Source organism: Medicago sativa, chromosome 1, assembly GCF_051527215.1.
Source record: "Medicago sativa cultivar Bolivia chromosome 1, Bolivia_mono, whole genome shotgun sequence".
Classification (NCBI taxonomy): domain Eukaryota; kingdom Viridiplantae; phylum Streptophyta; class Magnoliopsida; order Fabales; family Fabaceae; genus Medicago; species Medicago sativa.
The window spans coordinates 57,447,133-57,591,311 of NC_140749.1; the positions used below are offsets into that span (position 1 = coordinate 57,447,133).

The 144,179-nt window shown below is 35.1% G+C and overlaps 11 protein-coding genes and 1 long non-coding RNA gene across 13 annotated transcripts; 7 read left to right on the forward strand and 5 right to left on the reverse strand.

Annotated features, from left to right (window-relative positions):
• The first annotated feature begins 9,622 nt into the window (after positions 1-9,622).
• LOC146955698 (uncharacterized) lies at positions 9,623-10,083 on the forward strand. The gene is made up of 2 exons (XM_085748949.1): positions 9,623-9,794; positions 9,908-10,083. The coding sequence occupies exons 1-2, from the start codon at positions 9,623-9,625 to the stop codon at positions 10,081-10,083; spliced, it is 348 nt and encodes a 115-aa protein (XP_085605075.1).
• A 3,657-nt stretch (positions 10,084-13,740) lies between these two features.
• LOC146955699 (uncharacterized) lies at positions 13,741-18,052 on the forward strand. Its single transcript, XM_085722744.1, has 3 exons — positions 13,741-14,553; positions 14,658-14,811; positions 17,153-18,052. The coding sequence occupies exons 1-3, from the start codon at positions 13,822-13,824 to the stop codon at positions 17,611-17,613; spliced, it is 1,347 nt and encodes a 448-aa protein (XP_085578870.1). The 5' UTR covers positions 13,741-13,821; the 3' UTR covers positions 17,614-18,052.
• A 20,833-nt stretch (positions 18,053-38,885) lies between these two features.
• On the forward strand, positions 38,886-39,923 carry LOC146955700 (uncharacterized). Its single transcript, XR_015017549.1, has 2 exons — positions 38,886-39,068; positions 39,319-39,923. It is a non-coding gene; the product is annotated as an uncharacterized LOC146955700 (long non-coding RNA).
• Positions 39,924-40,693: 770 nt separating this feature from the next.
• LOC146955701 (GATA zinc finger protein) lies at positions 40,694-45,765 on the forward strand. The gene is made up of 3 exons (XM_085722759.1): positions 40,694-41,565; positions 44,089-44,257; positions 45,075-45,765. Exons 1-3 carry the CDS (start codon positions 40,789-40,791, stop codon positions 45,530-45,532), a joined length of 1,404 nt encoding a protein of 467 aa, XP_085578885.1. The 5' UTR covers positions 40,694-40,788; the 3' UTR covers positions 45,533-45,765.
• Positions 45,766-46,819: 1,054 nt separating this feature from the next.
• Positions 46,820-47,828, reverse strand: LOC146955702 (auxin-responsive protein SAUR15-like). The gene has a single exon (XM_085712971.1). The coding sequence runs from the start codon at positions 47,680-47,682 to the stop codon at positions 47,293-47,295; it is 390 nt and encodes a 129-aa protein (XP_085569097.1). The 5' UTR covers positions 47,683-47,828; the 3' UTR covers positions 46,820-47,292.
• A 4,942-nt stretch (positions 47,829-52,770) lies between these two features.
• On the forward strand, positions 52,771-57,697 carry LOC146955703 (4'-phosphopantetheinyl transferase superfamily). Its single transcript, XM_085722768.1, has 9 exons — positions 52,771-53,076; positions 53,471-53,606; positions 53,686-53,861; positions 55,365-55,432; positions 55,559-55,660; positions 55,812-55,967; positions 56,513-56,632; positions 56,811-56,940; positions 57,211-57,697. Exons 2-9 carry the CDS (start codon positions 53,494-53,496, stop codon positions 57,333-57,335), a joined length of 990 nt encoding a protein of 329 aa, XP_085578894.1. The 5' UTR covers positions 52,771-53,076; positions 53,471-53,493; the 3' UTR covers positions 57,336-57,697.
• Positions 57,698-72,592: 14,895 nt separating this feature from the next.
• LOC146955704 (putative pentatricopeptide repeat-containing protein At3g11460, mitochondrial) lies at positions 72,593-75,206 on the reverse strand. The gene has a single exon (XM_085722781.1). It carries the CDS (start codon positions 75,081-75,083, stop codon positions 73,182-73,184), a length of 1,902 nt encoding a protein of 633 aa, XP_085578907.1. The 5' UTR covers positions 75,084-75,206; the 3' UTR covers positions 72,593-73,181.
• A 2,480-nt stretch (positions 75,207-77,686) lies between these two features.
• On the forward strand, positions 77,687-78,767 carry LOC146955705 (uncharacterized). The gene is made up of 2 exons (XM_085722798.1): positions 77,687-78,120; positions 78,358-78,767. The coding sequence occupies exons 1-2, from the start codon at positions 77,998-78,000 to the stop codon at positions 78,502-78,504; spliced, it is 270 nt and encodes an 89-aa protein (XP_085578924.1). The 5' UTR covers positions 77,687-77,997; the 3' UTR covers positions 78,505-78,767.
• A 1,006-nt stretch (positions 78,768-79,773) lies between these two features.
• On the reverse strand, positions 79,774-84,670 carry ABCB29 (ABC2 homolog 12). The gene is made up of 10 exons (XM_085722790.1): positions 84,092-84,670; positions 83,105-83,191; positions 82,905-83,012; positions 82,518-82,784; positions 82,363-82,446; positions 81,734-81,950; positions 81,471-81,556; positions 80,737-80,924; positions 80,381-80,510; positions 79,774-80,114 (listed from the first exon to the last, which is right to left on the reverse strand). Exons 1-10 carry the CDS (start codon positions 84,638-84,640, stop codon positions 79,968-79,970), a joined length of 1,863 nt encoding a protein of 620 aa, XP_085578916.1. The 5' UTR covers positions 84,641-84,670; the 3' UTR covers positions 79,774-79,967.
• Positions 84,671-89,098: 4,428 nt separating this feature from the next.
• Positions 89,099-93,319, reverse strand: LOC146955707 (F-box/kelch-repeat protein At1g57790-like). Of its 2 annotated transcripts, none has more exons than XM_085722818.1 (3): positions 93,222-93,319; positions 91,316-92,463; positions 89,099-89,400 (listed from the first exon to the last, which is right to left on the reverse strand). In XM_085722818.1, exons 1-2 carry the CDS (start codon positions 93,251-93,253, stop codon positions 91,365-91,367), a joined length of 1,131 nt encoding a protein of 376 aa, XP_085578944.1. In that variant the 5' UTR covers positions 93,254-93,319; the 3' UTR covers positions 89,099-89,400; positions 91,316-91,364. The 2 variants fall into 2 exon arrangements, with proteins under 2 accessions (XP_085578944.1, XP_085578934.1); XM_085722808.1 differs by having other exon boundaries at positions 89,099-89,433.
• A 12,188-nt stretch (positions 93,320-105,507) lies between these two features.
• LOC146955708 (uncharacterized) lies at positions 105,508-106,699 on the forward strand. The gene has a single exon (XM_085722829.1). It carries the CDS (start codon positions 105,590-105,592, stop codon positions 106,430-106,432), a length of 843 nt encoding a protein of 280 aa, XP_085578955.1. The 5' UTR covers positions 105,508-105,589; the 3' UTR covers positions 106,433-106,699.
• Positions 106,700-111,025: 4,326 nt separating this feature from the next.
• LOC146955709 (alpha carbonic anhydrase 1, chloroplastic-like) lies at positions 111,026-114,399 on the reverse strand. Its single transcript, XM_085748950.1, has 5 exons — positions 114,388-114,399; positions 113,887-113,912; positions 113,585-113,690; positions 112,698-112,880; positions 111,026-111,394 (listed from the first exon to the last, which is right to left on the reverse strand). The coding sequence occupies exons 1-5, from the start codon at positions 114,397-114,399 to the stop codon at positions 111,266-111,268; spliced, it is 456 nt and encodes a 151-aa protein (XP_085605076.1). The 3' UTR covers positions 111,026-111,265.
• Between the last annotated feature and the right edge of the window lie 29,780 nt (positions 114,400-144,179).

A 144,179-nucleotide genomic window follows, 5' to 3' on the forward strand; every position in this document is an offset into this window, starting at 1 on the left:
GTTCTTGGAGTAGGAAGAAATTATTGAGTTGAATTGTTTAAATATATGAGCGATATTGAATTTACTAGTAAATACATTAATTTTTGGGAAAGGGCTGAACTAAACTAATTCTTTTGTTCAGGGTCTCTAAATAGATTCAACTTATGAATTATGTCGAATTCTCAATTATAAGTTCAGCTGCTGCAATTTTAGTTGTTTAAAATCCTAAACTTTAAGCTTATTAGTTTAAGGAGGTTTTAGTAATCGAGGTAAGGGAATAAGTTGCGTTTAAGAATATGCAGATTTCTGTGTACTGCAGTGAGGTTTAATTAGCTAGCCACCGTAAGTGTTTAGTTTGAATTGGAATATATTAGAATATAGAGTGGAATTTTTTGTAAGTGATAATGATATTTTTAATCATGTATAGAGAGGAATTGCTACCGACATTAAGTTGCGCCTATAATGAACTGCACATGAGTAGTAAAGAAAATGAATAGATTAGAGTTGTCTATTCCTGTCCTGTGCATAAGAACTGGTGTATATATATACGTGATTAGTTAGTTTCACAAATAAAAGAGGGTGCCATTTAGTATACACACTACATAAATTTGTGCATATTTACAAAGTTACTTTTTCAATGCACAAGTTTTTTGTACACCATTAGATCAATGAGTAGTACCAATTTTATCATGGTCTAGCTGTACTATATTTTTTTCATTTTGTCTTCAAAACCTCCAATGAGTACTGTTTTTTCAGATCTCAGAATTTTACATTCACACACCACTAATCAAATACTACCTCCGTCCCAATTTAATTGACACAATTTTGTTTTTCACACATATTAAGAAAAATGAATAAATAAAGGGGAAAGTGGAATATATTGTATTGAGAATGATAAAAGTAGTATTATTTAGTGTTATATTGTATTGGGAATGATGAAAGTTGTATTGAATATTGAAATGGGTCAGTTATTTTGAGACACTTTTTTTTTAGAAAATGGGTCAATTATTCCTGAACGGAGGGAGTATCATTTTTCACCCAAGTCAAAATCTTATTCCAGAAAATCTCAAACAGTAACAAATTAATTCCAAAAAATCTAATGGATAATCAATTCTCTTAGTTCTTTTTACACCATATATGTATCAATTTTTTACTCTATAAATCACATGAGAAGCTTCATATCTAGACTTTAGTAATGGAGCGGCGGCATTAGACTACCATGAAGGTTTGTTCAATTGCTTCCTTTCCAACTTCTTCAACAAAAACCCTTTTGAGTGTGCTTCACAGGCTTCAGAGTCAGACAAGACAAAATCTTGTCAAAGCTATTCACGTTGTTGCATCCATCACAGTTTTGACGAATCAGAATTATCTTAACTCCATCATTAGCAACTACACCATCAATGACTTCAACATCATTGTTCAAAGCAGCACAATCAGAATCAATAAAGTTCTAATTTTAATCACAAAACAAATGATGGGTCTCTTCAATTCCAAAAAAAAAAAACCTTTTGACACTTTTAGAGCTGAATTTGAATTGGGATAAAATAACTGAACAAGGAAACGAGATTGAAAATTGACATCAGGATTAAGAGGGTGAGGTCTAATAAAGTGAAATAATTCGTGCTATTGGTTTGGTAGTGGTGGTGTTGGTGGTGAAAAAGGGAGATAGAAGAGTGGTTGAAGATAAAGTAAGAAATATGTGGTGTGGGCAGCCTATAATAAAGATCAGTGTTCTTTTTAATCTAATGATTTAGAAAAAACTTTCCTTAACTTGTGTATGATACACAAATTTGTGCATTGTGTAGGCTAAATGTCACCATAAAAGAGTATTGGTTTCTTTGTAGGTGCACTTGTAGACTTGTAATTATGAACGTACCTTCAATTTAGGTGGGGGCCATTTTAGATATAGAAATTTGGTTAAATTTTAGGTAAGATCAATCTATGGATAAGGCTTGGCTTATTTATATGTATATATGTGATTCCATTAGTGGCATAACCGTCCAAACATAGAATCCATATCTCAAATATTAAGGGATATTACAAAGTAGGGACGAAGGAGCATAGCTACTACCATGTATTTTCGTTAGAATTAAGATAATGGTTATTATATGAGAGAGAAAGCTAATAGCTAGTATGAATGATTTATCAAGTAATTGCTTTTCAGAATTATAGTAATAATAATGAAGGGTTTATTATTATTTATTTAACATGTAAATAATGAGTGTATTTTGTTCATTTGATCTCATGAGTAGTAAAGCTTAGGGTATACGTTTTATTATATTAAAAAGAAGTGGCAAGGTTGTTGTTAATTTAATACTATAATATTAATAAAGGTGTCGCGTTATGCGGATTGAGATGTCAATCATCTAGAACTGTTCTTTTGTGTGCCTTGCCTTATTTAACGAAGTGTGATTGATGAATTATTTGACTGAGTGCAATTTATGAATTATGCAATGATTGTAAAATTAATGTGATAATGTTATATATACATTATGTGGAATATTACGATGTTAAGATGTTATCATTTGATACTGTTATATTATGATGTTGATATGCTATGAATTAATATGTGTTGCATATGTTGCTGTTGATCTTTATTAAGATGTAAATGTCGGTCTAAGTCATGAAGTTATAAGATGTTTATGAAGTTTCTAAGATGTAAGATGTTGAGTCCATGCATACTCATTTAAAGATGAGGGCTCATGCCCTGGAGCTTTTGCTCAACCCACGACGATGAGAGCTTTTGCTCAACCACGACGATGAGGGCTTATGCCCTAGGAGTATATTTATGCTCAACCCACGACGATGAGGGCTTATGCCCTAGAATGGTACCACATGCATTTGCATTTAATGATGATTTGAGATGGTTTAAGACGTTAAGAGTTGCATAGTCGAGTCTAGATGCTTTGTCAAGTCAAGTTGTTAAGTTGTGATGTTTTAACGAATTACCTTGTGATGTCTTTTAGTATGACGATATGTGACGATGATTGTGATTGCTATATGATGATATATTGCTAAGGTGAAATGATGATGTCTATGTATTTGATTATAATTGTTAAAATATAAGATGTTTATATTTTTAAATGTAATTTATGATTTATGAGCTTAATATTATTGTTTGAGAAATCTCACCCCTTCTGCTTGAAAATGTTGTTCTTCGTATGAGTAACTTGCAGGTAATCAAGATTAGGCGTGGTCGTGAGTGGACTCCTCACAGTGTGTCTTTAGGTGCTCTGATACGTAACGGGATGGGAGTTTTGACACTGTTTTCTATTCCTTACGTATTGTTTTAAGAGATTCATAATGAAGTTGTTGGATTTGAACTAATTATTATGTTTTAGACTATTTATGAGACTTTTATGATGAGGCTTTTGTGCCAAAGACTATTTTTAGATGTTGAATAATTCCGCTGCAAGATATTAAGTAGTTTGTTGATTGAATTTTGAAGAATAAATTATTATTTATTTATTTATGATTTTTATGAAATGTGACATTCCGTTTTGTGATGAAAAACTCTGATAATTGTTATGAAATTTTTACGTTGGGAAAACGGGGTGTCACACTTGTGGACTTGGATCTTTCGAAGGACATTTTTTACGAGGTCATGGTAGAGTGGGAAGGCTTCGCGTTTCCTATTGCTATAGAATATGAGGGTCTGCCTGAATTTTGCACGCACTGTAAGAGTATCGGACACAATGTCACTTCATGCCGTTGGTTACATCCACGAAGAGAGAACAATGTTGAGCAGCCAATCGACAAGGATAAGAAACCAGTTCATTCTCAAAGACCAAAACAATGGTGGAAGCCTAAAGACAACCCGGAGGGTGTTGGTTCATCCAAGGCCTTTGCTAAGGCGACACCGATTCAGCAAGATGATATTAGTAATGATAATGTCGCCTTTGGGATAGAAGCTACGGTGCAGCAAATTGATGGAGGTGATGACACCTTACGGTTGGACGCATCTCAGCACAAGGATGCGGAAGATACAACCATTCCACAACCGCATGTAATGGAGCAAGAGATTTTTGTTATGGATGCTAATGCAGAGACATAGTTAGAGACACATATAGTTGTTTCCTACCAACGTAGGAACGATCCTGACACTACTTTTCATATGCCGCTTCAAAATGTTTCACTTAGTCTGATTTCCCTAATGTAAAAAATATTGTAGTTGGTCCAGACGATCCGGTGGATCCGGTGTTGCAAAAGGAATTGGATTCGGTAAATCATTTGCTATTGAACAACACCACTGCATGCATCCCCTTTACTCCTTACTTAACAAAGGCACAAAAGAAGAAAGCAAGCCAAGCAAGCAAGGTGACTTATTCAACCCGTTCTCAGGGTCCACTCCCCACCTATCAATGAAGATTCTCTACTGAAATATTCGGGGAATCGGCAATCATGACTCCCGAGTTGCTCTTAGTGAATTATGTCGTGTTCATTGTCCGTTACTAGTTTTTCTGGCTGAACCAATGGTTTCTCTTAGCTCTGTCCCGAGTTGGTTTTGGGAAGATACAAAAATTACTAAATATTTTGCTAATAATAGAGGTTCTCTGCTGCCAAATCTTTGACTTTATGGGGATTGATGTTGATTTTGTGGTAAGATTTGAGTCTCCCCATTGTGTAGTGTTGGAACATGTCTGTAACAATAAAAAAAAAGTATATATAATGGGGATTTATGCTAGCATTAATTATTTACATCGCCGACAACTTTGGTCTAATTTGACAGCTTTACAACAATCTTATTTGGTTCCGTGGATTTTTGTGGGGGATTTTAATGCGGTTTTGGGTGCTCATGAGAAGAGGGGAACGAGGCTGCCTGCTTCTATTTCATGTAATGATTTTCTTTCTTGGACGAATGCAAATTTTCTGTTGCATCTTGATACGGTAGGTGTTCATTGTACCTGGCTTAACGGAAGGCTAAATTCTGACATTGTGGCCGTGCTATCAGTAATGAGGCTTGGAATGATTTTTAGGGAACTACAACGTGCACTATGCAGGTACGGATACATTCAGACCATAATCCGTTGTTATTGAAGATGGAGATTGTTGTAACTTTGAAACGCATCTCCTTCAAAAAATTTAAAGTCTGGACTTTGCATGATGATTGTCGTCGTTTGGTTATGGACACTTGGAAGTTGGATGTGGTGGGGTCGGGTATGCATCGGCTGCAACAGAAATTACTCTGAGTCAATGAAGCTTTCAAAGTTTGGAACAAATCAATTTTCGGCGATGTGCACAAACAGGTGGCTATCTCTGAACTTTTTCGAATTCAGCAATACATTGATGAACATGGCCTGTATGCTGATATGCATGCGCAGGAGCTTCTTGCTCAGTTAGCTATGACAAAGGCTCTTAACTGTCATGATCAATTTTGGCGTGAGAAGGTAAGGCATCAACAATTTATTTATGGTGATAGGAATTCTAAATATTTTCATCGGGTAGCAAAAATCAAATCATCTTTGAAACCTATTTTTATGTTGCAAGATGGTGAGGTGCGGCTGTCTGAGCCTAAGCAGATTGAGGATCATGTGCTTGATTATTTCCGAGGAATTTTTGGTGTTGAAAATAACTGTGTCTCTAATGATTTAGTGGGAAATGTGATTCCTATGATGGTTACGGACTGTGATAATTTAATGTTGACTTCATCTCCTTTCATTGATGAAATTAAGCGGGCTGTTTTTGATTTGAATGGTGAAGGCGCGCCTGGTCCAGATGGTTTTGGAGGACATTTTTTCAGCATTTTTGGGATATTGTTGCTCACGATGTGGTTTACTCAGTTCAAGATTTTTTCTATTCGGGGGTAATTATTCCTAACCTTAATTCAAATATTATTGTGTTGATACCGAAGGTGCCTAGTGCTTGCTCCATGGGTGAATTTAGACCAATAGCTCTGGCTAATTTTCAGTTCAAAATTGTTACAAATTTTTTAGCATACATACTCTCTGTAATTTGCATGCGCATTATTTCCCCCTAGAAAAGAGGTTTTGTTCGTGACCATAACATCTCCGACTATGTTGTTATAGCTTCGAAAGTAATCAATATGTTACCAAGAAAGAATTTTGGTGGTAATTTGGCAATGAAAGTTGACATTCGAAAAGCGTTTGATACTATTGACTGGAACTTTCTATTGTTGGTGTTAAAGTGTTTCAGCTCTAGTAATATTTTTTGTGACTGGATTCTAGCTATTTTACATTCTGCTCGCCTCTCAGTCTTGGTGAATGGGAGTGTTGTGGGATTTTTCGCTTGTAAAAGAGGAGTCCGCCAGGGTGATCCTTTGTCTCCGCTTCTTTTTGTTTAGCAGAGGAAGTGTTGAGTATAGCTATTGAGGTTGAGGGCGTGTCTGGTTCTCTGCAGCCTATGCCTTATTGCTGGGGTATTTTTTTACCGACACATATTCTTTATGCAGATGATGTTTTTATTTGTTGTGCCGGCACTCGCAAAAATGTTCTGTGCATTATGAGAGTGTTCAAATCTTATTCGGAGGTGTCGAAGCAGCTGGTTAATTTCGACAAGAGTAAATTATTCAGAGGTGCTATGACTGCAAGCAGATCTCGTATGTTGTCTTAGTTTTCAGTTTTTTCATTGGGGGCCATTCCTTTTATCTATCTCGGATGTCCCATCTTCCAGGGTAAGCCTCGTCCACTCTGTTATCTGTTATGGGAAGGGTCCAGTTGGTGAAATCAATTGTTCATGGGATGCTGGTTTATTCTTTTCACATTTATCGTTGGCCTCAGGCGCTTCTGAAGTCACTTGATCGATGGAGTGAAGTTACCCATTCCTTTATTCAGTTGACGTTGGTGAAGCGTTGGGTCTTCATTCTGCCTTGCAGTGGCTGAGTGATATGCAATTTGACAATGTTTATTTTGAAACAGATTCCAAGCTTACTTGTGATGCTTTCCATGCTACTTGAGACGACACTTCTGAATTTGGGTGTATTATCTCTTCATGTCGGTCTATATTCAGCTCTGTCTTTACCAACTCTAGGGTGGAGTTTGTTAGGCGACAAGCCAACGGGGTTGCTCATGCCCTTGCAGGAGAAGCCACGTTACCAGCTAGTCCCGTTGTTTATTTTAATATACCCGATTGTATTGAACCTCTTATTATTAATAAAATGCTATAAACATATTTCCTTTAAAAAAAGGTATTAGATGGGTTGGCTGGATCTGCGTACTATGATTCAACATGACCAATTACATAAATTAATTAGATCTGACAAGCTTGTTAATTATTGGGATGCAAATTATTAAGCATGACCCAACCACTATGGGCTATGTTGATCAATGGATCAATTCGATCCATTTTGTTTTTGGTTTTCTTCAGTCACCCATTTAATTATTGGTTTAATTGCAGTTTTGAACACCCTACCTGATCAAGTGATTCAAATAATCAATTAAAGACACTTTTTTTTTTAAAACTCGGTATCCGATCCAAGGACCGACTGATCCGAGGGAATTAATCCCACCGTCCACTTGCGGGGGCCCCGTTCTAAGCCAGAGCAAAGCTCTGTATGGACTTGCCCACCGAAATTGGCACCAGAGGGAATCAAATCTGAGACCTTGAGAGGAGCACACTCCAAGATCCCAAGCCAACCCCAAATGGGTTTAAAGACACATTTTTATTAAGCTAATGTCATTAAATTCAAAGTGAAATTGGTATTTATAAGCTCACTCTCACTCTGTTTCATACACTTGCTATGTGGAGCACTTGGTACACATTATCATCATGCCTGCCATATTCACAAAGTATTTCGTCACAGCTTGCTCTTCAACTACTAAGGGAATGATTTTTCCCCTTATATCTTTGATTAAGGTTCATTTAAGTAGATCCCCTTCCCTTTGTATCGTTTTACCCTCTCTTCATATGTCTTTTTAGTTAAATTGTTCAATTTTCTTTCAATATAAGATTATTTACATTTAGTATCCAGAGACGTTGTTTTCAGTCAAAGTACGTCATGTTATCTGGTTCACAATCACACGGGAAGCTTATTAGAAATGAATGCTTTTGGAGGTAATTTATAAAATACAAAAAAAAAAAAAAAAAAAACCCACCGCTGTATTGTCCCAGACAAAATCTATTTTGGTTATAAAATTCATGAAAATGCAAAAGTCAGATCTATTTTTTAGGAGATGGAAACGTCAAGAAAATGCAAATGGAGTTAAAGTAGGGGGGTTGAAATCGCACATTTGAAACTGGAGGGATTAAAATCGCACAATTGAAAAACTATAGAAGTTAAAACTGTAATTAAGCCTTCGTTATTTTATGTCGCTTTAATGGAGTAGTTTCTCGTAATTATCTATTGTGATATATAATTGAGTGTACTTTTTTTTTTTTACAATAACATTGAATATCAATCCAACTACATTTTTATTTCTTCAATTGAACCTAATTATAATTAATCATATATAATTTAATGTTATAAGTTTTAGCAAAATGTATCTTTTGCCTCAAAAAATAAGAAGCTAAATGTGTCTTCTTTTTATTTATTTATTAAATTTCCACATTTAAATATATTTTTATTAATAATGTTTAAATTCAATAATAATTTTTAAAGATTTTACAAATATTATTTATTTTTTCAAAAATCCCATTGAGATATTTAGTGGTTGGTCCAAAGTTCAATGATTCGTTTCGGCCCATTTCATTATTAGGACTAATCGGATCGGACCAAAATGATTCGTTTATGCTTTTTCTTCTTTTTTTTTACAAGAGGATTTATTGAATTCTGCTCTTCTCCCAGCACATTCTGCTCGCACCCAGCTGAAAAGACTATAATGCCCCTGCGTAAGTTAAGTCACGCTGCGTGACTTAACTAACGCACGTTGTAATTGTTGTGTGACTTAAGTAGCGCGGAGTGAGTTAAGTCATGCAGCGTGACTTAACTAACCCATGAGGAGGGGATATAGATGATGCAAGTGGACCTACTTTTTACAACGGAGGCTGCCGCTAAGGAGGTGGGAAAACAGGGTGCTGCTCATATCAGTTTTGGTAAACTGAAGAGGCGCTACGAGGAGCTCTTGAATAGGTGTAATCAGCTGCTTGATCCTGACACACAGGAGGAGCAAGACGAGCAAGCTCAAGTTAGGCTGGCCTGCATTAAGGCGTTTCTGTTGCTCTTGCTTGGTTGGACCCTTTTTGCCTGCAAGAACAGCAGAAGCATTAATCTGTTGTGGCTGCTTGCGCTGTAAGATATTGACGAGTTGGACAACTTTTCATGGGGTGGGATGGGACTTGCTTTCCTATATGAGCAACTATCTCTTACCTCCGACTCATCTGCCTCCTGTGGTGGTTACATGACCTTCCTTGTGGTAATATATTTTTTTTCTTCTTTTTTACTTATTGGATCGTAAACGTATAGTTGTTTGTATAATACTTATGCTGATATAAATTTGTTTCTTTGTGTTTGCAGGGATGGACTTTGGCGCACTTCACGAACATCATTCCGAAGATTGATAATGATGAGTACGACCCTACTATTGCCCTGCTTGTGAGTCAATGGAAACATCCTAGGGGCTTTTCTGATCCTGGACACTATAGAGATGCCAATGATTCGTTGGACCATTCACATGTCATCTGGAGGCCGTACGAGAGACGATGACACATCATGCCCTTTCAGGACATATGCTGGTACTCCGGATGGATCATGGCCGGCAAAGACAGGAGGATCCGTCACTTGCCAGAGCGGGTTCTTAGGCAGTATGTGTATGTCCAAACATGGCCCAGGCCTTCTACAGACATTGAGCTTCTTGCGGCATATGACATGGCCCAAGCCTTCACGGAGTTTGCTTTACATGTCCTCAGCCAGCAGCAGAGGGGTCATCCGGTTCCGGATAACGAGCCGTGGGCTCATTCTAGAGGGTACATGAGATGGTTCATTAGAGTATCACATCCTATACTGAACCCCCTGCGGCCATTCTTGACTATGTAGTTGATGCCCATCCTCGTCCTGTCCCTCCTTACGAGGAGGTTCTTGTTGAGCAGCAGTGGGACAAACATCCTCCCGACCCATACCAGATCATCAGCAACATCAGAGCCAGAGTGGACAGTGCAATGGCACATCATGCTGTGTTTCATAATCCAGAGGAGGTGGTTCGCTTGATGTAGGGCATACAGTCTGAGTGGAGCATGCTGGAGCGGCTCCACGGAGGAGGAGTAGGAGTCCACGGGAGTAGGGTTTTATGATATTTTCTAGGTTTTTTATGACATTTTGTTGGATTTGGTTGTAATCCTATTACATTTGAGCTTTTTGGCGCTTTTATGACATTTTTCGTTATTTTATTCCGTTGTTTTATTCCATTATTTTTCGTAATTTAATTATGACTTAATGCTTGATTGAATGAATGCTTAAATGAATGATGAAAATAGCATGCAACTAAATGAATGAATGAATGAATGTATGAAAGAATGACTGAAAAAATTAGGGAAAATAGAGGTTTCAGCCTCTTCTGGTTTTCTGCACAAATTGGGCGTGAGTTAACTCACGCAGTGCTTTACACTTGTGTTACTTAAGTGACACAGCGTTAGTTAACTAACGCATAAATTTACACTTGCGTTAGTTAACTAACGCAGAGGTATTTTGGTCAGTTTGACTGGGTTGGAGTGAAATTTGCTGGGAGAAGAGCATAATTCAGATTTTTTTTAGACCCCTTTAACCTCTTTTGTGTCTCTTTGTGTTGAAAAATGTTGGGTGAATATTGTTTTTCACCCCTGTAATATATGTCATTTCCGGTTTTCACCCTTATGAAATTTTCGGTTTGATTTGCATCCTTGTAATTATTATTTTTTTCGGAAAACCCCCCTCCACCATCCAACTCAGGAAATTCGCTTATGTGGAGCTGACTTGGTTTTTTTCTTAATTTTTTTAATTGGCCACATCATATTTTATTATTAAAATATCTAAATTTAATTTTTTAAAATTAAAAAAATCCAAAAAATAATATAAATTCATTTATAATAATTGAAAAATAAAAAATTAATTTAAAGCATTTGAAAATTAATTTTTGAAAATAAAAAAGATTGTAAATTTTTGTTTTACGAAATTTTCTGGATTTCTTTTTTTTTTTTATATCTAGATTTTTTTTCCAAAAATAAAAAAAACAGAAAAAAAGGTAAGATTTTTTTCTTTCAAAATTTAAAAAATTAGAAAATATAATCATATTTTTTTTCGAAATTAAAAATGTTTTAAAAAAAAATTCTGGAATTTAATTTTCAAAATACAAATAAAGGTCAGTTTTTTTTACCAAAAAAAGTTTTATAATTTTTTTTCTAGAAAAAAAAATTCTGGAAAAATTTAAATTTTTAAAAAATTTGGATTCAAATTTAGAAAAAATTCAGATTTTTTTTTTCAAAAATTTTACTCCAGAATTTTTATAACATCTTTTTCGACATTAAAATATTGGAAAAAAATCATTTTTTTCCAAAATTAAAAAGTTTGTTTTTTTATACAAAAAATAAAAAATTTTGGTGGTAAAAATAATTTCCAGAATTTTTTTAAAAAAAGAATTTCCTTAATTTTTTTCTTATTTTTACAATTTTTTTATTTTCAAAAATTAATTTTCAAATGTTTAAAATTATTTTTTATTTTTTCATTAATATAAATGAATTTATATTATTTTTAATTTTTTTTGAATATTTTAATAATAAAATGTGACGTGGTCAATTAAAAAATTAAAGCCATGTCATCGCCACATAAGCTCATTTGGTGAGTTGGAGGGAGGAGGGTGGTAAGCCGGAATTTTTTTTTTTTACGAGGATGCAAACCAAACCGAGAATTTCATAAGGGTGAAAACCAGAAATGACATATATTACAGGGGTGAAAAACACTATTAACCCAAAAATGTTTTATGAGAATTATCTCGTGAATGTGTTAAAATTTTAAACAAATGTCCCCCAAAAATTATCTTTCAAATTTTTTAGAATACAACCATGCTAAAATGTGGATCAATCGAACCAACATTCTAACCTATTTTAAACAGCTCTATCTTCAAATGAAAGAAACTCCTCCCCATTCAAAAAATTACAGACTAGACAACCAATATGAGCAGCTCGATGGTCAAATTTCTTACCTTAACAAGCAAGGACTTCTGCGTGGAATTTAATGTATACCATGATGATGCCCATTGGGGTCCTTGTATGTAGGTCCACCATGGATAAGTATATAGAACTACATGGCATCGAATTAAATGAATATGAATCTCAAAATAAACAAGAAGTGCATGCACATGGATTATACTCTTGGCTGATCTTGTGTAATAATGTGTATAACAACAGATCCAAAAATAATTTGAATTGATTCTACAGAAAAATCAAAAAAGAATTTGTGTTGCTATCCATATTTAATTTACATATTTGTGTTCCCTTTCCATATTTAATTTACAATTAGAAAATGTAAATTTGTTTTTACTCTTATGATGGTAGAGGTAATTATGAAAGAAGCAACTCACATTTCTTACAAATTTTATATTACAAATATTTTTAAATACTTTTATAAATTTTATTAATATGGTGGGTCTTATAAAAAGAACTAATGAAATTAATGTACTCTGTAGGCACGTTGAAGACGGAAAGTGTACATGTTTGGCCAAGACAACATGAAGAAACACGAAAGAAATTTAGTGCTTCAATGAATATGGTTGGGAGATAGATTGCTATATTTAGTCGGAGATATAGCTAGGAGGTGTGAGTAGTAGTCATCAGCTTATTACAGCAATAAATTACTATAAACAATCATACGCCTTTTACCGCCACTCCTCCATTGAATAGTAGTGTCACCGCAGCTGAATACAGTTGGTTATGAATTCAAATAATTTATTTTCTAAAGTACAGTGTATAATGATGAATTTGTACAATACGATGAATCAATGATTCAAATTCCGTTTAAGCTAGGTCTTCATATCTATTATCTAGTAGTATACATATTTAAGTATATTGATCTAAATTAATTTTGTCACATATTGACATTTTTTTGTATATAAAGGCATACTTATTAAATTGAAATATGATTTAATGTAAAGTTTATAATATAAAGTCATATTCTATTATTAAATACAATAATGTAATATTCTTTAAAATATCATAAAAGAGCATAATTTTATTGATTTATTAATTCAATAATCAATCCAAAGATATAAAACAAACATTTATTTGAGCTAACATGTCATATTAAACTTTGAAAATGGCTAGGATCATGCAAAAAAAAAAAACGTTTGTGACTGAAAACAAGTCAAGTTTAGACCTTGAATTATTTGACCAAGTCGGTTAGACTTTACAAAATTTGGTTATGCCCACCCAATTCTTATACTCCTAGAATGTATTAACTTAAGGATTACAAATAAAAATACTTAATCAAAGTGTAACATGTTTTTGGCTTAAACCAAATATCCTCCGCGCTTAACCGTCTAGATTAATCCCTCGAACCTGGTTCGACCTAAATGAACGGCAAGTTCTCTCTAAAAGATTTAACGTTGTTGCACGTCTAATATTGTATTCGAACATGACTTTGGTTAAACTAATTGACACTCACAACTCTTGGGTGAAGGGTAATATTTTTTGGTTTACGAAAACATGATGTTTAATAATTAGTATGACCAAAGCCCAGCAATAAATTGATCTAAGAAATTTGACCACTTAAGCAAATGATTTTCGACATAGATTAGTCACTGTATTAAACATTTATGGAATTTTTTGATAAAAAAAAGTATGAAATTGTATATTTTTTTCAATAATAATTAATGATCAAGTGACACATGCTTTCTTCATTTGGCTCAATCAAACTATGCTGTATAAAATCCAATATAAATACTTCATCATCAAGCTCCCTTCCAACCATCTAAACCATCCATCATGACCGAACACAAAGGTAGAACCGTTGGCGGCACAGAATGCAGCTGGTGCAAGGCGGCTCGCGGCGGCACCGGCGTCGCCGTCATAACATTACGCACTTCAAAACCACCAAACATACACCGTTTCCAAACAGCACTTCACAAACTCCAAAATTCCCATCCTATCCTCAGGTCCACTCTTCTCCAACACACAAACACCTTCTCCTTCCTCACATCCCCCACACCTTTCCTCCAACTAACAACCCACGACCTCTCATCACAACAAAACGGTACCATTTCACTCTCCCCTCTCCAACAAATTCTAGAACTTGAACTCAACAACGACAACGAGTGGCGCGACGCAAAGCGTGACTCAAACGAAATGTTTTTCGGCAGTGTTTACGCACTGCCGAACAACGTTTGGGTTGTTGCATTGCGGCTCCACGTCGTCGCATGTGACCGCACGACAGCGGTGTCACTTTTGGGAGAGTTGCTTGTGCTCATGGAAGAAAAGGAAGAGATCCTTGAAGAAAATGATAAGGAAGTTAAACATGAGGTTAGTTTGGCTATTGAGGATCTTGTTCCTCGTGAGAAAACAAAGAAGGCTTTGTTAGCACGTGGTTTTGACATGCTTGGTTACTCACTCAACTCACTTAGGTTAACGAATATGAAATTTTGTGACACCAAAGCAACGAGGTTTTCACAAGTTGTGAGGTTGCAACTTAATCAAGATGACACTAAGGGGGTTCTAGCTGTAAGCTCCTTAATTACCATATATATATTTTCAGTTTAATGTTCATGTAATGACTAAATATATATCTCATTACTATATGATGATGATTGAATTTTAATTGATAGGGTTGCACGTTGAATGGGATAAAAGTGTGTGGTGTGTTGAGTGCTGCGGGGTTGATGGCTGCCCATGGCTCAAAACGTGGTTCCAAGAAGTATGGTATTGTTACTCTCACTGATTGCAGATCCACACTCCAATCTTGTCTCTCCGACAATTTTGGTGAGTTTATGTTTAGGGTTTGAGTAATGATATTTGTACAACTATATTTGCTAAAAACAACATAGAGATAAAAAAGAAGAAAGAGTAAAAACATAATGTGAGTATGAGAGATGGTTGTCCAAAAATTATGACAAAATGATTGTAAAAATATTACTTCTCTTAGGTTTAGCGAGATTTTCTTACAAGTTGAGCATTTCATACTAGATTTGCATGCCATATCGTTTAAAATATGTTACATCTTTTTTTTTTTTTTGAAAGAAAATATGTTACATCTTACATAAGATGTAATAAAATATGTTACATCTTATTTTTTTTTTAAATCCAAACATATTTACACGAGTGGATGAAAATAGAAAGGTTAGGGGACTAATTACATCATATTTTTAAAATAGGGGATTAACTCCCTCAAAAAGAAAAAAAATAGGGTTTTTTTTTTTAGAAGAAGAAAAAAATAGGGTTCAAATTACACGAGTGATGAAAATAGAAAGATTAAAACTGTGATTAAAGGCGGATTCAAACCTATGCCAAGTTTTAACTGTGTTGTTCATTACGAACCATAAAAGTAAGCTTGCTTCGTACAAATACTATTAAATGGCCATTAAATTAAAGGTTTGGGATGATAAAAAAAAGTGATTGGTGATGACTGCATTTGGAATCCTGCACTGTATGTTATGGCAGTCTAGTTTATTTTTTTGAAGGAAATGTTGTGACAGTCTAGTTGCTTTGCTGCATTAAATTTTGCAATGTATCCTTATTGTATTAAATGCATGAATTCTCTAAACATAGTAATGTAATAAATGAACACATTACTACTCGGAGTAGTCTACTCCTTTTCTTTTGCACAACTAATACGAGTCTCAGAAAAAGTTTTAAAATAGTCGCTGGGCCATCATTTTCTACTATCTTTTTAAGAGGGTCATTTTATATCTTGTTTTTAAATGAAATTGAGGGACTAATTTGATGATTTATAATAGTGTAGGAATCGAATTAGAGAGATGGTTCGAAGATCAAATTTATGATTTATTTTATATTAAGAGTGAAGACTCACTTTAGTCCTTGAGAAAATTCGCAAGACCTAATTTACTCCCTTGAAAAATAAAAGTAATTTTTATTCCTTAAGAAAAATAAACCATGAAAAGTTAACATCTCCTCTCTTTACACTTTATTTAGTTGATAAAAGAAAGATAAATGAAAGCAAAGTAAAAAGAAGATATTATTTCCTTAAAAAAAAAGAAGAGATTATTGATAAAATTAAATATTTGTATTAATAAAATGACATAAATATTCTTAAACAAAAACTTGATATAATAAAAATAAGCTAAACTAATTATTTTTTTTACAAAATAAAAGATGTATTTTATTTCAATCAATGAAAATAACAAAAATATTTTAAATAGGTAAAGATGCATTTTATTTTAATTAATGAAACTAATCTCTTCTTTTCAGTTTTTTTCACTCCTCTATATTTCCTTCGTCAACCAAATAAAGTAGAAATAGGGTAGGGACTAACTTGTAATAGTTTATATTTCTCAAGGGCTAAAAGTTGCTTTTATTTTCTCAAGGATTAAATCGGATATTGTGAATTTTATCAGGAAATAAAATGGACTTTCAGTCTTATATTAATGTGTTTATTTAAATTTCTATCTTTCAAAACGATTGTCTCTATCCTAAGCAAAAAAAAAAAAAGTCTCAAATCTTAGTCATTAATCATTATTATAAACAAAAATCGACCATTTTTAAACTAATTAATGCTTCTATTGCTAATATAGCTTTCCTTCAATTTAAAATAGTTAATGTGGATAGTTGAGTTGATTTTTTTCTCGAAATATTAAACATGACACTTAAGTAAATTTCACATATATTTTGCATGAAATCAATAAATTTCACATAATAAAAAATTATACTAGAAAATTAATTTGACAAAGTTTTTTTCTCAGTAAACTTTTATTTATATTTAAGATAAAAAATATAACGTTTCTTATAAAAGAAAATGTTCAATGTACACTTATATAGCCACGTATACATTGAGAGAGAGAAAACAATAGAGAAATTAATATGATGATAGACATGATAAGAAGAGAGATAGAGAGAAAATGAGGTCTTAAATATGTGTTGGAAAATTGGAAGGTACATGTATAAGAGCTCTTTTATTTGTTCACGATTACTCCTTTGTCACATTAAATTACATGCGTCGACACAAAGACACTCACTAGTCAAAACGAGCATATAAAAGAAAAGGACGTAACATAACATTGAAAAAAAATGCATTCAAATACTCAATAAATTTGGCCCTTGTATCTATCTAATCAAACAACTGATTTGATCCTACGAATATATTCAGGTTTTTACCACTCTGCCATTCTCAATTCCCACGAGATGAAAGGAGGGGAAACTCTATGGGAGCTTGCAAAGAAAACTTATGGAGCCTTTGCAAACTCAAAGAAATGCAACAAACATTTTTCAGACATGGCAGACTTAAACTTTCTGATGTGCAAGGCCATAGAGAATCCAGGATTGACACCATCTTCTTCGTTAAGAACGGCGATCATGTCGGTGTTCGAAGACACGGTTATAGACGACAGTATAAAGAAGCAAAGAGAGGTTGGTGTAGAGGATTATATGGGATGTGCTTCTGTTCATGGGGTGGGTCCATCTATTGCCATTTTTGATACCATAAGAGATGGAAGCTTGGATTGTGCTTGTGTGTATCCAGCACCATTACATTCTAGAGAACAGATGCAAGAGGTTGTTGGTAAGATGAAGGCTATCCTTATTGATGCTGCTAAGACATTCAAGAAATGAAATTAATCACATCATCACTGCCTTAATTATTGGATTAGTATTTATTAGATTAGGTTGCATTTTATGGATGTGTATTATAGATTGCATTTCGTCTATTAAGGAGTTATATTTTGGGGTTTTAAATTATAGGTTAAAGCGTGAGAAATGTATTGTCGTGCTATGATATTGAGTCTATATATGAAAGAGTGCTGCTATATAAAGCGAACGTCCCTTTCACGAATGAATCGCGAACATAATGTCACCTTTAGATAATCCTGTCACACAATACATGAACGGATGGATGTAAGTACCAGACTTGCTACAGTGAACATGTACAATGTCAGTGATGCCATCGGGATAAATTTGTCGTGATTTGTAGCATTTGCCTATATGATATCTATTATGTATAATTGTTTTTAGGGCATATTAATCTTGAATAAAATTTATGCATAATTGTACATTATTTTACTCGGGCATCATTTGGCGAAGGAGTTTCCTTTGTATGATATCATTTGGCGTAGATGACTTGCTACAAGAATGACATTGACTTGTCTCTTAAGAAAACAACTCTGCAATGTTGAAAACAAAAAATGCAGGAATTTGAAGACTACAACAAAATGCAGGTAATGTGTGGTGAAGTGTGATATATGCACAGGACTAGTAAATCATAATTCAACCAAGGGCTTCCCCTTCAAAAACTGATAAGGCTGAATTATGATTTACTAGTCCTGTGCATATATCACACTTCACCACACATTACCTGCATTTTGTTGTAGTCTTCAAATTCCTGTATTATTGATTCCGTCGCCGTATGCAATCGGAGCATACCTTGTTATAAAAGAACTGTTAATAAAAAGGTTTGCTCGGATTGTGTAGTCCATTCTTCATCTAACAGTCAGCAATTTGTTAGAAATATCTCATAGCTTTCCATCGGATTTTCGCACCACTAACTAAGAAATAGAAAAATAAAAATGAATGGACTCTTACTTTTAACCAGTTTCATGACATAATTTTAATCTCCTCCACCATTTTATCCACCGTCCATGAAGAATTCTGAAACAGTGTTTTATTTCTTAATTTCCATATTATCCAAACACTTGCAAACCAAATTGCTGAAACTTGAAATCCTTGTGTGATTTTATACCTCCTTGTAACAAACTCATGAATTACAGATTCATAGCTTTAACACTAATTAATGTATCAAACGAAATTGGTAATGTTTTAGCTTCCCCAACCGGTACAACAAAATTCAGCACATGATTTGAATTTATTTGTTACAATACAACAAAATGTCGGGTGCATTTTTATGGAAAATGACGCTAGCTCAGTAACTGTCTCGTATGTTGAGTGTAGCGTGTATTGCATGCTACAATCAACTCTATGTCTCGTAAATACAGATTGCAGTGATGCTTGATGTTAAGGCGCATGGGTTCAAACTCACAATTTTCGACTTCTCTGCGCTAATAGTGTGTGCGTTCACCATTAGTCTCTCGGAAAAATAAACCAACTCTATTACTATTATCATTTAGCAAAGGCAGACGGAAAATTTTCTTAGCAGAAAAGATAGGAAATCAAGACATGCTGCGCAAGGGTGATAGATTACAAAGCATATAGGGACAATAGACGAAGGTAGCGATAGTTCTAACACACAGAAAAATGCTCAAATCACCACACCTACTGAAAAAATTCAAGATGAAATTGACATGATTATGTCATTAAATTAAATGGCAACACATTCAACCCACTCATTCCAGAATACTATGAACATTTAACCAATCTGTAAGGTTCACCCCAATTCTATAATATGCTTTCTTCTTCATCAATGATACTAAGTAAATATGTCATTCACACAAACATTTTCCACTGTCACAATGATGCTACTATTTATCTATAATATATACAAAAATCTACTCACTTTGCTCCTGAGTCCTGACCCATTTCCATGACAGTAATTAGATATTGTCCTCCTACATCATCCACTGTCTATTATAAAATATGGTGTTTCAATGAAACTTTTTTTTAATCTTTACAAGATTACACTTTCAATAAATTTTACTTCTGCTTTTAGCAAACAGTTCTCATTGACTTGTTAAAACTATTCTTCAGAGTTTATGCTTAAATTTTTGCAATCCACTAAACAGAAATTGTAATGGTTTTTACAGTTTTTGTGAGGAGTGTAACTTTGCAAATGATAAAAATTACTCTGTCCACTTTTTCTTATTAATGCTCTATCTTTCCTTACAGATTCATCGCCTATAATCTTTCCGACGCGGTGGAGACAAGCTGGCGATTCCATCACCAAGTGACCCACCAAACCAGAACAATATATAATCTTTTTAACACAAGCATATTTCAATCTTTTTTAACTTTCAACATATCACTCCCATAAAAAAATTTCATACTACATTTCACAAGTTTCGTCGCTGAAATGTTTTCTGTCTATACTCTTTGTCCATATTTTTTTAGGAAAATGATTTATGGTACGACAACATTTGTCGCACAATTTGCACGATTCCTTGTTTCTTCTTCAATTTCTCTCTTTCTTAAAGTTCAATTCCAGACATCTTTCTCTTTCTTATTCTCCATTAATTTAAATGATAATTTAGTCCTTATCACTTTAATATTAAGTTTTGGTTTTTGGTTACTGCACTTGCCTTTGATAGCAGAAAAATAGAATGACTATGCTGTTTTGTGTGATACACGCACCGTACATGCCTTGTTGAATTCACGCTACAATATTTTGAAAGGATGATACATATAACCTGCCAAGTCTCCTGGCTGTTATTGTTGCAGGAGCACCACTGCAAACTATATGGAGAATCGGTGGAAGCGGCTGGTGGAGAATATTTTATAGTAAATCCATAACAAAGACAACACAATTCATATTGTGAAAAAAAATCAAAAAGATAGTTAAATATTTATTTTACCTATGTCAAAAATCAATATTTTAATTTACTTTTGTTAAATAATTGAAAAACAGCATGATGTGTGAGTATATATACTCCCTCCGGTCACATTTATAAGCAAAAAACCACTTTTTAAATTTATTGAATACTTAATGTATTTGGTATATATTATAGACCAAATACATTAGATATTGAATGAACTTAAAAAGTGATTTTTTGCTTATAAATGTGACCGGAGGGAGCACACGGGCTAAAGCTATTCGTGCAAACGGTGCCACAAAGTTGTCGTACCATATAGCATCTCACTAATGTATCACGAGCGTGTAATTGCTTTGGTTCCAAAAAAGTAAAGAAGCTCCAACTTGCCATAAATGCGGCTAAAAAAACAAAAGATGAGTATTACAACGTGTCGTGAAGTTCCATGAAATAATCTCTCGCTGTACAAAGCACTAACCCGTTTTTTTTAGAATGCTGACCAGTGTTTTAAAGGTATTGGTCAAACATCTCAAATAAATAATTTTTTATGAAAAAGTTGTGTAATTATTACTTAATCATAACTTCATAAGTAAAATGCTATATTTTCAAGACAAAATTTCTATTTGTAGATTCCTTAATCATTGCTATGAGGGCACTAGTCAGCAAGAAACTTTTCTTTATCAACTCACATGTACTATTCACATTTTTTACCATATTCATATCATAAACAAGTGATTATAAAAGAAATTAATATATTTATTTATAGGGAAATGTTAACCGGTGTCCCTAGGCACTGGTTAAGGAATTACAAAATGAATTGTTTTCTTTAAAATTGTGTATTTTATATTTTGAAACTTAAAAAAGTGATGTTTTTAATGTTGATTTTTTTTATTTATTTTCATTTTTAGCTGCTTAACTAGTATCCCGAGGGCACTGATTAACATGACCCTTATCTATCTATATACTATACATAAAAGTTAATGTCCATTGAATTTACCAATTTGCCCCTAGGAGGGGCATTTTGGTAATTCAATTATTGGAGGGTGGTTTTTTTTTAGGGTTGGCCTTTGAATTTCCATTTTTGCCCCTAACCAATTTTTTTAATTATTTTCTAATTTTTATATTTTTAATAACTTTTAATTATTTTCCAATTTTTATATTTTTAACTATTTTTCAATTTTTTTCTCCCAAATTCAGTTGCTTCTACATTGCCGTTGTGGGAGATTAAGGTATCGTTTGACCCGACTTTTTTCAAACTTGTCTACATTTTTAAGGAGAAGTTAGGCCGAATACAATATCAATTAAGTACTTACTAAAAAAAATACTTTTTTTGAACGCATAAAATTGAATGGAATGAGCTTTGACCAGAAGCTGTTGAATGTTACTTTAAAAACTACTTCTCGACAATTTATTTCACAAGCACCTCTTTTCAACCCACGCTGGGAACCTTTTCTTTATTTTTTAATATTATATTTCAATATGTTTTTTTTTTCTTCCATTTAACTTTATTTTTTTAAACTGTTCCATTAATTTTTTAAGGAGATTCCATTTAATTTTATTACCTTTTTTTCAAAGGAATTTTATTATCTTTTTATCACTTATATATTTAATTTCAATATCGTTTAATCATCACAATCTCACAAATATTTTTATTCACGCTGTCATTTAATGATCCCAAATATTTTTATCTCATTTCTTCATCCTCGCGATTATATACACACATTAACGTTTAGAGTAATATTTTATGTCCGTCTGTCTGTTTTTTTGTTACGCTAATGCATATAATTTTTTTAGTGTTGCTTGGTTGAGTGCTATCTCACCAATTTTTTTTAACTATTTTCCAATTTTTATATTTTTAAAAACTTTTAACTATTTTACAATTTTTTATTTTTAATTATTTAAAACTAAGTTGATGGTTCATGGTTTTTAAGGTTTATATTTTGACATATTACAATGATTCACAATTATCCGTTATTTTACCATCTATCCTTTCAATGTAATCTTCCAGACTGAATATTACTAAGCATATGTGAAGAGACTGAATATTGCTCAGCTGATATTACTTTTTTGACGTCAAGGAGATTTTTTATTTTTTAACGGTCAAATTATTAATAACCAAGTTCCTACACAAGACGCTAAAGAGTTTAATGTGTTTCTTTCGTTCATTTTGTGTCATGTAAATATTGGTGTTAATCCCTTTTTGGTAACTCTATGGCAGTAGCGCTCACTTTTATAATTTTAACTAATATGTAATTTATGACGTTTTCCTGCTCTTGATAAAGCTTTCATAAATATTTTGATAAAGATTTATAATTTTTGTGCAATATTTATTAATTTGTTCATTTTTCCTTCTGAACAATTTTTTTACAAAATATGTTACTGAACCCCATGCCTTAGACCATGCATCACAAATATTTGGATTATGCGACCTTCATTCTCAAATTTACGAAGAATGGTAATATTCCGTAATTTGAACATCTCTCCTTTAAAACAAGTTTTTTAAAAGTGCGTATAATTCACATGAAAGGACTCGATACTAAATTGCAGTTAATATCTGTCTTTGCTGTAGATCATGTGAAATGATTTATATACGTTGAAACTGAAAGGCAAAATGATATAAATCAAGTAGAGATGCATTCAACTATCTGTCTGATTCAGAAGTTTGTTCACCTGAAAGGACTGGATACTAAATTGCAGTTAATATCTACCTTTGTTGTAGATCATGTGAAAGGATTTATATACGCGTTACTAAATTGCAGTTAATATCAGCCTTTGCTAGGGGTGGCAAAAATACCCATGCCCACGGGTACCCGTGGATAAAATCCGTCACGGGTATAGAGCGGGTAGCTAAACGGGTATCCACGGGTATAATAAACGGGTATTTGACTACCCATTATTATATGGACACAGACACGGATTGGATTGTATCCATACCCACGAGTACCCATACCCGATAATAAATTAAGTAAATTACTAATATATCTTTATATATCATATCTTATTACTTAAAGTTGGTACCTTATTGAAGAAAATTTTACCGCCCACCTAAAAATCCTCAATAATAACCTATTTTTATTTTAAATTTTTTTAATTCATCTTATTAAGTTCACCGTTTCCACTTCATTCACATCATAAAGGGAAATGAAGCTATTTGGGTGATTGTTGATAGATTGACGAAGTCGGCACATTTCCTACCGATTAATATTAGTTTTCCTGTGGCTCAGTTGGCAGAAATTTATATTCGAGACATAGTGAAATTGCATGGTGTTCCTTCAAGCATCGTGTCAGATAGAGATCCAAGATTTACTTCTAGATTTTGGAAGAGTTTTCAAGAGGCTTTAGGCTCTAAGTTGAGATTGAGTTCGGCTTATCATCCTCAAACAGATGGTCAGTCGGAAAGAACCATTCAGTCACTCGAAGACTTGTTGAGAGTTTGTGTACTTGAGCAAAGTGGAACTTGGGATAGTCATCTTCCGTTGATAGAGTTCACTTATAATAACAGCTATCATTCAAGTATTGGGATGGCACCCTTCGAGGCTTTGTATGGTCGGAGGTGTAGGACTCCGTTGTGTTGGTTTGAGACCGGTGAAAGTGTGGTTTTAGGACCAGAAATTGTTCAACAGACTACTGAGGAGGTGAAAATGATTCAAGAGAAGATGAAAGCGTCGCAGAGTCGACAGAAGAGTTACCATGATAAGCGTAAGAAAGACCTTGAGTTCCAAGAGGGAGACCATGTGTTCATGAGGGTTACTCCGACGACCGGCGTTAGTCGTGCATTGAAGTCAAGGAAGTTGACTCCGAAGTTTATTGGTCCTTATCAGATTTCTGAGAGAATTGGCACGGTGGCTTATAGAGTTGGCTTACCACCGCATTTATCGAATTTGCACGATGTGTTTCATGTGTCGCAGCTGAGGAAGTATGTTCCAGACCCGTCCCATGTGATTCAGAGTGATGACGTGCAAGTTAGAGACAACCTTACGGTGGAGACTTTACCTTTGAGGATTGATGATCGCAAAATGAAGACGTTGAGAGGCAAAGAAATACCTCTAGTGAGAGTTGTTTGGAGCGGCGCTACTGGTGAAAGCTTGACGTGGGAGCTGGAGAGTAAGATGATGGAGTCTTATCCAGAGTTGTTTGCTTGAGGTAAATTTTCGAGGACGAAAATTCTATAAGTTGGGGAGAGTTGTAACGCCCGTCTTAATTATTTGATTATTTAAAAATATATTTATATATATGATTTAAGTGATTTTCATGATTGATATGTGTGAATTTTATGATTCATGAGGTTGAGTGGTTTATATGATTTAAAAATGAATTATGTGGGGTATTTTGTTGTGGTGAAGTTGTTATGTTGTTATGACTTATTTTATTATTAAATAAAATAAGATATGATAAATAAAATAAAAATATTAGAAGTTGGGCTGTGATGTGTAAAGAGTAAGTTTAGAGGTGAGAAGAGTAATACGAAAAGATAAATAGGGCAAACAAAAGTTAGAAACGTTTTTACGTGAAACACTTTTGGAGAAAAGGGAGAAAAGTCAGAAAAGAGGATAACTAGAGGGAGAGCTGCGATTTCATCATAACCAGGTAAGGGTGAGACTAATTTTCAATATTATTAAGGGTATAATTCTATAGGATGAATTTAGCATGATTAGGTTAAGTTTTGGTGAGAATTGAGAATTAGGTTTAGGATCAATTTTGATGAATGAATCAAGAACAGATGTTAGATTGATGCAAAATTAGTGTACAGACCTTAGATATGACTTAAGATGATAATTAGATGCTATTTGGATGAAGGAATCGTGAATATAGGTGAAAAGTTGTGATTTTTAGGTTTCTGGCCGTACTGACATTCATCGCTCGCACCTGCGAGCAAGAACACTCGCATCTGCGAGCCAGAACCCAGAACTCGCCACTGCGAGCAATGCAACTCGCAACTGCGAGTGACCTGTAAGCTCGCAACTGCGAGCAGAATAACTCGCCACTGCGAGTAAAGACTTAGGAACCCAGAATGCACGCTTTGCTCGCCATTGCGAGCAAAGTTACTCGCAACTGCGAGTTAGGCCGTTAGTTGCCCAAAATTGTTCTGATGCGATCCTTTCGCACGTGTAGTCATGAGTTGATCTTAGAAGTAAGAAAGAGGGTTGTTTAGGATGCTTTCAGAAGTCCCAGAAGTCTGTTTAGGTAACTGAGATTAGTAGTGATGTTGTATAAGAATTATTTAAGATGTTATATGATGATAAGTGGTTATGATTCATTCCCTTTAATGTTTTCATGTTATTTAAACACTGTTTTACGATGTAAATGTTGCTGGTTGCTGCTGTTGACTGTTAGTGTCTTGAAGTTGCATGAGCGGTCTATGTTGTTGGAATTTTAAGAAGTTGTCCATGATTATGAGTCGTATGAGTTGTTCACGTCGTCGTCTAAGTCGTTGGAAGTTTGAGTTCATTGCATGCTCATTAAAGTTGGGGGCTTTAGGCCCGGCAGCCTTTGTGCTCATTAAAGTTGGGGGCTAAGTTGGGGGCTTTAGGCCCGGCAGCCTTTGTGCTCATTAAAGTTGGGGGCTTTAGGCCCGGCAGCCTTTGTGCTCACATGTTGAAGAGCTTATTATGCTCATTTTGTTGTTGAATGGTACCACATGCATTTGCATATCAAGGAGTTTCATGTTGTCTAAGTTGTTAAGTTGTTGTTGTGTTGTTAGAGTTGCATGGTCAAAGATGAGTTGTGTTGTCCAGTTGTTGTTGAGTTGATAGAGTTGCATGGTCAAAGATGAGTTGTGTCGTCAAGTTGAGTGTTAAGTTGATTATGATTTGCGATGAAAATTAGTAACGGTATTTGATGATTGTGTTTGTTATGAAATGAAAAATATGCTAATTGTTAATTGATGATATGTTATTAATGTTTAAGTTGTTAAATGCATTTTATTGGATTATATGCTTAATGTATTGATTATGAAATCTCACCCCTTCTGCGTATATGTTGCCTCGACCGTGGGTAATGTGCAGGTAATAAAGATTAGAGGCGTTCGTGAGTGGACTCCTCACTTGGTGTCTAGGTGCTCTGATACGTAACGGGATGGGGGCGTGCTTTTACTTCTATTCCTTACGTGTCTCTTTTATGAACTAATTTATGAGATTTTCCAATAAGGCCTGCGTGCCAAGACTTTAAAATGTTGAACTATTTTTCGCTGCAACAGTTTAAGATTTTTCATGATGTTGAATTTGAAGGATAATTACTATTATCCATTTTATGATTTAAATGAAGTATGTGACATTCCGTTGTGATCAAAATACTCTGATTTTAAATGAAATTTTTATGTTGGGAAAACGGGGTGTTACAATTGGTATCAGAGCAGGTCGGTCCGTCCGGCCAAGTAGTAGAGTCGCGTTGTGTCGTATTACAGTTTTGTACTGTATTTGAGTTGTCCTGTTTGTTGTTTGTTGTGTAATCCCTAGTATGAACTGGTTGGAGTACAACCATGTTCACATTAATTGTTTTAGTAAGTCGGTGTATTTTTTTTTTCTTCTGCCGAAGAAGAAAGTGGAGCAGAGTTTTTGTCTACTAAGCAGCTGAAGCAGTTAGAACGCGATGGAATCTTGATGTTTTTCGTTGATGGCGTCTTGTCCATTGAGAATCAAGCAGTGATTGATAAGTTACAAGTGGTGTATGATTTTTCGGAAGTTTTTCCTGATGAAATTCATGATGTACCACCGGAGAGAGAAGTTGAATTTTCTATTGACCTTGTTCCGGGAACGAAGCCTGCGTCTATGACACCTTATCGTATGTCAGCTTCTGAGTTGGCTGAGTTGAAGAAACAGTTGGAGGAATTGCTAGATAAGAAGTTCATTAGACCGAGTGTTTCACCTTGGGGAGCGCCGGTATTGTTGGTTAAGAAGAAAGATGGAAGTATGAGGTTGTGCATTGATTATCGACAACTGAATAAAGTAACTATAAAGAATAGATATCCACTTCCTAGAATTGATGATTTGATGGACCAGCTGGTGGGTGCACGTGTGTTCAGCAAGATTGATTTAAGGTCGGGTTATCACCAGATTAAAGTAAAAGATGAAGACATGCAGAAGACGGCCTTTAGGACGCGATATGGTCATTATGAATATAAGGTGATGCCTTTTGGTGTGAGTAATGCGCCTGGCGTGTTTATGGAGTATATGAATCGCATTTTCCATGCATTTTTGGATCGCTTTGTGGTTGTGTTCATCGATGATATTTTGATTTACTCTAAGACAGAAGAAGAACATGCAGAACATTTGAAAATCGTTTTGCAAGTGCTGAAAGAGAAGAAGTTGTATGCTAAATTGTCTAAGTGTGAATTCTGGTTGAACGAGGTAAGTTTTCTGGGCCATGTTATTTCCGGTAGTGGTATTGCAGTCGATCCATCTAAAGTTGAAGCAGTATCACAATGGGAGACTCCTAAGTCAGTTACAGAGATTAGAAGCTTTTTGGGTTTGGCAGGATACTATCGAAGATTTATAGAAGGATTTTCTAAGTTGGCACTTCCGTTAACTCAGTTGACGTGTAAAGGTAAAACCTTTGTGTGGGATGTTCATTGTGAGAACAGTTTTAATGAATTGAAGAAGCGTTTGATGACGGCTCCAGTTTTGATTTTGCCAAAACCTGATGAACCTTTTGCGGTGTATTGTGATGCGTCCAAATTAGGTTTAGGTGGTGTGCTTATGCAAGATGGTAAAGTTGTTGCTTATGCATCAAGACAGTTGAGAACTCATGAACGAAACTATCCTACTCATGACCTTGAATTAGCTGCAGTCGTATTTGTCCTTAAGATTTGGAGACACTACTTGTATGGTTCGAGATTCGAGGTGTTTAGTGATCACAAGAGCTTGAAGTATTTGTTTGATCAGAAAGAATTGAATATGCGACAGCGACGATGGCTCGAATTGTTGAAGGATTATGACTTTAGTTTGAATTACCATCCGGGTAAAGCTAATGTTGTTGCGGATGCCTTAAGTAGGAAGAGTTTACATATGTCTGCTATGATGGTGAAGGAATTTGAATTACTTGAACAGTTTAGAGATATGAGCTTAGTTTGTGAAATGTCGTCTCGGAGCGTTAAGTTAGGAATGCTGAAAATTGATAACGATTTCTTGAAAAGTATTAGAGATGCACAGAAGGTTGATGTTAAGTTTGTGGACTTGTTGGTTGCTAGTAATCAAACTGAAGATGGTGACTTTAAAGTCGATGATCAAGGTGTGTTGAGGTTCCGAGGTAGGATTTGTATTCCAGACAATGACGAGATAAAAAGGATGATTCTGGAAGAGAGTCATAGGAGTAGCTTGAGCATTCATCCGGGAGCTACAAAGATGTATCATGATTTAAAGAAGCTGTTTTGGTGGTCAGGATTGAAACGTGATGTGGCACAATTTGTGTACTCTTGTTTGATTTGTCAGAAGTCGAAGGTAGAGCATCAGAAACCTGCTGGATTGATGACACTGTTAGATGTACCAGAATGGAAATGGGATAGTATATCCATGGATTTTGTGACGAGTTTGCCGAATACTCCTAAGGGAAATGAAGCTATTTGGGTGATTGTTGATAGATTGACGAAGTCGGCACATTTCCTACCGATTAATATTAGTTTTCCTGTGGCTCAGTTGGCAGAAATTTATATTCGTGACATAGTGAAATTGCATGGTGTTCCTTCAAGCATCGTGTCAGATAGAGATCCAAGATTTACTTCTAGATTTTGGAAGAGTTTTCAAGAGGCTTTAGGCTCTAAGTTGAGATTGAGTTCGGCTTATCATCCTCAAACAGATGGTCAGTCGGAAAGAACCATTCAGTCACTCGAAGACTTGTTGAGAGTTTGTGTACTTGAGCAAAGTGGAACTTGGGATAGTCATCTTCCGTTGATAGAGTTCACTTATAATAACAGCTATCATTCAAGTATTGGGATGGCACCCTTCGAGGCTTTGTATGGTCGGAGGTGTAGGACTCCGTTGTGTTGGTTTGAGACCGGTGAAAGTGTGGTTTTAGGACCAGAAATTGTTCAACAGACTACTGAGGAGGTGAAAATGATTCAAGAGAAGATGAAAGCGTCACAGAGTCGACAGAAGAGTTACCATGATAAGCGTAAGAAAGACCTTGAGTTCCAAGAGGGAGACCATGTGTTCATGAGGGTTACTCCGACGACCGGCGTTAGTCGTGCATTGAAGTCAAGGAAGTTGACTCCGAAGTTTATTGGTCCTTATCAGATTTCTGAGAGAATTGGCACGGTGGCTTATAGAGTTGGCTTACCACCGCATTTATCGAATTTGCACGATGTGTTTCATGTGTCGCAGCTGAGGAAGTATGTTCCAGACCCGTCCCATGTGATTCAGAGTGATGACGTGCAAGTTAGAGACAACCTTACGGTGGAGACTTTACCTTTGAGGATTGATGATCGCAAAATGAAGACGTTGAGAGGCAAAGAAATACCTCTAGTGAGAGTTGTTTGGAGCGGCGCTACTGGTGAAAGCTTGACGTGGGAGCTGGAGAGTAAGATGATGGAGTCTTATCCAGAGTTGTTTGCTTGAGGTAAATTTTCGAGGACGAAAATTCTATAAGTTGGGGAGAGTTGTAACGCCCGTCTTAATTATTTGATTATTTAAAAATATATTTATATATATGATTTAAGTGATTTTCATGATTGATATGTGTGAATTTTATGATTCATGAGGTTGAGTGGTTTATATGATTTATAAATGAATTATGTGGGGTATTTTGTTGTGGTGAAGTTGTTATGTTGTTATGATTTATTTTATTATTAAATAAAATAAAATATGATAAATAAAATAAAAATATTAGAAGTTGGGCTGTGATGTGTAAAGAGTAAGTTTAGAGGTGAGAAGAGTAATACGAAAAGATAAATAGGGCAAACAAAAGTTAGAAACGTTTTTACGTGAAACACTTTTGGAGAAAAGGGAGAAAAGTCAGAAAAGAGGATAACTAGAGGGAGAGCTGCGATTTCATCATAACCAGGTAAGGGTGAGACTAATTTTCAATATTATTAAGGGTATAATTCTATAGGATGAATTTAGCATGATTAGGTTAAGTTTTGGTGAGAATTGAGAATTAGGTTTAGGATCAATTTTGATGAATGAATCAAGAACAGATGTTAGATTGATGCAAAATTAGTGTACAGACCTTAGATATGACTTAAGATGATAATTAGATGCTATTTGGATGAAGGAATCGTGAATATAGGTGAAAAGTTGTGATTTTTAGGTTTCTGGCCGTACTGACATTCATCGCTCGCACCTGCGAGCAAGAACACTCGCATCTGCGAGCCAGAACCCAGAACTCGCCACTGCGAGCAATGCAACTCGCAACTGCGAGTGACCTGTAAGCTCGCAACTGCGAGCAGAATAACTCGCCACTGCGAGTAAAGACTTAGGAACCCAGAATGCACGCTTTGCTCGCCATTGCGAGCAAAGTTACTCGCAACTGCGAGTTAGGCCGTTAGTTGCCCAAAATTGTTCTGATGCGATCCTTTCGCACGTGTAGTCATGAGTTGATCTTAGAAGTAAGAAAGAGGGTTGTTTAGGATGCTTTCAGAAGTCCCAGAAGTCTGTTTAGGTGACTGAGATTAGTAGTGATGTTGTATAAGAATTATTTAAGATGCTATATGATGATAAGTGGTTATGATTCATTCCCTTTAATGTTTTCATGTTATTTAAACACTGTTTTACGATGTAAATGTTGCTGGTTGCTGCTGTTGACTGTTAGTGTCTTGAAGTTGCATGAGCGGTCTATGTTGTTGGAATTTTAAGAAGTTGTCCATGATTATGAGTCGTATGAGTTGTTCACGTCGTCGTCTAAGTCGTTGGAAGTTTGAGTTCATTGCATGCTCATTAAAGTTGGGGGCTTTAGGCCCGGCAGCCTTTGTGCTCATTAAAGTTGGGGGCTAAGTTGGGGGCTTTAGGCCCGGCAGCCTTTGTGCTCATTAAAGTTGGGGGCTTTAGGCCCGGCAGCCTTGGTGCTCACATGTTGAAGAGCTTATTATGCTCATTTTGTTGTTGAATGGTACCACATGCATTTGCATATCAAGGAGTTTCATGTTGTCTAAGTTGTTAAGTTGTTGTTGTGTTGTTAGAGTTGCATGGTCAAAGATGAGTTGTGTTGTCCAGTTGTTGTTGAGTTGATAGAGTTGCATGGTCAAAGATGAGTTGTGTCGTCAAGTTGAGTGTTAAGTTGATTATGATTTGCGATGAAAATTAGTAACGGTATTTGATGATTGTGTTTGTTATGAAATGAAAAATATGCTAATTGTTAATTGATGATATGTTATTAATGTTTAAGTTGTTAAATGCATTTTATTGGATTATATGCTTAATGTATTGATTATGAAATCTCACCCCTTCTGCGTATATGTTGCCTCGACCGTGGGTAATGTGCAGGTAATAAAGATTAGAGGCGTTCGTGAGTGGACTCCTCACTTGGTGTCTAGGTGCTCTGATACGTAACGGGATGGGGGCGTGCTTTTACTTCTATTCCTTACGTGTCTCTTTTATGAACTAATTTATGAGATTTTCCAATAAGGCCTGCGTGCCAAGACTTTAAAATGTTGAACTATTTTCCGCTGCAACAGTTTAAGATTTTTCATGATGTTGAATTTGAAGGATAATTACTATTATCCATTTTATGATTTAAATGAAGTATGTGACATTCCGTTGTGATCAAAATACTCTGATTTTAAATGAAATTTTTATGTTGGGAAAACGGGGTGTTACAATTGGTATCAGAGCAGGTCGGTCCGTCCGGCCAAGTAGTAGAGTCGCGTTGTGTCGTATTACAGTTTTGTACTGTATTTGAGTTGTCCTGTTTGTTGTTTGTTGTGTAATCCCTAGTATGAACTGGTTGGAGTACAACCATGTTCACATTAATTGTTTTAGTAAGTCGGTGTATTTTTTTTTTCTTCTGCCGAAGAAGAAAGTGGAGCAGAGTTTTTGTCTACTAAGCAGCTGAAGCAGTTAGAACGCGATGGAATCTTGATGTTTTTCGTTGATGGCGTCTTGTCCATTGAGAATCAAGCAGTGATTGATAAGTTACAAGTGGTGTATGATTTTTCGGAAGTTTTTCCTGATGAAATTCATGATGTACCACCGGAGAGAGAAGTTGAATTTTCTATTGACCTTGTTCCGGGAACGAAGCCTGCGTCTATGACACCTTATCGTATGTCAGCTTCTGAGTTGGCTGAGTTGAAGAAACAGTTGGAGGAATTGCTAGATAAGAAGTTCATTAGACCGAGTGTTTCACCTTGGGGAGCGCCGGTATTGTTGGTTAAGAAGAAAGATGGAAGTATGAGGTTGTGCATTGATTATCGACAACTGAATAAAGTAACTATAAAGAATAGATATCCACTTCCTAGAATTGATGATTTGATGGACCAGCTGGTGGGTGCACGTGTGTTCAGCAAGATTGATTTAAGGTCGGGTTATCACCAGATTAAAGTAAAAGATGAAGACATGCAGAAGACGGCCTTTAGGACGCGATATGGTCATTATGAATATAAGGTGATGCCTTTTGGTGTGAGTAATGCGCCTGGCGTGTTTATGGAGTATATGAATCGCATTTTCCATGCATTTTTGGATCGCTTTGTGGTTGTGTTCATCGATGATATTTTGATTTACTCTAAGACAGAAGAAGAACATGCAGAACATTTGAAAATCGTTTTGCAAGTGCTGAAAGAGAAGAAGTTGTATGCTAAATTGTCTAAGTGTGAATTCTGGTTGAACGAGGTAAGTTTTCTGGGCCATGTTATTTCCGGTAGTGGTATTGCAGTCGATCCATCTAAAGTTGAAGCAGTATCACAATGGGAGACTCCTAAGTCAGTTACAGAGATTAGAAGCTTTTTGGGTTTGGCAGGATACTATCGAAGATTTATAGAAGGATTTTCTAAGTTGGCACTTCCGTTAACTCAGTTGACGTGTAAAGGTAAAACCTTTGTGTGGGATGTTCATTGTGAGAACAGTTTTAATGAATTGAAGAAGCGTTTGATGACGGCTCCAGTTTTGATTTTGCCAAAACCTGATGAACCTTTTGCGGTGTATTGTGATGCGTCCAAATTAGGTTTAGGTGGTGTGCTTATGCAAGATGGTAAAGTTGTTGCTTATGCATCAAGACAGTTGAGAACTCATGAACGAAACTATCCTACTCATGACCTTGAATTAGCTGCAGTCGTATTTGTCCTTAAGATTTGGAGACACTACTTGTATGGTTCGAGATTCGAGGTGTTTAGTGATCACAAGAGCTTGAAGTATTTGTTTGATCAGAAAGAATTGAATATGCGACAGCGACGATGGCTCGAATTGTTGAAGGATTATGACTTTAGTTTGAATTACCATCCGGGTAAAGCTAATGTTGTTGCGGATGCCTTAAGTAGGAAGAGTTTACATATGTCTGCTATGATGGTGAAGGAATTTGAATTACTTGAACAGTTTAGAGATATGAGCTTAGTTTGTGAAATGTCGTCTCGGAGCGTTAAGTTAGGAATGCTGAAAATTGATAACGATTTCTTGAAAAGTATTAGAGATGCACAGAAGGTTGATGTTAAGTTTGTGGACTTGTTGGTTGCTAGTAATCAAACTGAAGATGGTGACTTTAAAGTCGATGATCAAGGTGTGTTGAGGTTCCGAGGTAGGATTTGTATTCCAGACAATGACGAGATAAAAAGGATGATTCTGGAAGAGAGTCATAGGAGTAGCTTGAGCATTCATCCGGGAGCTACAAAGATGTATCATGATTTAAAGAAGCTGTTTTGGTGGTCAGGATTGAAACGTGATGTGGCACAATTTGTGTACTCTTGTTTGATTTGTCAGAAGTCGAAGGTAGAGCATCAGAAACCTGCTGGATTGATGACACTGTTAGATGTACCAGAATGGAAATGGGATAGTATATCCATGGATTTTGTGACGAGTTTGCCGAATACTCCTAAGGGAAATGAAGCTATTTGGGTGATTGTTGATAGATTGACGAAGTCGGCACATTTCCTACCGATTAATATTAGTTTTCCTGTGGCTCAGTTGGCAGAAATTTATATTCGTGACATAGTGAAATTGCATGGTGTTCCTTCAAGCATCGTGTCAGATAGAGATCCAAGATTTACTTCTAGATTTTGGAAGAGTTTTCAAGAGGCTTTAGGCTCTAAGTTGAGATTGAGTTCGGCTTATCATCCTCAAACAGATGGTCAGTCGGAAAGAACCATTCAGTCACTCGAAGACTTGTTGAGAGTTTGTGTACTTGAGCAAAGTGGAACTTGGGATAGTCATCTTCCGTTGATAGAGTTCACTTATAATAACAGCTATCATTCAAGTATTGGGATGGCACCCTTCGAGGCTTTGTATGGTCGGAGGTGTAGGACTCCGTTGTGTTGGTTTGAGACCGGTGAAAGTGTGGTTTTAGGACCAGAAATTGTTCAACAGACTACTGAGGAGGTGAAAATGATTCAAGAGAAGATGAAAGCGTCACAGAGTCGACAGAAGAGTTACCATGATAAGCGTAAGAAAGACCTTGAGTTCCAAGAGGGAGACCATGTGTTCATGAGGGTTACTCCGACGACCGGCGTTAGTCGTGCATTGAAGTCAAGGAAGTTGACTCCGAAGTTTATTGGTCCTTATCAGATTTCTGAGAGAATTGGCACGGTGGCTTATAGAGTTGGCTTACCACCGCATTTATCGAATTTGCACGATGTGTTTCATGTGTCGCAGCTGAGGAAGTATGTTCCAGACCCGTCCCATGTGATTCAGAGTGATGACGTGCAAGTTAGAGACAACCTTACGGTGGAGACTTTACCTTTGAGGATTGATGATCGCAAAATGAAGACGTTGAGAGGCAAAGAAATACCTCTAGTGAGAGTTGTTTGGAGCGGCGCTACTGGTGAAAGCTTGACGTGGGAGCTGGAGAGTAAGATGATGGAGTCTTATCCAGAGTTGTTTGCTTGAGGTAAATTTTCGAGGACGAAAATTCTATAAGTTGGGGAGAGTTGTAACGCCCGTCTTAATTATTTGATTATTTAAAAATATATTTATATATATGATTTAAGTGATTTTCATGATTGATATGTGTGAATTTTATGATTCATGAGGTTGAGTGGTTTATATGATTTATAAATGAATTATGTGGGGTATTTTGTTGTGGTGAAGTTGTTATGTTGTTATGACTTATTTTATTATTAAATAAAATAAAATATGATAAATAAAATAAAAATATTAGAAGTTGGGCTGTGATGTGTAAAGAGTAAGTTTAGAGGTGAGAAGAGTAATACGAAAAGATAAATAGGGCAAACAAAAGTTAGAAACATTTTTACGTGAAACACTTTTGGAGAAAAGGGAGAAAAGTCAGAAAAGAGGATAACTAGAGGGAGAGCTGCGATTTCATCATAACCAGGTAAGGGTGAGACTAATTTTCAATATTATTAAGGGTATAATTCTATAGGATGAATTTAGCATGATTAGGTTAAGTTTTGGTGAGAATTGAGAATTAGGTTTAGGATCAATTTTGATGAATGAATCAAGAACAGATGTTAGATTGATGCAAAATTAGTGTACAGACCTTAGATATGACTTAAGATGATAATTAGATGCTATTTGGATGAAGGAATCGTGAATATAGGTGAAAAGTTGTGATTTTTAGGTTTCTGGCCGTACTGACATTCATCGCTCGCACCTGCGAGCAAGAACACTCGCATCTGCGAGCCAGAACCCAGAACTCGCCACTGCGAGCAATGCAACTCGCAACTGCGAGTGACCTGTAAGCTCGCAACTGCGAGCAGAATAACTCGCCACTGCGAGTAAAGACTTAGGAACCCAGAATGCACGCTTTGCTCGCCATTGCGAGCAAAGTTACTCGCAACTGCGAGTTAGGCCGTTAGTTGCCCAAAATTGTTCTGATGCGATCCTTTCGCACGTGTAGTCATGAGTTGATCTTAGAAGTAAGAAAGAGGGTTGTTTAGGATGCTTTCAGAAGTCCCAGAAGTCTGTTTAGGTGACTGAGATTAGTAGTGATGTTGTATAAGAATTATTTAAGATGCTATATGATGATAAGTGGTTATGATTCATTCCCTTTAATGTTTTCATGTTATTTAAACACTGTTTTACGATGTAAATGTTGCTGGTTGCTGCTGTTGACTGTTAGTGTCTTGAAGTTGCATGAGCGGTCTATGTTGTTGGAATTTTAAGAAGTTGTCCATGATTATGAGTCGTATGAGTTGTTCACGTCGTCGTCTAAGTCGTTGGAAGTTTGAGTTCATTGCATGCTCATTAAAGTTGGGGGCTTTAGGCCCGGCAGCCTTTGTGCTCATTAAAGTTGGGGGCTAAGTTGGGGGCTTTAGGCCCGGCAGCCTTTGTGCTCATTAAAGTTGGGGGCTTTAGGCCCGGCAGCCTTTGTGCTCACATGTTGAAGAGCTTATTATGCTCATTTTGTTGTTGAATGGTACCACATGCATTTGCATATCAAGGAGTTTCATGTTGTCTAAGTTGTTAAGTTGTTGTTGTGTTGTTAGAGTTGCATGGTCAAAGATGAGTTGTGTTGTCCAGTTGTTGTTGAGTTGATAGAGTTGCATGGTCAAAGATGAGTTGTGTCGTCAAGTTGAGTGTTAAGTTGATTATGATTTGCGATGAAAATTAGTAACGGTATTTGATGATTGTGTTTGTTATGAAATGAAAAATATGCTAATTGTTAATTGATGATATGTTATTAATGTTTAAGTTGTTAAATGCATTTTATTGGATTATATGCTTAATGTATTGATTATGAAATCTCACCCCTTCTGCGTATATGTTGCCTCGACCGTGGGTAATGTGCAGGTAATAAAGATTAGAGGCGTTCGTGAGTGGACTCCTCACTTGGTGTCTAGGTGCTCTGATACGTAACGGGATGGGGGCGTGCTTTTACTTCTATTCCTTACGTGTCTCTTTTATGAACTAATTTATGAGATTTTCCAATAAGGCCTGCGTGCCAAGACTTTAAAATGTTGAACTATTTTCCGCTGCAACAGTTTAAGATTTTTCATGATGTTGAATTTGAAGGATAATTACTATTATCCATTTTATGATTTAAATGAAGTATGTGACATTCCGTTGTGATCAAAATACTCTGATTTTAAATGAAATTTTTATGTTGGGAAAACGGGGTGTTACAATACGGGGCGGGCACGGGTATCATATTTATCCAACGGGGTGGGGACAGGTATCATATTATCCGTACCCATGGGTATCCATTGACATCCCTAGCCTTTGTTGTAGATCATGTGAAAAGATGTATATACGTTGAAGCTAAAACTCAAAATGATATAAATTAGGTAGAGAGGATTTCAGCTATCTGTCTGATGCAGAAGTTTGTTCACCTGAAAGAACTGGATACTAAATTGCAGTTAATATCTGCCTTTGCTGTAGTTCATGTGAAAGGATTTATATATGTTGAAGCTTATCTGAAAACCTATCAGTTTATATGTTTATGTGTTTTTGGGTCTCTGTTTGTGACAATCGTAAAATCTTGAAACAAAAGCAATAACTGTAATTAAGCTATTTTGGAAAATCTGCTGATATATGAGATTCAAAAATATCTTTTTCAAGTTAGATTAAATTTAAAATTGTATGTATGTTGACTATGGAACTTTGTTACGATTTAAAATATTATATAAAAAGATTTTAAAGCATTTGGATTAGAGTTAGTGATGAATTTATGTTAAAGATGGTCATGGATATCATTTGCTTCATCACTAACTAACTATGTTTCTGTTTGTGTTATTTTTGTTTGCTATTCAATCATGATTTTCTTATTTCTTTTTGAAACCAGTAAGATTATTGGTAATTTCTTTAGGTGAATATACTTGCTAATTTAATACTGCTATAGCTGTTGTTTTCTGTTTATGGTTTTAGACTCAAATAAGTGCTTATATCTAAGTTTGCTTGATTTTCTGGTTTTGTTGTATATACAGAGTATAAAGCCAATTGTTGGAGTTAAATTCTGCATTATAAGAATTATGAATGTTACATCTAAGATGTTAAAAACTGATATAGTTTCTTAATCGTTAAATTACAGTTTAGTTCTTTTATTGTTCAAATCCAACTTAACTTAACCCTTTTTACGTCAATGTAGGCTAGAGTCTGTATTCAACAACACTACTACAATCAACACCACAAAGAAATCAACTTCAACTCTCCTGGATTGCTTCTTTCTGATGAAGGAATTAACTATGTCACACACTTTGGCAAGGATGACATAGGGGTGTACATGGGTAATGGAATCAAAATTACCAAAGAGTTTGGATTTTTGGTTCCAACCAAGATTAGGCTCGACTACGAGGGCATCAAAAACATGTATAAGCTGACACAACTAGGACCAATTTACATTCCAACTGTTTTCCCCGCACGAGTTAAACAAGAACCCATTGAAATCATTTCAGACGATGACACTGACACTGAACAAACAAATGGTGAGGATGAAGCAAGAACTAATAATCAAATTCAGCCAAATGCAGGTCCTGTCAACAATTTGCAAAGAACTAATGCGGTGCATTATCATCACTTTGAGAAGGATGTGACAGCTGCTTTAGCCTCCATTGAAAAACAACAAGCCTTGGTATGTCAAAAACCATTCTTAATAAATCTAGCATCATCTACTATTGTAAAATAAATATGTCAATCTATTAAAAATAACAAATAACACATAGAATAAGACTATGCAAACTTACCACATATCCTCTGTTACATTAAATTCAGAAGGTGTTATAATTGTAATATATTAATGTCTCATAACATCAACCTTAAAGAAATAGTTTCTATCCAAACAATCTATGTGCCTTTACAGTTCCATTTTTGATTTCATATAGCATTTTCCAAATCAAATATCCAAAAAAGTATTGAAAAGAAAGTATCTAAGGATGACTTTAGAAGATTTGGAAACACACAAGACATATAATTGCAAGGTTAGGACTGCTGGCAGAGGGAATGCTGAGAAAAATTTAGGTGGTGAATGGTTTAACTTCGTCGTAGACCGCGACTTACAAGAGGGTGATAGGTTGATCTTTGATTTAAAGAATCCACCAACCAAAATGTATGTCAGACACATCCGCGGCCAATAAACAACAAAAGGTACTGATTACTTTTGAAAGAAACATGTTTCTTTGGTGTTAGGATTGCAAATCTATTTGCTTATACATTATTCTGTCCTCTCTTTATTGCAACAGGAATCTCTCTCTACTTATGCTAAAAATGATTTGGATCTGGCTGGGAGCTGCACTTCTGCAAATGTGTTAACAATGTACAATTTGTATAATGTTTCGATGACTATGTGTTGAAACAATGGTTTGGATATAATAATCCAACCCTTTTTTGGTAATCAAACTTAAATAGGTTTTTGACTATATCACAACATCTATATTTTGACTGCAGTACACTATATGTGCAATAACAATGGTTGCTATGTTAGTTGCTATGTCAGTTCATTTCCATATTTGAGAAGGACAACAATGTTCTACGATTTCAACAATACTCCTTAGAATCAGTTCACTTTTAACCGTTAACAAATGCGATTGCCAACAAAATTATCCGAAAAAAAGCAATCCACTCCGTACGAAGCACGGGTTGACAGCTAGTTTATAAAGAAAATAAACTTCCTAACAAATGTCTCATTTTCCATAATACTAATATATTGAAAAAAAAAAGAAAGTTATCACAAGTTGGTATGTACATTTTAAGAATAATGCTAGTTATCGTGACGAATAAGCTAGCGAAATTTTCATGACATGCTAATTTGCACTAATTTTTTTTTCTTAATTGCAAGAATCCCTTGTATTGTGGCAAGAGCAAAATTATATGGTTGTAAACGTGTTGTAATTCCGTCGGGATAAAATGCCTCGCGAATTATAGCAATGCTGACATTTTAATAGTTGTTTAAAGATTATGTCAAGTATTTGAAAAAATGGTTAATTATGTTGATTATAATACTAAAATTAGTATCATTTATTAAAATACTATTATTACTCGTAGTAGAATAATTAAATTAAACGAAATTCAAAAATAAAGACACAATACTAAAAATAATAATAATAATAAATGTTACATTACTATTATAAAAATAATAAATTAATATTTTTTTTACATAAAAAAAATATTAAGAGACAATTAAAACGTTAAGGAAGAGATCAAAACAATGATTGTCGAGCAAGACAGAGTCAAATACGCCAGCACTGCCTAATGCCTAATGCCTATTGCTATCATTTTCCTCACTTCTTTAACCCGTTGTGCAGCATAAGCATTCTACACTCTACTCTCTTCTCCATTGTTCCAATCCCATAGCAATGGCCAAAGACCCCGAGAGCGCGAACCCAAATCAACCACCACCCACAACCCGACCCGTCGGAGGCACCGAATACGGCTGGTGCAAAGCCGTCCCCGGCGGCACCGGCTCCACCGTATTAAGCCTCCTTCTCTCAAAACCACCACAAATCCCTCATCTCCAAAACGCCCTTCACAAACTCCAAAATTCCCACCCTATCCTCCGTTCAAAGATCCGCTTCGACACCACTACCAACACTTTCCTCTTCATAACTCCTCCAAATCCCACCGTTCAAATCCAATCCTTCGATCTTCAACAAACTGAACAAATCCTCAACGCTCACGATCACGACGATCTCGTCAATCCTTTCCACAAGCTACTCGAACACGAGATGAACCGCGACACGTGGCGAGATACTAACAACTCGGATGTTGATGTTATGTACGCTAGCACGTACGCGATTGATGAAAAACGGTTAGCGGTGTTTCTACGGTTGCATACGTCGGCGTGTGACCGTGCTGCGGCGGTTGCGTTGTTGAAGGAACTGTTGCTGCTTGTTGCTGGAAGAGGTGATGGTGGTGGAATGATGAAGGAAGAGAAGGTGAATTTGGCGATTGAGGATCTGGTTCCGGAAGGGAAGAAGAATAAACCGTTTTGGGCGCGTGGATTAGACGTGCTTGGTTATTCGCTTAATGCGTTTCGGTTTTCGAATTTGAGTTTCGTGAATGCCGATTCGCCACGAAGGAGTAGGATGGTGAGGTTGCAGCTCAATGCTGAAGAAACCAAGAGGTTGCTTGATGTGAGTCACTATCACTCTGTTACGTTTAGTTAATTATGTTTCTCTTTTGTTTGTTATGCCCAGTATGGATTATTACTACTTCTATTTTCATTCCCATACAAAATACTAATTGCAACAACCATGAGCACCTAGGCATACCTGACTCGATACTAACACGGAAATAATTTGTAAAATTAAACAAAATTGGACGTAATGATATGTGTCAGTGTTGTGTTAGTGTCGGACACCAAACACAGCTTCAATCAAAGTGTCTGTGCAACTTGAAACCGTATACAAAATACTATTACTGATAGTATCATGCTCCAGTCTTCTTGGATATGTTTTTTTTTACTAGTTTCAGGCTACATTTTTGTGTGTTCTCTTTTAGATTGTGTACAATTAACACATTACTGAGATACCACAAAGATCAGAACAATATTACTAATATTTTATCCATGGTATGATAGTATTCTTTTGGGTACAATTATTGTATGGTAGTTTAAACCTTTGAAACTAATCAATGTATTGGTGACTTGGTGTAACTTTACCCGTGTTTCCTAAATTTTGGTCCCCACACCCATAATATCACTGGTCTCTTTGGACATGGACTCTTCATTAGCTTTATTTTTGGTTCTATCTTCATTATTTATTTATTTTACACATTTTGTAAGAAACTTGTAATTTGTATAATGAAATGAGTTTTATTTAGTGAAGTACCGTTTTTATGGAACTAAAGTGCATGCTTATTAAGAATAGTGGAGTTGGTTGTAAAATGTAATTAATGTTTCATTCTTATTCTAAAATGAAACTAACGAGACAAGTAAATATTACAAACGTGACACTTAATATGAGAAGAATGTAATATTACCGTTTATAGATCACTAAGATTAAGAATTGCCTTTTAAGGTATTGCATTTTGTTAAAAATGACCAGTTATTGAATGAATACTCCATATTAGTTCGAGTATATCCATATTAGTTGGAGTAGTTGAACGAAGTAAGAGCATCCACAATGCTTAGACAAATGAGGATATTATTAAAAATAGTTAGTGAATGCTATTTTAATATTATAATAATAAAACCACATATAATTTGTTTTCAACAATAAAAACAAAACTCTTACTTACATTATAGTTTGTTTTTTACTTGGTACTGGTAGTTGTAGGTCTGCTGATTTTGTTTTATTCAATAGTAAAAAAGTTAGATGATTGGAGAGAATCCCAACCCATTGGGGAGACGTTTATTGTGTATGGGGGTCCATGTCTGGAAGGGTGATTGAGGATAGGTCGATATGGGGACAGATATGGGTGCAATATGATGTATCTCTAATACAAAACTATGGCAACACCAGTAACTTTTTCCTTGTTAAAATTTGATGTGTGTAGGCCTGTAGGGATAATTTTGCATTTACTTTTGTTTTTTTTTTTTTTGGTTTATTGATTTTTATGTTTTTGAATGTAAATTCATTGATTCTCATTTTGTTTTGATTATTTTGATGATGTGTATAACTATAAAGTGATTATCTACATTCACCCTATGATAGGTCTTTCTTATAAAAGAATGAAGAAACAGAGTAAATAAGCGAAGCATTTATAGATTTGTTGTAATATCAGCAAAAAAAAAAATCTATAATATTTTTGCAAGAGTAAAATTGAAAATTTCTAATTTATTCTCAAAAAAAATAAAATGTCTGTCAAATTGTTTCTTGATGGGCATTAAAATATGTCTAGAAACATTAATATAAATTTTAAGCAATATTTGAGAAGAGAGTGGGCAACAACTTAAAACTCCTGAGGAGAGTTTTGCTCCTTGTGTATTGAATTCTACTCAATTCAAAGGATTAGTCTCTATATTTGCAAACACTTATACCCTTTGATGCAACAGAACAATTAAATTTAGTATAGAACTAGTATAACTTGGCTTATAACCACTGATTCTGTCTCTTCAAATGTTTAAAATCTAATCTTGAATATCGCAATCCTCATTAGCAAGCTTAGATTTCCTTTCTTCTAAAAAGAAGATGAAGATGCTAGCCATTTTGAAAAAAAAAACTTCATTGGCACATTACTTATATACAGAGAATACTCTTAGAAGTCAAGCCTGGTAAGAATTGAGAAGGGAGAGCCTCCATTATGAATAGGGGGTTTGTGTTTCATCACACCCTGGTGCCTGGTGGTGTGATCCAATCCCTTTAAAATATCAATTAATTTAGAATAAGATAAACAAAGTGATAGTTCATATTTTGTTTGGGAGAAAGTAGCAGCCAATTTAAATAGTATCATATCAGCTGCCATTTTTTTGAGGAATAAATTTATCTTATCTTTTCTTTCATCGGTGTGTCTTCGTAATAAAAATTTAGGCACTGAATAATATAAGCCAGCTCACCTGATAAAAGTTTCTTCAACATGCTAAATCAGTTTGTTATGTATCCAATGTCAATCTAATTGTTATGAAATTTGATCGATATAGCATCCTACTCTGTACACAATTTTTGCCTATGATCTGGCAGTTGAATGAATTAAGTTAATCATGCAAGATTATGTAGGGATGCAAATCAAGAGGAATTAAACTTTGTGCGGCACTTGCAGCAGCTGGAATGATTGCCGCATGGGTCTCTAAGCGCCTTCCTGATTATCAAACAGAAAAATATGCTGTAGTAACACTCATTGATTGTCGCCCACTTCTTGATCCAGTACTTTCCAGCAGCCATTGTGGTATGCCATAGTTTCTGGTATTCTTTGTTCCATTTTTTGTCTGTTTTATGAATTTAATTGGTACGTACTATTAGTGTTAAAAAGTTTTACGCATGCATTCAATATAGGAAATTGCTTTGTGGTACGATATCTTTTCAACGAAAAACAACGAACATGTACAAATTACCTTACATTGTTTGAGGTTGCAAGTTTTGTCCTCCAAATATTTTTAAAATTACAACACTACCCCATGTTGGCAAGCGGTTCGTTGGATTTCGTCAAACTGAATTCGCACTAAACAGCAGTGCTCTTCAATATATTGCTGCTACTTTGACATTACACACAACAGGTTGACAAAAACCTGTTCACATCGTTTCACAGTGCAATTAGCTTAATTTTGTGGAGCAATTAGGTTTCCAGCTTTTCGGCAAATTAGTAAAATTAATGAACTTGGGTACCTCCAAATATTGCATTACCATTTTCCAATTATTCATGATCCAAGCATACTGATGGAATGTGGTACTTCGTCCCTTTTTTTAGGACTCCGTTCAAATTTTCAACAACATTAATCATTTCTTTACCAACATACCCTTAATTATATTATATTTTTTTTAACATGTAATAAATACGATCGAAACATAAAGTAATTCTTTTTCTGAATAGTAAATTTGTAAAAAAATAAAAATAACAATTGTCAACAAATTTAATACTATTACCGATCTTCTTAGCTCTTGTGATTTAGTCAATGAGGTCTTTTATTTAGGGATGAAGGTTGGTTCCTTTTAAATTGTTTGCAAAAGTTTAACATTCTTGCCTATTAATCTGTTGTTTGGTTCAGGATTTTACCATTCTGCCATTTTAAACACCCACGATGTCTGTGGAGAAACCTTATGGGAGTTGGCAAAGAGAAGCTACACATCTTTTGAAAATGCTTTGAACTACAACAAGCATTTCTCAGATATGGCTGACCTGAACTTCCTCATGTGCAAGGCCATTGATAACCCTGGTTTGACACCATCGTCTTCCCTTAGAACTGCATTGGTATCTGTATTTGATGACCTTGTCATTGATGATTCGAATGAAATGCATGAAAAGCTTGGATTGGAAGACTATTTGGGTTGCGCTTCCGCACATGGTGTTGGCCCATCCTTAGCCATGTTTGACGCCATCCGGAATGGAAAGTTGGATTGTGCTTGTATATATCCTTCACCCCTTCATTCGAGGGAGCAGATTCAAGAACTAGTTGATCATATGAAGAGAATACTTGTGGATGCTTGTAACAGTGAAAATCAATAAGTTGATCAATAATTTAATTACGAGCATGTGGTGAAAATTTCTCTGACCAATTCATAAGCTTTGTTGCCTCTTCGTTTTCAGTTTGTGGAAATACCATCTCCAGAAATGCAGATTATTTCTCTGCTCTGAGATGGTCTCAAGAAATGAGAGGGTTATTGATTTATTTCAGTCAGAAACTTCGACAATTATGACTGAATCAAGTTACTATAATATGCTTTCACACACCTTGCATACATATTCACTTAACATTTTTATATTCGTCATTTTTGTTAAAGCTTCCACTTTTTTTATGAACACCTGAACTTTGATTTTGTATCCTTACACAAACGTGAGAAGGTCTCTCTATTTATTTTTAAGAGAAGGTATTTGCAGACGAAATGAAAATTTTCATTATTTAGAGGTTGAATGAAACTTATGACAGAGAAATGATTGCCCATTTTCACTTTTAATACGAAACTTGCTAAAGTGAACCATGGATAAGCAAAACACATTTTCTTGAATAATAAGCCACTAATGCAATTAAATTTAATGTGCAGAAGCAATTGTTGATGTTAGGGTAGGGATCCATTTATACTGATGTAAACCACCAAGCTGGCCATTCCGGTAGCTATTCGCTAATATATTTTATTTATTTATCAAGAAAAATTAACAAGCCATTTTCCATGTTAGTTGCTTACTTTTCAGTTACCAATTTCTTTATTCTTAATAATCAAAATTTTGAGAATTATAATATGGAGAATACTAACCAATGCTCCGACATTGGTTAAACAACCAAAACATGTAAGTTTTTTTGATAAAAATCATAGTAGCACAGAGAATGTCCCTCCCTCTAAGGGTACAAAAAATTTCTACATGAGCACACCTATAATGTAACTATAGTTGTCTATGCTTTTATGTTGATGTATTAAATTTTACTCAACTTTTCTATATTTTTTATGTACTCTTGCGGAATTACTCAACCAACATACAGTAATATTAACTACTACCTCATGACAAGGAAAGTCTAAGAGAAGAGCACCTAATACACATGTGAAATTTTCGGTGCTAGCAAAGTTTTTTTAGTGCTACATGCATGTGAACTTGTTATAGGTATAGACATTTTTGCCAAATCTATGCATTACAAATTCAAGTAAGACACTAGTTGACTAATTGAATGTGCCCAATTTCTGCCACTAATTACTGAGGTTACTTTTGCGGCACTTGATGACAATTGTAAAAGTTGGGGCATGTTTGCTAAACAGTATACGGGAAAAATAAATATTAAAGTAAATAATAAAAAAGCATAAGTTGACCAATATGGAAAAGATCACTATGACCATGAATTATTTACATGTCAAATTAATTCTAATTGACAAAATGCTTGTAGCAAAAGCTTCAATAGAAATTAAAGGTCACTAAGATATTCGAGTTTTGATCTACTACAGTTGATGTACGTTGTAGTGGATTGTAGAACCATTCGATCTAAATATAAATTACTTATGGATTCAGATCAATGGTTTCCTAGTCCATTGCACCGTGTATTGATGTAGATGATCTGAATCCATGTCATCCCTAAGCCCAATTGGATTCTTTGTTGTAGTGTGTGTCTCAAGTCTCAACAAAAAAAACTAGCAAAAAGAAAGAGAAGATTGAGAGTAAATGGTGACTTGGATTCTCTCCATTTCCACACCCACAAATGCGCCAAGAGAGGTGATACTTCCAATGCATTGTAACACTAACCAATAAAAATGAAACAAGGACAACATCTAGTTTTCAACACTTTAAACAAAATCTTGAAAAATCTTGCCCAAGTGAAACTTGCCATTGTTACATTCAATAGCATTTACAACCTCTTGAAATGTTGAAACACTACATGGAACTACCAAGCCATTCCTTTGCTCAAATCCAAACTCATTGTATGACTTCTCCAACAACATCTTGAATAAAGGGTGAGAAAGATAGCTTGTTGGAACTACATGTCTCTGGTGCTCTTCCCCTACATAGAGTGCAAAGAAACCAGTTGGAGTTGTACTTGTGGAAAATTCTTCTTCATATCCCTTCAACAAACATTCATTGTAAGGAGGATCAGTGTTTGAATCAGCTCCAGCTCCACCACTAGCCTTCACCTTCTTGGCCAGTTTCTTCAATGATACCATTCTTTTCCCTAGCATTTTGATTATTGTTATTAAACTAAGTTGAAAATAAGAGGAGAGGTATGTGAAGGAAATTGTGATGATTTTTGTGCAAGTTTGAAGGGAGGACTTTAAGACTATTTGTAAAGAGGTAAGAAGGTGATGGAGGAATAAAAGTACAAAGGGAATGTGTACCTTTTGAAAAAGTCCACTTTCCACGTTTGAATTATATAAAAAAAAAGTTATGGGCATGTGAATGTTTTGAGATGTACTATAGGTTTAAATTAGTTTTACACTACATTTAATATTGATTTCGTATAGATAATTCGATTAATGATCTAAAAGACTTGACAATTGTTTAGATACGTCTTTGTTAAGACAATACCGCGTTCCAATGCACTCTTACCATTAAGAAACTGAAGCTACTATACATAGCTTCTGTGTTACAATAACTTCCGTAATTTTGGGTAAATCAGACGCCAATCCAAACATATCATTAATAAATTTCATATTGAACGTTAATACAAAACTAATTTGCACTATATATACCACATGTTTTTTTTTTCTTGAAAAAAATTCTCAATTTTTTTTTTTGAAAATTCAAGCTGTCTTGAAGTGTGATTAGTGGTTTAATTACGCATGACCTAATAATAGTTAAAAGGGATAAAAATATATTATCTATTCTACTGTTAAAAAATAAAGATAAAAAGCACCAACAATGTGTGGCACACTACCACTTATAAGTGGTTGAGCAGTATGATAATACAGTTGGTGTGGTGGGTCTCAACTCCAAATTTGTTGGTTGTAATTTTTAGGTGTACATTGCATACGTGTCAAGGGAATGGCGCAAACTAAGGACTAATCAAAGATTTAAAAATTGCAATATTGTTGACATTTAGATAAACCAATGATATAGGCATATAGTTCAATTTTGTATTTTCCAAAGAATATGGTATCATTCATTAAAAATGGGGAGACCACACTATGGTTATTTGTGGTCCACTACATGGGAATCATTTTTGATTGAAACTATATAATGTCTTATATAGAATATATTTCATCACGGGTTTAATTTGGCTCTTTTTATTGTGTCTTATATTATACCAATGCCAAGAAATTCATATCTCTAATGTCAAATTAGAAACAATAATTTTGAGAGGAGCATAAGAAACAAAATGGTTTTTGTTTTTGTTTTGAGAGAATAACATTAAAAGTATTGTGTTAGCTGAGTCATGATTTTGGAACTAAAACTCCACCTCCTCAACCCAAGATCGACGATCAAAAACAAATTTAACCATGGTGGCAATGGAATTGATTTGATGTTTTGCTTCAATTAGCTTAACATTGAAACACAATGATAAAGAATACAACATGACATTAATTATCTCTCCCATGAGTCATAAAGCGACACAACGTGCATAGCAGCAAAGGAAAAGCAAAGAAGCTGAAAGTAGTCAAATATTATTCAACAAGGATGCCATTATTTTTCAATATTTTTTTTTTTTACAAAAACGATATCCATCATCTATAGAAAAGTAATATTTGATGAATTAATAAATTAATTGCAACTCCAAAAAAGTTGTGTAGTTGATGCTTTTTTGACGTAAATAAGTTTTATTCAAATGCTAAAGCAAAGATAGTAGAATCAAAATTACGTCTATTTGAGTTTGGTAAAAGGGAAATAAAACAAGAACTATAGTTTTGATACCTCAGATTTAGTTCTTTCACGCAGTATTTTTAAAATTTCCTTAACACTATTTTTTTTGACAAAAAAAATTCCCTTAACACTCTTCACCACCACATTTTCTCTAATTTTAGACAAGATCATCAATGAGGTCTAAAAAAAATTATTGTGTAAAATCTAAAAATGATTTTTGCGGAACTTTGTATATGAAAAGTTGATTTTGTAATACTCAATTTCGAAATTTATGTGTTTACTGTATTTGGAAAAAGATCCATGGAAACATATACACTCACTTACATTTTGAGAGAGAAAGAAATAGAGAAGATGATATGATAGATGTAATATGTGATGTAATAAGAAAATAGAGATAAAAAGAAAATGAAGTGTTGAATGCATCTTCGAAAGTTAGCGATGTACACATATAAGAGCTCATATTGTGTATCGCGAAAGGAAGTGTTGTGTGAGATTTCCTCCCTTCTTAGCCTCAACAATAATATGATTTCCCAACATATTCTAAGTCTTACTTCAGCGAAAGAAAACAGAATGGGCTATTGACGTTAATACTATCATATTCTAAGTGAGTTTTTCTAATTAAATTTTCATAGATATTTTTGCATAGAGAAGCACTCTTCTCTCCATTTCTCACAAGCCCCAAATTTTTCGTTTTTTCCTCTAACAAAATGCTTAGGAGTTATGAATTGAATGGTTCGGAAGATAACTCTTGTTCTGCATGTTTCGTGAGATAACTCTTGAACGGTCCTTTTACATGCCAACACAGTATGGGTTGTACACTTTCACTAGTAAAATTGCACTCGACCTCTATCCTCTCTAAAAATTTTGAGTTTCTATGCGTTTTCTTTCTTCTTTCTCTCTAATCACAATCCTTCAATGAAATATGATCATTTTTCACTCTTATACGACCAAATACAATGTAGAGCGTATGAGTGTCTTTTACATTGAATTTTTGTATGTGTGTAGAATACACCTACGAAATATATGAACCGAGCTATGTCTGCCATGTTTTCACTAATTTTGCTAAGTGTTTGTCAATTGTCTTGGTTTTGTATGATATTTTTGGAATGAAATTGTTTGATAAGTGTTTTAATTTTTTTTTTTTGTTGTGATATATATGCAGATATTGTTGAACCTCCTGTTGTTTCAAAACCAAATAATGTTGAACCAAACGTCCATGCTATTGATAATGCAGAATACTTTGTTCAAAAGACATATCAAGATCGAGATGAGTTGAAATGCGAATACACATGTTCTAGAAAATCTAGATGTCCATTTATGTCACGTGATTATTTTAAGGCATTCAAAATATGGAGCCTTAGAGTTGTTTTTGGATTGCATAACCATAAGATGGAGCAAAAGTTAGAAGGTCATATTTTAAACGGTCGTCTAAATGTTGAAGAGAAAAAAAGCCTGATGATGGGATGATAAGAAATATGGTCCAGCCAAACGAAACCATTCAATTTGTAACTCCCCAATAGAGCTGTCAAAACGGGCCGGGCCGAAAAAGCCCGAAAAATGAAGGGCTTGGACATAAAATTTTTGGCCCGTTTAAAACCGGACCTTTTTAGCCCGAGCCCGTTGAGGCCCGAGCCCGTTGCGGGCTAGCCCGACCGGGCCGAGGGTAGCCCGTTTATTTTATAATAATTTTTTTAATATTAAATTTTCTACAGCCCAGTCCATGCACCAGGAAAATGAAGATCTTTGGTGATGTTCTGCTGGCCTGGGTACATGTTTTATGCAGGCCTTGCTGCTGGCTGTAGCTAGTGCATTTTTTTCTTTGACAATTAGTACATTATTATCATCTCTAAAAATTGAGTATTTCATTTTTACAAAATGCCAAACTCGTCTGTGATGAGAATCAAACAGAGAGGGTGACTTCTGTTTTGTGTCTTAGGTGCTGAATACAAGGACTTGCTAACCCAGTCCAGTTTAGGTGGATAAGTATTAAGTAGCAAAGATGGGTGTATTTATCATGGTAGGAATTGTCTTATGTGATTGTATGAGTTTTAATCAAGGTAGTGTGGTGTTGATTTTGTATCATATTTTGTCCTTTTAATTGTATTATTGAAATTGCAGTGCACCTGGAACGTTGAAGTTGAACTTTATGTCACTCATTTGATTGTATTATTGTCGATTTGAATGTAATTCATTGACAATGTCTACTTTAAAATGTAATATTTGGCACATAACAAATCAACATTGGTAATTTGTGAAGTTTAGCATTGATTTGTATTTTTTAGTGTAATTTTTTAATTAAAAACTTTAAATAACCGGGCTAGCCCGAAAGCCCGTAGCCCGCAAAGGGACGAGCTTGGACAATTTTTTTTGAGCCCGTTTATCTTCCGGGCCTTTTTGGCCCGGCCCGCAAAAGCCCGAGCCCGTCATGGGCCGGCCCGACGCGGGCCGGGTAGCCCGTTTTGACAGCTCTACTCCCCAACGATGTGTTTAGAGGCAAAAACATAAAATTTAGAGGCGCGAGAGGAATAAAGGGAAATATAAAAGCAAATTTCTTTAGTCTATTTATCAAAATGTAAACTTGAGAATTTTAAATATTGAAGTATTAAAGATTAAAAATATCAAAGTCCTATAATGATCATGAACACATAAACACAAATGTGGAGTGCTCGTTCCATGAATATTGGAAATTGTTGATTGAAAAATATATTGAAAATTTCTCATCCCACATTTTTTGTTTCTCACGCGTCCTCTGTAAATCTAAACATTTCTTTCAATTTTCAAATTCAACAATTCGTACGGGCCTTTTTTTTCGGTAACTAGCTAAGTTCAATAAATTAGTCACAATCGTCCTCGTGAACTTGACTCAGTTGGTATGAACAATGCGTAATATATGTAAGGTCTGAGGTTCGAACCTCGGCCACCACAAAAAAAAAATTAATCACAATTGTTTTTCCCACGATTCAACTGTGGTTAAAGTGATGTGACTATTTTTTGCAACGTGACTATTTTTTTTTCTTTAAAAATATCAGGAAAACTCATTTCATATTTTAGAGTATGAAAATCAGAAGGCTTTTTTTTGGAATTTTGAAAAAGGTGAGAGAAGCATGAAATGTGAGAAAAGAAATTCACAAATATACTACTTACTTTTGCAATTTTTTTGAATTTGTAAAAAAATTAAATATTTTCAGATAAAAAATTATTTAAAAAATAAAAAAAATATGGAATTTAAATTCAGTTTTTATTTCAATTTAAATAAATAAACACTTAAAAGTTATTCAAAAATAAAAACCTTATTTTTGGAATTTCCCATAATTTTTTTTTTATGGAAGCAACAGAGAAGGGTTCCACTTGTGTAACGTTGACCATTTTATGTTATATAACATTGTCTAATCAGGGTGTGCCACGTGGTATACTTTTTTTTAAAAAAAAAAAAAAATTCAATTAAAGCTGAAGGGGAAACACGTGAGAGTAACCGGTGAAAAACGCATTCCTCTTCTCTTCTCCCCCTACGGCCTCATAATCCACCACCCACCATCAACTTTTCTCCGCCACTGCCGACACCTTCCTCCACCGCCGTCGACCACCGTTCCTCTTCTCTTTCTCCCCTGGGACATAAAAAACAAAAAAAAGAGGGAGTAGACTAAAGTTGATCACTGGCCTTATAATGCTTGGCTGGTATTAATTCAGTTGATTTTGTTCCCTCTCACACTCCGCCAGACGCTACCCTTCCTCCGCCGTTGTCTCTCCCCGCGCACGCTGATCCATTTCGAATAATCGTAAGTTAATTTTGGAATTTTAACTTCAAAAGTCGAACAGTTCAAACTTTATAAGTAATTTTATTGTTTCGGCGGATTTTTATTTGACTGTTTGTTGATTAACAATCGCTTAATTTCAATTCAATTTTGATTATTGTTATTATTAATACTGCTGCATTGTTCTTATTATATCATGGTAAGTCAGTATCTATGAAGCACGGATGGGGACACTGGATACGGACACCGACACGTACACTGATACTTATTTGAGAAAATCACATAATTCAGCATAATTATATGCGTTGATGTCGTGTTGTTGCCAGACACGTGACATGCCTGATCCGAGGAGCGTCGTGCTTTATAAGTCAGTATTGATTAAAATGTGCTTTTTATGCGGTGCCTTACTTTGTGCTAGGTATGATTTGGTCCTGAGTACGCATGAGTTCAACGCGTTACAAAATACCGCGGTTAATGATGAACATATATTGCTTTGGAAGGAATCTCGCCACCGCATCATGCTGTTTGCCGCCCGTGCAACTTCCAGCACAAAAGTATGGCATAAGTTACTTATCTTCTAGGTTGTTGCTTGATATATATAAGGTGCTGACTATCTTGTATGTTGCAATGCAGGGAAGCCCATTTTTGGTATGTTTTACCTCATGAGGTAAAGTGTACAAACCTATTGAATCGATATTTTGAAATATTATCACCTTGTGAGAAAGAAAATGTACTTCGCATGCGTGGGGAGGAGCTCCAGAAAAGTGCTCTCTTAGCTCGTGCATTGGTTCGCACTACAATAGCAAGATGTATGTTTTGAAGTTCTAATACTTACTTTCTTATTGTTTTTTATTTCATTTGTATGACATTGTTACTATATTATTTGAAATGGAGGAGTGTCTCAGGTGTTTTATGTGATGCTAAAGTACTGCTTAAGTTGAAGGAAAAATGTTGTACGGGATAGAGTGTCGGGCGGTAAAGAACCAACACCAACATAAAGTAAGCGTGGCAGATATGAGGATGTTGTGTTGGATGTGTGGCAAGACTTGACGGGATATAATTAGAAATAATGACATTAGAGAGAGAGAGAGAGAGAGTTGGGGTAGCACCTACACGAGAAAAGATGGTAGAAACTAGATTTAGGTGGTTTAGGCATGTAGAGAGGTGACCTATGGATTCTTTAGTAAGGAGAGTAGATCAAATGAAGGCGAATCAGATCAAGAGAGGTAGGGGTAGACCTAGAAAAACTATAAGAGAAACTATTAGGAAGGATCTAGAGATAAATGAGTTAGAGAAAAACATGGTTTTTGATGGAACACTATGGAGTTGTTTGATTCATGTAGCCGACCCCACTTAGTGGGAAAAGACTTGGTTGTTGCTGTTACTATATTATCTACTATTAACCAAGCAGATTTTATTTCTGAAGATTTTGTTTGCAAATCATATTCATATATACATGTTCAGCCAGATTTTAGTATTGATTGGACCAAAAACGTGTGGTTTCGTTTAGTGGTTGATACTATCATAGCAACTAGCGAGATTTGGTTTTCCAAATTTTGCTAATATTTTTTGATTACTTATTTTTTTCTCTTTGTACTTTTTTATTTTTTTTGTAATCGGTGTTGTTTTGAGCATTGGTATATATAATGGAAAATCCATACACTATTATATCAATGTCCTGTACCTCAATGGCAATTGTGAGGATCGCTGACAGATACCAGAAAGTCTCGCACACAAATTAGGTAATTGAAATGCAATTTTATTAAGAACAAGATTCTGAACAACAATTCAGAACCAATACAACAGATTACAGGAAATGAATGAAAATACGACCCAATAGGAAATTCGAGAATGCCTATGCTCTTGCAAGTGTAACTGTTTTCCAGCCCGCCCTTTATCCTTCTCCACAGTGACTCAAATAACCCCCCACTCTGCCCTCCCTGTAATCGCTCTCTCAACTGCTTCCTCGGCATAAAGTTGTAACTCCTATCCCCTTGGGAGTTTTGATCAAGCACTTTACATCTCTTCGTCCTCCTCTCATAGACTTTATAATTTTGGGACCTGGTCTCAGGCCCATAACATGTTGATGTTGTTTCCCTTTTCTTCTGGAACCAATCACATTATGTAACTCCTTACCTTTACAACTTTTAACATAATTTGTTTGAATATGTTTTCTCTGATATACATATAGCCTGCTTGTTTGGTGGAACATCTGTTATCTGTATATTGTTCATGTTCTTGTATCATTTGGTTTTGATTCTTTCTATATCGCAACAGAGGTCACGTGTCTAAACAAATTTTTTTGCTGCTAGACCAGACAAATTGTCAAATTGATCCAAAATCCTTGAAGTTTAGGAAGAACGATTATGGCAAACCTGAGGTGTGTTTTTCTATTCTTAGATATTACTTGTCTCTAACTCTGAAAGATTGCACTTTTATCTTATGTATTGTTCATTGAGTTTTTTTTTGTGATGAGTCAAAAGTTTTAAGTAGCATATTTGAATAGGTAGACTGGCAATACGCTGACGATCGGAGCCTACCACCACTACATTTTAATATCTCACACACTTCTTCTTTGATAGCATGTGGAGTAACTGTCGGCTCACCGGTATGTATTTTATATTGTTATAGAAATGATGTTTATTTTTTTGTCATTATATTATATTCTGTTCGAGTTTTTAGATTTATTATTTTTGTTGTCATTTTTCCTGCTCAAGACTATTGTCTCTGAACATATTTAACTTGTGTTTTCATTGTAGATTGGAATTGATGTGGAAGAGAAGCAAAGGAGGTTAAAGAATGACATTTTAGCCTTTGCTCGTCGATACTTTTCTCCACATGAAGTAGAAATGCTAGCTCACATTGTAGATCCTGAGCTTCGGCGTCAGGAGTTTATTAAATTATGGACTCTGAAGGTTTGTTACATTATTGAATTTCGCTGCGCTATTGGGTTGATTTTTACTACTCAGTTAGGATTGAGAGTTGGGTTAGAAACCAACTTGACTCTTTTTTGTCAGAAGCACAAATGTGACTCATTGAACTACTAACTGGAGAAAATTTGAGTGTTTTTTTGGTTAGTTCGTATCATTGATTTTTCTCTTTGAGCATTACTTATTTTTTTATGATACTAGAAATATTTGCAAAACATAAATGATGTGATATAAAACTTCTCAATGGGTAAGGATGTATATTAGTAAAATGCTTTTTTAAGTGTCTAATAGTTTGTTTTTTCTATTTGTTAGCTCTAGTCTTTAGTGGTTCTTTGTTTTATGTATGAGTTCCTTATTTTTGTGCGATCAATCAAATGTTGAGTAGTAAGCATATATTTCCTTTGGTACTTACCTGCTTTATGATAATTGTAATTATAATGTGACTAGGGAGCATAAGTAGGTTGAGAATTCAACCATTCTTTTTCTTCCTATTCTGCAGCTTCACTTACAGAGACATTTGCCATTTATAGGAGGCATATGTAAAAGCACTGGGAAGGGGCTTCTCAGCATCTCCTTTTAATACTTTCACTATTCGATTAAGAGACCATGTGAAAGGAGGTATCCATGTTCCACCCCATGTGATTTCTAAGGTATGTTTCTTGCAAAGTTGGTTACATATTTATGTTGGTGAACTACTGGGGTGGCTACTGTCATACGGGCATGCCCTAAATATTCGGGCTGAAATCGCAGTATAGTGAACAAATCCTTGTGTTAGTACCATGCGAGTTATTTGATTTTGTCTGCTTCAAGAGTTTATTTTGCTGACAGGAAGCTGAAATTACCGTTGAGCCTTCTGGTGACCTGAAGAATCTCTCAAGCAATTGGCATTTTGTGCTTTTAGAGTTAATTGGTTCTCATTATGCCGCCGTTTGCATAGAAAAGGACAACACCAATGCAGGTAGCATGCCTTTTCTTTTGTCGTCATAAGAGTATATTGCTGAAATGGTAGTTACACAGTACTTTCATAACTGCACATGCTGTCGGTGCCACATGTTAAACTATTTTCTGGTATCAAAATGCAGCAACAATTGTTGTGGTCATTTTTAGATTCAACAATTGTATCACTACCACAAAAAAGATTCAACAATTGTATGAGTAACATTATTTTTTGAACTAGTAGTTTGAGCAATTTGAGTAGCTGATAATGGCTCATGTATGTGGTTTGTAGACAAAGGGAGCATTCCAGTAAATCTGATTATACGGAAAACAATCCCATTTGTTGAAGATGAATGTATTTCCGGAACAGACTCTGCGGAAGTCATTGGGGGCTTGAGTAAACTGCTAGTGTGTTGATTAGTGATTCCATAATAAAATGGAAGTTTCAACAACGACATTACATTTTAGAATCAGTTTTCTAATTTATTTTAAAGCTCCATTTTTTATACTGTCTTAGATGCTGATATCTACTGAAACATTGGAGCATAATGTACTTCCTTTTCCCCATTTACCTCTGCAGTGGTTGTTGCACGTGCAGGAAATAACCAATTTGTAATGTAATAATCCATTACATTATTTGAATGATTTAAGCATCTTGCTTATACTAAGATTAGGCATCTTGTTTATAATATGTTCAAAAAATTACACCTTTTTTTGCATTCGATGTTATCTTAAGAGTCCATAAAACATAAATTTAACCCTTTCTATTACTTCAAAAATGCTGCAAGTTCAACAGAGTCTCTAAAGTTATACCGTACTCTTGCGTTGACACTTGAATCATTTCAAGTCATGTTTTTTCCCGTTTTAAAACTATGCACCTCACTCATTCTTCCTTCTCTGTCCTTTTCTATCTACAACTTGCACCGATTCTAACATTTGAGTTAATCACATCTTCTTCTACAGTTAATTACACTTTTAATATTTTTGTATTTTATTGGAAAAATTATTTTTGGGGCCCTTATTTTATTTCTCAATAAAACTAAAAAATCACATATGTTGCAACAACATCAACAATAAGATTTTGAAATTTCTCCATAGTTCCAACCAAGTTGTAAACCTCATCAAAGATCTGGGTTTCACGTTCAAAAAGAAAACCCAAAAAATATAGATATTTTCATAGCCGACGTTTTCACCAAAACCCGGATATAAATTCCCGTTATAATGGTAGTTATAAAAACGTAAAACTCATTCCATTTTCACCAAGTATCTAGCGGTAGTAGCGATGTGAGAACAAAAAAAATACTCCCTCCGTTTCAAAATGAGTGTCGCTTTAGCCAAAAAAATTTGTTTCAAAATGAGTGTCGCTTTCAGTTTCCAATGCAATAATAACTTTTTCTTTTCAATTGTACCCTTCAATTAATACTCTGCACACTACTTCCAAAATATTACTTTTAAAACTAACCAATAGTTAATAAGGATAATTTGGTAAAATAACTATTCTCTTTCTTTTAATCATTGCATTTCTTAATATGTGTGTAAACACCTAAAACGACACTCATTTTGAAACGGAGGGAGTATGATTAAAGCCTATTTTGGATAGTTGGGTGCACTTTTGTCAAAATCTCCACGTATCACATTTTCTTAGGGTTTATATTGAGAATTTGGGGATTTTACTTTTTGAGTTTAGAAGATGATGGAGGTGAACATAATACTGAGATTATTTGGATATGCATTTCGGTAGACATTTTTTTTATTGGTTTAGGAAGAAAACGATGAAGATATGAAGATGTTCATATATTTTGAGTTTCATTATGTTTGATAAAAAATATTTTTAAAAATTAAAATTATCCTATGTTGCATGCCAACTTAGCGTGTTTTTAATTAAAAAAATGGAAAAAGGGACTTTATGTGTTCGTATTTAAAATATATAGGACTTCAACAGGAGAGAAAATTGATGTAAAATTTTTCCTACATGTCATAAAACTATGTACACGTGAGTATATATAGGATCGTTTCCACAGGGAGTTACGTTTATTATAAGCATTTTCACAATAGTTCACATTAAGGGTTTGGATATAATTTGTTTGTTTGTAACACTATATCCATAGATTACAAAAGTAAAAACGAGAGGGTATCGAACTATTTCGCTTGCGGTATAAGATAACGAGCAAGCATAACAGCAGCAATCTCTCGATCGATTAACAGATTCTAGCTTTATAACCAATATTATTACAATCATTTCTACAACATCCTTCGTGTCCAAAGCGACATCGTTATTTCCAAGTTAGCGTTTAAACATTCGTGTCCAAATTCCTTAAACGATAACAAAGTCGATCGGATAACTTAATCGACCGTGTCCAGCCTGATTAAGTATCCGAAAGCATTAAAATCTTGATTAAAAGTAATTATCAAAGGTTTACAAACTTGTCAAGAGTGATATAACATAAGATAGATTGTTATTCTAGTTCTAGATTCAAGAGTTTGTATCCAAATCATCTTGAATCTCTTTGAAAGCATTAAAAGCAAGAATAACAACAATATTGAATCATTAAGCTAGAACCTTATATATTAAAAGATCAAAAGATTACATAATAGCTTGGTTGTTACCTCAATACTACAAAGAAGGTGATAGTTACACATAGACATGTAAACAAATGCAAGGAATGAAGGAAAGATGAAGATTCCATGCCAAGATCCTTGATGTCTCAATGAATCTAGGGTTGAATCTACTCCTTAATCACTTGCTTTGTGTTTCTCTCTATGAAATAGCTCTAACCTCTCTCTAGAAATGTATAAAATGTTTCAATGGAATAGTGAATAGTCCTAGAGAGAGGGAAAACTTGTATTTAAATGGGCTGAAAACGTGTAATCTCGCTTAAGCGAGATACATCTCGCTCAAGCGAGAATCCTAAATAACCAACCATGGCCAATGAAGTCTTGCCACGTAGCCCTGCTCCTTGATGAAGCTGCATCTCGCGTAAGCGAGGTTGCTTGAAACTTAAACCGCCTTAGAATCCTGCTTGAGCGACATGGAAGCGAGATAGAAAGCGAGATGCTCATCTGTTCCCTGGAGAAATCTCGCGTAAGCGAGATGATCTCGCGTAAGCGAGATTCTAAAATTGCACAAGCGACCTGGAAGCGAGTTGTAAGCGAGTGTTGAGCTTCTCCCTGGAGGAATCTCGCTTAAGCGAGATGACCTCGCGTAAGCGAGATTTGCTTGGTTTACACACTTGAGTTTTGGTCCTTGCTTGTCATTTCCTGCATAAATTGGGTGGAATTAGGCATATAAAGCATAAATGGTATAATTACAACAATTGATTGCTTTTCCGTAGATAACTTGCATAACAAGTCACTAAAAATGCCTCTTTTAACACATGAAATATATTACTTTTGAGCACTTATCAAACTCTCCCCAACTTAGCTTTTTGTTTGTCCTCAAACAAAAGAATCAAAAAGGAAACTCACAAGGCTTTGGACAAGCTTTCTAGCACAATACCAAACAATTCAAATCAAATAAAAAATTTTCAAGTGGTGATTCAAATGTGAATACACCGGCAAGCATGAAGTTCTCCATTATTCTTAGCACAGCTATAAATGTGAAACAAGTCCTAAGCACAAAATACACATCATAAACTTCAAAACATAAACATAACTATCTATGAACCACACCTAACACACTTCTTTAAAAGTAAATGGAATACCAAGATAACAATGAGTAAGGTAATGAACACACATCCAACAATCATGCTAACATCCTATTTAAGTTAGGTGTTCATCCAAATATCGTCTCAAAAAGCATAAAAGCATGGATCAAAAGGTCTTGCAAGGGTTATAACTTGGCTGGGCTACAAAAGAAATGTCATATGTGGGGCAATTGATCAGAAAGCCTATCAAAGAGGAACATTCTTTGTAATACAACTTGAAATTCAAAATCTTCCCTACCAAAAATTACAACCTTTGATGATTAACAATCAAACCAATAACCTTGACAACTTATTCTATTTTTGATTTTTCTTTCTTTTTCTTCTTTTTCTTTTCTTTTCTTTTCAAATGTACAACTTTTTCTTTGATTCAATGTTGTCAGGTTATTTTACAACTTCACTAGAACTTAACATATAATGCCTCCTTTTTCTCCCCAACTTGAATACAACAAAACTCTAATTGAATGTTCCCCTATCCTAAGGCAAGGGACAAAGTACAAAAAGGTTAAGGGTTCAACAAAGTAAAATTATCAAAGTCCTATAAGATTCAACCATGAACTGGATTTTTGAAAAATTTCAGGCAAATTCAACAAGCATTGTGCTTATGAATATTGACAGTTCATGTTTGAGGACTTGATTCATTTGGCTCAGATTGGGGTATCAGATACTCACTCTTCTCACAGGTAGGCTTTATGTGGTCAAGTAGGTTACTCTCGATTCAAAAAGTGCCTTGATCCTTTCATGCTTTCAAACAGTTCAAAATAATTATCAGATTTAACATAACTAAAACAAGTTAGACGGTGATTATCGGTCTCCAGCATATATATACAACAGTTTGAAGTTACCTCACATTTAGGTTAAGTACTAAGTGGTTCATAAATATTTATGTTTATGACAAGAATTAAATGAGATACATTTTGTGCAAAGTACAAATTTCACATTCATAGTAAGACCTAGAACAACAGGAAACCAATACCTTGGCATTGCGCATTCTCACAATTCATATCATTATCACTCACCTCCTTTTGCTCAATAATTGCCTCCATGGAGCACTTTAAACTTTGATGTTCATGAGCAATTTTTCTTTTGACTAAACACAAGCAAGATTAAGCAAAAAAAATTTCATTTCATCCAAAGCACTAAGTTAAAAACCAAACAACAAGCTAAGCTATTTAACCCAAAACGAAATTAAAATTAAACCAAAGTATTGAACACCCAAAACCGTGCTCAAAAAGTATAAATTCAAAAGCGATAAATTGTTCCAGCATAAAATAAAAAACATACTAAAGAGTCAAAGCAAACTAAAAAGTCAAAGCAAACTAAGCATCACTAAAAATCCAAAAGATAAAAGATGCGGGTCAGTGTGCCGCATCATCATCACCCATGTCATCAGATGGATGGAAAGTGGCTGTCCTCTCTGGATCATCATCAACACCATGATCAGCACCCGCTCCACTGCCCCCTCCTGGGTAAATTGGCCTGTCCCCAGGCCACATGCAAGAGTCAATGAATTGTGTAGGTGTGAATGCAAAACATCTCGGGTCCATATGAGCATCGTAGAGATGCGAGTAGATCCCCTGGTTGCTGCGAAAAACAGCTGCCATCTGGCTCATCATGTGCATATCTCTCTGCTCCTGTGCTTGAGCTAACTGAAAGGCTTGCTGCTGCTGTGCCTGAGCTCTCTCAACTGCTCGCTGCTCATACTGAGCCATATATGCCTGAAAAGATGAAAAATCAAAAGTACCGAACTGTTGAGGTGCATCCTGCTGTGGCATGCTCTGATAAGGATCATCCTGCTCCTGATCGTCCTGGTGAGGATCATCCTCAGGTGGAGGGATAGGTGGAGGAACAGTAGAGGAGGAGGGCAATGGCTTAATTGCAGCTTTCTTGATGTAGCCCCTAATGTATCGATCATCAATAGGAGAAACCAGCTCTTCTAAAAAAGGTTCGGTGACTGGCACCTCATGATGCTTCAGCAATCCCATAATAAAACCGGGAAAAGCAAGTCTAGTCTCTGGTCCCGCTACACCACCGAGAGCTACATGCTTCAGCTCTCTTGAAATAATCGAAGCCAGATCCACCGGCCTTCCTTTGCAAATATGCCAAATCAGAGGAGGTATCACTTTCTTTGGAGTTGTGGTGACATGGCTTTTTGGCCAGACATTATGAACTAAAAACTTAAACAGAATCCCAGCTTTTGGCCTCATATCAGTGAAGGCCGCCAAATTGCGGTTACCCGCTTTGGACTCAATATATGTCCTACCCGGTAGCAAAATCTCCCTCTCAATCTTACCAAGATTCCAATCAGCAGCTCTCTCTCTTTCCCCATAAGGACACAAGGCAGGTGTGTCAGGGTCATCAGACTCAGGTAAGGTGTAAGGGTTGCCTAAGTATTCATTAATGGCATCCCTATCGAAGCGGATGGTCTTTCCTCTAACCATGGTGGTGTAAGAAAACGCAGCATGCATTTCCTTAGCATCACAATCTGGTAAAGAATTGGCATAGAACTCTCTTAAAAGGTCCAGGTTGATTTTTGGGTAGGGGTTAATGAGTTTCTCCCACTTTCTCTCAGTGAACACAGCTGCAATGTCCGCATACTCACCCTCAGGGTTAATCCGGAAAATTTTGTCATGCCAAGTTTTCTCTTTTTTCAGCTCGAGAAACCTGGCATAGGTTTTGTTTGAAGTGTAAATGGTACGGTCCGGGTTTCTGGGTAAGGGTGCAGGACGGTCTACAACACCGGATGAGGAAGCAGTGGTTTTTCGTTTCTTGGTTGGTTGATTTTTGGGTGCCATCTGCAAAACAACCAGCAAAACCATATACAGTATAGAACAATAATCAGCACATGTATGGAATCAAAAAGGTTAAGGCAGATAGACTTTAAAAACAGAGGTACAGAACAATCTCGCTTGTGCCTCGCTTGAGCGAGTTGCAAGCGAGATTTTTCCAGATTTCACATGAAGACTCGCTTACGCGAGATTTTTGGTAAAGAATCTCGCTTGAGCGAGATTGTTCTGCACCTGCGAAAAATGACCCATTTCCAGCATAACACAACCAAAAACACAAAATTTTCAACAAAATTCAACCTCAATCCTCTTCTAACCAAACCAATTCATGAAAAGGAACCAAAATCAAGACTTGTGTTCAACATTCAATCAAAACCCTTATTTTTCAAAGATTTCAAAATGGGTTAAAATATACAAAATTGAATGTTGAAATAAATCAGTGATGATTTTGATTCATTTGCATTGTTATGAACCTAAGGAAACAGTCTCTAAACACACCAAAGTCACTAACCCTAACCCTAGCCAATTCTACACATGTTCAAGAACATAAAATTTTTAAAATAAAAACAGAGTAAAGGCATGGGTTCAAACCTGTTAGTGATGATGAATGCTGTAAGATGAATGGAATGGATGCAATGGAATGCTTGAATTGAAGTTTGTGTTTATGTGTGTGAGAGAAGAGAGAAAAAGAAATTTTGATGGAAGAAAGAAAGAAACCGTAACAAAAGGCAATGAGTGGGTGTGTGGTTAAGGGGAGTTATGGCAAATGTTGGGAACCGTTATAAACCATCTCGCTTGCGCGAGATTAACTCGCTTACGCGAGATTTCTCCAGTAACCAACAATTCAAAAATGCACCAATCTCGCTTAAGCGAGATTAACTTCGCTTGAGCGAGATTTACCCAGATATGCTTCTTACTTTGCTTTGCAATGCTCATGATATTCTACATGCTATAAAACATAAAAATACTTACAAAACTGGGTGTGCCTCCCAGCAAGAGCTTGTTTTACGTCCTGAGCTTGACGCATTTTGAAGAAATCATGGTTCGATTAGTGAAATCGTCGTCAAACACCGATCAATTTCACCACCGAAGTAGGGCTTAAGTCTCTGCTCATTCACAGTCCAGTTGGCTTTTGTGACGGGATCCTCAAGCTCAACAGCTCCATATGGTTTGACCTCTTTAACCATGAAAGGTCCGGACCACTTAGACTTCAATTTGCCCGGAAACAGTCTTAGTCTTGAATTGAAAAGTAACACCATTTGCCCCGGCATGAATTGTCTCAGAATGATCTTCTTGTCATGATACTTCTTGGTCCTTTCTTTGTAGAGCTTTGAAGATTCATAAGCTTGATTTCTCAATTCTTCAAGCTCATGCATTTGAACTTTTCTTCTTTCACCGGCCTTCTCTTGATCAAAGTTTAGGAACTTCACTACCGTCTTGCTATCGGCTTTAGGCGATGCCACGGCTTCCACCCACTTTGAAACATAATCAACAGCTACCAAGATGTACTCATTTGAATATGATGAAGGAAAAGGGCCAACAAAATCTATACCCCAACAATCAAACACTTCCACTTCAAGGATGAGTTGTAGAGGCATCTCATTTCTCTTTGACATTGATCCGGTTCTTTGGCATTCATCACAATGCTTGCAATGTGTATTGGCATCTTTGAATAGAGTTGGCCAATAGAACCCGGATTGAAGTACCTTTGCGGCTGTTCTCTCCCCGTTGAAGTGACCTCCATAGGGCGAATTATGACATTGCCATAGGATCTTCTTTGCCTCTTCATCATCCACACACCTACGCAAGAGATTGTCCGCTCCAATTTTGAACAAATAAGGCTCATCCCACACAAAGTGGTTAGCATCATGGAGGAACTTCTTGCGTTGTTGCCATTCAAAATCTTCGGGAATGAACCCGGTTGCTTTGTAGTTCACCAAGTCGGCAAACCACGGTCTCACATTGATTGCTAGCAACCGTTCATCTGGAAATTCTTCACGAACCTCTGGTTCATTCTTGGTTACCTCATTGTTTGTCAACCTTGAAAGGTGATCAGCTACAAGATTCTCCGTGCCTTTCTTATCCTTGATCTCTAAGTCAAACTCTTGAAGCAACAACATCCAACGGATGAGCCTTGGCTTTGAGTAGGACTTAGTAAAGAGATACTTGATAGCTGCATGGTCAGTATAAACAACAATTTTGGAACCTACAAAGTAAGAACGAAATTTCTCCATTGCATAAACTATTGCAAGTAACTCTTTTTCAGTTGTGGCATAATTGATTTGTGCCTCATTTAAAACCTTACTTGCATAGTGAATAGCATGAAAAATTTTGTCCTTACGTTGACCCAATACCGCACCAACAGCATAATCACTTGCATCACACATTAATTCAAAATTTAAGTCCCAATTAGGAGCAATGATTATTGGTGCGGTGGTCAACTTTTCTTTTAAAGATTCAAATGCATCAAGACATTCATTATCAAAAACAAAAGACTTATCTTTGTTGAGCAAGTTGCTCATAGGCTTTGCGATCTTTGAGAAGTCTTTGATGAACCTCCGGTAAAACCCGGCATGACCAAGAAAACTCCGAACACCTTTGACATTCATCGGTGGTGGAAGCTTTCCAATAACATCGACCTTTGCTTGGTCTACCTCAATACCCTTAGCAGAAATCTTATGACCAAGGACAATACCCTCGGTAACCATGAAGTGACATTTCTCCCAATTGAGCACCAAGCTAGTTTCAATACACCGCTTCAGCACGGTATCCAAGCTATTCAAACACATATCAAATGACGAACCGAAAACTGAGAAATCATCCATGAACACCTCCATGCATTTACCAATAAGTTTGGAGAAGATTGCTTGAACACACCGTTGAAAATTTGCGGATGCATTACACAAGCCAAATGGCATTCTTCGATAAGCAAAAATACCAAAGGGGCAAGTGAAAGCCGTCTTCTCGTGATCATCTGGGTTCATGGCGATTTGATTGTAACCGGAGTAACCATCTAGGAAGCAATAAAAGGATTGACCGGAGAGTCTTTCAAGCATTTGATCCATGAAGGGCAAGGGGAAGTGATCCTTCCTTGTTGCTTGATTGAGTCTTCTATAATCTATACACATCCTCCATCCGGTGACGGTTCTAGTTGGGATCAACTCATCTTTATCATTAGTGATCACCATCATTCCTCCTTTCTTGGGAACTACTTGAACCGGGCTTACCCAAGCACTATCCGAGATAGGATAGATCATGCCGGCTTCAAGTAACTTCACTACTTCCTTTCGCACCACCTCTTTCATGTTTGGATTTAAGCGGCGTTGTGGTTGTGCTACCGGCTTGAAGTTTTCTTCCATCATAATCTTGTGCATACAATAAGATGGACTTATCCCTTTCAAGTCGGATAATTTCCACCCTATCGCTTCCTTGTTGGCCTTGAGAACCTCTACCAACTTTGTTTCTTCATCGATGGACAAGGAGCTACTAATGATCACCGGTTTTGTACCATCTTTCTCAAGAAAAACATATTTCAAATTAGATGGTAAAACATTTAATTCTACCTTGGTGTCATCAACTTTCGCTTCTTCCTTGGATTCTTCTTTCAAATCTTCAAGAATGGCTTGATTAGGAAGAACCTCCTTCAAGGAATCTAGCTCCTTCAAACACTCTTCAATGGCACTTGCTTCGTCTTCATCAATAGCATTGAGTGCGTCCACCAAAGCACTCTCAAGGGGTGTTCTATTGTGCAATTGCTTCCGAGTAGTCAAGATGACTTCTTTGGTTGCATCCATTTTGAAACATGCACCCTTGTCTTTCGAGTACTTCAAAGCTTCTCGGATGTTGAAGGTAACCTCTTCATCATTTACCTTAACCTTCATGATATTATCATCAAGATCAATCATCATCCGAGCCGTTTGCATGAAATTCCTTCCCATTAAGATAGGCACATCCTCATCTTCTTCGACATCCATAACCACAAAGTCAGCCGGAAAAATAAATTTGTCCACTTTTACAAGAACATCTTCGGCCATACCTAGTGGTTTTGCAAAGGATTTGTCGGCCAATTGCAACATCATCCTAGTCCGCTTTATACAAAGGTCACCAACTCTTTTGGCAACGGACAAAGGCATGAGATTGATGCTTGATCCAAGATCAAGTAGTGCTTTACCTACATGTGTTGTGCCAATAGCTACCGGTAGAGTAACTCTTCCCGGATCTTGCTCTTTCTTAGGCAACGTTCTTTGAATAATAGCACTACAATTGGCATCAATTTGGATCGTCTCTTCATCGTTGACTCTTCTTTTCTTGGAAAGGATATCTTTCATGAACTTCGCATAGACCGGCATTTGCTCCAAGGCTTCTGAGAATGGTATATCAATTTGCAACTTCTTGAAGAGTTCAAGAAACCTTGCGTATTGCCGCTCTTTGTCTTTCTTCGATGGAGCATGTGGGTATGGTAAGCGTTGAGCTACCACTTGCTTCTCAACTTCTTGTTTCTTCCCTTTATCTCTCCCCACATCTTTCATCTTCCTCTCCATCTCCTCTTGTTCCACTAGATCTCTTTTTTGATTTTTTTCTTTTTCAACTAATTCTTCTTTATTCTTTATATACACTTCCTTCTCTATCTCTACACTATCCTCCTCGAACATCTCTTTGTCCTCCTCGTTAACAACTTCATCTTCCTTCTTTTCAACAACAACATCATCACCTACCCCTCTACCTACTACTCTACCACTCCTTGTAGCAATAGCTTTTGACTGTTATGCCTTGTGATGCTCCTTAGGATTTGGTTGAGTGTTTGCGGTGAAAGTTCCCACTTGCGGAGGACCTTGAGCCATTTGTTGTGCTAACTGACCAACTTGCGTCTCAAGGCCTTTGATGGACGCGTCGGTGTTTTTCTGGTTAGCCATGGACATTTGCATGAATTGCTTCAAAACCTCCTCGGTGTTTTGGGAATTATTAGGTTGTTGGGGGTTATTTGGTGGTGGAAATTGGTATTGATTATTGAAAGGTTGTTGGAATTGAGGGAAAGGTTGTTGGTAGAAATTTGATTGCGGATATTGGTAGTTATTGTTGTAAGGTGCTCTCCACGGTCTCTGAAAGTTTTGAGTGGCCGGATATCTTCCTTGAAAATTGGAAGTACCCGGATTTTGGGATTGTTGTGAGGTTCCGGCTTGTTGTGGTTGGTTAGGCCTTTGTTGGTTTCCCACATAGTTGACATCTTCCTCTTCAAAAGAACCGGGTTCGGGACAATAGCCGGTGGGATGATCCCCCGTACAAAGTCCACAAGGATTGACTTGAGTGGTTCCTCCTTCTTGCTTGAGAGATTCAAGAATTTGTTTTGGCATAGCTCTCATCTCCTTTTGCATAGCTTCTATTTGTTGAGTGAGAAGCTTATTTTGAGCTAAGACCGCATCATTTGCTTCTAGTTCAAGGATACCGGCTTTCCTTTGTTGAGGATTCCGGTTGTGAGAAGATTTTCTTGTGTTGATAGCCATTTGGTTAATGATTTTGACAGCATCAGCTGGATTTTTCATAGCAATAGAACCTCCAGCACTTGCATCTAGCATCGTCTTGGACATGTCTTGTAGCCCTTGACGAAAAAGATATAGTTGCATTTGGCTATCAAAACCATGCTTTGGACAATTCCTTTGCAATGATTTATAGCGCTCCCAAGCTTCACAAAGAGACTCACTTTGGCCTTGAGCAAAAGTTGTAATTGAAGTTTTAGCCTCAAGATGCCTATCCTCCGGAAAGAACCTTTCTTGAAATGCTTTCTCTAGCTCACCCCAATTTTCCATCAAAGAAGTTGGTTGATCAAGATACCACTCCTTAGCCTTCCCGATCAAAGAATGAGGAAACAATTGCACAAACACACCCTCTTCCTCATCTTCCTTTGCACCAAGTGTACCGGCGATAACATAGAAGTTGGTTAAATGTTTATATGGATCATCATGATCCATACCGGTAAACTGGTTATGAGTTATCAAGTTTATCAACCTCGACTTCAGCTCAATTGATTTGGCATTACGATTGCCAAGATTAGCTAGCCTCCTCGGACTAACCCACATAGGTAGAGCATCATTATCATCTTCCTGAGCCATGACTACTTCTGGTTCACTCTTCGGAGATGAATGTGGTGAAGAATGTGAAGAATCACCAAGTGATATAGTATGCACCGAACCTGACGGAGAAGGAATAAAAAGTAAAGATTCCGGCTGAGCCAGTCTGGCTAATCTCTTAGCTTCCTTTGCTTGCTTCTTAAGTAACCTAGCAGTTTTCTCTATTTCTAGATCAAACTGAAGGTCTTCTTTAGAAACGGTACCTCGCATATACAAAGTTTACCAAGACTATACCAGGTGGTTAGCATCAAAAATAATGAATGATATAAGTGTATGAGTATATGCATGAAAGAATTTTGTGCAAAATTGACTTAACATGACAAAATTGTTTCAAAACTTATAATATAAAAATACGCTACTCCCCGACAACGGCGCCATTTTGATGTAAAATTTTTCCTACATGTCATAAAACTATGTACACGTGAGTATATATAGGATCGTTTCCACAGGGAGTTACGTTTATTATAAGCATTTTCACAATAGTTCACATTAAGGGTTTGGATATAATTTGTTTGTTTGTAACACTATATCCATAGATTACAAAAGTAAAAACGAGAGGGTATCGAACTATTTCGCTTGCGGTATAAGATAACGAGCAAGCATAACAGCAGCAATCTCTCGATCGATTAACAGATTCTAGCTTTATAACCAATATTATTATAATCATTTCTACAACATCCTTCGTGTCCAAAGCGACATCGTTATTTCCAAGTTAGCGTTTAAACATTCGTGTCCAAATTCCTTAAACGATTACAAAGTCGATCGGATAACTTAATCGACCGTGTCCAGTCTGATTAAGTATCCGAAAGCATTAAAATCTTGATTAAAAGTAATTATCAAAGGTTTACAAACTTGTCAAGAGTGATATAACATAAGATAGATTGTTATTCTAGTTCTAGATTCAAGAGTTTGTATCCAAATCATCTTGAATCTCTTTGAAAGCATTAAAAGCAAGAATAACAACAATATTGAATCATTAAGCTAGAACCTTATATATTAAAAGATCAAAAGATTACATAATAGCTTGGTTGTTACCTCAATACTACAAAGAAGGTGATAGTTACACATAGACATGTAAACTAATGCAAGGAATGAAGGAAAGATGAAGATTCCATGCCAAGATCCTTGATGTCTCAATGAATCTAGGGTTGAATCTACTCCTTAATCACTTGCTTTGTGTTTCTCTCTATGAAATAGCTCTAACCTCTCTCTAGAAATGTATAAAATGTTTCAATGGAATAGTGAATAGTCCTAGAGAAAGGGAAAACTTGTATTTAAATGGGCTGAAAACGTGTAATCTCGCTTAAGCGAGATACATCTCGCTCAAGCGAGAATCCTAAATAACCAACCATGGCCAATGAAGTCTTGCCACGTAGCCCTGCTCCTTGATGAAGTTGCATCTCGCGTAAGCGAGTTAGACCTCGCGTAAGCGAGGTTGCTTGAAACTTAAACCGCCTTAGAATCCTGCTTGAGCGACATGGAAGCGAGATGGAAAGCGAGATGCTCATCTGTTCCCTGGAGAAATCTCGCGTAAGCGAGATGATCTCGCGTAAGCGAGATTCTAAAATTGCACAAGCGACCTGGAAGCGAGTTGTAAGCGAGTGTTGAGCTTCTCCCTGGAGGAATCTCGCTTAAGCGAGATGACCTCGCGTAAGCGAGATTTGCTTGGTTTACACACTTGAGTTTTGGTCCTTGCTTGTCATTTCCTGCATAAATTGGGTGGAATTAGGCATATAAAGCATAAATGGTATAATTACAACAATTGATTGCTTTTCCGTAGATAACTTGCATAACAAGTCACTAAAAATGCCTCTTTTAACACATGAAATATATTACTTTTGAGCACTTATCAAAAATAATAATAAAAGAGTCAAATGTTATAAATAAATAAATAAGATGAAGGACCGCTGAAGTAATTTTGTCTATTTTATTCCTCTTTATGTGGTCATAGTTTGCTAACAGACCATTCCATTTATTGAATCTGTTAACTTAATATCTCCAATTCCATGACAACATTTGTTCTCCAATTTCTCACCTATTACCTTGCTAATGTAACTTAGTATCGTATTTTTGTATTGATACACCCAACGTTAACTAGGGATGGCAATTGGACCCAGACCCGATGGACACCCGCAAAAAGTACCTGCAATGGGTAGGGTAAAACCCCGCTTTTATGGGTATGGGCTTGGGTCCGGGTAATTACCCGCAAATTTAGATGGGTATGGGTGCGGGTAAGGGCACTATACTACCCAGTCCCGCAACCCGCATATACATATTTATATAATATAATAAATATTTTATTTATTTTTGGTGTACAATTATTTAATTTATTTAGCTATTTGAGCATAAACCTAAACCTAAAACTAATACGGTAATCATTTCATCCTTACCTTTATATAAGCTCACGAGCTACAAATTGATGATTATTTTAGCATGCACTTTTTTATTTGTATTTTGAATGTTTTTATTTTAATTTTCGAGGAATATTTTGGATGTTTTTTATTTGGCTATATACAACGATTTCTAATATTTTATGAGTTGCTTTAAAAAAAATTGGATCATAGTATTATTTCAATCGTGATGTTTTTTTATTGTTTTTTTTTATAATTAAAATGCGGGTAATGGGTACGGGTATGGGCACTTAGTTACTCATAGGGTATGGGAAAGGGCACAAAAGTTGTTACCCACGAGAGTACGGGCTCAGATACGGGTATTTTTTACAAACGCGGGTATGGGGAAGGGTACTAGAGTACCCTACCCATTAGGTACCCATTGCCATCCCTAACGTTAACTCTTAAGGCCTATGGAATACTTGCAATAAAAACATTTCATACTATAGTAGATAGATTTCAAATATATTGTAGAAAGATTTCACAACCAGTAGTAAAAACATTTTCAATTTTTCATATTAGTATAGAAAATCTAAAAACCCAACATTAACTCTAAGGCCTTTGGAATACATGCAATAAATTGGTATATGCTCTACCGCAAAATTTTCACCTGCATTGGCTAATTGTTCCTCGTTTCTCAACTCTTGATGCAGTCATCTATAAACTAAAAAATTCCACCAAAAAACAATTACTATAAACTGAAAAACACCTTATGAATTTTTCTTTACAACATCAATTGGACTGGTTATCTATTTGTGGGGTGGACAAAATTGGAGGTGATATTTCAGGTACCGGCGCAATTAAGGAGGTCTGGCAAGGGACTGGGGGAAGAAAGGTTGATCAGCCTCTCCTTTGTAGGACACTTCCAAAAGAATGATTTTAATGGAAATGAACAATAATCCTGATGAAATCTCTCCCCTGAATTTCTACAGAATTTTGCAGAAAAACTGAACTCTGTTTTTTCTAGAGTATCATAACCAACTCTTTGCGGACACAGCATTGTTGCACTATATGCTATGTCAGCAAACGATGAATGCCATCCACATAACTTTCAGCATGAATTGCAAATCATGTGTTATAATCGCATTCATCCTTTCAGTATTCAAACAATTATCAAGAATTAATCAACATATCTCATTTTAGTCCTCCTCGCTCACCAACAGCTACAATCAACTAACCTTGTTTTTTCTAGACATGTTTTGATGCCCGTCAAAATACATCGATAGTTTCATGAATATTTCTGTGCTGCAATGATTTTTCTTTACCAGTAGTCCTTGCAAGAACAGACTCCATTCTTGAAACGGTGAAAGCGAGTGGCATCTCTAACAATAAATTGGCGATCAACAATCTTACTAACCAACTTAAAGAACACATGACAATCCACACACACTCGCAGGTTTTTCATGACAGTAATATCTGTTCCAGGCCTAGTGTTCAACAGACCAAACGCAATTGCTAATTTTTCACTGTGCACGCCAGCACCAATTGACGGTTCTTCACTCTTACTATGACACTTGTGGTCTTTTCCATTAATATCCTTCACAAGATTTTCCAATTCATTCAACATTCTATATATTTCCTTGCTTTGGGGATGACTTGTATCCCCAGAGTAAAAAAGGTGCATTTTTCCTTTATATTCGACATAACTGCAACCGGGATCCTTTCTAAGCTTTCGATCCCTCATCATGACTCGAATTTTCAAAACCCCCTCTAAGTTTTTAGTATCAGAGTACAAATTCGACAACAAAACATAGTAACCTATATTTGTAGGTTCAAGCTCAATAACATGTTGAAAAGCCACTTCTGCTAATTCTACGTTTCTATGAATCTTGCAAGCACCAAGAAGTGCTCCCCAAACAGGACCATCCGGTTTCACCTTCATCGAGTCTATGAGATCCATTGCATCCTTCAGCCTACCAGCCCGACCCAAAAGATCAACCAAGCAGGAATAATGCTCGGGACCAGGCTGCAAACCATACTTCCTCTCCATCTCGTAAAAATACTCCAACCCTTTCTCAGTCAACCCAGCATGACTACAAGCTGAAAGAACACTCACAAAAACTGTTCGATCCGGCTTCACGCCTGACCTAACCATTACATCGAAAAGCTCCACCGCAGTCTCACCTTCCCCATGAATCCCATACCCACCTATAATAGCAGTCCAAGATACAACACTCTTACTCCTCTCATCCATACAATCAAAAACCTCACGAGCACGAACCAAATTACCACACCTAGCATACATATTAATCAAAGCATTCATCAAAAAAGAATTCGAACGAAACCCAAATCGATCAATTTCCTTTTCCACCTCCCTTCCAATTCCTTGCGCACCAAGATTTGCACAAGAACACAAAACACCAAGCAGTGTAACAGGATCAGGATTCACCCCACCCACCTTCCTCATTTCACGATAAATCTCCAAAACCCTCCGTGCGTGCCCATTTTGCGCGTACCCCGAAATCATCGCATTCCACGTAATCAAATCCTTAACCAAAATCTCATCAAACACCTTCCGCCCATACTCCACTTCACCACACTTAACATACATCGTCAAAAAACTATTCCCAACCGACAAATCATTCTCAAAACCAAACTTAAAACAACAACCATGTAAACAAAACCCAAGTCTTAACTTCTCCGGTACCATAATACCCGAAACCAAACCCAACATTGTAACCGAATTAACCAAAAACCGATTTTCACATAACATTTTCCGAAAAAGCTTAACCCCCTCAACAATCATCGTATTATTAGTGTACCCGGAAATCATGGCATTGTAAGAGATCGTAAGGTTTAGAGGACTTTCATCAAACACCTTGCGTGCAAGACAAGGAAGTGAGGTTTTGGAGTACATGTTGATGAGGGAAGAGTGGGTATATGGGTCGGGTTGTGACCCGGTTTTGAGGAGGTGGGAATGGAGCTGGGAACCGGTGAAGGGGAGGGAGAGGAGGGCGCAGGATTTGAGGAGAACAGGGAAGGTGAATGTGTTAGGGAAGAAGGATGAACGGAGCATGTGACGGTATACGGTTAATGCTTCCATGAATTTTCTTTGCTTTGAGAGTTCTCGGAGGTAACAGTTCCATGCTGTTGTTGGGTTTTGTTTTGATTCGCCGGGAATGGGTGGCGACGATGTAGAGTGACGGCGGTGGGAAGTGTTCATCAGTTGAACTTACAAAAATAACAGTATGGGCATCAAGATTGTCGGGTAATATATTAAAAAATGAATGTCACTTGTAATTTTATGTGTTAACACTCCATTTTTCATTTGATTTCGGATTTTACTAAGAAGTTAAATGTAAACAAGGTTTTTATATGTCTTGTGGTACAACTCAACTCGGACAATGTATAATAATCCCTAGGTCGAACCTTAAACACTTTATTTATGATGAATTTGAGTCATTGGTCTACTAGAGTAAAAAACAAATAAAGTTATTAGACATGAATTGTAAAGTTCCCTCCTTAAAGGTGAATTTGGGGATTATTCTTAGATAGTCACAAACCTAAATACAATTCTTTTAGGCACACTCACAAAATATAAATTCCACATCATATTCTTTTAATTATTTTAAAAAGTAATGATAAAGTTAACTTTATATTTTACGTTTATGTGAGTGTGTTTAAGCTTGTGTCCATAGTCTTGTGACTATGGAAGACTTGTTCGAATTTGAGTTAGACAATACCCGTACAGTATCAAGCTTGAACTCAAACAACAACTAATATTTACTAAAATATCAACACATTGATTCACTTCTCATAAGAATGAGAAACCCCATCTTCCACGTCATCTCCAACAAATGACGAATTTTCTTTAGCAAGGACTACTCCATAAGACTACCACAAAAACCAGTCTTAATCACCTGCTAAACTATGGTGTGTTTGGATGGAGGGTTTAGGAGGGGAAGAGAGGGGATGATTTATATTTCATTTTTAAATTACAAAAGCCATGAAATGTTTTTTTAAAGAGTTTAAATATTAACATGATAAACGATCATATAATACTTCAATCACATTTAATTTATTTTAGAGAAACATTATATATGGTCCGTAATTTAAAAAAGAAAAACAAATTATCCCCTCTCTTCTCCTCCTAAACCCTCAATCCAAACACACCCTAAATCAACATGAAATTCAATTGCTCTGAAACTCACTCTTTTGGTGTATTTCAAACCGAGAAACACTTGTGTGGACCAGGACCAAGAATTTTGGTTTGGTCACACACAAAGAGAGAAGAGAGAAAAGAGAGAAGAGAGAAGAGAGAGAAAATGGAGAAGAGAGAGAAGACAAATTTTTGTGTGTGTGACCAAACCAAAATTTTTGATCCTGGTCCACACAAGATTTTCTCATTTCAAACCTTCTAAAATTCCTCGTAACTCTGCCAGATAGGCACTACAAGCATCAAACCACTCGCTATCACTTCCACAGATGATTCCACCACGCCTAATTATCTTTTCTTCCTTGCAAGCACCATTTGTATTCATCTGCACCCAACCTTTCGGTGGAGGCTTCCAGCTCACTATACTAACCATTTATAAGTGATAATTATATTGACCGATGAGTCGATAACACTTTGTATTTATTAATAATGATATATACAAAAATCCTTTTTTTTAAAGGATATACAAAAATAATTAAACAAAAGGCTTAAACTGTGTCGCAAGCCTTTGTTCATGCAATTTAATGCATTGTAAATGGTTTTTACACGTCTTTTTTAAAGTTTTTTCACCACGACCCAGTTTCAAACCGCTTCGACCCATTTTAGATCGAGATTCACAAACAAGAAGAAATTAATGAATTGATGGCCTTGGATCAGTGGCAACAATGTTTTATTTTAATTTAAGTTTTAAAATTTTAAAATAATTTTAATTTTTTTTGACAAATAAAATAATTTTAATTTGTTTTAAATACAAGTGGATTAAATTAAGCACAATTGGCATTTGAGATTTAAAAAATATGTCCAAATAAGCATTGACCAAGTCAAACTCAAAGGGGGTTACGATTTTGCAAAGGGGGTGAATTTTGGGGGGTCAAATGTACTATTTTGAAAATAGGGGGGCCAAAATCGCAAGTTTGTTAAACTTGGGGAGCCAAAAGTGCATTTAAACCTTAAATAAATGATTACTACCTTTGCTTTCCTTTATAATTTTTTTTTTTTTATAACTTTTGGGTGTCCAATATTGTACATAATATATATCTTATAAATACTAGTATTTGTTTTTTAACAAATTTTTATTTACCCATTAACTAAAAGTGGGTAGAGTTACATATGATGATTTGACACCAATAAAAATCATTCATTTGTCTTACAACTATTTCATAACATAGCTAGTGAATAACAAATAAATGATTTTGGTTGATGTCAACTCGACATTTTCATAACATAGCTATTGAATAACAAATAAATGATTTTGATTGATGTCAACTCGACATAGATAAATCTCCTCACCTTTTATTAATGCATAATATAGTGGTCATCGTTATTTTATTAGTTGTTTTTCTCTTATATTTTTTTTTGAGGGAAGTTGTTTTTCTCTTATAATCACGTCAATAATTATAAACGGTCTATTCTTTATACGTTGTTAGGAATATGGTCTATTTTTTTCTCATATAACACTCCTCAATCTTTTACTTACCATGCAAAGTGTGATATTTAGTGTGGGACCATGTGACGTGAGTACTGTTATTTGCCACTTTTAAGGTAAGAACACATTCTTTTTTTGTTTTTGTTTCCGGAACACATTCTATTTTGGTATTGAAGAGAGTGGAAACAAGGTCTATTAATAGTATACCTGTTTCCTGTTTTTGTTGATTTGTTTTTCTTGTAGGTTAAGTAATGTACTATATTATACCACAAAGTTGAGGCATGTCTGAACAAGTATATCGGCAAGTTTGAGAACAAGAAAGCTATAACATCCTCATTAATCGGAACACTAGCACGTGTCAATTTAAAATGAACAACCTTTTTTGGCATTGATCCTTGATAATGTTTTATTCATTATTTCTTAATTTCTCTTCTCTTCTCTCTCCCACCATTATTCCATAACAATAGTATCATTGCTTGATAGCTAGAAGAAAATATGGCAAGCTCAGACGAAACGTTTCCATCTGCAGATATTGCTGCAGAACTGAATCCTGGGAATAATACTGAGGTTCAAGTTGATCCTATATCTTCTGAGGTTGCTGCCTCCAAGGAAATGAAGGTACCTGCATTGATTGTTTTTTCTATGCAACACTGAGGTTAAGTTTGTTCGGACACCGGCAAATAGATTACATTCAATTACTTTCATTTTTCAAAATATTACATGTGTCAGTGTCGGTGTCATATCTGATGTCAATGTTCATAGATTTTCTTTCAATTTTTAGATGGAATTATGGGACATGACCGAAGAACTAATATATATCTTATTTTTTTGTCCAATGGTGCTTATTGATTGAAGGAGGAAGCTGCAGCCAAACAGAAGAAAAAGCAAATAGAAAAGAAGGAATATTTGGATAAACTAAAATCAGCAATTATAATTTCAAGCATTGTTGTGGCTCTGGCAGGAGCAGCATTTGCCATAACCAAGAAATTGAAAGAGAAATGATCCCACATTGCTCAGTGTTCGAGAGTATTAGAAGATTCATAGATATTCTCTTCTTTATTTGTTTTTAATACAAGTTTTCTTTCTTTTTGTATGAATTAGTGGTGCCCATCCTTTCTGGAATTTTTGGGTTCTCAAATAAGTCCCCAGCACCACAAACTATTTAATATTTATGAGATGATAATCATATCCATTTTTTCACTATGTACCTTCATATCTCAATAGTATTTATCAAATGATAATCATATACACTTTTTAGGATGTAAGTACCCTGATGATTGATGTATCGGAGTGTCAAGTTACAAAAATTATACTCCCTCCGTCCCGGAATAACTGACCCATTTTCTAAAAAAAAGTGTCCCAAAATAAATGACTCATTTCAATTTTCAATACAACTTTCATCATTTCCAATACAATATAACACTAAATAATACTACTTTTATCATCCCAATACAATATATTCCATTTACCCCTTTATTTATACATTTTTCTTAATATGTGTGAAAAACAAAATTGTGTCAATTAAATTGGGACGGAGGTAGTATCATTTTTCTTTGGTTGTGATATAAAAAGTTAAATTCATTGTTAGACAAAATGGTATCAGGATACTTTTATTTTATAACCATGTCATTAGTGTAAAGTATTTATCGATTTTACCAATAATTACTCTCCGTCGGAGAACTTGGTTGACCATAGTATAGTAGGGCCTCCCTTCCCAACCATAATATCTCCACTCACAAAGTTCGAACTAGAGACCTTACTTAAAGAATTTGAGTTCGGTTTCACTCAGGGATCTTTAACTTAATTTAAAGTTTTAAATTGGTCCTTTATTATTTTCAGTTATTATCAAAATGTCTTTTATCTTTTTAAACGTAAATAATGTGGGACCTTTAGTGATTTTCTGCCCAAAACTTAGATTCAGGTCTACATTGTAGACCACAATTAGTCGCTTGATTTTTGCTTAAGGCTACTAAGCTTTCAAACTTAATGAATTTTCCCTCAACTGTTTCGGCATGGAATTTATGACAACATAAGCACTTGGAGAGTAGAAGGGGCATGATTGCATAAATTACAAGAACAAGACACTTTGCTTATATGGAGTACATGATTACAAAAGAATGTACAATAGATTTTCCAAATTCCAAGGAAAATTGAGCCAAGGGTAAGACTCCTTTAAGTGAGAAATTTACTTTAGATAGTAATGTGAGTAATATCGACGATTGATGAACAAATCAATGGTTGATATTATGCACATGCATAACGAATCACGGGTGATTAAAATATAATTTTTTTATTTTCTCACTTTACTAACTACTCATATTCAAATTCAGACAAGGTGATGTACATTCACATAACCACATGCGCACACATAAACAGAGTCCATGATTTTGAAACTATATGTGAATATATATTATAAACCTCACAGTAGATATGCAAACATATGAATCAAATGGCGTAAAATATATTCAAACAATATGACCAGAAGATAGCAATGAATCCATGTGACCATTCAACATAGTAGAACGAGGCAGCTCTTCAAGCTTTCCATTATCCAAGAGGAATATTCTTTTAGCCATCATAACGGTTTCCAAGCGATGAGAGATCACAAGCACCTATGAACATAGGAAGAATGTTTGAAGCTTCACAGGGAAGAAAAGGGTATACAAATTAACAAAACTATAAGAATTACTAAGGTCTCAATTAAGCATATCCAATGACTAACATATTGAAAACTGAAAGCAACAAAATGAGATATAGAAATAAGAGAAACATCACAAGAAAATGAGAATAAGATAAACTGAATGCACAACAAATATTTATCTAGCTGATCATAGTCAAATGTCACATGACAAATAACAGAAAAGGCTAGTTTCCATACCGTGCGATTTTCCATTAAACGCTCCACAGCTTGTCTCACTAACAACTCAGATTTACTATCCAACGCAGAAGTTGCCTCGTCCAGAATCAATATAGAAGAATTTTGATAGAAAGCCCTTGCAATAGCCAGCCTGTAAGTTTGAGAAACGAAGTAACAGATCAAATTTGAATGATACTTCTAAGTATTCAAAACATCAAATTTGTTCTTTATATAAATCATAGCTTCCAAAAGCTCTTTTCAAACAGAACAAAATTAGCTGTTAATCCATGGTTTTCTTTATCAAGTTAACTTTTTTTTATTAAGTCTGTTAGTTCATGGTTTATAGAACAGAATGAAATTTGAATTTGAAAATTTACCTTTGCTTCTGGCCTCCACTTAAAGTTGAGCCTCTTGGTCCAATATTGGTATTGTATCCTTCTGGAAGTTTTCTAATAAACTCGTCTGCATAAGCAGTTTGAGCTACATGCTTCACTTTCTCCATGTCAATTTTTGTTGTCAGATCCCTATAACCAATGTTTTCAGCAACTGTACCTGAAAAAAGTGTCTACAATCATATACCATCAGTATTTGAGATTGAAGTAAAAACTAGATATCTAAGTGCAGTGGAGCTAGTCTTTACACATAAGGTGTTTGGCACCCAAGTTTTTTAAAACTGGTTCTTGTGGAAACCAATTTTGAGACAAAAATGGTGTTCTTTAATACATCATTTTGAATATGGCTATTTTCTAGTTCAACCATTTCCAATTCTCTCTTTTCCATTCTATTCTTCCTTTCTCTCCCCTTAAGCTAGATCTTAAGGGTAGATAAATGATGAGGATAATTATAGGAATTACTCAGAAATATATATTTTAAAAGGGATTGGACAAAATTAGTTTAAAATATATTTTTTAAACCAAACTTTGTTTCAGTTAAAACTAGTTGCAAGATAACCTGAATTTATACTAGTTTATCATAAACAGTATCAAACCAGTTATGAGAGTTGCCAAACTGCTCCTAAAAGCTTGTACATTTTTTAAATTCTTGTGAACTGAAGTAAAATCCTGCATACAAAAGAAGAAGAATACAGAAGCTTGAGTGATGAATCACTTACTATATCTTGAGAAACTACACCAACATGTCTTCTTAAACTCTGCAAACGAATGTTCTGGATGTTTTCGTTATCAATCAGTATAGAACCTGCGCGTATAAGAATATGAATAAAAGCTATTAATAAGCAAGATGAGAATTTGAGAACTGAGCGTAAAAGTAAAACCAGTTAGTATAAGATATGTATTTGATAAATTACTATTCCCATGCTAAACCACACATGATAAAATTAAGTATGTTCATCTTCATATTAAATAAATGGCTCACCAGATATAGGGTCATAAAGCCGAAGCAACAGTTTTGCAAGTGTTGTTTTTCCTCCCCCAGACGGGCCAACAATAGCAACTATCTCTCCAGGCCTAACGTGAAGGTTCAAACCATTTAAGATATGAGGTAGGCCATCACTGTACTTAAAGGAGACATCACAGAATTTCAGGTCCCCTGTAACATAGTCCAAATCAACAGCATCTGGTTTCTCAACCACCTATTATTCAAAAAGGAAAAAAAAAAAGATCTATTATTGAAGTTCATCTAGCTTTTTTTTAAAAAAAAGGGGGGGAAGAGCAAATTATTGTTGATCAAAGTGACACTAATGACCATTTTACAACCATTCTCGAGGAGATTTGAACCTCATCTATTGAGATTACATGGTTAAAACTTTTACTGAGCTGACACCTTATGGACATCAGTTCATCCTAGATTTTAAAACAGTAGAACAGGATATTATATGCTCAAACCATCCTAGATTTTTTTTTCTTCTTATCTTATCAATTTCAAACAAAATTCAGACAAATTGAAAAGAAAATATAAAACAATGGAAAAGAAAGGTGAAAGTTAAACAAGCATGCAGATCCAATGTCATATAGGGTCTTTTAAACAAGTGGTCATAAATTTACCTTATTTTTGAACTTTGTCATAGCAAACAAGCGTTCAATAGCTGGCTCTCCTTCTCTCCATTCATTGTAAGCTTTTCCTACATCCTGCGTGATTCTTTATTTTAAGATTGATAACCAAAGACAGCTCCTCAAAAGCTGAACCATGATAACAATACCTGAATAGGCTCAATTAAGAAAAGCAATGAAGTCACAAATGAAACCAAGCTACAGCGATCAAATGAACCTCTTGAAATCACCACCGAACCTGCGCAAAGTATGGAAAGAACTCCAAAATAAATAGCCTGAATAACCTGGGGAATTACTGCTTTCATCCTTTTTTTGTTCAGCATTGCAGAAAAGTCCATCAGGGCCAGTCTCTTAAACCTGACACTCTCAAGTGACTCTGCGTTGTTCGCTTTCACAAAGAGATACGCGGGCAGCATCTAATTGTTTAGGGGGAAAAATATTGAACACAGGGTAGATAACAAGATTTGCAAACAGTGCAAGGCTTTTAAGATTTCTTCTTAAAGTACAATGAAGGAGCATGAGACAATCACGTTTACCTCATTCAGATAAGCTGAGAGAGCAGCAATGCTAATATGTGCCTTCTTAGATATTTTGCGAAGTTCTTGACCAAGAAAGGTAACAACTAGAACCATACAAGGAATAACCTGCAATTTGCAAAAGCATAACGCATGATTAAACCTAGTCTTTCTGAAAGAACAATCAAGTGGGAAGAAGAAAGCATAATCCTCTGACTCACCATAGCTGATATCAAAGAAAGTTCAGGACTTATAGCCAGCATATGCATTATCATTGCAGAAAATTGCAGAGAACTTGGTACTATGGTCTGTCAGAAACAAGGGCTAATCATAAAAAATATAAACAGATACTATAAAGTGACCAATCAATTGAACTAAAAAGTAAAAACCGCATGCAAATAAATGGAACATAAATGGAATTATTGTGGAATGTACTCAAAACTACAAGCAAAAACATGAGAAGGGTCATGTTCATAAATTATAAACTCCCCCAACCATTCAATCCTCTATTTCTCATTTTATTTAAACACATACCTTCTCATTCAACATATTATACAAAGGGATAGGATTTAACCTCTAAAAAAATGAACATTAGGGGATACATTTCCCATGCCCCTCACACCACAAAGTACAATAAATTTGCGCTTTGCACAGATTCGTCATTTATTGGGGTCATACAAAGTACCATATTAGGTACAATCCATGCCATGTAACAGGGTGACAAAAATTCTACTTATAGTATGTGCACTTAAAAAAGCAAAGAGATGTTTATTCTCACACACAAATTTGACAACAAATTTTAAAAGTAAATTGGATTGTTAACGCAATTTAAATATGTTATTAATTACGTTCAATTGCTTGTTAATGAATATAACAAGGTGCCACAACTCATAAGTTATCCATTGAACGTAATAAACCATAATTTTAAATGCCATTAACCATAAATTTTACAGTTAATTTATGACAATATTGCAAATATATTTTAATCTTCAAATTTTACAAAGATGAACTATTGAGATTAATTTTGATACATGACCTATATAGAACTTTTTACACTGTCAACCAATAAGTACTGTTGTGAGCTTCAAAAGTTTTACACTGTAGGTGTGTAGAAATCAACGTCAAAGTTTTTCACCAAAGTTTGTGTGTAAAATGGTAGTGTGATAGTAGTAATAATAATAATAAATTAATAATAAGATAAAACTCACGTTAAGAAGAGCGTATAAGGTAGCGGCAAGATCAGAAGCTTCAGCAGTAATCCTATAAGCAATATCCCCACTCGAAACGGCGTCGTTACCTTCAAAAAACGCAAGTTCCCTCTGCAACACACTATCGAACACATGAACACGAACCTCATAAACCGCGTTCAACGAAGCTTCCCAAAGAAGCGCGTGTTGTGCATACGTGGCAATCAACCGAACAAGAACCAAACCGCCGAGCGCGAATCCCTGCGTGACGTCGACGGTTGTTGTGGCGGTGGTGACGGCGGAGAATTTGGAGAGAATGTTGGAAAGGGAGTAGACGGAGATTGCGCTGCAGAGCCAACCGTAGAGGATTGGTTTTTGTTGGGAGGTTAGGTATGGTTTTAGGAATTGAATTGTGTTGTTGTTGGTTCGGAGGGAGGTGCACCGGATTTTTAGGTTCGGGAAGTGGTGGTTGTTTTTGGTTCGGAATTTGGTTTGGAATTGGATTGGATGGAGGTTTGGGTTTGGGTTTGGAAGAATGAATGATGATGAGAGTGAACATGAGATTGGCATTATGTTTCTTGAGGAAATGGGAACGAGAATGGTGTTTGAAACATGGGAAGTGCTATATAACGCGAGAGAAATCTCGCGAAATCATCCCGAAGGTGAAACTTGTTTGGTGCCAAACAAAAAAAAAATTCCACCTGTGCATTGAAGCGGTTAGCAAAATAAGGGCATGGAATTATGCGAATTTATTTGTCGCTATAAACAGCATTCTCCTTGAATATTGATATACTATAAGAAGCAAGTATGTGGCTTAAATTGGGAGGATTATACATATTCACTAGGTATATAACCTGTGTGTTGCACGGGTTTTATTAGGAGTTGCTTATATAATTTAAATTTTTTGGTACAAATAGGTAAAAAAATCAAACGGATACATGTCAAAAAGTCAAATTTTTAGTGAATAAAACATGTCAATTAGATACAATATGTTCAAATCATAATTTAAAAATTAAAACATGTTTAGAACTTTCTTTTTTCTTGTAGCCCTAAACAATCTTAGTTTCTCGTTCATTATTTTTTTTCACCACTATACCAACACGAAGATCATCTTAAAACAACAATGGTTCGTTCTCAACATCATATGACCGAATATATTTGATTTTTTTTACAAACACTATTTTTAAATCAAAATATGTTTAGAACTTTCTCTTCCGATGTAACCAACCCTAAACAACCTTATCTTCTTGTTCAGTATCTTTTTTCACCACTGTACCAACACTAAGATCATCTTAACACGATAATGGTTCAATCTCAACTTTCTATGACTGCGGATATATTTTACTTCATTTTTTTACGAACACTATTTTTTAACTTATGAATTGTATAATATTTTTTTTGCCAAAATATTTTTTTAACATTTTTTTTCAGATAATAAAAAAGAGATATTTTTATGTCATTAATTATTTAGATTACTTCAATAAAATGTATAAAATTTATCACTTCTTTAACATATTGATTGATTAAATTACCTGACCATGCGATTATTTTGGTACGAATCTTAATGCATTCTACTTTGTTTCATATTTATTTCCTTTGTGGCCTTCATGTGTATTGAGTTGGAATTCTTAAAGTAATAGAGAAAAATATTAGAAACAATTAAGAAACAACATCATATCCATATAAGAGAATAAACTAAGCAAAACAAATGAAAGAGGATAAGTAGACAATTACATTACCTAACCATATGGTCAATTTAAGAGCAACGACAGATACCTTCTCATCAATCAGCATTAGAGAGAATATACATAAGGGTATGCGTACCATCAATTTTGACTACTCCAAGCCTGTGAAAGTAAAGAATATACAATAAACATATGAATAACACGTTACAAAAAAAAAACGTAGAAAAATGGTTTGCTTTGTGTCACTGACATCAACAACAAACCTGATGGTAAAGCCAAAAGATTAGGAGGAAAATGATCAAATGCAACATATCATGAGCAAAAAAGGAATATGAGAGATTAGTGTTAGTTATATAGGTGAGAGGGAAATAAGGAAATTAGGATGATTCAAAGCCTAACATCTTTTTAGGTTTTATGTGGAGGAATGTAAAGGGACATATCCTATAGTGATGGTGTAAATATTTTGAGGTGTATCTAATTTTATTTAATCCGGAGACCATTAATTTCTTATTAGACATATTTTATTCATTTTGGTATTCATGGGAAAAGATATTGCATAGACAATATTTGGATTATTATTAGAGATAGATCATTTTTTGAAGAAAAAAAAATGTTGTGGATGGGGCTTTAAGAATGAATAATGTACAATATTTGGCATTTTTTTCTTTCCAAGAGTGTACATTATTTCGCTAGTGGGTAGTTTTTTTTTTAAAATAGTAGTCGAAGCAGCTATAAAAATAAAAGGAGTAGCACTAATTAATTGTTATTTATATTTATATAGAGAAGTAATAGAAGTATGTAACCTACCGTTATTTTTATTATTTTTTGAAATAAATGAGTTGACACTTATTTTCCCCAAATTAAACGGAAATTATATATATAATAAATTGAGGTCAATAAATTTATATTGGTAGATGAAAAAATCGAAGAAAAAAGAGAGCCACGTGTAGCAGAATGGCCGTAAGAATGGATTGTGAAAAGTTACAAAACTTAATTGGTAAGTTACATAATAAATATAAGAATTAATATATGTAAATATTTAGTAAATAGATGAAAAAAGGATAAAAGAAAAGAGAAAGCCACATGGTGAATGCTTATAGAAAATAAGTTAGAAAAGAGGCATTTGTGAGGTGACATGTAAGCAAAGTGTAGCTTAGAATACATGTATAATAACAATAATAATAATAACAATAATAATAATATAGAGATTAGTGTTGGACCAATTTCTATTCGATTCATATGAATTGTCTCATTAACATTTCCCTTTTAAATACGTTTTTCTTCATCAATATTTAATGCACCATGCTTGTTTATTTATTTTTTTTTCCGGCGTTCAAACTTCGAACCTTGAATGTATTATATATTGTCTTTATCAACCGAGTTAAACTCACGAGGTTCTTTTTATTAAATCATGATAGATGAATCTATTTGCCATTTTTTACAAATATTAATCGATTCAAATGGTAAGACATTTGCTTTCAAAGAAGAAAATGGTAAGACATTTGAAACCTTCAACCGGGCACAATATATTTATAGGTCTAAAGCGAATTTTAAAGTAAGTCTTTTTAAGTCTGTCGAGAGTAACTTAAAAATTAAGAATTTTTTTCAATAGATTTCTTCAATTGAAAATAATTCTATTCGAGACGTGTCATATTTAAATATGGATATCTCTCAATTGAAATTCGAACATAGGTTCATCACGTTATGAGTGTTTAACTCTTTTTGTTAGAGTAACTTCATTAGTGCAAGAACTTTTATTTTGGGTTTGTTAACTTAGACCAACATAAATTTGTGGAATAAGTGTGCACCTTTTTATCAACGAGTAAGTGTGCACCTTTTTATTTGGCAAAAAAATCCCTTGCCAGTAGTAAGCTTATCCGATCATATATCTAAATTTGTGGAATTTTCTTTTATATTGTACATAAGAGGAATAAGGAGAGGTACATTTTTCACCTAAGGGTGGAATTTTCCATTCATTCATGTTTGCACTCACATTTTCATCAGCAAACCTTTCAGACACTGTATGGTCGTAGTAGCGTGTTTTATATAGATTATGTGCGCTATATATAGAATATATGTGCACAGTTCCATTGAGAAATATGATATGTTTAGATTGGTGGTATAAGGTGGAATTAAGAGAAATGAAATAAAATCTAGTCTATTTTATTCCATTCCACATCCTATAACACCAATCCAAACATGCTAGGTGGTGTGTATGGCATTTAATAGAGTTGGTGCGGTACGGTTTGCTTGTATTTCAAGTATTTGGAAGGAAGGGAATGAGAAGCTTTTTAACAACAGAGCTATTTCCACTGATAACATGGTTGATTTTGTAAAAAAGTGTTCGTGGATTGGTTGAGTGTTAAATCAAACAGTTTGGATTATGGTAACACTCAATGGTACTTGAATCCTAGAGTATGACTTGATTGTGTGGAGCTGTAATTTGAGTTATTATCATGGTTCGGCTGCAATTCTGTTGGCTGTATTCATCTGCTAACTGTGTAGTTTCTTAGCTACAGGTTGTTTCCTCTAGTTTGGAGTGTTATCAAGTGGGTTGTAGAGATTTGTCTTAGTTCTGGCCTTGTGGGTTGGCTTGCCTTAGTTGTGTTGGTGTTCAACCAGTTCTGTATTAGTCTTGTGGATGTTATGTTTTTTCTGTTTAAGGTGTTTGCCATGAAGGAATGATGTATGTATTTTTTAATGCATTTGCTGCTGCACTGAACTGTTTTTAAATTTTTATTGTTCTTTCTTGATGGTAGCTTTGTTGTCTTTTTTCCTTTGATAAATTTTTCTTTTTGGTGCAGAAGATTGCATGTCTATGTTATCTTAATTGATTCAAAGTTTCGTTTGCTTGCAAATGGAGAATACAAACACTCGTTCGAACCCCGGACATTATGCATTGTCCTTATCAACTGAGTTAAACTCACAGGGACACTCGTTGATAATCTAAATTTGTGGGTTTATTTTCATTTACTATTGTACACATAATTTCAAACGAATAGGCATTTTTTTACCCAAGGGGAAGACACATACACTTTCATCTGCAAAATTTTCAGATGCTCAAGACATCATCACTAATGCATGAGTAGTAGTAGTAGTGTTTAAAACTATGTACACAGTTTCACCGAGAATACAGATTTTTTTTTTTTTTTTCTGATACGAAGAATACTAATGTTTGATTTGGTTATATAGGGTGAAATGAAATAACATTCATTTTTGAAACATATTGTACAGCTAAAATCGAATTAGCAAACAATCAAACCAAACATCAAATTTATGCAGCCCCTCTTTTGTACCAAAAAATGAAATAGAATAAAATTTATTCGATAAAAAAACCCAGACATAAAATGAAAGGTGGATAACCATCTATATAAATCTATAGATTGTATGTCCAAATTAAATGTCAACAAAGCTGCGAGTAATCAGTAATAATTTATATGAACTCCAATTGTTCTGCATATATAAGCACCACTTCACTATGCATGGAAAAATCTTAAATTTTTTAGATCAGCAGAGACATGATAATCAAGGGACCTAGTCTTTAGCATCAGATTCAATTCCTTCACATATAAGTAGCCTCCTACGTACATCCCGCCCGTAAAGATGCTGCCTTCGGCATGCTTCCAAATGAGCTTAACTAATGAACTGCTACACACCAAAGAGAGATAACTAGGAACTCTGAAATTGCAGCATGGAAATTTTTTCATGCAGTGAATTAAGAATTGTATTACTGAACTAAGATAACTAGATATATGAAAATGCTGCATTCCAACCGAGAGTTTCATAGATTGACTATCAAGTCCCTAGTTAAAAAATGGTATAAGTTGCACAACAAAATAGATTGCACTAACCAGTTCAGCTGTAAAAGCATGGAATCCAATCACAAAGTTGGCACATTAAACACAAAACCAACTTTAAAAATCTGCTAAATAAGTTCAGCACTGTTTAGTTCCAACAAGGTTTTCTGAGTAGTCAGAATTGCTGGTGCATGTTTTATTCTTTGTACATCAGAGGTGTACTCAGTTAAATACTGAGAGGAAAATCTAAACAAAATGGTGCAATTAATAGTGGCTGTATAGCCAGTTAAACTCAAAGTATAAGTTGGCTTTGGTTACACGACAAAGTCAGGAAACAGACTAGATTTACAAATTTGCTAGGTGGAGTGTCTGACATTTAATATACGCCTTCTAGGCTTTATCCTCCCTTGTCATTGTTAATTTCTTCCAAAATTACAAAATGCATTAAGAACTCGGAAGCCCTGGCCCGTCAACTTGTGTTTTTGTTATCCTTCTTCTTAACATTGTAAGTTGTACCCCCTCCTCTCCTCTCTCTCTCCCAAAAAAGAAAAGCAGGCAGCAGCGACAACAACCAAGCCTTAGGTGGAATAATCTATACAGATCAAACAATGGTATAACATTCTATCGTAAATCATATCTTCATCAAAACCATTGACCTTCAGGTCTTTCCTAATAATTTCTCCTATAGTTTTTCTTTCCTTTCCACCCTCCATCTAATACTCTCTCCAAGTCTCCATACTATAGAATCTACATGTCGCTTCCACAGATGCCCAAACCACCTAAGTTGAGATTAAACCATCTTTTGTACAACAAGAAAACCAAGAATAAGACATTCTTGGCTTGATAAACTTTTACCCCAATAGTTATTTTTCCTTCTTTTCTTCCCCTCCCTACTAAGAAAGTTAGGCAGACACTTTACGAAAGCTAATTGTTTAATGTGAAATGAATGGATGAACTTGTTTAAGATTTTAACAAATAATTCAACACAAACATACATGAAGTAATGTTGAAATCCTGATTATTCATGTAAAATCAAGTTCATACAAGTCACAACTCCCAATAAACCAGTCATCTCTCTTAAATAAATATAGTATGTAACAATAATATTTGGCAGTTTAACCTGGAATCCCTTTTCTCTTTTCCAAAGCCGATGATGATGGGCATGGTTAGTTTCAATTAAAACATTGACAGTAACCAAGCCATTTCAAAAATACTGACTAGCATTTACAAGAGCTTTTATGTAAAAGGTGCAGTCAGATGCGAAGTATTATTTACGAGTTATGACCAAAACTGAAATGGGAGATGCTACAAAAAAATATACGGACATGTAACCTTTTTTAGAGTTGTAAATGAAACATATTTCTGAGTTTAATTTTGGCATTCACAATTTTTTATATTATCAAATCAATCATATGTTTGATGCATTAATAGAACAGTTGACTTTTTAGATAGCTATTATCACAGTCCAACTATTATAATGAGATGACAACGAATAATTAGATGATAGTGTACAATAGTATGAGTGGATCATATTCAAATCCTATAACTTAGCATAAGAATAAATGAACGATGAATCCTAGATTACACTGCAGGTAGCAAGCATTCATAATCAAATGAAATAATGAAACACCAAAAATGTTGATGAACTGTTAAAATATACACATTTAGCAAAGCACAACCATATACTAGCTTATTATGCATTAGTTTGAAGCATATAACAAGAAGTTATAAAACAAGGCTAAAAACCAAGTGATAACAAATACCTCTACACATTACTGATTTTGGAATGTCCATTTGTTTCACTAAAATTCTTCATGAGAATCCAGAAAAATCCTTTGGTGGTTCAATCCATATGCTTTCAAAAGGGTCTTGTTCACCCCAGTCATGCCACTGCTTACGAGGATAGTAGCGATAGTCATCAAGAGAGAATGATATGCAACGCTTTCCATAAAAACGAACTTTAGAGAAGTAGATACTGTTCCTCATATTTCCAAGGAGGTCAGTCCTTGAATGAGAAGACAAGAAACTAGCAAATAGAGTTGCTCCATCTAGTGTTTTTAGCTCTTCCCATTCCATTGAGGCCTGGTCTAACTTGAAAATAATAGGGTTTTCACTAGAACATGTGTACATTACTATAACATCTCCCTCTTGCTCGGTCATAAATTTCCCCTTCCACCAATTTTTTGCGAAAAAATTCTCTGGGCATTTGGGTGGAGGTACCGATAAAACGCTCCAAGTGCGTTCAGATGGATCAAATACCCCTAGCCAACCCGTTAGACTCAGGCAATAAAAGAGTCCATTACAGAACACAAGCTTATTCCATATGCTACTGACAAAAGGCAGACGGTTTTGGTAATTAACAGTGACCCACTCAGTTGCCCCAGGGTGACATGTGCTGATGGCCACAATAGTAGGACTAACATGCTTAACAGTGAACAATACACAGTCAGGTGATGTTGGAGCACAAGAGAACGCAACTATCTGGTATGTCATCTCAAATCTTGGCATTTTGATAGTCTCCCGAGTAAAAGGATTAAAGAAAAACACTCGATCAGTTCTTGGCCGGTATAGCAGTAACCAACCATCTTTTGTGTAACAAACTCTAGATCCATTCAACTCAGGAAACTCAATGGAATAGGTCCTCCGCTGCACAGGGTCATAGAATTCATACCACTGACCAAATTTTGGAAAATACATCAACCATGGTGATTGGTTCACCATGCGTACAGCATTGGCAACAAAATTCCAACTCTTGCAAACCGCAGAAGCACGGACATTGTCCTCTAAGGCTAAACGAGATATGATCATTTCTAATAGTTCAGCAGGGAGATCAGCCCATGTTTGCAGCTCCAAATTATCATTTTCCACCTCTGTTGCTTCTCTTCTGCTCTTAGCAATTGTATCACTTAACCTAAATAATCAGAAATGCATGTAAGAATTCAACCGAACAAATCCACTTGAATGCTCTTAAAATGCAACAAGGATAAAAATTATTAGAACTTTGTGACTTGATCAAGTCTTCATATTAATGAATCCATATTCTTCCACTACCCAATTGTGAATAAAAAAAAAATTAAATTAGATAACATAACATAACAACTAGGAACACTATAGAGTGATAATTATATCAATCTGAGTCAAAACTCAATCATTAACAAACAACACACCCATCAATTAATGAGCTTGGTTTCTATGCACTGTCACTTTAAAAAGTTTTACACTGTCAGTCCATCACAACCAATCATGTAAAAGTCATATGTTTCTAATGATCTGACAGTGTAAAGTATTTAAATCCTAAACTAATTTAGTTTAATTCTTCAAAATTAAGCACGATGATAGCAGATTAATAAAATTAAACACATAACTAGTAGATAAAAAACATGCATCACAGTATTCAACTAACATCTGATCTCACTAATTTGATCCATAAACCCTAATGCAATCAATGTGATAAACATACACTATCAGCAAATTTGTTCAATTTTGTTCAATTCAGAGTTCAGATTCAATAATCTAACATGAAAAAGATTAAATCCACCATTCTACACAGAGATCCAACATTAAAACCCAATTTTCACACATTTAGTTTAAATAATCGATTAATTAAAAAAGTGAAATATGAATTATAATTGAAAATTCACAATTTGATTTGATGAAGAAGTAGCTTACAATTTCAATTTTCTTCTCTTTTTGCCTGACATTATGCGAAATTGATGAAGTAGCGTTGTTGTTGTTTAAGAAAGAGAGAACGAAGTGGAAAGTGTTTCAAAGAGAGAGGAGAGAAATGAAAGCACGTGGATATATGAATCAAGTTGATTGAGTTACCGCACTCACACGTGCGAGGCGGCTCCGTCTTAGTTACCTGTCCGTCCATCAAATACGTGTGAACTCTTCTGTTTCGACACATATGTATGTGTCCATGTTGTTAAACCAAACCATACTTCTTTCTCCCACCATTTTGTAAATAACTCTTGCTACAACCTTTGTTAGAGTGAAAATACAGTGGTAACTAGTTTTTTTTTTTTTTTTGAAAGAGCAATGGTAACTAGTTGTGATATATTTTTTTTTTTTTTGCTTTCTTATATGACTATACTAAGAATATAAATAAAGTCTATTAAATATAAGTATGTAGGTTTTGAGGATCTTAGACTAGGTTAAATCTCAGTATGATTGGACAATGATGCTTAAAACTCATTCTCTATATTTATAGTGCCACTAACAGCAAAGAAATATGAGAGAGGAAGCATGTTCTTGAGGGGTCTTCTCCCCAAAGACCTTATCAATGGATCATGTTGTGAAGGAGGAATATGAGAGTCAGACATGGGACGATATGGTCCCCTCAATGAGGGAACCTAACGCACCGTATGTGAAACTAGATGAGTAGAGGCTGGAATGGAAGCTGTAAGCCACATTATTCAACTAATAGGGATAAATTTTGCTTATAAATATTGAGTTTGTAAATTTTAATAGACACATCCAATCAAACACAACATTAAATTTGCTATTTTTATCTATTCATCAATACACAATTATCTATCTATTTTTATGAATTTCGTAGTCTAATGGCTCAAAACCTAAAATAAACGTACTTAACACTTTACTAGAGCAGTTAAGGAAACAACAATTGATGGACATAGTTTCTCTCTCAAAGTTAATTGCATTAAGAATAGGGAATCATAGTTGAGAATATCAGTCGGATATCAACTAAATTTTTCACCATCAACAAATTTGGCATGTCCAGTGGGACAATATGGTCTTCATCACTAAAAAAATTAGTTTCCCAAATCAAGACTATGTTCGGCATATGCACAATAGGTTTGGTGATAGTCTTAGCAGTATAGACCAATTGTCATCATCATTAACTAGAATTTCAGACCAATATAGACCAAACAAACCTTAACAAATGGTAAGAATGTCAAAATATGTGGCTCCTCCGAAAATTTTTGAAGCACAATTAATTGATACACATTAGACTCCATAAGTAATAATAATTTCCTTCATCAAATAGAAGATTGACATAGGGATACATGACATCATGTATCAAGTATCTCAACAACTTGCTGACATTATCAAACTCATAGCTCACAATTAGGTTCAGAAATGCAAGTAGTTGAAGTTCAGACGAGCCAATCCTGGTGACAATTTTGTTAGCAGTACCCCCATAAAGAGTGTAAGGGAACCAAGGTCTGGCAAATATTATTAATCAAAGCAAGTTAATCATTGTATTGGTGGGACCTCAATAGGTTCAACCAATACTTATACAACATGTACCTTCTACTTTTTATAATTCATAGCTTAGTACTTTTGTTATAGCTAACCTTAGGGGCACCTAATGGCGAATGATATTTTCAACCAAGCTAATCTTCAACTTGGACATGCCCATATGGCAACAAGGCCACCTGAGGCAGGAGGCCAAATTGACATGCAACAAGTTTTCCCTAAACACTATGTAGGTAAACAACATGTCTTATGTTGGATGATATACATGTAACCCACTAGCATAAATACAATGCCCCAATTCTGGATTACCCGATTTAACGGCCACAAATAACTTATCCACATGTATCGGCTAATCTTACAACATATATGCCACGACTTGATGTACTTGTACCACCTCTTATGGGTTTGACGACACCAAGGCATGTTGTGGGTTATGGTGGTGAACAACCATAGGTTATCAATCTACTTCACCAATATAACACTTTGTTGGTTCCATGAAGTCATTGGAGAAACAATGATGAGTCGAACCATGAGAAGCCATGGGGAATTCCCCACCTTAAATTAAGGCTTAACAAGGTTTCCACCTCTGTAATGCCCTAAATTTTAAGACATTATTTGGTAGCAACTAATATTTGTCTATAAAAAATAGGCTTAAATATGAAAATAGTCCCTGCAAATATCTGATATTTTGGTTTTAGTCCTTGTAAAAATATTTTTTTGATTTTAGTCCCTGCAAATATAAAAAATTTGGTTTTGGTCCTTGGTATTTTATTTTAGTCCTTGTAAAATTGATTCATATTGGATTTGATCCTTGTAATATGTAGAATATTTGATTTTAGTCCTTCAAAATGAGGACTAAAATGAATATTATAGGGACCAATTTCAATATGAAATGATTTTACAAGGATTAAAACAAAATACCAAGGACCAAAACCAAATATTCTATATTTGCAGGGACTAAAACCAAAAAAATATTTTTATAGGGACTAAAACCAAAACGCCAGATATTTGCAGGGACCATTTCCATATTTAAGCCTAAAAAATATCATTCAAATTATATGGGCCGTCTCATTTTATTTTTTTGAAATGCAAAAGAAAACTTTATTAACTACAAACACGCACAAGATGCAGTGCTAATAACTTGAAGTTGGAACAATTAGTATTCGTATTTAGTGATTAACTCTTTGTTTTGTTTCGGTAGAATGACATGAGAAAAATAAAAGAAATAAAAGAAAAAAAAACAAGAACACTAAAGACATAATTCGGTTTGAGGCATCAAGCTGCAACAAGATGAAATCTAATCTTATGGAGCATCCAAACTTAACTAAAAAGTCTGCACGGTAGTTGTCTTACACTCTCTAAGTATATGTATACAAGAAATAATAGAAATATGCTCATTTTTTTAAAAAAAAAAAATCTTCATGACTAAAGAAGCTAGATGCATATTTTTTTGGGAAAAAACGAAGCTAGATGCATATGCGAACGAATAACTCTTTTCAGTGTTGATTTAAAAATGTTCAAGTATTATAACCTTGAATCTAGAAGCTGCATGTTGAGGAAGCTTCAATGTGTAAACGTGGCAATCGACCAATAAGACATGCGGCTGAATAGTGTTGGCGGCTTCTATTCTGCTTCGAGTAACTTCATTGGGTGAGTAGAAATGCAGAATCTTACAATACGAGTAGTAATAAACTAATAATCCATAAATTATTAGTCACTCAGCGTGCTTTGACTTTTTTTTTTTTGTTGAGCAAACGTGCTTTGACTTTTACACTTCCAGAAGTAGCACTAGTATATTCAGGGCCGGCCCATAGCCCGTCGAGGCTGGGCGACGACACCGGGCCTCCAATTTTTTGGGGCCCAAAATATTTTTTTTTTTTTATATGTAAGACACATAAATAATGGTTATATACCTATTAAAAGCAAATTATTTTAGTTTGTACAGCTTGCTTTAGTGGCATGGCCACTTTTTGTTGAGTGTGAGGTCATATGTTCAAGACCCACCAAAGTGTGTTTTATATTTTTTTTTTTAAAATGGCTTATTTATTTTTTTTGGGGCCCGGAATTTAATTTCTTTTGCAACCCTTATAAAATTAAAACCGGGCCTATGAATTTGTTAAGACGGCCCTGAGTATATTACTACTACTCCCATGTCCCTCTCAAATCTCAACCTAACATAAGGTCTTATCCAACGCAACCAAGTCACCTTGTTCTTTTTTTATAATAATAAAAAGGAAAGTTCTCCTAACGTCTTCTAGAAACAGAAGTTATAAGAATGCCAATTCCTCTAGTTACTTCCTCCCTCGTATGATTGGTGTTCAAACATTAATAAGTATTTAATTCTTTTATTTTTGTCATGGTAAATGTACGTCTCTTTAAGGCAAATAATATATACAACTATAATTTTACAATAACAGGAAAATCACATTATTTTTACCATCTGATTTGGTGAATGTGTAAAATTATTTTATGTGCATACTAACTTATAAAGTCATGTGTGCATGCTAACTTATAAATGATGGGTGATTTGAATTAGGCTTTCATTTCATCTTAGAAATTATGGTTGTGCCTAACACAACCCCACAAAATTGACTTGTGAGATGATAATTGTCTCCCACTAGCATGTTGTATGGTAATCTCTTATCCGATCCGAGACTCTATAGCATGCAATACTTTAAGTTTACCCATTTTCTCAATTGTTAACCTTTTTAACATGTTCCAACGAAAAAGAGCAAGTGTGGCATTTTAATATGAATGTCAAACTCCTCCATTTCCTTCTCCCCTTCACTTTTTTTTTGGTAGATAGACAAAATGACAATAGCAATTGAAAACTCAACACACGCAAGTGAATGAGTTAGAGTTCAAATCTTAGTATGAGGTCTTGTTAGAGGGTGATATTAGGTTTCACTCTTGTTTGACATGTTGTTTTATGGCCTATTTGGAGCTCTCGCAATGATATTATCTTTTCAGGGGTCTGTATTTTGTCGAGGCTCTGGTGACTAGGGCAAAGCTTTTCTCGTGGAAGTTGTTTCTGGGTAAAAATCTTGGTAGCCCCTGTCCTTTCTTGAGTGGGAGGCTTATCCCATCATGTGTTGGCCCAATAGAGTGTTTATCGTGTCGACCCTGGGGCCTTCATGTGTTTTGCATGGTTAGGCTTATGGTCTTCAACTTCCCTTCGTGCTTGTCCCTTTTTCTGGTTCTCTAGGCTATGGTTGCCTATTGTTGGGGACTGGCTATGGGTCATGGTGTCCTTTGGGTTATTGTTGTGTTGGTGTTGTTTTATGTTTATGTTTTTTATTTTTTCCTCTTTGTGTTTGTTGTAGGACTCCGATTCTTGGGTATCTCTTGTGCCCCTCCTACTTTTGTGTTGGTATTACCGTTGTACTTTCTTTTACATTTTTCGTTCTTTTTATAATACATATTTTACACACACACACACACAGATATATATATATATATATATATATATATATATATATATTTGCCTTATAAAATGTTAGTCACAGTGTTCGACCTAATAATTTTTTTATTTTTACTCGACGAGCTAGGACTTGTGAACTTTACTTCCTCTTTAAATCTAAATTATTAAATCCCAAAATGATTAAACTCAGACATATAAATTTTCGCAACAATGTCTTCATTAATGATCAATGCTTCAAATTCACGAATCCATGATAGTGAGTATGTAATTCATATCTAGTGTGAGGCCGAACGAGTATATAATTATTGAATGATCAATGCTTTAAATTTATTACTCCCTCCGTCCCTTAATGTAACCCCCCTTTGCATTTTTCACATTTCTTAAGAAAAGTTGTCAGTGTAATTAATGTGTCTGTTTTGTGTATTAATATTACCAAATTGTCCTTTGTTTGTATGTGTATTAAATTTGACTATTCATATTTGAAGACAAGTTAGTAGTATTAATTAGGGGTATGTTTAGGAAAAAAGTAATAAATGCATCTAGTAATTTGAAAAGGGGGTTACATTTAGGGACAAAAATAAAATCAAATGGGTGGTTACATTAAGGGACGGAGGGAGTACATATAAATTTATTACATATAAATTTATTGAATGAGTATATAATTTATGAATTACATACTCACTATCATGGTTTATTGAATGAGTGGTGTATGTAGTCATTATTATATACCACATACATCATTTATTCAATGAACTTAAAAAGTAGTTTTTTGCTTATAATAGTGACTGGATGGAGTATACATATAGTTTTTGTCACAATGAAAATTGTAAAGAAAATATTCATAAAAATATAATTTATTTTTTATTTATATTTGGCCCCCTCATAGAATTTTGGCTAACTTCAATCACTGCACATGTATGTCGCTCATTTCTTGTTCTAGAACAATAATCGTGGTTCACTCGCAAAATATAACATAAAGAAAAATGCTAAAGTGCACGAGAGGGTTTTTCGTTCATATTCCATGACAGATTCTTTCACTCTTATTTGATTTGTTCAACTGCAATTTTTTATGATAAATCTCAAGCATATCTCTTCCTGTGAGCTACTACAAATCAATGTCACAATATAATATAGTTTAAATCAAATATTTGATGGTTTACCCTTGACCATGGGATAACAGAATACATTACTTTGGATAACAGTGATAATGACATTGACGGTGATCAAGTCAATATTGTTTATATCATGTTTACATTTTTTTTTTATTATTTAGCTTATAATTTTGAAAATGGATAAACTAACATGAAAAAGCCTCCAATTAAATGAGCAAGTTGTGTGTAGGATGTGTGGGTCGTGCAAATTCGTGTGGAAGAGAGTGTCGTGCCAAATAGCACCACTCTAACATAAATAGTACTACAATGCAAGATGCACACAACTTAAATGTTAACGGTGTAAACGATATAACATAAATGATCAATTCAAGAAGCAAATAACTTAAAGACCAAAACCTAAAAGAATGTAAACATAATTTTGTCTTAACTAAATTATTGTAGCATAGATGCTAATGGTAAATAATTAGGTATTCCTAAAAAAAAAAAAAATAGGTATAAATGATTTCTCTTTCAGAAAAAAAATGTATAAATGATTTATTTATTTATTTATTTATTTATTTGGTCAAGTGTATAAATGATTTATGTAACAAGATAAAAGAAACTCAATTTGTTTTTGGGTAGCACTTGAGTGACATAGAATTAGTGACATTGGTCAACCACAATGTGACAAATGGCCTCTCTCTCTCTCTCTCTCTCTCTCTCTCTCTCTCTCTCTCTCTCTCTCTCTCTCTCTCTCTCTCTCACACACACACACACACACACACACACACACACACACACAAGGATTGTAACATTGTAATTAGCTAATGTCACCAATTCTATGTCACTCAAGTGCTACCTGCAGCTAATTCCAGATAATAATCCATGAGTTCTGATATATCAATTGAAAGGGAAAAACACACTTACCAAGTGTGTGGGCTAAAGTTTCTTTAAAAAAAAAGTGTGTGGGCTAAGGAAACATATATGCAATATTTGTGATTTGTGATTTGGGAACTGATGAAATTATGCATCTCATTAAAAAAATCAAAATTTGCACATCTTTGACCGCTTAGCTAGCTTTTTTTTCTTCCCAAAATTATCACCAATTGTTTTTTCTATATCTTCTGTACCTCACAATTAACGTTTTGATTTCACTAAGGCATCTTGTAATACAATTAGAAATGCAAATCGCATAATATATCAAAAGTTCTATTTTGATTTTTTTTTAACAAATCAAAATGGAATATTATAAATAACGAAAAGCGATGCACGCCGCATAAGGCGTGCAGAAGGTGAGTCACTAAACATGGTACAAGGTTACAATTTGCGCCTAACCAAGAAGCACAAAAGAGCAGCAACTAACAATAATTACATAGACACTCCCATACACAAAAGTGGGTTGCGACACCAATCATGGTAGCAATAAACAAAAAAAGGGTGGTTTGTTCGCAGCCATAAGAACAAATTCAACTTCACTTTGTCCGCGATAGCAAGAGGATTGGAGGCGACATTATTAAAGATGCAGTTGTTTCTCTCCTTCCAAATTGCCCACACACAAGCAAGCCAAATTACCTTTAGAAATAGATGTATAGATCGCGGCATGCCCGCCAAATGGATAAATTGATGAAAATGATCTCCTAAAGTGCCTGATGGAACAAAAACAATACCGAGTCAGCGCCACAGAGCCATCCACGTGCTTCCAAACGTGTTGCATCCGAGGAAAAGGTGATATGCCGTCTCGGAGCAACCACATCCTCTCACACACGTAATGTTATTATGTTGAAGGATGTTTCAACGTAACAAAATCACTTTTGTAGGAATTCTATTACGAAGCAGACGCCAAGCGAAAACAGATACCTTTAAGGGCACAAGCTTATGCCAAACATAATGACAAGGACTCGTAACCGTAATCTCAGCAGTTACCGTCAGGAACCGATAAACCCCACTCACTGATTAGCCGTGATTAGGGTCAAGCATCCACTGCCATTTGTCACAAACGTTATCCTGCAAAACAATGTTATTTATCAAAGATGAGCACTCCCTCAGGCTCTCCTCCTCCCAAGCAATAAGACCGCGATGTCACTCCCAAGCACCTCCTCCCACCTCCCAACCCAACGCCTCCATCTCCGCCACGGAACAATCTCGGTGAACAGTCAAATCAAAGAGACAACGGAACCTAGTACTTAAAGGAACTCCGGTAACCCAACTATCAGCCCAAAAATAAGTAGTTTGACCGTCACCAACTACCCTACGAGTGTTATCTTCAAACCAACTACCTACACCCATACCAGCCCCTACCCGAATGGCTCACACCGTCCTCCACCACAAAGAGGCGTGCCTCCCCCCTCCTCACCATATCTAGCCTTCAACACTCGATACCACAACCCCTCCTTGTCAACCAACATCCTCCAACACAATTCCCTAAAAGAGACAAATTAAATTCACCCAACTCACCTTCCTCCTTCGGTAAACAGACCGACTCCCAATTCACCCAAGCGATTTTCCTAAATTCCTCAACCCCCCCCCCCCCAATTTTTTTTTAAATAGATTCGATATAGAAGATTATACCTGCGGGAGCCTTGAAGAAGGAAAGAAAGTAAACCGGGAGCGAAGACAGGACAAATTTCAGTAATACCAGACGACAATCATAAGACATGAATTTATTCTTCCAAGATGACAACAGTGCAACAATTCGATCAACCATAGGTTTCCAAAAACTAAGTTTTCTGACATCCCCACCAATAGGTAAACCCAAATACACAAAAGGTATTTTTCCCATTCGACCATTCATCACAGAAGCAGCTTCCGACAACCAAGAATCAGAAACATTTACACCAGTCAACATGCTTTAATTGAAATTTACCTTAAGACCAGTAATATCCTCAAATAAAAGTAGCACCGCCCGCATGGAACGCACATTAGACGAACTTTTGTCTCTAATAATTAGAGTGTCATCCGCAAACTGAAGATGAGATAAAGTAACATCACCAAGCCACCCTACACTGTACCCACGAAACAAATTAGCAGATACCAATGTATTCATCAAAACATTGAAACCTTCAGCAGCTAGAAGGAACAAAAATGGGGAAAATGGGTCTCCCTGCCTGAGGCCACGTTCTATAGGAAACTCCTCCGTCGCTGACCCGTTCACAAGAACTGAAGCAGTTGTTGTTTCGACGCATTCATTAATCCATTTCCGCCACAAAGTTGGAAAATTTATATTGATCATCACCACATTAAGATAATTAAGATCAACCGAATCATATGCCTTTTCAAAATCAACTTTAAACAACAGCATTTCCCTTTTCAATCGTTTGGCTTCATCGACCACCTCATTGGCAATAAGAATACCATCTAAAATTTGTTTCCCTGGAACAAAGGCTGAATGAGAGTTTGAAACAGCACTACCAATCACCTCACGCAGCCTGTTAGCTAGAACCTTCGCCAAAACCTTGTAAACACTACCCACCAAGGATATAGGACGAAAATCATTGAGCCTTTGAGGGCTCTCCACCTTCGGGATCAAAGCAATAACAGTAGAGTTCAACCCCTTCGTTAGTTTACCATTTGTATGAAATTCGGACAAAAATCTCATAAAATCATCTTTTAACTCTTGCCAGAACTCTTTAATGAAACCAAAATTTATACCATCCGGTCTCGGGCTCTTGTAACTATCACAATCCCAAACTGCGTTTTTAACTTCATCCATAGAAGGGTCGAACTAAATTACTCGAGTCACCACTAGATAATCTTCGAAAATGCAAGTCCTCCACCCCCGGCCTCTCCACACCGATAGTTCGAAAGTGACTAGAAAAATGATTAAAAACCGCCGTTCTAATATCGTGGACCCCTTCGACTTGAACACCATCAACATTAATCAACTGGATTGAATTGCGTCGCCCTCTAGCGGACAAAGAAGCATGGAAAAATTTAGAATTTGTGTCACCGTCGTTTAGCCAATTTGCCCGCGCCTTTTGCCAATTAATGCTAGTCTGCACTCGAGACAAAGAATGCAAGCTGACAGAAAGCTCGTGGAGTTCCCGAACCTCATCATCCATAAGTGCCACCTCCTCCCCTTTAGAGTCTAGAGAAGAAATTCGAAGCTTTATCGCTTTGATCTTACCATCAAGATTCTTAGTATGATGTTGGTGTCAATCCTTCAAACAATTTTTGAAAAATTTAAGCTTACATTTCAGGACATAGCCGCCCCAACCCTCCACCGTAAATAACCGCTATTTTTCACGAACAAAGTCCGCATAATCAAGAAAATCCGCCCAGCACTTCAGCATCCGTAGAGGACAGGGACCCCAATTGTTCAACTAGAAAATAATTATTGTTTACATTATTCACCATCAAAACCATGCTAACTGAAGAAATAATATTGGGAGTGTGGGACAGTGACCAGCTTATCTTTGATACCTTTTAAATTTCCAATGGAGATTAATGAATCTTCTGGATCTAGCTAAGTAGTTGGACTAGGAAGTACATTACATATGCTAGTTATAAAAAAAACAACTATCCATCCATTCATAAAAAACAAAAACTATCCAATAACATGATTAGTTGTAAATATAATCTATATTCAAGATTATGTGCTGTATTCCTAAGTAATAATAATCGATGCTGCTTATTTGATCATCAAAAGACGATTAAAAAAAGAGTTATGAGTTCAAAGGTCAGAAGATTGTTCCAATATGCAATAATAGAAGATAAACTAGATCAAGGTTACCCAAAAAGGCAAAGGCAAAGACAAAGACAAATAAATATAAATATAAATATATTTATTATTGTTAAAATCAATTCGGTAAAAAAGAGAAACGAAACGGTAAAACATAAACAATGAAACACAATATTTGGTCATGAAGTTCGACCAAGTAATGTCTCAAACTACAAAACAACCGACTCATATATAATTACTACAGTTCATATCACATCAATACCCAGTAACTCAAAAGAGGGTCATGTTAACTAATGACTATAATGAACTTGTTAGGAAAAAATATAAATATTTTTTACACATTTAAAAGGTTAATTACACAGATTTTAAAATAGTTTTATTATATTTTCATGGTGGTGTATATTTTAAATTTAAAAAGTTAACCATCAAAGACGAACGGTGACAATTACATTAGCCATCAATAAAAGGTGTATGAAATTACTCATGCTTAATTGACATCAATCAAAATGATCTATTTGTCTTCCACTATATAAATAGGAAAAGACAAAAAAAAAATGTTGAATGGTGCTAGCTCAGCATAGGTAGCTTTACCCACCTTTTGTTGACGGGTAAAAAAGAATTTGTCAATAAAAATACTTATTGTTCCGACTTAAGTTCACAATACTTTGTTTTTCTAAGCATCCCTTGACAAATAAAAATCAATAAAAGCATCAGTTTACATGTTAACTAATAGCTTCATGAGTCATGTTAACATGTATTCTAAAGGAATAGGTAAAGCAACCCAAAAGTTAAAATATTTTCTTAAATTGTGTAAATTCAATTAATTAAAAATAAAAAAAATTCAATTTAATTCATGGATTCCAACAAAATTCTTTTACATTTTTAAGAGCACATATTAACGTTACCCTAATTATTTTATTATGTTAGATTCCTTAGCGATTGTTCCAACGATTTCTCTCAAAAAAATAATTAGAAGTAGGAATTAACAACTTTGAACCTAATCTTGTAAAAAAAAAAATGAACCTAACTTATTATTTAAAAACATGCAAATTACTCCCTCCGTCCCTTAATGTAACCCCCTTTGCTTTTTTCACATTTCTTAAGAAAAGTTGTCAATGTAATTGATGTGTCTGTTTTGTGTATTAATATTGTCAAATTGTCCTTTGTTTGTATGTGTAATAAATTTAACTATTCATATTTCAAGATAAATTAGTAGTATTAATTAGGGATATGTTTAGGAAAAAAGTAATAAATGCATCTAGTAATTTAAAAAGGAGTTTACATTTATGGACAAAAATAAAATCAAATGGATGTTTAGATATAGGAACGTAGAAACCAACGGCCCACGTCACACCTGATCAATCAGCTGTATTATTATCCTATGTTGCTTTTTTTGCTTTGACACTGCTTTCGTCTTCTTTTGACGAGCAAATAACAAAGAAACTTTTTTCTCTTTCTCTAGAAGAATAAAGATAGCTTTGGAATTTATCGAATCTTCATTCATTTTTTCCTTCATATAAATACAACTACACCAACACCACTACCATAGCATAAATTAAAGACTTACCAAACATTCAAACTTCAAACACTATCTTTCCCTCTTTCTATATTCAACAACTACGATATTATGCCACAACTGGATTTCGAAACCCTAGTTTCCGCCTTATCCGGCGTCGCCGCCGACCGGAAAGTCGCTTGCGAACCAACGGATGAAGCGGAAGACTCACCACCGGAATCATTCTGGCTCTCCAACGATGCTGAATACGACTGGTGGGACAGAAACGCCGTCTACGAAAGAAACGAATCAACAAAAGCAAGCTCAATTTCCATAAACCCTAACTCCGCTTCAAACTCTCAACGATTCTCCAAGAATTTGAAGAAATCCAAAGCTACGACAATCATCGGTTTACCGAAATCACAGAAAGCTACGTTAGCAGAAGCTAGAGGCTGCCGTCGGAATCATCACAAGCCGGGAAACACGAGGTTGTTTCCGAAACGAAGCGCGTCGATTGGAGGAAAATCTGATTCTACTGTTTTTGAACCTTCTTCACCGAAGGTTTCTTGTATAGGTAGAGTAAGATCGAAACGTGGACATAACCGAAGGTTGAGAACTCGTCAGAGATCGATTTCTTCCACCGCTACCGGCGTCTCCGCCGCCTGCGTTGTAAGACAGAAATCTTCACGTAGTACTCAGAGAAAGAAGAAATCCGGTTTTATCGAAAGCGTTTGCTCGATTTTCAGGAGTCACCGGAGAGAGAAAACCGTTCAGAAATCGAATCTTCCGGTGGAAGATTCTTCAACGAAAAAGAAGAGAAACAATGGAAGAAAAACGCGGGAAGGAAGTACGGTGAGTAGAACGGTTGAGGAGACGGTTCACAGTGAACCGGCCGGTTTGGGTTCGATGAGCCGGTTTGCGTCGGGGCGGCGGTCCGAGTCATGGGGAGTAGGTGAAGTTGAAAACCACGTGTGAATTCGGTGGCTGCCACGTGTGGGGTCCAATATCAGCGTGTGTTCGTTGGGCTCGAAGTTTTGAATAGTTGTTAGGATGGTGACGTGGCACGTAGAATAACTGTTTGTAACTGTTTTTCGTTACTACTAGTACTTGCTTTTTAGCGTGTTTGAATTTGCTGTTTTTGTTTTTTGAACTTATCTGTTTTAGCAGTAAACGACAGCGTTTTTGTAAATATGATTTGTGTGCTTTTTCTGCTGTAATGAGTAAGCAGCTGTATATTTTTCCTATGGGCACCTTCCAGTTTCAATTGAGTTGCCTTGTTTGGTTGCCAAAGTTAAATAGAATCAATTTATGCACACTCATATAAATCGTAGAAGTACGAAAAAGAAAATAATTAAATAATAAGGATTTTTAAAATGGTTACCCAAGAGTATGAGTTATCTTGTCAGTTGTCATGCATAATGTCAAGCATGTATATATCACTAAAAAAAAAGCGTTGATAGCATGTATATATCACTAAAAAAAAACATGTATGTATATCTCTCTCAACTAGTGATGCATTAATCTTGGTGAGAAGACACCTTAATTTAATATTCTTGTATTATCATGGTTCTGTTTGAATCATGAGCCTCTAGTTAAGTCGGAAAAGATAGAAATGCTTACTTGGTCATAAACATAAATAAAAAAAGTTTATGCACACATTCAAAAATAAAATAAATTAAAAGAAAAACAATTGTATGCTGTGATTAAATTAGTTCTTATTTATTTTTCTCCATTTTTCTGAGCGTGCCCAAATTTTTTTTTATTTGCGCTTGTGTCTAAATAAAACTTGCTTCGAAAAGATATCATCAAATGGTCTTGAATAAATGATGCAGTTAATTTGGTAAAAAAACAAAAACAATGATGCACTTAGTTAATGTAACTTTGTGACAAGGAATTTAATTGTAAAAATGATATATCAAAGAATGAATTGTAATGATGGTTGACAACCCTTAAACGCATCCTTTAAAAAAGAAGACAATCCTTAACGAATGAAGAAAAATATGCATATTTGAAGTTTAAATCTTCGGGTCAATTTAAATGTCAATTCAATGACATTTCCTAGTTTTAAATGTATTTATCATTGAAATGAAATGTCAAGGTTAGGAATGTATTTGTTGGAGGGTGTTTATTACTCTAATTTGTGTTATTTTGTTGACCATGAGCGCTTTGATTGTGCTAGTTGCTATTACTTCATTCATGGAGTAGTTGGTATAGGTCCGAGATTGAGACTTAGGAGTTAGAGTAGTGTGCTACTCACTAGAGTTAGGAATGTGCTATTTTTTAGATCTTAGGTTTAATTTCCTACGGATGTTTGTAATGTTTGTGTTGGAGTTTAGCTCTGCTTTCAATTAAGATATCCACTAGTGAACGATGGAATTGACTCCACAAATTAATTGATCATTAAGTTGGATGCCGAGTTTAAAAATAAATAAATATCTGTAGTCTTGCATAATTGTAATCATTTTACTATAATTGATTATTTATTTTATTTAGATTCATGTATTGCATAGATTAATGTCACATTTGAACATTTTATATTTTGAATTATCAATATCTTTATTCAGCTCTATCTCACTTGAATGACAATTTTATATTTTTTCTCAAATCAATTTGAAAAAGAACGAAATAGTACTATATCATACGAGGAATATGGAGTATCATTAAATGCATTTTGATAAAGACCAATTACAAAGTGATTCGACCTTTTTCATAGAAAACTGTCCACGTAGAACATCATTAGAACAGAGAACTCTCAATTTTCCGATGCAATGTAACGACCCAGATTTTTTGAGACATTCACTAATACAATTCTTAGCGAAAAATGGTGCATATTTTTTTTTTAAAAATAAGTAATAAAAGTAACTCAAAACTCATTGACTTCAAAATAAATGAATAAATAAATTTCTCTTCAGTTTTCAGTATAGCAAATCATAGTTGTTTTACATCAAAATATAATTTTTCTATGAACAAGGCTTTCAGACTTTCACTACCCAAAGACACATCCTAGCTGGTCATAACTTTAGACACTTGTGAAAAATCTCACCAAAGCGTACCAAAGGTCCACATATCTCGGAGCCTCCAACTGTAAGTCGTTAACATTATCTGATTTTCAAATACGGAAAAAGGGTCAACTCCCAAACAAACAAATATACAAGTTATACATTTATTTAACATGTATTTAAAGGCATGCAAATAGTACAAATATTAATATAAAGTACACAAAATGTCAACACCCAAAACAACAGTGGACTCGACAAATGCACGACACCCTAAAGGTTGACCTATATGCGACACAAATGATCCGGATATCACCTCCCTTATATGGCGACATAAGTTCTTCGTAGATATTTGTGAGCTTCAACCAATTATGGACACCACATACCCCACGAGACCCAACCAATTATGGGCACCAAAAGAAAACAACGAGCCTCGACCAATTATGAGCACTCAAAAGGAAACAATAAGCCCCAACCAATTATGGGCACTTAAGACTTCGGGTCCCAACCAATTATGGGCACCACGCGACAATGAATGTATGCATGCGACACCTGATTATTAACTCCACAAAATAGATCACCCAAAATGAGTATCCGACTAAATTAATCTTTGTCTTAACCACCTGCTAGAGACACTGATTACACCGACAGTAACTCCGACTTACAAAATATGCAAAACCACAATTCAGGCATGAAAACAACAAGTTATACTCACAACCAAGCAATACAGAATCAAGTTCACATAATATGTAAGCATGGTACAATTAGGCATGGCAATGGGGCGGGTTGGGGACGGGTTTTACCTTCTCCGTCCCTATACCCGATTCTCAAATACTTACCCGTTACCCTACCCATACCCAACGGGGACGAGAAATTGAATCCCATCCCCGTCCCCGACGGGTTCGGGTATCCCCGCCCCATCCCCGTCCCTGCATTGAATAATTGATTTTAATAAAAATAGAAGTTTTTTTTGCATCCCCAAGAGCAACAACGTTGTAATATATTATCTAACAATACACTCACTTTAACATTGTTAGATGGAATGATTTAGTTGATTAGTTGATCCTTTAAATATCAATGCTAGTTTTTATTAACATCACAATTATCAAACAAAATAACATGACATATCAACATAAAGTAATTTTTTACATTTGGGACGGGTTTGGGAATGAGTTCGGGGAGGGTACCTATATACCCGTTACCCGTCCCATACCCGTGTTTTGAAATCGGGGAAAACCCATACCCATACCCAAACCCAGTCAAAACGGGGAAAACCCGTCAAATTGGGTTTGGTTCGGGTGGGTAACCGCGGGTCTGGATTTTGTTGTCATGCCTAGGTACAATACTTAAACATGTTAAAAACATCATCATTTTAACAACAAGTAAATACATATATAAAATAGAAAAATGGAGCGCCCTTTCCCTTACCTTAACAATAGCAGCTCTTAAGATTTCCACCAACGGTCTTTACTCTGTCGAATCTACACCTTCACGTTTAAATATTTACCAACTTAGATTAGATTCCAATCGCTCTTACCCCTAATTTCTACTCAAGGCTTTAGTTTGGTTCTGGGATGATTCACAACTAACTACTACTAAATTTATGAAGTCACCGATCACTATCCTTTCATAAAGTCATTTGATGATTAATCAAACTACACTATTTAAAATTAATTAGAAAAGAAATGTTTGATTCCAAATCGGTGTTCAACTCAAAATTTTGACAACAAAAACATAACTTTCCACCTAATTCTATTATATGAAAATAAAATCAGAAATTATTTATCTCAAAACTTTTACTCACCGGTTTCAATAAGGGCATAAGCATAATTCAAGATTACTATAAAATTGTATTTCATATTGTTTAAAAAAACAAGAATTTGACCAATAAAAAAAAAAACAAGAATTTGACCATAATTTATTTCAACTTTCATAGGAAAAGAATAAAAATTTAGGTAGATAAGCAGCCTAATAAATTCCTATTCTAAACTTTCATACGTATACAGCCATCTTTACATTTTCATAAACTAGAAAAGAATTGAGAATGAGAAAACATATGCAAGAGTGAAAAAAAAAATGTTCTTACTTGTGATAGGTCTACATGCTAATTTTAGAGTTGATCTTTGTTCTCATTTCTTTCTCCAGCAAGACTCTTTCTACGGCTCTCTCAATCTTTCAAGTGTGTATTACTCAAAAGAATGCATGAATAATTTTAGGAAGAGGACGGACTGTTACTAATAGAGAAGTAACCTCCCCCACTAACTAAATTCCTAAATGAGTGGGACTAAAATAGTGGAAAGAGGTGTATTGTGGTCATGTGACTAGGAAAAGAAGTTGTTCTTTGGACTCTAAAACTTTCATAACGGAATAAAAGTGTTTACTACTTCTAGTGATTGAACGTGTTTGCTACTAAAAAAAATGTGTGCCTTCTTCCTTATTTTTCCTCTAATTATTTATTTATATTTTTATTTCAATTTTGAAATTAGTGGAACAACAAGTGAACCACGTTTCCTTTAAGTAAGCAATTTTCTCCACTACTACAAACAAAAATATAAATATGTGCCTACTCGCATAAAACAAAAATAGGATGATAAATTTAAGTCAGTCACAAAATTAATTGTCATCCGCTTTTCTTTACTCTAATATATAATATATAATTCCTCATTCCAATATGATAAATTACCGGGATCTTACACTTCAATACTTTCATAGTCTAGAGGATAATATACTAATATCTTGTGCAAAACGAGAATATTTTGCTATCCTAAAGTTTATTAACGATATTTAGTTCATGGTGTTTGAACTCCTGCCTCTATGTGTGGTAGTTGTACATCTCAATTTTGCGACCATTCAATGGCTGAAGAGGCCTTGCGTTGTGCTGAAACTCTACACCCACTGGTGCCTTTAGAAGTTCAAGTTGTTTCTTGGAGAGTGTCCGAACCTGCATGTTCGATAGGTAAGAAATTACACACGAACGGAAGACAAATGGACAAGACAATAAGTTGTCCCGCTAAACCTTTTTAGATTGCGAAAACCAATCCTCGTGAAAATTAATTTCATACTATCAATTCAATTTCTATCACAACATAACCAAATACACTTAGGCTCTGTTTGGTAAAAATAGCGGATAGCTGATAAGCTAGCTGATAGCTTTTAGCTGATAAGCTAGCTGATAGCTTTTAGCTGATAAGCTAGCTGATAGCTTTTAGCTGATAAGCTAGCTGATGACTGATAAGCTAGTTGAAGTGTTTGGTAAAATTAGCGGTTAAACTAGCTGATAAATGTAAAATGACATAAAAGGGTATTTTTAATTTATAATAAAATTTATATCAATTAATATTTAAGTATTTGAAAATTCTTTATTTAAATATTTTTTGAAAAAATACTTTAAATTTATTAACTTAATATATCCTTTATATTATATAAATATTTTCATTTAAGTGTTTATACTTTATAAAAAAATTAAGTGTAATAATAGACGGTTATTGGAATGTATTAATATTATTATTATTATTATTATTATTATTATTATTATTATTATTATTATTATTATTATTATTATTATTATTATTATATGTATTATTAACAATAATTGATAGTTACGCTAAATATAATCTTCTTGAAAAAAAAGTTTAATAATTATCATATGCATGCTAAATAGATGTAAAATATTTTTATTTAGTTCAAAATAACAAAAGGTATATTTTCATCGATGTAAAATATTTTTATTTAGTTCAAAATAACAAAAGGTATATTTTCATCAATTGTAAAATACAGCTGAAGGTATATTGATTTGCACGTTAAAAAAAGTATATTTGGTTTGTAAAAAAAAAAAACTAACAAAACTGACGGTATGCCGTATAAAGAAAAGAAAAAAAACAAGGAAAGACAAGTGCTTCTTTTTTTAATTTTTTTGAAAAAGAATTGGATTTTTGTTCGCAAGAGACACAGAAGTATTTATGAGGAAGTTATATTAATAAATTGTAATGGGTAAAAATGGAATTTAGTTAGAATAATAAGGGTAGAAATGGAATTAAAAGTGAGAAGCTATAAGCTATAAGCTCAAACGCTACTTGGAATAGCTTCTGAAAAATAGCTTATAAGCTCGTTGAAATTCTTGAAATAAGCTATAAGCTCATTGTAAAAAAAGTTACCAAACAGGGCTATTTTGTCAAATGAGCTTATAAGCTATAAGCTATAAGCTATAACCTCTTTTGGTGGCCTTACCAAACAGACCCTAGTACCTTGTCAATGACGTTCCAAATGACACCTTCTTTGCATGGAGGAGTAGTAAGAGAGCCAACATATCTATAATATCTATAGATCTTTTTATTTAATTCCTTTGCATCAAAGGTGCCAAGAGCAATGTTTGCATTTTTATTGCCTGCATGGCTCTCACTGGCTAGCTTATAGAACTTGTCTTCAATCTGCATCCAAGAACCACATGTAATTGGTAGCCATACTACTATCTACTAATCTACTTATATCATGTGCTATTAATTAACATTCCAAATGATAAACCCTATATACTTTATAGGGTTAAATATGTTTTTGGTCCCTATAAAATTGCGACCTTCTAAGTTTGGTCCTTACTTAATTTTAATAGCTTTTTTAATCCCTACAAAAAAAAAATTTACTTATAATTTTAGTCCCTGCTAAAATAAATTTTGTTTAATTATCCTTAAACTCTTAAATTTTTTAACGATTCTTTTTATACAAGTTTAGAACACTATGAAAGGTTCATTTACTAAAATCTATAATTTTTTAACATGAAATAAATTAAATATGAATTTTTTAAAACGACAAAAGTTTAAGATATAAGTAACAAAAATATGGACGTAGAAATCAAATTTTTGCGATATTTTTTTTGGAGGACCTTTTAATAACGTTCTTAACACGCTTGTAAAAAATTGTTGAAAAACTTAAGAGTTTAAGCATAAATTAAACAAATTTGGATTGAGTAAGGACTAATATTGAGTGCAGAAATTTTTTGTAGGGATTAAAAATGCTATTAAAATTAAGGACTAAACTTACAAGGTCACAATTTTGTAAGGATCAAAAACATAATTAACCCTACTTTATATTATACGAGTCACATAATAATAGTGAATGTGATTTTAACTCTACGTACCTTGGAGATTAGAGGATCAGGAACACCCAATCTGTAGAGTTGTGCCACAACTGCTATGTTATTGTTATCTTCTGTCAAGTGAACTAAGTGGAGCTCGGCGTCATGTCTGGATTCAAAAGAATTTGTACAAAGATTAGGGTTACATATTAGTCCTCCCAAAATAGTTAGAAAACTATTTAATTGCTACAATGTATGCACTAAAATGTCCATAGAATTTATTGTAAAATGACCAATGTCACTTAATTTTTTTTTTGAAATATAATGTGACTTGAATTTAAAATTTTTAAAGTTTAAGTTGATACTTTTTTGTCAAAGGCTTAATATATCTCTATATTTGTTGTCAAATTCTAGTTTGGCTAAATAAATAGTGATATTGGAGTTTAGAAAAATGATACGGTATTCAAAAGAATATATAAACGATTTTCTTTTAGTAAAGTTAACAATAATATTTATTGTTAACTTTAGTAAAAGTTTATTGTTAACTTTAGCAAAAGAAAATCGTTATATATTCAATTGAATTACTCTATCATTTTTCTAAATCCAATATCACTATTTATTTTTTTGATAGAATATGTTTACCTTTTTATATAGTAAAGTAATAATAAAAAATTATCAGCATGATTACTGTTGTAACAATAGAATCTAACATTCTTTTATACAAAAAATGCTTGTTTAAATATGAATTACGAGTTTCACAATAATCAAAAGGTAATATGTCCCTATTTCTGTTTAAAAAAAAAAAACAGATTGTTTATTTAATCATAAATGCTTGCACCCTCTTTCTGATATACCACGGGCCAAACCTTATATTCCATAGTAAGCAGCTCTTTTTTATTCAATTTGCTATTATATAACTTTTGGTATAGAAGTAATTTCTACTACAATTTTTTTTTTTGTGAAAGAAGTAATTTCTGTTAGAAATTTAGGTCTTAATAAAAATAGATTTCATAAAACATGTTCAACAAATACGAATCAATAGCGGAAGCAAACAGAACATTGAACATGACTATGATAGGATTTACGACATGTTTGATTTATCAAGGATATTAAGAATTAGGGTAATACCTGGACAAAGCTTTCATGGCAGCCCTCTCGTCAACAATCAACAAAGAGAGAAGATGATCTGAAACAAACATCAACATCAACACGGTTAGTGGCGGCTGATTTGGTTCTTCCTCAACCGGTACCTTTATGCCTCAAGTTCTCTTCAGATGGGGAGAAGAGAGTTTTGCCGCGTACGGTATATTGGGACCATAGCCTCTTTTATATTGGATGGCTATTAGGGTTTCCCATTATTCCGTTAATGGGCCATCCGGACATCCACCCATATTGAGTCCATATCCATTAATTAATTAATTAATACTCTAAATAGAAATCTAATAAGTCTTATTACTTAATTTGATCACTAATCAATTAAGGCTCCAAATTGATAAATAGTTAATATAATTATTATTACGATATTTGCCCACATAATGATATTGGAATATAATAAAATAACAAAATATTCCAACAATCTCCCACTTGGGCTACATATCTTAATAATTATATCAGAATTATTTAGGCGCGCATCCGAATGCTATTTATCTTTAGATTTCAACTTTACAATCTGGTCCACCTCGTACATTAATAATGGGACCACCGCGGCTGTCGTCACTGACGTATGACGTGACGGAACCCCGACGACCACCATATCAATGCACTTGATGACATAGATCGATATGGATGAGTGACATGGAAATTTCATGCAATGTGATCTCTAAATCATGTCTATTTCCAACTGAAAACTTTAGTGAGATCAAAATGAAGTTTGCAAATTCAATATTTGCACAAAATGATACATAAATGGTTATAACAAAAATAACCCGATAAACTTTATTTCTGCAGAAAATCATAACATAAAGTCTGTATCAATACCAAAACAAAAGTATAGAACATTAAATAAGAGAGACTCCCACTAATCCAAGACATCCTTAATGACAACAACCATATGAAAGACCTTATGTGTCATGTCTTTGATTAGTGGTATAGCTAGCATAAAGTTTGTCTCTACATGTTGTATCATTCAACAACAATAATCTATAAGGCAATAAACTTTATAAAAGTTGTTGAATAACTATAAGACTAAATTATATCACTATATAACTTGAGTGGTCTTTCAATACCTTTAACAATATGCAACCAAGTGACATAAATACTTACAGTCATTTCTTGAATTAGGATGTGTATTATCTACCTACATCCAAAAGCCAAAGTCTGACACATAAATGATCTCCAAATTGTCAGATCTTTGATGTGAGCATAAGCTCTCTTGTTCTCTTTAATAATCCTTATGGTTGCTTTTTCAACAATTTAAACTTTGAATTGCTCAAATATCTGCCAAACAATATTTATTATATATACGCTATTTCCAAATGCGTATAATAAAATCATACATAAAAAAAAAAAATCTATCGCCAAAGCGAAGGAAATTACTTAATTTTCAAAATTCATAAATTTACTAATAGGCAATATTTGAGACTCAAAAGTCTCTCTCGGTGATTGATGTCACCTATAATTTATTAACTTTAATGTCAATTTATTTTCAACTATATTGATATAACTCTTTTGTGATATCTAAATAATACTTTGAGAAGAATCTCTAAGTATCGAAATGCCTAATACAAAAAGAGGTGTCCTCAAGATCTTTCATCAATAACTTTTGTTAAAGATTTTCTTGGTTTCACGTAACTAACATATATCATAGTTGACTAAATAAAATAAAAAAATGACACATTTAAAGTCAAAATATAAATTTACTCCCACCGAGCTTACTAAATCCACAATTCTCCATTATATTATCTCAAAACCAAACGAGACAATTACTTTATGAGAATTTGTGGTAACACTAAAGAGACAAATTTCTTAACATTTAAGTGGATCATGACTTTGCAAACTATTTACTTTGTATCAATTGACACAATAAAGTTTTATTCAGCTGCACCATATTGTATCATTAATGTCACCATTAAGAAACACTATATTGAAAACCATCTTATGCAGCTCCAAAATTATAATAAGTAAACTAGTATCATGACTGTCCTAATAGAGTCTTTCAATTAAACTAAATAGAATTTCTCTTTTCAGTCAATTCTTAATGACACTAGAATCCCTAGTTCTTGAGGGTGTTGAGTTTGATCTATATGAAATAATTTCTTAACTTGATTGAAAGGAAGCACAATAATGTCTTCATGAGGATACAAATATACTATAATAATAGTAACTAAATGAATTAGTTTAGAACTAATTCTTCCTCATTCAATTTTGATCTAAAACCATATCTCTCCCCCAAACTCAATATCCTCAAGAAAACTTAAAAATTTATGTCTCAAATTTTCTTAATTTGTGGGACGAAAACTTATAGTGTTCAAACCCTTAAACAATATAGAATGTCACAAGTCATAACTGAAGTGACTCTAATAATTGAACTTAAAAGATACATTGAATCATCATAAAATAAAAAAACTTAAAATATCTTGATTCATTCAAAAGAGAAATTAAAACAAAAACAAAAAATTCAAGTGATGATTCACCAAATAGTCTTTTAAATACAAAAAAATAATCCATTAAAGACAATCTAAAAAATAGTTCAAAAAAAAAAGGAATAAAGCAAATCTTTATCGACTTTGTCCATTCTAAATTGATATGTCTTTCAACATCATTGGACATAAGTCACTCAAGACTACCTTTCTTTATTTGCCCTTACCTTTTGAGGTATTTTCCGAATGAGCACTATTTTATTTTCTCTTGCTTCAGCCTTTCCTTATTTGCACACTTTATGAATTGATCATTTAAATGATCATTTCTAACTGTAACAGTTATAAACTTAATTGTGCAAAGAGAATACTAAATACTAAATTCTCGAACAAGTCATATGATAGTCGAAATTACTGAATTTTCGAACAAGTCATATGATAGTCGAAATTGTAGTGTCTTAGCAAGATTAAATATTTACATAATGTGCTCCTAACATTTTCTTGGCCTAATAATCTTAATGAAATACTCACTCTCCAATGAGAACTTGTCTTTCTCTATATTGCTTTTAAAACCACCTTAGTTTAAGCAATGAAATACTCACTCTCCAATGAGAACTTGTCTTTCTCTATATTGCTTTTAAAACCACCTTAGTTTAAGCAAAGAAAATATGACAAAAATTGTGTCATCTTAAACAACACCTCTAATACATATGATATTTTCAGGTTTATGATCACGTATGACTTATGAGATTTGGTGTATACTCACTTGCCAAACTCACATTGGATGCTGAATTTGTGAGAGAATGTGAGTTTCACCATCCTTACTTAAGGTCTAGATCCAAGAACAATATTAATGTTCTTCTTTAAATCCAAAATTAGAATTTTAAGAGTTAAAAAATTTAACTCAAATTAGCAGATACATAAACTATATTAGTTTAGAGAGAACAAGAGTAGCAAAAGCACTCACTAAAATACCTAGTGCACCATCAATATAAAGTCTTTAAACAATAATATCAATTGCTAGTGGTATTTTACATCAATGATCAAACAATGACAATTTACTTTGACAAAGAATAAATTCTTATAATTGTCATATGTTTATCATAATATATGTGAATGTAAACTCTTAAATATATAAATAAGTTTACACTAACACAACATCATCATGTCACAGCCCGATTTTCGTTAGATTTATTTTATTATTTATTTGTGTTGTTATATGTGCTCGTATGTGATTAATTGCCTCTGTGTGTATTTTTGGTTGGGGTTCGTAGAATTCAGTGTTAGAAGGGTATTTTAGTCATTTTGGACTTAGGGGCATTTTGGTCATTTTGAGAGTAGGGGTAATTTTGTAATTTTGCATAAAGTTATTTTTAGTATTTAGTGAGAGTTATTATTTTACCAAGTTACTAGAGGGTGTAGTAATTATTTTATTTACCGTTAAGTGACCGTTAGTGTTATATTTTACCGGTAAGTGAGTAGTAACATTTTTGAGGTTGAATTAGAAATGGGTTAGGCCCATTAAGGTTTGTGAGATAAGCCCATTAAGTGAGCCTATATAAACTAATGTTAGTGAAGAGATAGGGTTACAAACATTTTCATTTCAATTTTCATTTAAGAAGAGAAGAGATAGAGGCTAGAGGGAAGAACAAGAACAAGGGTTAGAGGCAGGAGGGATTCATCATCTAGGAGCTAAATTGAAGCTTGTGTTAGAGATTCTTGGTGCTAGAGGTAAGAAGGTTAGGTTTCAACCATAATTCATCTTTTTTTTTCTTTACCCATTTTTGTTAAATTGATGAATTGAACCTAATTGTTGTAAAATTCATGCATAATTGTTGTTGTTATGTTTGAGAACATGATTTATGTGATAATTGCATGTTAGTATGTGAATTAACATGTTCAAATGCATAGTTGTTGGTGTTTTGTGTTCTTGAGCAAGATTGATGAGAATTGATGTTGTGATTTTGAATTGTGCATGAATTTGTGTTCATTAGTTGTTGTTATTGATTTGGAACATGTTGTTGGTGAATGGATACATTGGGTATCATGAATTGGTGAATTATGATGAGATTTGTTGTTCTTGTTCAAATTGTGAAGTTGTGCTAAGTTGTTCATGTGAAGGACCGAAATGAAATTTTGATATATGAAATTGTTGGCTGAGTTTTTGATGTTGTTGGATGAATTGAATTTGGTAGAATTTCTGTTTTCATGTCGTGATTTTGTTAGTCGAGTCGTTTGGGAGAAAACGGGAATTTCGTGTGAAAATTCGAGTGTTAACCGTTTTGAAAATGAGTGTGATGTGAGGTTTTGGAAAATGATTTTGGGGTGGTTGAAACTTGAATTTTTCTGTACATTATGATAGAGCTATGTGTTAGGAAAATGTAGGCGAAAACGGCATCGAAAACGGGTTAACGGTTTGGATTTTACGCGCGAAAACGTGAAAATTGGAAAATCTGATGCTGTCTGTCAGGCAGAAATCGGACTCCGATTTTTGGCATCGGCCTACGATTTTGACCAGGTTTTGGAGTGTTTCGACACGAAAAAAATCGGACTACGATGGGTAAAAATCGGACTACGATTTTGCCTGACCAGAAACTTTAAAAATGCATTTTTCTTCAATCCAATTGCTTCCAAACTTGTTCCAAAGTGTAGGGGCCTTATCCTAACTATCTAGGGGTGTTTTTATGAAGGAAATAACTTTGTTTAAGGGGGTCTATTGAGTTCTTATGTTGCTTGATATTGAATGAATTAACTAAGAGATGAACTTGATAAATCCTATGATTTCGCTGCATTTGGCCGATGAAATGCTTATGTAACCTCTACAGCACACATATGTGAATTGTGGGAATACAAGCATAGGCAATTGAGCTTGTTTACTTGGTTTTGACTCGAATGTCCAATTAATTTAATGTTGTGATTTTGAGAGACGAACTTGACTAAAGATGACTTTTGAGAATCATTTGATTGTGAATCCTTTATGGAAAGTTATTACATGTTATATGAAGAGGATTGGTGGTGTATTTATGTGACAACTACATGTTGTGGGATTTTTTTTTGATATTGTTGGTGATTGTATATATGATACGTGGTGGTAAATTGTTAATGATTGCATATATACAAGTATTGGTGATGGTGAGGTGATTATTGTTTGTGTGAACATATGCATTTGTAGTTGAGTCATATGTTCATGCATACATGACTGATGGTGGTGGATTTTATATCCAATAGAGGTGATTACGATGTTTTTGTTGCATCGAAGGTGACGACCTTGAGGTGTTTTGGTACCACATGCATCTAGATGAGTCTAGAGACATTGCATAAACTGTTGGTGGATTGAATTGCATTAAGATGTGTTTGATGGTTGATTATTGCTAATTGTACTTGCGGATCGAATTGTTAATTGTTGATTGACAAGGTGAGGTTGTGATATGTGTAAGATACACTTGTGGATATGAACTTGATATAATGATATTGAATGATCTTGGATTGCTTATATGTTGTGAATATTGAGGAACTATGTATCAATTGTCATTCTTTATCCTTGATTATATCTTTCATTTTTCAAAGTTCTTATTAATCTTATATGGATTATGATGATGTAATGCTAACCCTCGGTGGTTTACCACCTACCTTTCCGTATGGACGGGTAGATGGAGTGCAGGATGCTTAGTCTGTTTTGCTTGATGATGCCGAGGAGTGAAGTTCCTCTTTATTTGCAAGTGTCTAGATTAGGGCTCTGATCTAGGATAGTTCTTGCATGTTGTTTTATTGACTATGTATTTTGGAGTTGAGATATTGTTGTATTTGAGATATGGAGGATATATTTTTATTGGGAGTTGTTATGGATTATATGTATATGTTCCGCTGCTATGTGATGTGACATGATCTTTTTGCATGTATGTATTGTGGTTTATTCGAAGACGTAGCATCTATTTCTAGAATATGTTTGTATATTCGCGTGTTTTACCGCTTATTAGAAATAGGGTGTTACAAGTTGGTATCAGAGCCGTGGTCGGTCTTGTCCGGACTAGTATTCTTTGAATTTCCTGTTGTATGCGACATGTACGGGAGTACTGTCGGTACTTGTGTTGGAACAAAATGTGTTTAACAATGAACCTTAAAGGGTTTTGATGATAACAAGGTATTAAAAATTGTAAATTGGACTAGCTAATATTTGTTCAAGTGTACAGGACCATAATTATAAAGTTACATCATCATTGGTTCTGAATGAGCAAATAAAGAGCTATGGAAACAACAAAAATTTGAAGCTTGGACGCTCCTGAAGGCAACTTGCTACTGAAGAGAAAAAGCGCTCCTGAAGTCAAGCTGCTCCTGAAGAAATAGCGCTCCTGAAGTAAGCTGCTCCTGAAGAATAGTGCTTCTGAAGACAAGAGGTCCAGAAGCCACATCATCAGAAGCTGCGTCATCAGAAGCTGCAGAAGTCATATCATCAGAAGCTGCATCATCAGAAGCTGCCTCATCAGAAGCCATTTCACCAGAAGCTGAATATCAACTGGATTTGTAAAGAATCAAGAATTGAAGAATTATCAATGCAAAAGCTGTCTATTGGATTCGAAAACACAAACAAAGGATTAGTGGAGTTTGCAACGGTCATTTCAAAGGTGTTTGAAGGCGTGTGTTTGCAATTTGGACGAAAGCGTTGACATTGTACTTTGTACGAATTGTACAACCACGTTCTCCACTACTCTGTTTTGTGTCCGCGCTACAGGACAAGAAAACAGCTCCAGAATACGGTTTCGCCTGCATAGATGTTCCTTTGGATAAGGAATGGATTTCAAATTTGTTCTTCATAGGACAACAGCCAAATCAGGCAAAAGATTATTGGTGAAAGATCAAGCTTCAACAACGACTCTTTGGTGTGCTGGCAATTTCACAACGTCTCTTTCACACCACTATATAAAGGAGTGAAGACCTAGAGAATTGGTAATGCATGAACTCTGAACGAAAGACTCACAAAGATTTTCACAAGTACCAAACCTCTGCTGAAATTGTTCTGCATTCACTTAGAATTTCTGTGTCTCAAAGTCATATCTTAGAAATTCTTAAGTCCATTGAGTCTGTATCTGATTTGTATTGTGAGCACCTCTGATTGTATATCAAGTGTTCAACCTTAAACAATTTTCTGTGTAATTTTGTTTAGTTAGGAAGTCTCTTGCAGTTGTGCTTGAGCAGGAAGTCTCTTGATTGTGTTCTTGAGCAAAGGAAGTCTCTTGCTTGTGTGCTTGAGCATTTGTAATCAGATATTACTCATAGTGAAATCTCCTTGGAAGTGCAAGGGGGACTGGACTACTTCCGGATTGTGGAAGGAACCAGTATAATTGCTTTGTGTCGTTCTTCTTCTCTCTCTCTCTGTTTTATTCCGCTGCATTTAGATTCTGATTATCACTTCAGAAGCTGTCTCGCTTAGCTTCTGATCAGTGTGTTCAGTTTTTAGGAGAAAAGAAGAATTTTTCAAAAACACAATTCAACCCCCCTTCTTGTGTTTTTCTCACCTTCAATTGGTATCTAGAGCCTTGGTCTGTTGTGTATCACTTAACCGTGCAACAGTCAAAGATCTGAGAAAAACATGTCTACTCCTACTCCTACTGGTCCTGGTGATACTAGCTATAAACATGTCTCACATGATTATAGTGATAGTAAGAAAACCAGTATTGGAAAAGTTCCAAAGTTCAATGGAGATGCTGAAGAGTTCTCTTGGTGGAAGACCAACTTTTACAGTTACATCATGAGCCTAGATGAAGAATTATGGGATATTCTGGAAGATGGTGTTGGTGATTTAGTCCTTGATGAAGAAGGAGCTGCTGTGGATAGAAAGAAACATACTCCAGAACTGAGGAAACTTTACAAGAAGCATCATATTATCAGAGGAGCTCTTGTCACTGCCATACCCAAAGCAGAATACATGAAGATGAGTGACAAATCCACTGCTAAAGCTATGTTTGCTTCTCTCTGTTCAAATTATGAAGGGAGCAAGAAGGTCAAAGAAGCAAAGGCTCTCCTGCTTGTACATCAGTATGAGTTATTCAAAATGAAGGATGATGAAACTATTGAGGAGATGTACTCAAGGTTTCAAACCTTAGTTTCTGGTCTACAGATTCTAAAGAAGAGCTATGTTGCTTCTGATCATGTAAGCAAGATACTCAGAAGCTTACCTGCCAGATGGAGACCAAAAGTGACTGCCATTGAGGAAGCTAAAGATTTAAACACTTTAAGTGTCGAAGATCTTGTTAGTTCTCTCAAAGTTCATGAGTTAAGTCTTAATGAACATGAGTCTACTAAGAAGAGTAAATCAATAGCTCTTCCATCCAAAGGCAAGTCATCAAAAGCTCTCAAAGTGGTTGAATCTGAAGAGGAAGAACAGTCAAGTTCAGACTCTGAACCAGATGCTGCAGAAATGGCCATGCTCTCAAACAGACTTCAATATCTGGCCAAGAAGAACAGAAAGTTTCTCTCCAGAAGGGGTAACTCCAGAAGCTCAAGGAAAGAAGATCAGAAGGGATGCTTCAACTGTAAGAAGCCAGGTCACTTCATTGCTGAATGCCCTGATCTTCAAAGAGAAAAGTCAAAGGACAAGTCAAAGAGGTCTACATTCAAACCAAGCAAATTCAAGAAGCAGATTAAGCAGAGTTTAATGGCAACCTGGGATGATTTGGGTAGTGAATCTGGATCTGATAAAGAGGAAGCTGATGAAGATGCAAAGGTAGCTGTTGGGTTGGTAGCAACAGCAACTTCAGAAGCTGGGTCAGATTCAGACTCAGAAGATGAAAACGAGGTATATTCCAAAATTCCCAGAGATGAACTTGTTGAGTCACTTAAAGAACTTCTTACACATTTTGAAGTAAGAACCAATGAGTTGAAGGATTTAAAAGAAAAATATGCTGATTTGGTACAACAGCAAAAATCAACTTTATTGGATCTGAAAGCTTCTGAACAAGGACTTAGGGGCTTTGACTTCATGTGTAAAACATATGAAGATCAGCTCAGGTTCTTATGTCAGAAGCTACAAGAAAAGTGTAATGAAAAACCTTTAAGTAACCATGAAATTGCTCTTGAAGATTTTATTATATCTGGCATTGACAGAAGCAGAGTGGCTTCTATGATTTATAGCATTTACAAGAACAATGGCAGAGGAATTGGCTTTCCAGAAGTGAAACTGGAGAAAACCAATCTAAAGTCTTGTTGTGAATGCATCAAGGAAGGTCTGAAAACATTCTTTGTACCAGAAGGGGCTGAGTTGGAAACTGTTGTTCAATCAGAACCTGAAGCTTCTAGTTCTAAGGCTAAGATTATTTCAAAGCCAAAGAACTCTAAGTCAAAGGCTATGATCAAATCTGATTCCAAGACTTCAAAGGTTAGGATCCTGAAAAGATCAGAACCTATTCCTCAGAGTCTGGTGAAACCAAAATCTGGGGTTCTGAAGTCTAAGTTTCAGAAGAAGACAGTTACTGCTTCTGAAGTACCAAAACCTAAGGTGATGGTTAATCAGAAGCAACCCAACTCACAGCACAAGGTACAAGAAGTGAAGAGTAAAGCCTTAAGTACTAACCTTCCAGGACCCATAGAACAATGGGTACCTAAAACTAAAAATGTCAATGATGCAGGTATGTCTAAGAGCAGTGCCAAAGCAAAGATCATGGTACCTAGACAGCGGTTGCTCAAGACACATGACAAGAGACAAGTCCATGTTCCTCAGTCTAACAATGAAAGAGGGAGGAAATGTGAAATTTGGAGGCAACCAGTCAGGCAGGATCATAGGTACAGGAACTATTGGTAATTCCTCTACCTCAATTAATAATGTATGGTTGGTAGATGGTCTTGAACATAACCTTTTGAGCATTAGTCAATTTTGTGATAATGGTTATGATGTGCTTTTTGAAAGACCCAACTGTACAGTAATCAACAAGGAAGACAAATCCATTGTGTTCAAAGGAAAGAGAGTTGACAATGTCTATAAAATCAATTTTTCTGAACTGGCTGATCAGAAGGTGGTTTGCCTACTATCAGTGAATGATAAGAAATGGATGTGGCACAGAAGGTTGGGACATGCTAACTGGAGGTTAATCTCTAAGCTTAGTAAGTTACAACTTGTGAAAGGGCTACCAGACATTGACTATCATTCAGATGCACTCTGTGGTGCATGTCAGAGAGGGAAAATTGTGAAATCATCTTTTAAATCCAAAGACATTGTTTCAACCTCAAGACCGTTAGAATTACTCCATATTGATTTATTTGGACCAGTAAGTACTGCATCCTTATATGGAAGTAGATATGGATTAGTCATTGTTGATGATTACAGCAGATGGACTTGGGTGAAATTCATAAAGAGTAAAGATGTTGCGTGTGATGTATTCAGTAGCTTCTGCACTCAAATTCAATCTGAAAAAGAATCAAAAATTTTGAAAGTCAGAAGTGATCATGGTGGAGAATTTGAAAATGAGCCATTTGAAGCTTTTTGTGAAAAACATGGAATTTTCCATGAATTCTCTTCTCCTAGAACACCACAACAAAATGGGGTTGTAGAGAGAAAGAATAGAACTTTACAAGAAATGGCCAGAACCATGATTCATGAAAACAATTTACCAAAACATTTTTGGGCAGAAGCAGTGAATACAGCATGCTATGTTCAAAACAGGATCTATATTAGACCTATTTTGGAGAAAACAGCATATGAACTCTTTAAAGGAAGAAAACCCAATATCTCTTACTTTCATCAATTTGGATGTACATGTTACATTCTGAACAACAAGCTCTACCTAAAGAAATTTGATGCAAAGACCCAAAGAGGAATCTTTTTAGGTTACTCTGAAAGGTCAAAGGCATACATAGTGTATAATTCAGAGACACTCTGTGTTGAAGAATCTATGCACGTTAAATTTGATGACAAGGAGCTTGAAGATAAAACTTCAAAGCAAGGTGAAAGTTTTGCAGAGATACAGGTTCCTGAAGCTACTCCAGAACCTGATCAGATAGCTGAATCTGAAGATAGTCCAGAAGCTGAACCCACATCAGAAGCGCAAGATGAAACTGCTTCTGATGAAGCACAAGATGACTCACATCAAGAAGATCCTCCCAGAAACACATTCAAACACAAGTCTTCACATCCTGAGGAGCTAATCATTGGAAACAAAGATAGTCCAAGAAGAACAAGATCACATTTCAGACAAGAAAAGTCAATGATTGGACTAATCTCAATGATTGAACCTACAACAGTTGATGAAGCACTTTCAGATGATGGATGGATCCTAGCTATGCAAGAAGAGTTGAATCAATTTCAAAGAAATGATGTGTGGGATCTGGTACCCAAACCTCAGCACAAGAACATTATTGGAACAAAATGGGTATTCAGAAACAAGCTGAATGAGCAAGGTGAAGTAACAAGAAACAAAGCCAGACTTGTTGCACAAGGGTATAGTCAACAAGAAGGCATTGATTACACTGAAACGTTTGCTCCAGTTGCAAGATTGGAAGCAATCAGGTTACTTCTTTCCTATGCAGTTAATCATGGCATAATATTATATCAAATGGATGTCAAGAGTGCATTTCTAAATGGTGTCATAGAAGAAGAAGTGTATGTCAAGCAACCTCCTGGATTTGAGGATATTAAATATCCTGACCATGTTTTTAAACTGAAGAAATCACTATATGGCTTGAAACAAGCTCCCAGAGCTTGGTATGATAGACTAAGTAATTTCTTAATCAAAAATGATTTTAAAAGAGGACAGGTTGATACTACACTCTTCAGAAGGACCCTTGGGAAAGATATTCTTGTTGTGCAAATATATGTTGATGATATAATATTTGGTTCTACTAATGCATCTCTTTGCAAGGAATTTTCTGAGTTAATGCAGGATGAATTTGAAATGAGCATGATGGGAGAGCTGAAGTTCTTCCTGGGCATTCAAATCAATCAATGCAAAGATGGAGTCTATGTTCATCAATCAAAGTACACAAAGGAGCTTCTGAAGAAGTTCAAACTTGTAGATTGTAAAGTGATGAACACTCCAATGCACCCTACGTGCAACTTGAGCAAAGAAGATGAAGGAGCTAAAGTAGATCAGAAGCTGTATAGAGGTATGATTGGTTCTTTGTTATACCTCACTGCATCTAGGCCAGATATTTTATTCAGTGTATGCTTGTGTGCAAGATTCCAATCAGATCCTAGAGAATCTCATATGACTGCTGTCAAGAGAATCTTCAGGTATTTGAAAGGAACAACTAATCTTGGACTCCTTTATAGGAAATCCTTAGATTATAAGCTAATTGGATTCTGTGATGCTGATTATGCTGGTGATAGGATTGAAAGAAAGTCAACCAGTGGCAATTGTCAATTTCTGGGTGATAATCTTATATCCTGGGCTAGCAAAAGACAAACAACTATTGCTATGTCTACAGCAGAAGCAGAATACATTTCAGCTGCAAGTTGTTGTACACAACTACTTTGGATGAAACATCAGTTGGAAGATTATCAGATAACTGCTAACAGTATTCCCATTTATTGTGATAATACTGCTGCTATTTGTTTGTCTAAAAATCCAATTTTGCATTCAAGAGCGAAGCACATTGAAATCAAACACCATTTTATCAGAGATTATGTTCAAAAAGGAATTTTAGATATACAATTCATTGATACTGAAAATCAATGGGCTGATATATTTACTAAGCCTTTAACTGTTGAAAGATTTGATTTTATAAAGAAAAATTTGAACATGCACTTTGTATCTGATTAAATGCTTGCTTGCTCCTGAATAGGATTTTAGGTTCTGAAGTTAGTTCAGAAGCAGTAGTCCATCAGAAGCTCTTTATTGAGGTTCTGAGGAAAACTCGCTTCTGATGATGACGTCAGCATCTGAAGTCCAGAAGCTGGATTTGTTGCTTCTGAATAGTTGAATTAGTGGAAACGTTGGAAGTTACCTTTTAAAAAGTAACTTCTGGCCCACTAACTTGGTAGTTACTCTGTGAACTTCTTACGTGGCCTGAATGTGTTGGTGTATAACTAAAAAGGGCAATGATGATTTAATAGCTTTGAAAGTACTTTTCACGCGCCCCCAATTTTGTCATTAATGTTATGTTTGTTTGTCTCTTTTGAATTGCAATCGTTTTACTTTTAACACTTTGTCAATTCACACACTACTCACTCACAACAAACACATTTGCTCTCAAACCTCTTGCGAAGTAAGCGCATTCTCTCAACCTTAGAACCCTAAAATCTTCATCTTCTTCAAATCTTCGTCAATCATCAAATGGCATCATCAAGCTCGCAACGAGAAGATTCAGTATCTACTTCACGAATGGTCCCTGAATATGACTACAGAGGAAGAAGCATGAAATTGGAAGAATGGGATTTGCAGGTTCAGATAGAGAATCCAGTGGACTTTGATTCTCTGAATTTTCATAGGTGTTCAATCAGAAGCTACTATGAAGAGCAAGGACTCATGGATTATTTCAGAATGTTGAATGGACCAACATATGAAGCTCTGGTTAGACACTTCTGGGTAAGAGCAAAATTCTACAACAAAGCGGCATCCTTAGCTGAGGAAAGTCAGATGGTGCTAATGTATCCTGAATTAGAAGGGAAAACAAGAGAAGAAATGGGTCTTGCGCCATTTGTTGAAGATGAAATCAGGTCCAGCATCTGTGGTATTCCAGTAAGACTTGCACAATGGCACATAGAGTATGTTCTCAAGGCTGCAGCCTCTGGATACTACTCTGGAATTGATCTTTCAGATGCTGCTGAAAAACGCATTTGGAAAAAGCAAGCCAACTTGGTGATATACAATTCTGAGAAGGAGAAGAAATATGCTGAATTGAGCATGGAAACTAAGATGCTTCTGAAGATTCAGAATGAGAACCTGTTTCCAAGTGGTGACTGTGTGAAACCAAATCTAGCTCAGAAGGTCCTTCTCCAGCACTTCATCAAGAAGGAAAAGGTGAATGTGCCCAAATACATGTTCAAGTACTTGGTAGAGTGTTTGAAACAGAGTCAGCTACTGGATAAACCCTTGGTTCCTTATGGAAGACTTCTCTCAGAGATATTCTATCAAGGAGGTATCTTGGACAGTCTCAGTCAATCTCAAGGCTTCACAGATCAGCTACTTGACACAAAAACTGGAAAATTCATTAATGCTCATACTCTCTTGAATATGAAGCTAATCAGTGAAGTCACCAAACTTCAAACTGATTTAAGTGAATCATTTGTTAAGTCTGATCTTATGAAGGACTTTCCACCCATCTGCAAGAAGGATCCCATTGAAGTGCAGATGTACTATATCAAGGAACATTTTGAGGCAACCAATGAGAGAATCAGATTGGAAGATATTCCAGAGGAAATGTATGGTGGTGCTCTGCCACGAGCCAGAGGCAGAAAGTCAAAAAGGAAGATAACTGCAGAGCAATATCTAGAGGTTGAACAACCTGCTAAAAAGGCAAAAGTTGCTACTGACAAGCTCAAAATTGGTAGTTCATCAGTACCTTCTATTGAAGAAGCCATTGAAGACATGGATTCCAGGTTGATCATGGATGTTGGCATTTCTCTTGATCAACCTGCTATACCAAAGAGGAAGAGGAAGCCAGCCTTGAGGAGGACCAAGGATTTTCCTCATATCACCTCTACAGCTCAAGATGCTTCTGATTTGGAGTTAAAGAAGTTACAAGAGAAGAAGGCAGCAGCTGAAAAAGTCTTGGAAATTGCTGCTGAGCTACAAGAGTCTGTAGTCTCAGAAGCCAAGAAAATGTTGCAGATGACCAGTGAGTTTGCTCAAGAGGATTCTGATCCTGAACCAGAGAAGGTAATTAATATATCATCAGATTCCGCATCCAAATCATTATCAGACTCTGATGATTCTGATGATGATATACCCTTAGCTCAACTGTTTCGAAAACCAGTAAAAAGCCAATCAACATCAACCAAAACCAACGATAAGCCCTCTCAGTCAACTACTTATGAACCAGTTGGTCACATAATTAATGAGAAGTTGGCTGAACTGGCTGAGCAGAGAGAAAGAGTCATTGATACTATTTTTCGCCTTCACCCTCAACCTCTTAACATTCAACCTCTCAACATGATTCCTCCAGAAAATGTTGAGTCTACCTCAGAAAAGGCCTCTGAAGCAACTCCAGAAGCAGCTGCTTCTGAAAACGTTGTTTCAGAAAACCCCCATCAACAAACACCTGAACCACATAAACCCACAACACCCCCTCAATCACCAATAGCTACTATTGACCCCCAACTCAACACTCAAACATCATCTTCACCACAACAACCATCAACTGAAACTGAATTTCAACCTTTACCTGAACACTCCCCTGAACCAACTCCCATGGATGTTGACATCTCTCTAGTCAATGTTCAAGCCTCAACCTCCACCACACACATTGATTCTGACCAGCCTTCATCTTCAAACACACAAACACACTTTACCATTCCAGTTCCTAACCCTGTTCAAGATTTGGAAATCAATGATTCTGATCTTGAAATCCTTGAACAACCACCCACAGACATCCTGGAATCTGGATATATTAATTCTGAGCTTCTGACAATTCTGAGTCAATTGCATAATCTGGTGGATCAAAGAGGGACAATTGATCTCACAGGTGCATATGAAGACTCCTGGGCATCTCTTCAGAACCGGGCAACTGAGCTAATTGAAAGCATAAGGGCTAAGTGCATCAGAAGCAAGGAAGCTACTGTCAGGAAGTTAATGGAGCATCTGAATCAGAGTCTCAGAGTAAGAAGTTCTACACTGCTCCTGGCAAACCAGCCTTTCTTCTTTGAAACGGATTACTTGACCAGAGAAGCAAGGTTGTGTAAGCTTCTGAAGAAACAGATGGCACAGCAGCAGCAAGAAGCTAGAGAAAGGGAACAAGCTCTTCTTCAGAGGCAACAACAACTTGAAGAACTGTTGAAGAAGAAGATTGAAGAAATGGAAGAGATGAAGAAACAACAACAAACCAACCCTTAGTTGCACACCCTTGTGTTTTTCTTTGTTTGTTGTCTGTTTTAAAATTTCTTAGTCCTTGCTTCTGAAACCATCTTGTCTTATTTCTCTTGCTTCTGAATGCTTACTGATTCTGACTGTTTAGCTGCTTCTGACAATTGAATATACATGTTCATATATTTTGCTCTGATTTATTTAGTTCATTGCTTAGTATACTCTCTCATGTTTGAGTTTTTCTCATATCTCTTTGTCTTTTATGCCTATATATTTCAATTTTTTTTGATAATGACAAAAGGGGGAGTATATGTGACAAGTATTTAAAGGCTCTGAGCCCCATTAATGGCATTTGAAATTTTTGAAAACCTTCTATCATTTTTTTTTACCTTATTGGTATAAGCTATGAACGAACGAAGGAGTATCAAAATTCAAGTAAAATTAATTGAACCATTCTTCTTATCTATAAGTTAATTCTTTCAATGATTCAATTTTGTTTTTAAGCTCTGATAATATTATTGCGCGAAAAATGAATTTAATTAACCTGGATAGAACTTAGGGGGAGCTTACAAACCTCACCTTAAAGACTATCAGACTCAGGGGGAGTTTGAGCTTACAAACCTCAGATTCTGAGCTTACAAACCTCAGAACCCCAAAGTCAACTTGTTAATTAGATTAACAACAATTGATCAATTTTAAATACTTTTGTTTGTCATCATCAAAAAGGGGGAGATTGTTGGAACAAAATGTGTTTAACAATGAACCTTAAAGGGTTTTGATGATAACAAGGTATTAAAAATTGTAAATTGGACTAGCTAATATTTGTTCAAGTGTACAGGACCATAATTATAAAGTTACATCATCATTGGTTCTGAATGAGCAAATAAAGAGCTATGGAAACAACAAAAATTTGAAGCTTGGACGCTCCTGAAGGCAACTTGCTACTGAAGAGAAAAAGCGCTCCTGAAGTCAAGCTGCTCCTGAAGAAATAGCGCTCCTGAAGTAAGCTGCTCCTGAAGAATAGTGCTTCTGAAGACAAGAGGTCCAGAAGCCACATCATCAGAAGCTGCGTCATCAGAAGCTGCAGAAGTCATATCATCAGAAGCTGCATCATCAGAAGCTGCCTCATCAGAAGCCATTTCACCAGAAGCTGAATATCAACTGGATTTGCAAAGAATCAAGAATTGAAGAATTATCAATGCAAAAGCTGTCTATTGGATTCGAAAACACAAACAAAGGATTAGTGGAGTTTGCAACGGTCATTTCAAAGGTGTTTGAAGGCGTGTGTTTGCAATTTGGACGAAAGCGTTGACATTGTACTTTGTACGAATTGTACAACCACGTTCTCCACTACTCTGTTTTGTGTCCGCGCTACAGGACAAGAAAACAGCTCCAGAATACGGTTTCGCCTGCATAGATGTTCCTTTGGATAAGGAATGGATTTCAAATTTGTTCTTCATAGGACAACAGCCAAATCAGGCAAAAGATTATTGGTGAAAGATCAAGCTTCAACAACGACTCTTTGGTGTGCTGGCAATTTCACAACGTCTCTTTCACACCACTATATAAAGGAGTGAAGACCTAGAGAATTGGTAATGCATGAACTCTGAACGAAAGACTCACAAAGATTTTCACAAGTACCAAACCTCTGCTGAAATTGTTCTGCATTCACTTAGAATTTCTGTGTCTCAAAGTCATATCTTAGAAATTCTTAAGTCCATTGAGTCTGTATCTGATTTGTATTGTGAGCACCTCTGATTGTATATCAAGTGTTCAACCTTAAACAATTTTCTGTGTAATTTTGTTTAGTTAGGAAGTCTCTTGCAGTTGTGCTTGAGCAGGAAGTCTCTTGATTGTGTTCTTGAGCAAAGGAAGTCTCTTGCTTGTGTGCTTGAGCATTTGTAATCAGATATTACTCATAGTGAAATCTCCTTGGAAGTGCAAGGGGGACTGGACTACTTCCGGATTGTGGAAGGAACCAGTATAATTGCTTTGTGTCGTTCTTCTTCTCTCTCTCTCTGTTTTATTCCGCTGCATTTAGATTCTGATTATCACTTCAGAAGCTGTCTCGCTTAGCTTCTGATCAGTGTGTTCAGTTTTTAGGAGAAAAGAAGAATTTTTCAAAAACACAATTCAACCCCCCTTCTTGTGTTTTTCTCACCTTCAACTTGTTGTGTTTTCCGTTCTTTTAGGTGGGTTTGAGCGTAGTGGGGGATTAGCAGGTTGCTTCTAGTTTGTTGGTCTGGCAAGGGAAGGTATCTTTAGCTGCAGAGGCTCAAACTTTATATGTTTATAAACAAACCAACAAAATTAGAATTATTATTTCCAAAACCTTAAAGAATCAAATTCTTACTTTTTGTACTAAAAATTTATTCATAATATTTTGAGATTAATTATTAAAAGGCAACAAATATATCACAAATATATTTTAATCTATATGTGCCTACTTTTCAAAATAAACTTTATGTACAAAATCTTTGTGAATCAAAACTAATTTCAAATAGAAATTAAGCTAAACATTTAAAAATTATATTAACCAAAAGATTTGATTTAAAATCAAATAACCAAAATCAACATAAAATTCAATCTGGTCAAACTAAACAATCACAGTATATCAATTTTCTCAAAACAAAGATGGTCGATGCTAAAGGAGCCACAAGCGTACAAACATACTTACTTTCTTGATATGCTAGCTTTCTTCGGCCAATTAAAATCAAGTAAAGCTATACTTGAACTAAATCAAACCCATATATTGACACAACCAAAAAATTGATAAAAATAAATTAAAAACAATATGTGTAATGACCGAAAAATTTACACATGACATGGTATCCAAGAGGTTCCCAAATTCACATTTATTATATCGTCAACCAAACAAAACCGAAGATATACAAAAAAAATTGCAAGAGTCTTTGGATGGCGAAGCTTGTGTGTTCATGATGTTTACTTCCTTGAAGGAGAGTAGTGAGAAAGGAGTTGGTGATTTGCCGGTAGTGCAAGAGTTTCCAGAAGTTTTTCCGGACGACATTACCGAGTTACCGCCGGAGAGGGAAGTTGAGTTTGCAATTGACTTGGTGCCTGGAATGAGTCCTATTTCGATTGCGCCTTATCGGATGTCTGCATCAGAATTGGGTGAGTTGAAGAAACAGTTGGAAGAGTTGCTCGAGAAACAGTTTATCAGGCCGAGTGTTTCTTCGTGGGGAGCTCCTGTGTTGTTGGTTAAGAAGAAAGATGGAAGCATGAGGTTGTGTGTGGATTATCGGCAGTTGAACAAGGTGACAATCAAGAATCGGTATCCGCTTCCGAGGATTGATGATTTGATGGATCAGTTGGTTGGTGCGGAAGTGTTTAGCAAGATTGATTTGAGATCAGGATATCATCAGATTAGAGTAAAGGCGGAAGATATATCCAAAACTGCGTTCAGAACGATGTATGGACACTATGAGTATTCAGTGATGCCATTTGGAGTGTCTAATGCGCCAGGTGTCTTCATGGAGTATATGAATAGAATATTTCATCCTTTTCTGGATCGTTTTGTGGTGGTGTTTATAGATGATATTTTGGTGTATTCCAAGTCGGAGGAAGAGCATGCCGAGCATTTGAGGATTGTGTTGGGAGTGTTGAAGGAGAAGAGGTTGTTTGCTAAGTTGTCGAAGTGTGAGTTCTGGTTGCGGGAAGTGAGTTTCCTTGGTCATGTGATTTCTAATGGTGGTATTGCCGTAGATCCGTCGAAGGTTGATGCAGTGTTGCGGTGGGAATCACCTAAGTCTGTTTTTGAGGTTAGAAGCTTCCTTGGATTGGCAGGTTATTATCGGAGGTTCATTGAGGGATTCTCTAAGTTAGCGTTGCCATTGACGCAGTTGACTCGGAAAGGACAAGCTTATGTTTGGGATGCTAAGTGTGAAAAGAGTTTCCAAGAGTTGAAGAAGAGGTTGACGTCAGCTCCAGTGTTGATTTTGCCGAATCCGAAGGAATCGTTTGTTGTGTATTGTGATGCTTCTAAGATGGGTCTTGGTGGCGTGCTTATGCAGAATCGTCAGGTTGTGGCTTATGCTTCGAGGCAGTTGAAAGTGCATGAGAAGAATTATCCGACTCATGACTTGGAATTAGCGGCCGTTGTGTATGTGTTAAAGATTTGGAGGCATTATCTGTATGGTTCTAAGTTTGAGGTGTTCAGTGATCACAAGAGTATGAAGTACTTGTTTGACCAGAAGGAGTTGAATATGAGGCAGAGGAGATGGTTGGAGTATCTTAAGGATTTTGACTTCCAGTTGAGCTATCATCCTGGAAAGGCCAATGTTGTTGCTGATGCTTTGAGTAGAAAGTCGTTGCATATGTCTGCTTTGATGGTGAAAGAGTTGGAGTTGATTGAGCAGTTTAGAGACTTGAGTTTGGTTAGTGAGTTAACACCGGATGGTGTGAGGTTGGGAATGTTGAAGCTGACAAGTAATATTCTGGAGGAGATCAAGAATGGTCAGAAGGAAGATTTGGAACTTGTAGATCGAGTGGTGTTGGTTAATCAAGGCAAAGGTGGAGACTTTAGATTGGATGAGAACGGTGTTTTGATGTTTCGTGATCGTGTTTGTGTGCCAAGTGTTCTTGAGCTTAAGAGACAGATTTTGGAAGAAGGTCACAGAAGTAGTTTGAGTATTCATCCAGGAGCGACTAAGATGTACCAAGATTTGAAGAGGTTGTTTTGGTGGCCTGGAATGAAGAAAGAGATCGCAGAGTTTGTGTATGCTTGTTTGGTTTGTCAGAAGTCTAAGATTGAACATCAGAAACCGTCGGGTTTGATGCAACCGTTGTTTGTGCCAGAGTGGAAGTGGGATAGTATATCGATGGACTTTGTTGGAGCGTTGCCGAAGACTGTTAAGGGTTTTGACTCCATTTGGGTGATTGTTGATCGGTTGACAAAGTCGGCACATTTTGTTCCTATTAAGACTGGTATGTCTGTGGCTAAGTTGGCTGAGATATACATTGAGCAGATTGTTAGATTGCATGGTGTTCCTTCTAGTATTGTGTCGGATCGGGATCCGAGGTTTACTTCTAAGTTTTGGGAAAGTTTGCAAGATGCTTTGGGAACTAAGTTGAGATTGAGTTCTGCTTATCATCCTCAGACTGATGGTCAGACGGAGAGGACTATTCAGAGTTTGGAAGATCTGTTGAGAGCTTTTGTGTTGGAGCAAGGTGTCAGTTGGATTGAATGTTTACCGTTGATTGAGTTCACTTACAACAACAGTTTTCATTCTAGTATCGAGATGGCACCGTTTGAGGCTTTGTATGGTCGGAGGTGTAGAACTCCGTTGTGTTGGTATGAGTCAGGTGAGGGTGCCTTGTTAGGACCGGAAGTGGTGCAAGAAACTACGAAAAAGGTTAAGATGATTCAAGAGAAGATGAAAGCGTCTCAGAGTAGACAGAAGAGTTATCATGATAAGAGGAGGAAGGATATTGAGTTTCAGGTTGGTGATCATGTGTTTTTGAGATTAAATCCTGTAACTGGTGTTGGACGTGCTTTGAAGTGTCGGAAGTTGACTCCTCGTTTTGTTGGACCGTTTGAGATTGTTGAGAAGGTTGGGGTTGTAGCGTATCGGATTGCGTTACCGCCATCTTTATCGAATCTTCATGATGTGTTTCATGTGTCTCAGTTGCGGAAATATGTGTATGATGCTTCTCATGTGATTCAAGTGGATGATTTGGAAGTTAGAGATAATTTGACTGTTGAGACTTGGCCAGTTAGGATTGAGGATCGTGAAGTCAAGCGTCTGCGTGGCAAAGAGATCGTTTTGGTTAAAGTGATTTGGGTTGGACCGACGGGTGAGAGTGCCACTTGGGAATCGGAGAGTAGGATGAAGGTTTCGTATCCGGAGTTGTTTCCTTCAGGTAATTTTCGAGGGCGAAAATTCTTTTTAGTGGGGGAGAGTTGTAACAGCCCGATTTTCGTTAAATTTATTTTATTATTTATTTGTGTTGTTATATGTGCTCGTATGTGATTAATTGCCTCTGTGTGTATTTTTGGTTGGGGTTCGTAGAATTCAGTGTTAGAAGGGTATTTTAGTCATTTTGGACTTAGGGGCATTTTGGTCATTTTGAGAGTAGGGGTAATTTTGTAATTTTGCATAAAGTTATTTTTAGTATTTAGTGAGAGTTATTATTTTACCAAGTTACTAGAGGGTGTAGTAATTATTTTATTTACCGTTAAGTGACCGTTAGTGTTATATTTTACCGGTAAGTGAGTAGTAACATTTTTGAGGTTGAATTAGAAATGGGTTAGGCCCATTAAGGTTTGTGAGATAAGCCCATTAAGTGAGCCTATATAAACTAATGTTAGTGAAGAGATAGGGTTACAAACATTTTCATTTCAATTTTCATTTAAGAAGAGAAGAGATAGAGGCTAGAGGGAAGAACAAGAACAAGGGTTAGAGGCAGGAGGGATTCATCATCTAGGAGCTAAATTGAAGCTTGTGTTAGAGATTCTTGGTGCTAGAGGTAAGAAGGTTAGGTTTCAACCATAATTCATCTTTTTTTTTCTTTACCCATTTTTGTTAAATTGATGAATTGAACCTAATTGTTGTAAAATTCATGCATAATTGTTGTTGTTATGTTTGAGAACATGATTTATGTGATAATTGCATGTTAGTATGTGAATTAACATGTTCAAATGCATAGTTGTTGGTGTTTTGTGTTCTTGAGCAAGATTGATGAGAATTGATGTTGTGATTTTGAATTGTGCATGAATTTGTGTTCATTAGTTGTTGTTATTGATTTAGAACATGTTGTTGGTGAATGGATACATTGGGTATCATGAATTGGTGAATTATGATGAGATTTGTTGTTCTTGTTCAAATTGTGAAGTTGTGCTAAGTTGTTCATGTGAAGGACCGAAATGAAATTTTGATATATGAAATTGTTGGCTGAGTTTTTGATGTTGTTGGATGAATTGAATTTGGTAGAATTTCTGTTTTCATGTCGTGATTTTGTTAGTCGAGTCGTTTGGGAGAAAACGGGAATTTCGTGTGAAAATTCGAGTGTTAACCGTTTTGAAAATGAGTGTGATGTGAGGTTTTGGAAAATGATTTTGGGGTGGTTGAAACTTGAATTTTTCTGTACATTATGATAGAGCTATGTGTTAGGAAAATGTAGGCGAAAACGGCATCGAAAACGGGTTAACGGTTTGGATTTTACGCGCGAAAACGTGAAAATTGGAAAATCTGATGCTGTCTGTCAGGCAGAAATCGGACTCCGATTTTTGGCATCGGCCTACGATTTTGACCAGGTTTTGAAGTGTTTCGACACGAAAAAAATCGGACTACGATGGGTAAAAATCGGACTACGATTTTGCCTGACCAGAAACTTTAAAAATGCATTTTTCTTCAATCCAATTGCTTCCAAACTTGTTCCAAAGTGTAGGGGCCTTATCCTAACTATCTAGGGGTGTTTTTATGAAGGAAATAACTTTGTTTAAGGGGGTCTATTGAGTTCTTATGTTGCTTGATATTGAATGAATTAACTAAGAGATGAACTTGATAAATCCTATGATTTCGCTGCATTTGGCCGATGAAATGCTTATGTAACCTCTACAGCACACATATGTGAATTGTGGGAATACAAGCATAGGCAATTGAGCTTGTTTACTTGGTTTTGACTCGAATGTCCAATTAATTTAATGTTGTGATTTTGAGAGACGAACTTGACTAAAGATGACTTTTGAGAATCATTTGATTGTGAATCCTTTATGGAAAGTTATTACATGTTATATGAAGAGGATTGGTGGTGTATTTATGTGACAACTACATGTTGTGGGATTTTTTTTTGATATTGTTGGTGATTGTATATATGATACGTGGTGGTAAATTGTTAATGATTGCATATATACAAGTATTGGTGATGGTGAGGTGATTATTGTTTGTGTGAACATATGCATTTGTAGTTGAGTCATATGTTCATGCATACATGACTGATGGTGGTGGATTTTATATCCAATAGAGGTGATTACGATGTTTTTGTTGCATCGAAGGTGACGACCTTGAGGTGTTTTGGTACCACATGCATCTAGATGAGTCTAGAGACATTGCATAAACTGTTGGTGGATTGAATTGCATTAAGATGTGTTTGATGGTTGATTATTGCTAATTGTACTTGCGGATCGAATTGTTAATTGTTGATTGACAAGGTGAGGTTGTGATATGTGTAAGATACACTTGTGGATATGAACTTGATATAATGATATTGAATGATCTTGGATTGCTTATATGTTGTGAATATTGAGGAACTATGTATCAATTGTCATTCTTTATCCTTGATTATATCTTTCATTTTTCAAAGTTCTTATTAATCTTATATGGATTATGATGATGTAATGCTAACCCTCGGTGGTTTACCACCTACCTTTCCGTATGGACGGGTAGATGGAGTGCAGGATGCTTAGTCTGTTTTGCTTGATGATGCCGAGGAGTGAAGTTCCTCTTTATTTGCAAGTGTCTAGATTAGGGCTCTGATCTAGGATAGTTCTTGCATGTTGTTTTATTGACTATGTATTTTGGAGTTGAGATATTGTTGTATTTGAGATATGGAGGATATATTTTTATTGGGAGTTGTTATGGATTATATGTATATGTTCCGCTGCTATGTGATGTGACATGATCTTTTTGCATGTATGTATTGTGGTTTATTCGAAGACGTAGCATCTATTTCTAGAATATGTTTGTATATTCGCGTGTTTTACCGCTTATTAGAAATAGGGTGTTACAAGTTGGTATCAGAGCCGTGGTCGGTCTTGTCCGGACTAGTATTCTTTGAATTTCCTGTTGTATGCGACATGTACGGGAGTACTGTCGGTACTTGTTGTGTTTTCCGTTCTTTTAGGTGGGTTTGAGCGTAGTGGGGGATTAGCAGGTTGCTTCTAGTTTGTTGGTCTGGCAAGGGAAGGTATCTTTAGCTGCAGAGGCTCAAACTTTATATGTTTATAAACAAACCAACAAAATTAGAATTATTATTTCCAAAACCTTAAAGAATCAAATTCTTACTTTTTGTACTAAAAATTTATTCATAATATTTTGAGATTAATTATTAAAAGGCAACAAATATATCACAAATATATTTTAATCTATATGTGCCTACTTTTCAAAATAAACTTTATGTACAAAATCTTTGTGAATCAAAACTAATTTCAAATAGAAATTAAGCTAAACATTTAAAAATTATATTAACCAAAAGATTTGATTTAAAATCAAATAACCAAAATCAACATAAAATTCAATCTGGTCAAACTAAACAATCACAGTATATCAATTTTCTCAAAACAAAGATGGCCGATGCTAAAGGAGCCACAAGCGTACAAACATACTTACTTTCTTGATATGCTAGCTTTCTTCGGCCAATTAAAATCAAGTAAAGCTATACTTGAACTAAATCAAACCCATATATTGACACAACCAAAAAATTGATAAAAATAAATTAAAAACAATATGTGTAATGACCGAAAAATTTACACATGACATGGTATCCAAGAGGTTCCCAAATTCACATTTATTATGTACCCGTTTGGTTCAGCTTTGAATATAATTGATTCTGAGAGAATTGATTCTGATAGAATTGATTCTGACAGAATTGATTCTAAGAGAATTGATTTATGTTTGGATACAATTATGTAGAATTGATTAAACAAAATGATTTATGTTTGGATGCAATTATGTAGAATTGCTTTTGAATGTATAATTACTAAAATAGACATAGCTAAAGGAGAATTGATAAAGAATGAGAATTGATAAAGGGCAATAAAGTAAAATAACATGTTGTAATAATAAAATATACAAACCTATACACGTTGTTCAAGGAGAATTGATTCTAGAAAAGCTAGAAGCTAGGATTTGTAGCTTCATGGAGAATTGCTTTTGGAGGATAAAAACAATTCTGAAAAGCTGAACCAAACACGTTGTTTTTGGCTAGAATTGCTTTTGGCACTGTAGAGAATTGATTTTGGGCTAGAATTGCTTCTCAGAAGCCAAACCAAACAGGCCCTATATCGTCAACCAAACAAAACCGAAGATATACAAAAAAAATTGCAACAACTTGACCTTAAAAGGAAGATAACAAAGTATTATCACAGTTATGATCTCCCTGGATGGCTTGGCGTTCCAAGAAAACAAAAAAATAACACATAATGAATGCGATACGTAAGCTCCTAGAACTACCAATTTTATTAAATTTCTAAACCAAAGGAAAATCACCGTTATAGGTTTATTATAGAAATTATAGAAAAATTGTTTGAAACGTTATCGAAAAGATAAAACCAAATTCCTAATAAACGATTCATAAGGAATCAGGAGAAACAAACCGAAAAGTCCTTAATTTCTCAAGTAGGGTTCAAGCAAAATTAAGAATCTCAAAGACTAATTGTCGATTTAACTCCAAGCACATAAATCAATTAGTAAGAATTTCTCTTGTATTTTCTCTTGTAATTGGATCTGATTATAATACTCCATTACATGCAACAGATACAACAACAACAGTCAAAAATGAAATTGGATCTGATTCTCTTGTATTTTCAAAATATGTAAGAATTTCTTATGTAGATCAATTAATCTTTTTTTAGCTTTTTTTTTTTTAGATCTGATACTATTTTGATATTTTTTTTGACAATCCTTCTATTGGATCTTTGATAATTGAAAAAAAAATCTATTAAGTCAAAATGCAAATTCAAATTTTTTCCTGCAAAACTGATATTGACAGAAAAAAAAAAAGAAGTCAAAATGAAGACCCTTTTTCCCCGAAATTAAGTAGGTTTTTTTCACAGTTGAATAATTTTTTTGTTTGCAAATCAAAAGAATATGTTTTTCCCTGTCAATATTCACTCTTAATATAACTCAAATTTCTTTCAAAAGAATGATTTAACAATTAATTTTTGACTGTGACTTATTATGTTCTTTTGAAAAAAAATATTTCTTTTAATCTAACTCAAAATTTGTTGTATGTTGGTTAATCGATTCATTTCTTTCTAAATTATAATAATATTCATTATAACTTCCTTTAAAATAAAAATTAGTTTTCAGTATAACAAAAAACTTAGGATCTTTTTTCCAAGCCCAAATTGCTATTCATAAAAAAAATAAAACCCAAACTGATATTCAACCCAGATTTTTTATTTTTGAATTCTTTCTTTAAATATAACTCAAATCACCTTTTTTGTATGTTGACCAATTGATTCCCTTCTTTTGAAATATAAATAATATCTAGTTCAACTAAAAACATACATTTTTATTTTCAATCACAAATTATTTTGGGTAAAAAATAGTACAAACGGATATTAAATCCTACTCTTAATACTCTCTGTAAGTAAGAACATATGCATTCATCTTCATATTTCTCTATTTCATAGTTTTTTCTTTGTAGCTTTGATCTGGAACAGAACCTTCAATGGCTGTTTTATAAAACCACTACAAACTTTCAAAATTATTAGGCCAGACTTCCTCTCTCCACTGATATCTCATCTTCTCACACCTCCCCTTCCTGCTATTCAAAGGAAAAACATTACATCAAGGACAATTTGTATGACAATGAAGAAGACTTGAATGATATATTTTTTTTATGAAGTTGATTCTTACTTATTTTTCCTGATTTGCTTTTGTAGATCCGTTAATTTTGTAGATCTTTGATGTTGTAGAGATAATTGTAAAATTGTTGGTACTGTGTTTGGATATGTGTTTTTTCTTTAACTGCTCATCTTCATCATCTTTCCGCCTTCTACACTTTCTTTTTTTGCCTCGTATATCATGCTGCTGAATTTGAACATAAAAGCACAATTTGTTAAATATATGATATGATATGAAGCTCAACAACAAATGAAGACAACAAACATAAATAATTAATGAAAATTTTGATAGCTTTGTTCAAGGATGAAAACGAATTCTTGTACCTGCCATGTTGTTTTTAAAAGTAACAATTTTCCTGCATTAAACGGAGTTAAAAAAATCAGTCAAAGAGAGAAGAGGTAAAGGAAAATGAGAGATGAGAGACATGTGAGAGAATGAGAGTTTTTTTTTTTTTTTAAAGAGAGATAATGATAGAGTATTGATTTATGAATGAGTAGTGCATAATATATATCAAGAATATTTGAAATTTGAAAGAGTATTTGAAATTTGAAATTGAAAATTTGCCCCCATTGATGGCAGATCTGACATTAGAACAGAATTTTTGGTACAAAAGAAAACTTCTTTGTTTCCCGTATCAACCAAAATCTGCTTTATTTAGTTGGCATGAAATGGAAATGACTTTTTGAAGAGCAAATAAACTAAACTATTAGTTCTTTGTAGTTACATGACATCATATTAGGTAATTGTGGTCATTTAGTTGGAAAACATAATTTTTAGACAAGATTTACCCTTAATTGTGGGATGTGGCAGTCAACCAGGATAGGGCATTAAGAGGTTTTCCACAACATCTTCTTTTCTTATATTAATTAAAGGAGATTACATGCCAAAACGAAACAAACAAAAGAAGAAAAAATGAAAATTCCCCAATGAACAAAAGTAGGGTTCCTACGATAGGAAAAATATGAAGAACTCAATAAATCCCAATAAATCAAACATCATGACCGCTCTGATACCACTTGTTAGAAATTTAGGTCTTAATAAAAATAGATTTCATAAAACATGTTCAACAAATACGAATCAATAGCGAAAGCAAACAGAACATTGAACATGACTATGATAGGATCTACGACATGTTTGATTTATCAAGGATATTAAGAATTAGGGTAATACCTGGACAAAGCTTTCATGACAGCCCTCTCGTCAACAATCAACAAAGAGAGAAGATGATCTGAAACAAACATCAACATCAACACGGTTAGCGGCGGCTGATTTGGTTCTTCCTCAACCGGTACCTTTATGCCTCAAGTTCTCTTCAGATGGAGAGAAGAGAGTTTTGCCGCGTACGGTATATTGGGGACCATAGCCTCTTTTATATTGGATGACTATTTGGGTTTCCCATTATTCCGTTAATGGGTCATCCGGACATCCACCCATATTGAGTCCATATCCATTAATTAATTAATTAATACTCTAAATAGAAATCTAATAAGCCTTATTACTTAATTTGATCACTAATCAATTAAGGCTCCAAATTGATAAATAGCTA

What these genes read in the sequence shown, in the direction of transcription:
- LOC146955701 (XM_085722759.1), top strand. Translation starts at nt 40,789, where the DNA reads ATGGCCAAAGACCCCGAGAGCGCGAACCCAAATCAACCACCACCCACA. An exon ending in AAACCAAGAGGTTGCTTGAT is followed by an intron (nt 41,566 to 44,088) that starts GTGAGTCACTAT and finishes AAGATTATGTAG; the next exon opens with GGATGCAAATCAAGAGGAAT. An exon ending in ACTTTCCAGCAGCCATTGTG is followed by an intron (nt 44,258 to 45,074) that starts GTATGCCATAGT and finishes TGTTTGGTTCAG; the next exon opens with GATTTTACCATTCTGCCATT.
- LOC146955708 (XM_085722829.1), top strand. Translation starts at nt 105,590, where the DNA reads ATGCCACAACTGGATTTCGAAACCCTAGTTTCCGCCTTATCCGGCGTC.
- LOC146955705 (XM_085722798.1), top strand. Translation starts at nt 77,998, where the DNA reads ATGGCAAGCTCAGACGAAACGTTTCCATCTGCAGATATTGCTGCAGAA. An exon ending in CTGCCTCCAAGGAAATGAAG is followed by an intron (nt 78,121 to 78,357) that starts GTACCTGCATTG and finishes TATTGATTGAAG; the next exon opens with GAGGAAGCTGCAGCCAAACA.
- LOC146955699 (XM_085722744.1), top strand. Translation starts at nt 13,822, where the DNA reads ATGACCGAACACAAAGGTAGAACCGTTGGCGGCACAGAATGCAGCTGG. An exon ending in ACACTAAGGGGGTTCTAGCT is followed by an intron (nt 14,554 to 14,657) that starts GTAAGCTCCTTA and finishes TTTAATTGATAG; the next exon opens with GGTTGCACGTTGAATGGGAT. An exon ending in TTGTCTCTCCGACAATTTTG is followed by an intron (nt 14,812 to 17,152) that starts GTGAGTTTATGT and finishes GAATATATTCAG; the next exon opens with GTTTTTACCACTCTGCCATT.
- LOC146955703 (XM_085722768.1), top strand. Translation starts at nt 53,494, where the DNA reads ATGAGTTCAACGCGTTACAAAATACCGCGGTTAATGATGAACATATAT. An exon ending in GTGCAACTTCCAGCACAAAA is followed by an intron (nt 53,607 to 53,685) that starts GTATGGCATAAG and finishes GTTGCAATGCAG; the next exon opens with GGAAGCCCATTTTTGGTATG. An exon ending in TTAAATTATGGACTCTGAAG is followed by an intron (nt 55,968 to 56,512) that starts GTTTGTTACATT and finishes TGCCATTTATAG; the next exon opens with GAGGCATATGTAAAAGCACT.
- LOC146955704 (XM_085722781.1), bottom strand. Translation starts at nt 75,083, where the DNA reads ATGAACACTTCCCACCGCCGTCACTCTACATCGTCGCCACCCATTCCC.
- LOC146955709 (XM_085748950.1), bottom strand. An exon ending in ATTAAGCCTTTGACAAAAAA is followed by an intron (nt 113,691 to 113,886) that starts GTATCAACTTAA and finishes TTTTGAATCCAG; the next exon opens with ACATGACGCCGAGCTCCACT. An exon ending in TTTGGAACGTCATTGACAAG is followed by an intron (nt 111,395 to 112,697) that starts GTACTAGGGTCT and finishes TCGAACATGCAG; the next exon opens with GTTCGGACACTCTCCAAGAA.
- LOC146955702 (XM_085712971.1), bottom strand. Translation starts at nt 47,682, where the DNA reads ATGCTAGGGAAAAGAATGGTATCATTGAAGAAACTGGCCAAGAAGGTG.
- LOC146955707 (XM_085722818.1), bottom strand. Translation starts at nt 93,253, where the DNA reads ATGTCAGGCAAAAAGAGAAGAAAATTGAAATT. An exon ending in AAGAGAAGAAAATTGAAATT is followed by an intron (nt 92,464 to 93,221) that starts GTAAGCTACTTC and finishes CTGATTATTTAG; the next exon opens with GTTAAGTGATACAATTGCTA.
- ABCB29 (XM_085722790.1), bottom strand. Translation starts at nt 84,640, where the DNA reads ATGCCAATCTCATGTTCACTCTCATCATCATTCATTCTTCCAAACCCA. An exon ending in CCTTATACGCTCTTCTTAAC is followed by an intron (nt 83,192 to 84,091) that starts GTGAGTTTTATC and finishes TGTTTCTGACAG; the next exon opens with ACCATAGTACCAAGTTCTCT. An exon ending in AGTGGAGGCCAGAAGCAAAG is followed by an intron (nt 80,511 to 80,736) that starts GTAAATTTTCAA and finishes TCAAACTTACAG; the next exon opens with GCTGGCTATTGCAAGGGCTT.
- LOC146955698 (XM_085748949.1), top strand. Translation starts at nt 9,623, where the DNA reads ATGGCCGGCAAAGACAGGAGGATCCGTCACTTGCCAGAGCGGGTTCTT. An exon ending in CCTCAGCCAGCAGCAGAGGG is followed by an intron (nt 9,795 to 9,907) that starts GTCATCCGGTTC and finishes TTGACTATGTAG; the next exon opens with TTGATGCCCATCCTCGTCCT.